At 47.0% G+C, this 144,179-nt stretch overlaps 8 non-coding genes across 8 annotated transcripts; 4 read left to right on the forward strand and 4 right to left on the reverse strand.

The window, feature by feature from the left end:
- Positions 1-15,985: 15,985 nt before the first annotated feature.
- Trnaw-cca lies at positions 15,986-16,057 on the forward strand. Its single transcript has one exon. It is a non-coding gene; the product is annotated as a tRNA-Trp (tRNA).
- A 17,431-nt stretch (positions 16,058-33,488) lies between these two features.
- On the reverse strand, positions 33,489-33,562 carry Trnaa-cgc. Its single transcript has one exon. It is a non-coding gene; the product is annotated as a tRNA-Ala (tRNA).
- Positions 33,563-39,005: 5,443 nt separating this feature from the next.
- On the reverse strand, positions 39,006-39,077 carry Trnaa-cgc. Its single transcript has one exon. It is a non-coding gene; the product is annotated as a tRNA-Ala (tRNA).
- Positions 39,078-39,195: 118 nt separating this feature from the next.
- Trnaw-cca lies at positions 39,196-39,267 on the forward strand. The gene has a single exon. It is a non-coding gene; the product is annotated as a tRNA-Trp (tRNA).
- Positions 39,268-51,150: 11,883 nt separating this feature from the next.
- Trnaa-cgc lies at positions 51,151-51,222 on the reverse strand. Its single transcript has one exon. It is a non-coding gene; the product is annotated as a tRNA-Ala (tRNA).
- A 118-nt stretch (positions 51,223-51,340) lies between these two features.
- Positions 51,341-51,412, forward strand: Trnaw-cca. The gene has a single exon. It is a non-coding gene; the product is annotated as a tRNA-Trp (tRNA).
- A 31,316-nt stretch (positions 51,413-82,728) lies between these two features.
- Positions 82,729-82,800, forward strand: Trnaw-cca. Its single transcript has one exon. It is a non-coding gene; the product is annotated as a tRNA-Trp (tRNA).
- Positions 82,801-143,872: 61,072 nt separating this feature from the next.
- Positions 143,873-143,944, reverse strand: Trnaa-cgc. Its single transcript has one exon. It is a non-coding gene; the product is annotated as a tRNA-Ala (tRNA).
- Between the last annotated feature and the right edge of the window lie 235 nt (positions 143,945-144,179).

Consider the following 144,179-nt stretch of genomic DNA (forward strand, 5'->3'; position numbering starts at 1 on the left):
GACGACTTATGTTGATTGATTAATCTGTTGTTGATCGGGAAAGTCTCTTTTTTAAAATCCTGCATACTATTTTATAGTGCGAGTTTAAAAGTGGAATGGGACGGTAATTGCTTAAACTTTTTGCCCTTTACTTTTCGGTATAAGAACAATTCTTCTGCCTTTAAAATCTCTTCGGTACTGACTTCAGAAAAGATTTCGTCGTTTTCAGAACTTGTCAATTGTGGGGATAAAACACTGATAAACTCTTGCAGAGACCTCTCGTGAGGTGGGCTGGAAGAATATAATTCGTAATAGTACTTGTATACTTCATTTAGAAACTCCTTCTGAGATGTTTGTGTTATTGCATTGGATGTTTGAATTTCACTGATGACAGTTCTTTCCCTATTCTTTGCAGGCCTAAGCAGATGATATAAGGATGGTGTTTCATCATCTACCACCGACTTCGCCTTTGACTTCAGTTTTAAGCCTCCCATTTGTTGTCTTTTTATGGCGAGTAATTTCGCTTTGGTCTGTTTTATGTCTTGTAAGCGAATGTTTGACACGTTTGCCTGTTCATAGAGGTCCCGCAACAATCTGCAATAAAATTCCATACTGTTTAACTCCCGCGCTCTTTCTCTGCTGTATCTGACACACACTTTTCTCAGTCTCGGCTTTGCAACCTTAATCCACCAGTCTAATACTGTGGGGTGCCTGTCGATCGGTCGCAGACGTAAGGTCCACGCTTCCGATACTGCGTCTGCCAAATCTTGCTCTTTTAAGAGAGCGACATTTAGATGCCACTGGTTCCTAAAAATCTGAATCGGCTGTGGAGCTAAATTAATGCACGCCTTCATACTGCAGTGGTCACTAAAATATACAGGTACGATTTCTGAATTAAGTAGACATCTTTCCAAGTTTTGGGAAACAAATTCTGTCTATTTTACTGCTAGAATTCTGTGTTATATATGTGTATTCGACATGCGTGGGATATTTAAGCTCCCATGCGTCCTTGCGTTTTAAGTCGTTTACTAGGCGTTTAAGTTCCAACGAACCGTTAAAAAGTGGTTGTTGACCTTTACGATTTAACACACTGTTAAAATCACCGCCCATTATAAAACTGTTTGGGTTTCGACGTAATAGATATACAATTTCCTCTTTATAAAATGCTGCCCTGTTCAGTCTATTACTTTTTCCTGAGGGCGCATATAAGTTTATAAATGTGGTACCTAAAACGTTTATACTAATTGCCCTTCCAGATCCTAATCGCTCTACTTGAGACGGGGGAATTCCTTCCCTGAGCAGAAACGCTGTTCCTGTATGTGTTTCACAAGATACGTTAACAACGGCGGTGTATCCTGCTATTACAGGTTCCGTCGTTACAACCTCCTGCAGCAAAGCGATATCGGTGCCAGAATCATACAAATATTCTTTGAGCGCAGCTAGCTTTAATTTGGATCAAATTTTATTTATATTTATCGTTGTGATAGAGTATACTTGCATCTCGAACTTGCTATTGGCCACCTGCAACTGTTGTCGAAAAACCGTAGTACTCTTGAGATGTTTAAGAATTATGAACGACTGTAGTTCTAAAAAGGATTTCATCAGTCATCGTAACACGGTTGCTAGTCGTTATTTAGTTTTCCATTGTTATCACGTACGTTAATTCTGCGGGGCTGTTCGACACTGAGTGTATCAAGAGGCTCATCCGGAGCACTTTCTCTGACAATTTCATATCTTATATTTTTCTGCGGTTTTATGTCTGACTTTTCGGTTTTTTCTTTTGCTTGGGTGCGGGAAGCAGTAAGGTACGGTTGGGGTTTGAGCGGAGGTCCTTGGAAGCCCTGAAGCCCCTGACTTGATTTTGTTTTGGCAACACTCGGTGCGGCCGCTTCAGCAGCAGTTTCTATAGGTACTTGGTTTGTAAACACTGCCTGCTGTTTACATACTACCTTCGTTTGTTGTGAAGCTTGCGACGGTGTTTGCTTATTGTCCGCTTCAGAAGTAAACACTTCCTCTTGTTTACACTCTTGTGCAGGTTGCTGTGCTGTTGTGGTGTCGCGGTGTTGTTGTTCTACCGCGTCCGCTAACTTCCCGTCTTTAAACTGCTTGGGGGACTTCTACTCTCTCGCTGCCGGCAGACGCCGTTTCATTTTCTGGCAATGAGCGAGATGTATCAGAAAATGTAACTAAATCCACTTGCATTTCGTCTTGCTGCACAAGTAGATTTTCATCGCGATCTTTCTGTTTGCGTACAGCAGGAGATTTGCGGGAGGTTTCATCATCGGAATGATCATCGGTATGCTCAAGTGGTTGTTTCTTGTTTAGTACATTTAACTCTCGGGCAGATGAATCACAATTGAGGCGTGTTGCAATGGGTGGAAAATCACTACCATCAACAGCTGTAGTGTCAGAACTAGGCACAGGATCCGAACCCTCGCCCCTTTTTCTCTGTTTTGGTTTTAGGGCGCAAAACTGCTATGGTTATTAGCGCCCGGTCTTTGACTTAGGAAAAGGTAAAAAACGAAAATGGAAACCAGCAGCAATGGGAACGAAACTCAAAAAATTGGAGAAACTAAAAGCAGAAGGAATGCTTAAACTACTACAGAAAGGGGTTGGTTGTCCCCAAAAAGAGCTTCAAATGACTGACGTCATCTCACTGGCACTAATAAACTTGAGAACGCGATCGGCTGAGAGCGTGTCATCTGCTAAAATGGACGATATTTCAGGCGACAGCTGTAGACGGGCGCGTAACGGAGTAAAATAATGGCACTCAATTAAAAGGTGTCTTACCGTCCACAGCTGAGAGCAGTGGGGACAGAGTGGGGGAGGATCGCCGCTTAAAAGATGTCGATGGCTAAAAAGACACTGCCCTATCCGGAGTCTAGTTAAAATTACCTCCTCCCGACGACGCGTTCGGGAGGAAGAGGTCCAAACAAAGGGAAGAGATTTCACGTCCCGCAATTTCTGATGGGGAAGTGTCGACCAATGTGCATGCCATAAAAGAACAACATGACGACATAAAACACTCCGTAGATCGGCGAAGGGATTCGTGCGAATAGCTGGCTGAAGAAGAGAGACTGCAGCCTTGGCCGCTATATCGGCCGCCTCATTTCCACAGATACCAACGTGTCCTGGGATCCAGAGGAACGCCACCGAGACGCCCACCAAGTGGAGCAATCGTAGGCAGTCCTGAATCCGGTGGACCAGAGGGTGGACAGGGTAGAGAGCTTGGAGACTGAGGAGAGCGCTGAGAGAATCTGAACAGATAACATACTGTATCCGCTGATGGCGACGGATGTATTGGACAGCCTGGAAAACAGCGTAAAGCTCCGCAGTATAAACCGAACACTGGTCGGGAAGCCGAAATCGATTTGGGGTGTCGCCAACAATATAGGCACACCCTACACCAAACTATGTTTTTGAGCCATCAGTGTAAATAAATGTGGCATCCATTTTTTGTGCGCATAGAGCAGAAAATGCTCGACGATAAACAAGTGAAGGGGTACCATCCTTGGGAAACTGACAAAGATGACGGAGCAGGCAGATCCGGGGACGGAGCCAAGGCGGTGCTGTACCCCAAGTTGTCAAGAAGGTTTTATGAAAGCGGAAGGAACGGGAATGGAGCAGTTGACGGAAACGGACTCCCGGTGGTAGTGGGGAGGAGGGGCGGCCTGCATACCCTACATCAAAGGAGGCGTCGAAAAAAAATGTCATGGGCCGGATTAGCAGGCATGGAAGACAGATGGCTAGCATAACGACTCAGAAGGACTGCTCGCCGATTGGACAGCGGAGGTTCAGCAGTCTCAGCATAAAGGCTTTCCACAGGGCTGGTGTAAAAAGCTCCAGACACTAAACGTAATCCACGGTGGTGGATAGAGTCGAGACGCCGAAGAACAGACGGCAGAGCAGAGGAGTAAACTATGCTTCCATAGTACAATTTCGAGCATACTAAGGCGCGATAGAGGCGGAGAAGGACCACTCGGTCCGCTCCCCAAGACGTACCATTCAAGACACGGAGGGTGTTGAGGGATCGCAGTCAGCGAGCCGAAAGATAGGAAACGTGGGAGGACCAGCACAGTTTTCTGTCAAACATGAGACCCAATAATTTAGCGACGTCCGAAAACCGAAGGTTGACAGATCCTAGATGTAAGGGAAGTGGAAGAAACTCCGTACGACGACAAAAATTAACACAAACGGTCTTACTGGGAGAAAAGCGGAGGCCTGATTCGATGCTCCAAGAGTGGAGGCGATCGAGACAGCCTTGAAGACTTCGTCCAATAAGGCTGGTCCGTTGAGAGCTGTAGTAGATCGCAAAATCGTCCACAAAGAGGGAGCCCGAGACATCAAGAAGGAGACAATCTACAATTGGATTTATGGCAATGGCAAACAGTACAACACTTAGCACGGAGACCTGGGATACCCTGTTTTCTTGGGAGAAAGTACGGGAGAGAGTAGTGTTCACCCGCACCCTAAATGTGCGCTCTGCCATAAATTCGCGAAGAAAAAGGGACAACCGACAGCAAAAGCCACAAGAGAACAGTGTGCGGAGGTTGCCTGTCCTGTAACAGATATTGTATGCTTTCTCCAGATCAAATATATTGCTACCGTTTGGAGTTTCCTTTAGAAAATTGTTCGTGATATTAGTGATAAGTGGAGAGGGCAACAAGATGATCAACGGCAGAACGATGCTTTCGGTACCCGCACTGGGCAGGTGTTAAAAGACTGCGGGATTCCAGCCACCACGTTAAACGGTAATTCCAGCCAACAGGCTAAACGGCAATTCACCATACGATCCAAAACCTTACACATACTGCTCAAGAGAGAAATAGGGTGATAGCTAGAGGGGAGATGTTCGTCCTTTCCAGGTTTCGGAACAGGAACGACGATAGCTTCCCGCCATCTTCTGGAAAAAGTACTGTGGATCCAAATTCGATTATAAGGGCAAAGGAGGTAACGCAGACTACGGTATGACAAATGCAGCAACATTTGGACGTGGACACCATCCGGGCCTGGGGCGGAAGAGCGAGAAGAAGAGAGAGCATGTTGGAGTTCCCGCATGGAGAAAACAATATTGTAGCTTTCGCGATTTTGAGAGGAGAAAGCAAGAGGTCGCACTTCCGCTGCACGTTTCTTCGGGAGAAACGCTGGCGGGTAATTTTAAGAGCTCTAAATCTCAGCAAAGTTTTGACCCAGTGAGTTAGAAATTGCGACGGGGTCCACTAACGTATCATGCGCGACAGTGAGCCCAGAGACCGGGGAGAAACTAGGCGCGCCTGATAACCGTCGAATCCGACTCCAAACTTCCGAGGAGGGAGTGAACGTGTTAAATGAGCTGGTAAAGAAGTTCCAGCTTGCCTTCTTGCTATCGCGGATGACGCGACGGCACCGCGCACGGAACTGCTTATAGTGGATACAGTTGGCCAATGTAGGATGGTGTCTGAAAACGCGAAGAGCACGTCGCCGCTCACGTATTGCGTCACGGCATGCCTCATTCCACCAAGGAACGGGGGGGCGCCGGGACAATTCGGAGGTGCGAGGTATTGAACTTTCCGCAGCTGTAAGAATAACGTCTGTAATATGAGTGACCTCATCGTCGATGCTAGGAAAGTGACGGTCATCGAATGTCGCTAGAGACGAAAAAACAATTGGCTTGGAAAAACTTCCAGCGTCTCGGGCGCATATATGGCAGTTGTGGCTGCAATCGAAGGACACATGGAACGTGGTCACTTGAGTGTGTATCAGCAAGGGCGAAACCATTCGCAGCGCCGACCTAGCGGAACAGTACCGACCGAAAGGAATTTGTCGTGGAGGCAGACAAAAATGTAGGGTCCACTGTGTTGAGGCAAACAAGATCCGCTTGGTGGAAGACGTCTAGCAATAGTGAGCCACGCGGGCAAGGATGTGGAGATCCCCAAAGCGGGTGGTGGGCATTGAAGTCCCCAACCAGCAAATGGGGGGGGGTGGAAGCTGACCAAGAAGATGAAGGAGATGAAGGAGATCAGCTCGTGCCATTGGTGTGGACGATGGAATGTATACAGTACAAAGAGAAAAGGTATATCCAGAAAGGGAAAGACGGACAGCGACAGCTTGGAAGGAAGTGCTTAAGTGGATTGGGTGATAATGGAGAGTATTATGGAGAAGAATCGTGAGTCCTCCATGTGCTGGAGTGCCTTTAACAAGTCGTGTGAAGTTAGCACCCCTTTTTCGAGAAACATACATTTTTTTCAGAGTTCTTGATAGATATGGCATAGGTCTAGAGTTCTTTGTACAAAATTTCAATAGTTCTGCAGAATTTAGCGAAGAAAACAACAATATTCGAAAAAATTTTCGTATCGAAAACGTTCTTTGGCTATTTCCGCAAAATGTAAATAAGTACAAGAGTTCTGAGCACAGTTCTGAACAGAGCACCTAGAGTTCTTTCGAAAATCCAAGTAACGTTTTTTTGTGCAGCTAATAGTTTACGAGATAATTGCATTTTAATGAGAAAATCTTTTCACTTACTGTGAAGTTGGCACCCTTTTTTTCAGAAAGATATATTTTTTCAGAGTTCTTGATAGATATGGAATAGTTCTAGAGTTCTTTGTACAAAATTTCAATAGTTCTGCAGAATTTAGCGACGAAAACAATATTCGAAAAAAATTTCGTATCGAAGACATTCTTCGTCAATTTTCGCAAATTGTAAATAAGTACAACAGTTCTGAGCACAGTTCTGAACAGAACTCCAAGAGTTCTATCGAAAACCCTATTAACATTTTTTTGTGCAGCTAATAGTTTACGAGATAATTGCAATTTAAGGAGAAAATCTTTTCACTTACTGTGAAGTTGGCACCCTTTTTTTCACAAATGTATACTTTTTTCAGATTTCTTGATAGATATGCCATAGTTCTAGAGTTCTTTGTACAAAATTTCAATAGTTCTGCAGAATTTAGGGAAGAAAACAACAATACTCGAAAAAATTTTTCTATCGAAATCATTTTTTGTCAATTTTCGCAAAAATTAAACTGGTACAACAGTTCTGAGGACAGTTCTGAACAGAACCCCAAGAGCTCTATCGAAAATCCTAATAACATTTTTCTATGGCGATAATAGTTTGTGATAAATTGATTTAATGTGGGACACACTTTCTCTACAGAAAATATAAATATATTCGTACAACAGTTCTGATGACAGTTCTGGACACCACGTGAAGAGTTCTATCGAAATTCCTAGTAGAATTTTTTAGTGCAGGTAATAGTTTAAGATGTAATCGCAACTTAATTAAGAACCCCATAAGAGCTCCTACTGTGAAGCTGGCACCCTTTTTTTCAGAAATATATATTTTTTTCAGAGTTCTTGATAGATAAGTCATAGTTATAGAGTTCTCGGTACAAAATTTCAATAGTTATGCAGAATTTAGCGAAGAAAACAACATTGTATAACAAAGCTGAATCAGGAACCCTTTCCTTTTGATACAATTCTTCCTGTTGCCACAATAAATCACTTGTGCATAGATTCCAACTGTACTGATCATTACAAAAATACAACCATTGACCAGCGGCGCACTTTTCTTGCAGCGTTGTACAAAGCATTCGGCTTATCAGCTGTGAAAATACCACACTTAACGCTATTTTAAAATGTACGGTGGATGGCTTCCGTTTATCTACAATGTCAGCATCTATCGAATTATCTTCATGCAAACGTGATGCCTGGATCACTCACTTCCCTTTTAGGTACGGAGGAAACTAGAGTTCAGTCTTGTGGAAGTCAAAAAAGGAAATGTGGGCAGCCCTTCTTTTACTGATAGCAAACTCTAGAGAAATCTCCACACGTGTTTTTCTTCATCATGCCAACAAAAGAAAAACTCTCCCTTCATAGCTCTATTATCATTCCAGTACTAGTAAACCAGTTGTCCGCTTTCACATTTCGACCTGACTGATATATAGGTTTACACAGTCACAGAACAACATCAAATTGTTTATTGCTCAGTTGGTAAATCCTTCTGGTTGCAACACAGCGTATATTTCCAAACTGTACAGGTAAAATACTTAAGAATCCACACTTAAGAATCCATACTCGTTTGTTTTGATTGATACATATTGGCGAAAACTGTACCTTCCACAGAATCCTTCCAGCTGCTTGCCTACTGTAACACTTTCTCCAAGGGTGTAAGATTTGTGGTAGTTGCGTACAAACACAGTAAATATTTCCCGAATAGCTGTTAGCTTGTCTAATTGTCTCCTTTCATCACGAATAGCGCGACTGTAAAATCTAAGTCTCTCCAGAATAAATTTGAAACGTTTTATGTTCGTTTGCGAGGTGAAATTTTTCAATGCCATCACCATCAGTTCCACACAGATCTTCCAGGCTTTATCTGTTACTTTTGTTAACAACAATTAAAAACAAGAGACTGATGAAGGCTTTCAATTCAATATCATCTATTGATTTTACCCCTCTCTCACGCTGAAATGAGGCTTTGATGCTCTCAAAATTCTGATTGGAATACAAAACTACAATAGACAAATATCGTTATCTATGAGGTAATTACAGCATCACAAATGCTGCTTTGGCTGCACCTATTGGTACAGGTAAATTTCGAATAATATTATGCTCTGCGAACAATATGCTTCGAATTTCTTCAACATTATCTAGTACTTCCCACTTAAAATAATAAAATTCCTATAAAATAACGCAACCAGGCGCAGTGTATTAATCTGATATTTGACGTTCAGACAGCGGACACTGACTATTAAACAGTTCAAACAGAATTTAAGTGCAGTTTACATTCTGGATTAGCTTTGTACTACTTACTACGTTGATAAACAAATAAACTAATCGCTGAAATGAAATACGAAAGGGCACAGTGGATAAAAACGAGCAATCGGCTCATATCTCATCAAGAGAGCATTAGCGTCGATACTGAATCATACATACAACAATGAAAGGCACACATGAAGTGTATATTTTTAGAATCAGGAAGAACCAGATGAATTTTATCACGTAAAACAGTAATTCTTTTGAGCTCTCATGACATCCAGGACCCACTAACAGCTAAAAATATGCCCAGGACCCTCATGGGTGAATGTTATGTTGCAACATCACCAGCCGCTAGGATACATAAAAACATGTGCCGTGTGTAACGAATAAATTTGAAATTGATGTCGTTAATATTGTTGCAAACATTTGTTTTAGTTAGAAAGGAAGTGTGGAAGTTTGATGAGTTACACTACAGTGAGAGTTAAAAGTCTTTACAATGTATAGAAATGTAAGTATATTTACTGAATATATCGTACAAACGAACTAAGTAGTATGTTTAAATCCTAATTCAATACATGACTGATAGAGGTGTTATAATGTTGAGGGGATACAGTATTAAAGTTAATAAGAAGTTCGAAATTTGTAAATAAGAACCTCGTTTATTTGGTCCTCAATAATCCGGATTTCCGGTTTATCCGGATTCATATTTTGTGTCCCTTGGTATTTTTCTCTTTTTTTCTTATAACACGAAGATGTGTAGTCGGTGAGGTACATAGGCTGCTTATCACCAGGCCGGTAATTGAGTCTAGTACTGAGTGATAAGGAACTCGGAGTGTGTGAATGACATTGTTTCTCAAGTATTGTACATTAATATAACGGTGTATTGATGCCCATCAAGGAAGTTGCATAGTAACCATGCCAACAGCACTCCACCACAGCTCACTGTACCTCTGGTGCGATTCTCGACAGGTGTGACACCATCTGGTTAGTGGCGCGTGTGAACGTATCTGCTCTCTCAGCCATCTGTTTGTTTTGCACTGACGACCCTTCTCTCCTTGAATCATCTAAGCGTGCACATCCCACGCTTCCACCTACAGTTACTACAGTCAGTCTTAAGAAGGTGTACTGGCATTTGTATAGTGCTGAACATTTAGACTTTTTGTATTTAGTAGAATATACATCCGGTTTTCGATTTTCGGTTTTCCAAAATAAAAGTGAGAATTTACGATCGTACTCATAGCTGTACTTCCAGCAGTACTTCATCTCCTGCGTTCCCAATTTCGTAGAAGTTGTCCTACGAAAATTGCAGAAGAAGCACTCCTGGACGAAAGGATATTGTGACGATATTCTTTGGTCACAGCCTGGGGTTAGAGACCCGGTCCGGCACACAGTTTTTATCTGCCAGTAAGTTTCACATCGGCGCACACCCACTGCAGAGTGAACACACAATCTATTTCATAATCTACTGGCACCATAAAAATGTTATGAGGGTTTTTAAAAGAACTCTTTCGGTGCTATCCAGAAAGGGGTTGTGCCAATTTATTATAATGTAGACCAAGTGGGTCTCTCGAAAATGCTATTATCTCATTAACTGTTATCCCCACAAAAAATGTTATTACAGTTGTCGGTAGAACTCTTAGGGTCGTATTAAGAAATGCCGTCAGATTTTTGTACGAACTTATTACTTTTACATGACAAAAGTGAGTCCCACATTAACTATCTCATATAATGTCATCGTCACAAATAATGTTATTATAGTTTTTGGTAGAACTCTGTGGGTGATATTCAGAACTGTCATCAGAACTATTCTACGAATTTTGCTATATTAGATAAAGTGAGTATCAGATTAAAACAATTATTGTATAAACTATTATCGCCACAAAAATGTTCTTATCATTTTCAATGCAACTCTTCCGGTGCTATCCAGAACTGCCAACAGAACTGTTATACAAATTTATTTTTTCCAAACTGACAAATAATTTTTTACCATACCAAAATTTTGCCGTGTTATTGTTTTCTTCCCGAAATTCTGTAGAATTATTCGTGTTTTGAGCAGGGAAATCTAGAACTATTGCATATATATCAAGAACTGTGAAAAAAATTTATATTTATCGTAAAAGGGGTTCAAACTTCACGGGAAATGCTCATAAGCATTCCTTAATAATGGCAGTTACTACGTAAACAATTACCTGCACAGAATATGTTACTAGTTTTTTCGATAGAACTCTTACAATGCTATCCAGAGCTGGCATCAGAGCATACGAACAGACATAATTTTTTTTTTGAGTAAGAGTACCCCACAATTAATCAATTACCATACAAACTATTACAAACTATTACAACCACAAAAAATGTTATTATGATTATAGATAGAAGTCTTGACGTGTTAACCAGAACTGTTCATCAAAACTGTTGAACGAATTTACTTTTTCTGTGGAGAAAGTGGGTCTAACATCAAAGCAGTTACCGTATAAACTATCATCGCCACAAAAAGATGTTATTAGGATTTTCGATAGAGCTCTTGGTGTTCTGTTCAGAACTGTTGTACGAATTTACTTTTTGCGAAAATTGACAAAGAATGTATTCGATACGAAAAATTTTTCGAGTATTGTTGTTTTTTTCGCTAAATTATGCAGGACTATTCAAATTTTGTACAAATAACTCTAGAACTATGACATTTCTATCAAGAACTCTGAAAATATATATATATTTCTGAAGAAAAGGATTCCAACTTCACAGTAAGTGAAGAGGTTCCCTAATTAAATTGCAATTATATCGTAACGTGTTAGCTGCACAAAAAATTGTAATTATGATATTCTATAGAACTATTGGGGTTCTGTTCAGAACTGCCCTCAGAACTGTTGTCCGAATTTACTTTTTGCGAAAATTAATAACGAATGTTTGCTATACGAAATTTTTTTCGAGTATTGTTGTTTTCTTCCCTAAATTCTGCAGAACTATTGAAATTTTGCACAAAGAACTCTAGAACTATGCCATATCTATCAAGAACTCTCAAAAAAATATATATTTCTAACAAAAAAGGGTGCCAACTTCACAGTAAGTGAAAAGATTTTCTCATTAAAATGCAATTATCTCGTAAACTATTAGCTGCACAAAAAAATGTTACTTGGATTTTCGATAGAACTCTTGGAGTTCTGTTCAGAACTGTGCTCAGAACTGTTGTACTTATTTACAATTTGCGAAAATTGGCGAAGAATGTTTTCAATACGAAAATTTTTTCGAATATTGTTTTCGTCGCTAAATTCTGTAGAACTATTGAAATTTTGTGCAAAGAACTCTAGAACTATGGCATATCTATCAAGAAATCTGAAAAAAGTATACATTTGTGAAAAAAAGGGTGCCAGCTTCACAGTAGGAGCTCTTATGGAATTCTTAATTAAGTTTCAATTACCTCTTAAACTATTAGCTGCACAAAAAAATGTTACTTGGATTTTCGATAGAACTCTTGGAGCTCTATTCAGAACTGTGCTCAGAACTGTTGTACTTATTTACATTTTGCGGAAATTGCCAAAGAACGTTTTCGATATGAAAATTTTTTCGAATATTGTTGTTTTCTTCGCTAAATTCTGCAGAACTATTGAAATTTTGTACAAAGAACTCTAGAACTATGCCATATCTATCAAGAACTCTGAAAAAAATGTATATTTCTCGAAAAAAGGGGTGCTAACTTCACACGACTCCTTTAACAGCGGGGAGATGAAATCGGACTGACTGAAAATGCGCGGAAACAAAGCGGTCGAGCGGGCGCAGCTTTGATTCCTGAAGACAGAAGATGACCGGCGAGTAGGATCGTAAGAGGATCGTCAATTCATCCCGATTGGCTCGAATGCCGCGGATATTCCAATGGATAATGGACATAGGGTGGACAGAAAATGGAAGAATGTGACCAAGGTTGCCGTCAACTCAACGACTGCTCAGAGCTTGCCACCGACAGCGTGGAACGGCACTCAGCCGAAGGCAGGAGCAGCTCCTGCCACCAGCGATCGGCCAGTTGATCGGCCGCCGGCAGTGCGCCTCGGCGACACAGAAGACGGCCGAAGGCTGTTACCGCCAGGTGGTGCGGTAGATGAGACACGCCGTGGCGGAGAAGGAGAGGAACTGGGTTTCTTATTAGCCTTCTTGGAAACATGATGTTTAGATGAAGGAGGAACCGATGGTTGTGAATTTGGGGCACGTAAAAAATCTTAACGAGTATGCTCTTTTTTGGAAGTCCGGGTGTCTGACTTTTGAGATCGAGATTTAGCAGAACCCGATGACGGGTGAGCCATAGAGTCAGCAGCAGCCAGTCGCGGTGGTCTAGCGGTTCTAGGCGCGCAGTCCGGAACCGCGCGACTGCTACGGTCGCAGGTTCGAATCCTGCCTCGGGCATGGATGTGTGTGATGTCCTTAGGTTAGTTAGGTTTAAGTAGTTCTAAGTTCTAGGGGACTGATGACCTCAGAAGTTCAGTCCCATAGTGCTCAGAGCCATTTGAACCATAGAGTGAGCAGGCGAAAGTGGGGAGGTTGAACGGGCGATCTTTGCGCTGGCCGATCTGACGACAGTGTCACTAAAGGTGAGATCACAAGTCTGCGTGGCCACCTCCTTTGTTGGCCGAGGAGAGGCAAGGACAGTGCTGTATTTTCCTGTCTGAGGCACAGTAGGCTTTCGACTGGCGAATAATTTTCGTGCAGCAAAAGTCGACACCTTTTCCTTCACTCTGATTTCCTGAATGAGCTTTTCATCTTTAAAAATGGGGCAATCTCGAGAGGAAGCGGCGTGGTCACCCATACAGTTGATGCAACGAGGGGATAGAGGTGGACAAGCACCCTCATGGGCATCCTTGCTACACGTAACACATTTGGTCGGGTAGGAACAGGACTGGCTGGTATGATTGAACCGCTGGCACTGATAGCAATGCGTAGGGTTTGGGACGTAGGGGCGAACGGATATTATCTCATAGCCCGCTTTTATTTCCGATGGGAGTTGAACTCTGTCAGATGTCAAGAAGACAGTACGGGTTGGAACGATGTTTGTGTCAACCCTTTTCATGACTATGAACAGGGGTTCGTGTCAACCCTTTTATGACTAAGAATAGCCGTTACGCCCTGGTCAGACATGTAGTGTTGAATTTCCTCGTCAGACAATCCGTCGAGGGGGCGTGTATAAAAGACTCCACATGAGCAATTTAAAGTGCGGTGCGCTTCCACCTGGACTGGGAAGGTGTGGAGCAGTGAAGTACACAGCAATTTTTGTGCCTGGAGGGCACTGACTGTTTCTAACAACAAGGTGCCATTCCGTAATCTGGAACAAGACTTTACAGGACCTGCAATTACGTCGACACCTTTCTGAATAATGAAAGGGTTGACCGTGGAGAAGTCGTGACCTTCGTCAGACCGAGAGACAACAAGGAACCGTGGCAACGATGGAAGAACTGCCTGTGGCTGAGACTCAGTGAACTTACGCTTGTAAGTAGACACAGTGGAAGCTGAGGAAACCATTGCGGAAGAATCCCCCATAATTACCGGCGTCTCCGATGGCGCACTCCTCCCTTGTGGGGGCCCTCTCTGAGGGCATTCCCCTCTTTGGTGATTGTTCACACCTCACGTCACACCTCCCGAGAAACGGACGGAGGGACCAATCGGCACTTCTCCCTGGGCCTGGCCGTTACCAGGGGGTACGTAAGTGTCCTACCTGTCTACCCGGGGCGGGGAATTACGAGTTACCCCGTCACTGGCTACACATGAAAATGCGTGGGTCGCCCTTCAGACACGCACGGGGAGGAAGAAACAGAAAGGGAAAAACAAAGAAAGGGGAAGGAAAGAAGGGAGGTCTCAAACGCCGCAATGGAGAAAAGGGTAAAGAGAAGAGGTAAGGAAAAGAGAAGGACAAAGGAAGGATGAGAACATGGAAGCAGAGAAAGCGAAGAATGTGTTACATTTTCGAGCGTCCGTCTCCGGACGTAGGCACAAAACATACTCCCATAGGGGGAGAAAGGGAAGGAAAGAGCCAGAGGTGAGGGAGAGGGGACGAAGATGAGGGATAGGGAAGGATGCGGAAAAGGATGATATGTAGGCTGGAAAGGAAGGAGAGCCACATTAGCTCAGGGTCCTGTGCTCGCTACTCACGTATCCACAAAAGAGTTGTGGACCCCGGGGGGGTGGGGGGGCGAACCCTCGCCCTGTTGGGCTGTGTTATCAGTTGCCAAAACTTCGCTCAAAGTCATCTTGCAGTGTTGGACTAAATTAATTTTCAGTACAAAAACACGACAGGCACAGTCCTGCCTTAAATGACCCAATTCGTTGCAAATGTGGCACGATGGAGTTTGACCAGGGTAAATTACGTGTGCTTTATGCCCGTCAACAGTTATATGAGACGGGATAATCGTCTTCACTTCCATCTCTACCGAACGAATCCCATTGAAGCTCTGAATTTTTAATTTGTTTTGACCATCGTTCGTTAACTATAACCTTAACCTCAACATATTTAGAGAGGGCATCCTTGATTTTATTATTATCTATCTCAATTGGTAAATTTAACACTTGCACAGATCTATGAACAGCATCAGCTCTCCTGATAGCCACTTTACTTTTAGTGCCGTCTTTATGCAAAAATTCTACATGATCCCCGAATTTTCAAATAATTTTATCTACAGAAACGGGGCTAAAAGATTTCACGAAAGCACAGTATTTGTGTCTCTATCGAGCTGAGTGGTATACACCATATGAGAATTAATGCCAAGTATCTGAACAAGCCGATCATGAATTTCGAGAGCAGTCGGCTGAACTCGTCGGGTTTCTTTGGCGATAGCAAAAACCAGCGTATTCTTCCCAACAGTCGTAGCCATGGTGTGCAGTAATCAGACGGAGATTTAGGTAATTACCGAAAACTCCACAAACGATGAATAATATTCGGTTTAAAACACAAGAACAACACAGTAGGCAAAAAAAAAAAAAAAAAAAAAAAAAAAAAAAAAAAAAAAAAAAAAAAAAAAAAAAAAAAAAACACTCTTCACACACGAAGAAAATCACAAAAAAGACAAAGATAGCGAAACGCAAATGTAAATGTAGGCGAAAGCATTGACTAAACGCAGCAAACGGTGGCACGCCCGTACGCTTAGGCAACTAGAGGCAGAATGACCACCGAGTTACACCCCCGCCAGAGCAAGTACATCTGGGACGAGTCTCTTGTGGATCCTACCGTCATTATTTCTTAGGTTTGAAAGGTACAGTGAGTGTTCGAGGAACCTATTCATGGTAACACCTAAGCAGTATCGACTCTGTGGCGCAACGGTAGCGCGTCTGACTCCAGATCAGAAGGTTGCGTGTTCAAATCACGTCGGGGTCACTATGAAATTTTCGTTTACCAAAGCCATAGGCGAGTATGTCAGTTTAATCAGATACCAAACGATTACAGAGAACGTCAATTGAATCAGATTCCAAACGATTACAGAGAACGGACGAACAGTACCTGCTTGAAAAAGGCTACTTGTGCAATTTTCGCATTCTGACAATGTGCAGGCGCCGACGACTCGCACTTTCTCCAGACGCGAAGGGTAAGTCGCTCGCTAGCAGCGGTTATTCAAAAATGGTTCAAATGGCTCTGAGCACTATGGGACTTAACATCTCAGGTGATGAGTCCCCTAGAACTTACAACTACTTTAACCTTAATAACCTAAGGACATCACACACATCCATGCCCGAGGCAGGAATCGAACCTGCGATCGTAGCGGTCGCGCGGTTCCAGACTGAAGCGCCTAGAACCGCTCGGCCACAGGAGGCCGGCAGCGGTTATTCTTGCGTGTGCGGAATGACTGAGAATTCATTGATGGCACAAACTATGAGAAAAGATACTTTGAAGTTAACATCCGATAATACATTTGCACGACCGAGCACTTTCGAAATCGAGGATTTCCTCGAAGATGTGATGAAAATTGGACACTGAGATTATTGGTATACATTTGTTGGTTCTGTCAAGCGTAGTTTATGTCAGGGTGAGAGATACCGAGTTTTGTAACAAAGTAGTTGAACCCTTTAGTTCAGGTCTGATGTTTAAGCATGGAAATGCGGGTGTAGTTACTGTTTCCTACGCCAGGCTTGGAATTAGAACGATTAGGATTTTCCAACTACCTTATGAGGTTACAGCTGAACAGACAAATGTTGCGTTATCGCCATATGGCGAAGTTTTGAGTAACTTTGCAGAACGTTGGTCTCCGGCTCATAAGTATCCCGTATTGAATGGCGTCAGGCAGCTCAAAGTTGATTTGTACCGACATATTCCGTCGTACGTCACGGTTTGTGAATACCGTGCAATCGTAATGCATGATGGCCAACCTAGGACATGTGCTAGATCTAACTGGACGGGACATGTTCGTGCGGAATGTTTACAGCGGCGTCTAGTTGAAATGCCAACCGGAGCCCTCTCGCGATGTCAACATTACCGACATCGTACGTGTCGGTTGCCAGCGGTAAGCACGCATTACAACCGATTCGCGACGCAACTGCCCATCCCAGTCGGGTAGTTAATGTGACATCTCCGGACACGCCTGTCGCGTCCGAGATCACCGCTTCCGAAACCCCCCGACACGAACAGGACCAGTGATGTGGTTGTGGAACAGCCCTAACGTAGCGCTGAGTTTGCGGAGGTGTCCAAGGTTGCTGCATCCATATCCAAATCAGTCAATGAGTCGATGCCAAACTCTGACTCAGTAACACGGGGTAATACATCCCCAAATAAAAACAAAAAACGGAGAATGGCTCACCAAGGTGCACAAGGTACAGCACCGAGCTTGCGGGGAAAGGCAAAATTAATCGGACCGAATTTAAAAGAAGGAACGGCCGAAACTGCCGTCTGGTCTTCGCGCTCGCGGGATACCACTGATGACACCATGTCAGAGGCACTCACGCCGTCCGACAGCTCACCTACTGAGACAACAACTCAGCTCACTGCAACACAGGGTACGAATCCACCAGTTCATGAGACCGTAGGCACTGATCCGTCAACAGACTGGGCAGACGATAGTGAAACGAATGAAGCAGATGTAGAGATGGAGGAGGATCCAACACCCTCGACCGGCACAACGCCCCCTTTCTCAGCAGTCAATTGAAGCCAAGTCAACGTGACTATAGTTACTCAGACGTCCGAAACGGATAGCGGCTCAAATTGCGAGCTGTATGACGAATTCTAGACTTTGCCCCTTCCGCACCAAACATCTATGACCACTTTGCAGGCCTACAAAATCCTTACTCTCAATAAGAAACGCAGTGGACTGTATCTTAAAAACTTAGGACATCTGTTATACGTGGCAGACATGGATGTCTCAATGCTCCAGGAAGTGACTGATACTAATTTAGACCACATCGCCGGATATAACGCTTTCACGAACCCGGGCAAAGGACTACAACTTGGAACTGCCATACTGTTAAAAGAAGGAATCATTGTAAATGGCGAGGAAAAACTTGTGACCGGCGGAGGGATAGCAGTAACTGTCAATAACATCAGGTTAATTAATATTTACGCAACTTCCGGGTCCAGTAATAGGCAACGCCGTTCTGAATTTTTTTTCGCCACGCTTTTCGGAACCAACTACTGCGATCTCATTTTTTTGGCTGTGATTGTAATTGTGTGCTTCGTCCAATAGACCAAACTCCACATTTTAATCGGCGTGTCGAACTAGAGAAGATCATTTAAGAACTCAGCGGCAGGTTTTACGCATGTTACAAGCCATTCATTTAGTAGATTAAATAGAATTTATATAACGCGTCATTTAAGGTCCCACCTGCTACACACTGATATATGGCCTACTGTATTTTGTGACCATGCTGCCTATATCCATACCGTCAACATGAAGAAACAGGAAACGTACCGGAGTCGAGGATTATGGAAGTTAAATATCACATATCTGCAAGATCCTTCTTGTCGAGAGGGTTTACTGTAAACTGCATGTGAACTTCAATTCAATTACTACAACTCCGATATAGATTCGTGGCTCAAATATGCCAAACCACAAATCAGGAAAACATTAATGACTTACTCCCATGAGGAAAGTCAGTTGGACAAATGGACGATGGAATTTTACTTTCAGGGTCTTCGGGAGTCGTACAAATTTGACGCGAGCGTTATGGGCAATTCTGCACAGATGAAAAGAATTCAAGCAAAAATTTTATCTGTGAAACGGAAACAGTTGGAAGGCTTTCAAATTCGAACACGAGTTCCCAAGACGATGCAGGCAGAAGAGGCGGCCATGTATCGTATGTTGCGTGAAAGTAAAAGGCAGTAGGAAAATATTGACAGAACTCCGAACCAGCACCGTAGTAATACTTACCAAACAAAGTGAAATTATGAGTGCGATTCAAGAGTATTATCAAGAACTAATGTCCACTAAAGTGACGGATGATACCGTGCTTGCAGATTTTACGACAAATTTATTAAGGAGACTCGGCCCTACAGAGGCAGATCAGCTGATTACGGAGGTGACGGAAAAAGAATTGGAAGAGATTATCCTGTGGAGTCCGAAGAATAATTCTCCTGGTTGCAACGGAATACTTGCAGTTACTGAACCCAAATAACGACATTCCACAGGAATTTCGACAAGGAACTGCAGTTCAAATGGTTCAAATGGCTCTGAGCACTATGGGACTTAACTACTGTGGTCATCAGTACCCTAGAACTTAGAACTACTTAAACCTAACTAACCTAAGGACATCACACACATCCATGCCCGAGGCAGGATTCGAACCTGCGACCGTAGCAGTCGCGCGGTTCCGGACTGCGCGCCTAGAACCGCTAGACCACCGCGGCCGGCAAGGAACTGCAGTCTTACTGCCCAAAACCCCGTGCATTAACACCCTCAAAATCCTGAGACCTCTCTTGTTGCTAAATAGTGTTTATTAACTGTTCGCCCGTGTTCTCAGCAAACAGCTTAAAATAGTCATGACCACAATCACTGGACAGTATCAAATGGTGGTGGTGGTGGTGGTGGTGGTGGTGGTGGTGGTGGTTGATGTTGGGATGTTTATGGGGGGGACTAAACAGTTAAGGTCATCAGTCCCCCATTCCATAAACAGCCGAGACAAAGTTGCGGAGCAGGTAAAACCCCAAGGGGAAGGAGAGTCCCCCCCAGGCACTGAAAGGACACAAATGCGGCAACGAACACTACAGACAAAAAGAGTACAGAAGAACACCAGACAGACAGAAACAGAAGAAAAGAAGATGGCCAGAGACTGGTTGACTGACCACGAGAACAAAAAAAAGGTAAAGAGTCAACCATCCGACTACACACTGAAATCTGCAACCAAATATGAGAGACTCGAGGACAAGAGACACAGAAAGGGAAAGGTGCAGGACCTCCCTAAATGGAACCATAAAAAGGACTACCATGGATAAAATTTACAACGTCGTCAGCCATGGAGGCATCGTCGCATAAAACCAAAGGCAAAGTGCCTGGGAGATTAAAAGACTGCCGGAGGGTGCGCAGTCGGGGACACTCCAACAAAATGTGGGTGACCGTCAGCCGGGACCCACACCGACACAGGGGGGGATCCTCCTGACGCAAAAGATGGCAGTGCGTCAGGTAGGTATGGCCGATGCGGAGCCAACACAGGATGACTGAGTCCCTGTGAGAAGCCCGCAGGGAGGAGCGCCACACATTGTTCGTCTCCTCGACAGCCCGCAGCATATTCGGGGATGTCATGTCATGCCACTCAGCAATCCACATTCCAAGCTCCTGACAGCGCGACACCAGCCGCTGATCGCGAGCTGTGAGGCCGATCTCCAAAGCTGGGGCGTCTATCGCCCCTTTGGCCAGCCTGTCAACACGTTCGTTCCCCAGGATGCCAACGTGACCTGGCGTCCAAACAAATACCACCGAACGACCAGAACAGGTAATGCCGGAAACAGACTTCTGAACAGAGGACACCAGAGGAGAGGAGGTATAGCAGCAGTCTATGGCCTGGAGGCTGCTCACGGAGTCACTGCAGATGACGATGGACATACCTGAGCATGAATGCATATGCGCAAGAGCGCGCAAAATGGCCACCGGCTCTGCAGTAAAAATACTGCAGCCAGCCGGCAAGGAGCGCTGTTCAACATGGGCAGCGTGAGCAAAAGCGTAGGCAGTGCGACCATCAACCAGGGAACCATCAGTGTAGACAGTCTCACAGTCCGAAAATGAGGCGACGAGCGCAAGAAAACGGCGACGGAGGGCCACAGGCGGAACCGAGTCCTTGAGTCCCTGTGCCAAGTCCAGACAGACGGACGGCCGGGGCAAACACCAGGGAGGCGTAGGTGCACGGACTCCGAAGGGAGGCAGAAGAGGGAATGACCCCAGTTCCGACAGCAGGGACTGGACGTGGACAGCTATGGAAAGCCCAGACCTAGGTCGCTGTTCGGGCAGATGGAGGACCATGGCAGGGAAAAGCAGGTGACAACTGGGATGGCCCAGCGAGCAATGCACGTCGGCGAGCAATCGATGGCGGCGAATCCGCAGTGGGGGAACCCCGGCCTCCACCAGTAGACTATCCATGGGGCTCGTACGGAAAGCACCAGTTGCAAGCCAAACCCCACAGTGGTGTATGGGGTCTAACGACGTCAACACTGAGGGTGATGCAGACCCATAGGCCAGGCTCCCATAATCAAGCCTGGACTGCACAAGGGCTCTGTACAATTACAACAGTGTGCAGCGATCTGCACCCCAAGATGTGTGGCTCAGGCAGCAGAGGGCGTTAAGGTGCCGCCAGCACTTTTGCTTCAGCTGAGTAATATGAGGAACCCATGTGAGCCGGGCATCAAAGACGAGTCCTAAGAAGCAGCATGTGTCCACCACTTCAAGCAGCTGGCCGTCGAGGTAAAGTTCAGGATGAGGGTGGACCATCCGACGCCTGCAGAAGTGCTTAACTCGAGTCTTGGCTGCAAAGAACTGAAAACCATGAGTCAGAGCCCATGATGCTGCCTTGCGAACGGCTACTTGCAGCCTGCGTTCGGCGACTCCCGTAGTCGTGGAGCTAAATGAGATGCAGAAGTCGTCAGCATACAAAGAAGGATACACCGACGACCCCACGGCTGCAGCCCGACCATTAATGGCCACTAGAAATAAGGAGACGCATAACACCGAGCCCTGCGGGACCCCATTTTCCTGTGTATAAGAGACACTAGAGGAGGAACTGACTTGCACCGGGAAAGAGCGGTGCAATAGAAAGGTTTGAAGAAAAGCCGGGAGCTGACAACAAAGACCCCACTCATGCAACGTAGCAAGGATGTGATGCCTCCATGTGGTGTCATACGCCTTCCGCAGATCAAAAAATACAGCAACGAGATGCTGACGTCAGGCAAAGGCCGTACGGATAGCAGATTCCAGCTGCACCAAATCGTCTGCAGCAGACCGGCCCCGACGGAAGTCATCCTGGGATGGAGCGAGGAGACTGCGCAACTCTAGGACCCAACACAACAGCCGCCCCACCATACGTTCAGGCAATTTGCACAAAACGTTGGTGAGGGTAATGGGACGATAGCTGTCCACCGCCAGTGGGTCCGCACTGGGCTTCAAGATGGGGACAATAAGACCCTCTCGCCATTGTGACGGGAACACGCCCTCACTCCAAATGCGGTTAAAGATGGTGAGGATGTGTCTCTGGCAGTCCCTGGAGAGATGCTTCAGCATCTGCGTGGCGATGGAGTCTGGTCCTGGTGCTGTATCAGGGCAATCGGTGAGGGCAGCGAGGAATTCCCTCTCACTGAAAGGAGCATTGTATTTTTCAGAACGACGCGTGTGGAATGATAACGGCGTCTGTTCGGCTCGCTCCTTTAGAGAGTGAAAGGCGGGGGAGAAGTTGCAGTTGCAGAGCTCTTAGCAAAGTGCGCAGCAAGGTGTTCAGCAATGGCGGGAGCGTCCGTGCAGACAGCGCCGTCCAAGGAGATCCCAGGGACACCCATAGGGGTCTGGTATCCATAAATCCGCCGGATCCGGGACCACACGAGCGAGGGGGAGACATGGGAGCCCATGGATGAGACATACCTCGCCCAGCACTCCTGCTTACGCCATGCAATAAGACGACGGGCCAAGGGACGGAGCCTCTTAAAGGCGATGAGGGTCTCTAGAGATGGGTGCCGCCTATGATGCTGGAGGGCCCGCCTACGGTCGTGAATAGCCTCAGCAATCTCCGGCGACCATCAGGGTACAGCCCTCGTCCGAGGGAGTCCAGAAGAGCGGGGGATGGCAGCCTATGCCGCCGAAATGATTGACGTGGTGAAGACACAGACCACCTCGTCAATGTCACCCTGTGGGGGAGACTCAATGGTTGCAGCGGAAGTAAAAGCCGGCTACTCAGCCCTGTGGAGAGCCCAGCGGGGCAGGCAGCCAGAAGAATGACACTGGGGCAGTGACAAATAGATGGGAAAATGGTCACTACCACAAAGGTCAGGATGCACTCTCCAGTGGAGGGATGGGACAACTCCGGGGCTGCAAAGAGAGAGATCGATGGGCCAGAACGAGCCATGGGCCACACAGAAATGCGTGGGAGCACCGGTGTTCAAGAGGCTAAGGTCGAGCTGAGCCAACAAATTCTCCATGGCACGACCACGGTCGTAGGAGACAGTCCCACCCCATAGAGGGTTGTGGTCATTGAAATCGCCCAGTAACAAGAAAGGTGGCGGCAATTGGGCCAGCAGCGCAGCCAGCTCACGCTGCGCGATATCACCATCCGGTGGAAGGTAAAGACTGCAGATGGTAATAGCCTGTGGCATCCACACCCAAACAGCGACAGCCGCTAAAGCCGTTTGTAGAGGGACAGACTCGCTGTGAAGAGAGTTACGGACATAGATGCAGACGCCACCCGACACCCTTGCATAAGCTGCTCAGTTCTTATAATAACCCCGATAGCCATGGAGGGCGGGGGTTCGCATTGCTGGAAACCAAGTTTCCTTCAGAGCAATGCAGAGAAAAGGATGAAGGCTGATAAGTTGTCGGAGCTCAGCTAGATGGTGGAAGAAACCGCCGCAGTTCCACTGGAGGATGTTATTGGCCATGTCTGAGAGAGGCGTGACGGGACGTGGAAGGCAGATTACGCCGCTGGGTCACCTGCTGTCTCCAATTGAGCACCGGTGCTAGCGCTATCCATGGCGTCCGAGGGACCGGCGAGATAGAGGTCCTCAGCGGACGCTAGAATCTCCACCTCGTCCTCAGATGCAGAGCTTGTTGGAAGCAGTGGGACGGGTGCCACCGCAATGTCGGTATTCTTGGGGACTTTATTCTGCTTCTGTTTCTGTTTCTCGTGTTGTGCCTTCGGTAGTTCAGGCTTGGAGGGCTTCACAGGGTCAGTCTCAGGGACGGATGACGACCATGAGGCCCTACGACCAGGGACTGGTGGTTGTTTGAGCCACTTGTGGGGGGTCTGCTGTGCCGCTGGTCGGAAATTGCCAAGGGAGGTCCCCAAGGGACCCCTTCCTTGCGAGTGTAGCCGAAGAAGTCTTACGCTTCTCCGGCTGGGAAGGGGGAACTGATGTCCCCGATTGTTGGGGGGGGGGGGGGTCTTGCTCCTGAAGTAGATGGAGCAGGAGCTACAGGTTGTGAAGTGCCCCCCACAAGCAAGGGGGCCGGCGGATGCTGACCGATCTTAGAGCCGAGTCGTGATGATGGAAGAACCGTCGTGGCAGCAGCGGCGTAAGTTGACGTCATTGCCACAGGATGGAGCCGCTCATATTTCCGCCTAGCCTCGGGCTATGTCATGCGGTCAAGGGTCTTATATTCCATTATCATCCTTTCTTTCTGGAATATCCTACAGTCCGGCGAGCAGGGGGAATGCTGTTCTCCGCAGTTAACACAGATAGGAGGTGGCGCACATGGAGTATCGGGATGCGAAGGACGTCCACAATCCCGACACATGATGCCCTAAGTACAGCGAGACGACATGTGCCTGAACTTCCAGCATTTAAAACACCGCATCGGAGGAGGGATATATGGCTTCACATCACAACAGTAAAGCATCACCTTGACCTTTTCGGGTAAAACATCACCTTCGAAGGGCAAGATGAAGGCACCGGTGGCTACCTGATTATCCCTCGGACCCCGATGGACGCGCCGGACGAAGTGAACACCTCGTCGTTCTAGGTTGGCACGTAGTTCATTGTCGGACTGCAGAAGAAGATCCCTGTGGAATATAATACCCTGGACCATGTTGAGACTCTTATGCGGCGTGATGCTAACGGAAACATCCCCCAACTTGTCACAATTGAGCAACCTCCGTGACTGGGCAGAGGATGCCGTTTTGATGAGTACTGAACCAGAGCGCATTTTGAACAAGCCCTTCACCTCCCCGAACTTGTCCTCTAAGTGCTCCACAAAAAACTGGGGCTTGGTTGACATAAACGATTCCCCATCAACTCGCGTACACACAAGGAACCGGGGTGAATATTTTCCACTGCCTTCTTTTGCCATACGTTCCTCCCATGGAGTGGCCAGGGAGGGAAATGATCGTGGTTCGTATTTCTTGCCGTTGAGGGTAGACCTCGATCGCTTAGAGACTGCTGGTGGAGGCCCACCAGCGAGAGATGATGTACCACGCTTCATTGCGGGTCATCCGCCCTGATGCCACCCACTCCGACCAGGGGCTCTCCCCACGGGCGCCACCCAGCCACAGCAAAGACCACCTGTCAGGACGGCCTTTGCCGGGAGTCCCGATGCCCCAGAGGGATAGGCATCTACTCCTCGGCATACGTGGGGAGGTAGCAGCTCAGGCATCAGCAGTTGGATCCCTGTGTAGTCAGGGGGCTACCACTAAGAGGGTACATGACGTCCCCACCGCAACGGACTGGCTACCGTGCTGGATGTTGGGTGTCGAATATCCGTATGTGTCAGGAGGGCAAAGATGGAAGTTCATAATGGAGGGCATGTATGCTGGCCGAAACATACAGCAGCTGATGTGGCTGGAAGCACAGTGTAAGGCCAACTCCATGACCATATCGGTTATGCTAGATCTTAGGGCAAGAGGGATATATAATACACCACGTAAGGCGTCCTTCCCCAAATGGTATGCACTAACAGAAAATTTTGAAAGTAGGGGTCAAACCCCATAGGAGACCATCACATTAAGGCCAAAACGTTTGAGACTCCTTTTAGTCGCCTCTTACGACAGGCAGGAATACTGCGGGCCTATTCTTACCCCCGGACCCACAGAGGGAGATAGCGCAGAACATCGATTTGTTTCTGAGCAAGTGCGTGATGTTTGGGCGGTCATTCGACAGTTGTTGGCAAGCATAACGAGAACGTCCCCAGCAAACATAACGCCAGCTGACTTCCTCATTCCAGAGGTTGTCCTTTACCTTCAGACCAAAGGACATGCAGTTAACTGGCTCAAAGGTCACACAGGTTGCTGCCTTTTCAATGTGGACGAAAAAAGTTAAGAACACTTTCTTACGTACTTACTGATACAGCACCAAAGACTGCGGAGTACACAAATTTATAAGGATAATTTTGCTAACTTTTTAAGTAAAGCGATTGTTGCACAACCACTACAGGACGGAATCATCATGTAAAATGAACGTTACCTTATCCACTTGGACTGCCGAGACACAGAGAGATAACATTCATCTACTTCTGACTTGGTGGATTAAACCTTTATTTCGGAAGCAAGAAGTGAAGCCCAGAGAAGACAGTGAGGAGAAGAATAATTAAAAAGTACGTCACGTCGATGTCTCTACAAGATAAGATATTATGAAAACGTCTGTGGAGAGCTTTTTAAAAAATTCATTGGCAGATGCCACGCTAAGGAACGCGGTTCGTAGATACTCGATTGTCACCGAAGATACGATGGGAGAGAAACAACGATACAAGTCTCTTACTTTTATTTTTATTTTATTCATTAATTAATTTCTTCTTTTCTGTGGAGCAAGAAGCAATTATGAGCTACAAAGCGCACGGTCTTAATGGCTCTCATGAATACATATGAACTATTCATTATATTCGTTTACACTGCTAAGAGATGTAAATGTGCATGTAAGGAAACGTTTCTGTTATTTTGTTCCTGGCGGATGAGTCACGCCGAAGCAGTTTTTCGTTATGAAGAAGAGGTAGGGCGATGTGGTGACAGTTCAGGAGACAGGCATTGTGGCCAGGCCTCAGACTGCTTGACCCCTGCCCGCTTTGCCTCCGCCTGCCTGTTACCACAGAGCATCTGCATAAAAAAAAGCCTAGGATACCTGGCTTTCTAGTAAAAAACACATGAACATAATAATAGAAAGAAAAAATGGATAAGGCATCGGTCTCCTAAACCGGTGATTGTAGGTTCGTGTCCCACCAGAGGTACACAAAACAAAGTGGCTAGGATACCTGGCTTTAACCCAGGAGGCCTGGGGAAAAAAAATGGATAAGGCGTCGGACTTCCGATCCGAAGATTGCAGGTTCAAATCATGTCACAAAAGAGAAAAAAAAAGAAAGTGGTTAAGGTGTCTGACTTGACACTGACCGTTTCCCTCTGGGAGCGTAGGGTCGAGTCCTGCCGACTGCGAACATTTTCTCGCTCTCAAAAGATGGACGTTCAGCTGCATCCTAGCCGTTACTTCATTACCAAACAAGTGGGTCGCCATCGGCTCCAGAGTGCAGCGCTACAGTAAAAAAAAAAGAAAAAAAAAGCGCTGCTCTCTATTGGATCTTCTCTATCTCTTCTTTCAACCCTATCTGGTACGGATCCCACACCGGTGAGCAGTATTCAAGCAGCGGGCGAACAAGTGTTTGGAAGACGCTGATATCCGGCAGAAAACCCGATTTCCACGAGATGTCATCAAATCGCCGGGAAAGTCTAAGAAATTACATCACAAGACACTACGGCGAGGAAATGTGCTGCAATATGAAGAAACTAGACAAGCTGCAACAACGCAAAGAGAGGATGGTGGGCTCACTCAACTTCCTCCTCAGAGATGGAGATGTGGTGCCTGTATTTGCCAAAATCAAACATCATATTACGTCTAGGGCGGCCAACAGGATCAAGCACCGAGCCACCATCGCTCTGGTGAGAGGAAGAGTCCGTGACATACGCCATAAACTTGATGTCACGTCCAGGGAGCTGTTACATCTACACCTGTACATGGCTGCCAAACTAGCGCTAGAGGATTGGGACAGAACTGATGGAGTGTCTTGGTCACTAGCAGCATGCATTAAGAACAATGCTACAGCCCGACAATTGGCAAAATTTGAACGCCTGAACAGCAGAGTGCAACAAAATCATGACACTCGCAAGGTTGTAAATTTGAGTGACAGAACACTGGATGAAGCCACCCTGAAGGTTCTTGGCAGGGGCCTAAATTTCGCTGTCACTCCTAGAGATCTACCGGTAGCCAATTTCATCAGCTCTGTGGTACAAGTCGTCAACACACTACCCTCAAGTACGGCTGAAGAGATTCGGAGAGAGATGTGCAGAGCCCTTACCAGAGCCAGGTCGCCTAAGTCTAACATCTCAAGAGACGAGAGGATGGCCCTCAGGAGATTACGAGAGGATGACGACATAGTGGTATTACCAGCAGACAAAGAACTCCACAGTCATACTGCAGAAAGGTGACTATGACCTGAAGATCCGACGACTTCTGGAGGACCCAGCTTACAAACCACTAGACCAGGATCCAACTGACAGGGTGGACAGAAAAACCAAGTCTCTGCTGAAGAAAACTGGCTGGCCTGAGAAAGTTATCAAACAACTGAAATCCAAGGCACCAGTATCACCCAGACTCTATGGACTACCTAAAATCCACGAAGAGGGTGTACCACTGTGACCCATTATGAGCAATATTGGGGCAGCCACCTACCCAGCTGCATCTCAAGAAAATGTTGGCACCATATGTGGGGAAGGGTGCACACCACATCCGCAACTCACAGGACTTTGTGGAACGTATTAAAAACATACGTTTCTGAGATGCAGACTTAATGGTCAGTTTTGACGTGGTGTCCCTGTTCACCAGAGTGCCCCTTAAGGACACGCTTGACTTAATCAGTGAGAAGTTTGATGGAGCTGTGCTGGATCTGTTTAAGCATACTCTAACATCGACTTACTTCCTATGTGGAGGTCAATTCTATGAACAGACTGAAGGGGTGGCGATGGGTAGTCCCTTGTCACCAGTAGTGGCCAACCTGTATATGGAGAAGTTCGAGGACGAGGCTCTTACAACTGCCACTTACCAGCCAACATGCTTCCTGAGATACGTTGATTACACATTTGTCATTTGGCCCCACGGTCGCGAAAAACTGGAAGACTTCCTGGACCACCTGAACTCAAGGCATCCAAACATTAAATTCACCATGGAGCTAGAAAAGGACGGTCAGTTTCCGTTTCTGGATGTCCTGGTGAAGAAGAAGGCGAATGGCACCTTCAGCCACAGTGTGTACCGAAAGCCAACACTCACAGACTTATACCTACAGGCAGACAGCTGCCACCACCCAGCACAGAAGACTGGGGTGCTTAGAACACTCGTGCACCGAGCCAAGACACTGTCTGACTGACAACCTGGCAGGGGAACTTGAACATCTTCAAAAAGTGTTTGCGAACAACGGTTTCTCATCCTGGGACATCCGCAGAGCTCTACATCCCGCCAGACATCAGGATACACCGGAGAACGAGCAAGAAGAAGAAATCAAGAAGCTGGCATTTTTACCATATGCCGGGCCTGTTTCTGCCAAGATCAGCAGAATACTAATGAAACATAACATCAAGAGTGTCTTCTGCCCACCTAGCAACATCAGGGCTTTACTTGGAACAGTCAAAGATGACCTGGGCTTAAGGAAGCCTGACATTTACAATATTCCTTGTGAATGCGGTATGTCCTACATTGGCCGAACGACTAGAACGGCGGAAATCAGATGTAAGAAACACCAGCGACATACCAGGCTAAGGCAGGCCACAAAATCAGCAATAGCAGAACACTGCCTAGAGTTGGAACATTCCATAGATTATGAGAACACGAAGGTCATGGTCCAGACCCCCAGGTTCTGGGATAGTGTCATCACTGAATCTATAGAGATGAAGATGGCACAAAACCTGATTAACCGCGAAGCAGGATATCAGCTAAGCACTGCATGGAACCCGGCATTTGAACTGCTGAAGCAATACCGGAGAAAATATGTTTCCAACACCAACAACGAGCCTCAGACATCCGCACACTGCGGATACGAACCAAGAAGGGAACACCAGGAGGCCACGACCGCAGTTGGAGGCGGCCGGAGTGGGCGCGGACGGAATAGGGAACACCTAGAGCGGCAGGATAGCGCGACTCGCGGGCGCGGACCACCAGGCACCGGGTACCGGGCAGGCATAAATATGCGACCCGGTCCAGCAAGCAGCCAGCCTCAGGGAACACCTGATGAAGACGTCAAGTAATGACGTCGAAATATCGTGTTTGGAAGACGCTGATATCCGGCAGAAAACCCGATTTCCACGAGATGTCATCAAATCGCAGGGAAAGTCAAAGAAATTTCAAGTGTGCTGTAACCTACTTCCTTTGTTTTCGGACTGCATTTCCTTAGGATCCTTCCAATGAATCTGCTTTACTGATGATTAATTTTATATGGTCATTCCATTTTAAATCACTTCTAATGCCTACTCGCAGATAATTCATGGAATTAACTGCTTCCAGTTGTTGACCTGCTATATTGTAGCTAAATCATAAAGAATCTTTCTTTCTATGTATTCGCAGTACATTACATTTGTCTACATTGAGATTGAATTGCCATTCCCTGCACCATGCGTCAATTCGTTGCAGATATTCCTGCACTTCAGTACAATTTTCCATTGTTACAACCTCTCGATATACTACAGCATCATCCGCAAAAAGCCTCAGTGAACATCCGATGTTATCAACGAGGTCGTTTGTATATATTGTGAATAGCAACGGTCCTACGACACTCCCCTGCGGCACACCTGAAACCACTCTTACTTCGGAAGGTCTCTCTCCATTGAGAATGACATGCTGCGTTCAGTGATCTAGGAACTCTTCAATTCAATCACACAATTGGTCTGGTAGTCCATAAGCTCTTGATTTGTTCATTAAAGGACTGTGGGGAACTGTATCAAACGCCTTGTGGAAGTCAAGAAACACGGCATGTACCTGGGAACCCGTGTCTATGGCCCTCTGAGTCTCGTGGACGAACAGCGCAAGCTGGGTTTCAAACGGTCGTCTTTTTCGAAGCCCATGCTGATTCCTACAGAGCAGATTTCTTGTCTCCGGAAAAATCATTATACTCGAGCATAATGTGTGTTCCAAAATTCTACGCCGGCCTGTGTGGCCGAGCGGTTCTAGGCGCTTCAGTCTGGAACCGTGCGACTGCTAAGGTCGCAGGTTCGAATCCTGCCTCGGGCATGGATGTGTGTGATGTCCTTAGGTTAGTTAGGTTTAAGTAGTTCTAAGTTCTAGGGGACTGATGACCTCACATGTTAAGTCCCGTAGTGCTCAGAGCCGTTTGAACGAAAATTCTACAACTGATCGACGTTAGAGATATAGGTCTATAGTTCTGCACTCTGTTCGACGTCCCTTCTTGAAAACGGGGATAACCTGTGCCCTTTTCCAATCTTTTGGAACGCTACGCTCTTCTAGAGACCTACGGTACACCGCTGCAAGAAGGGGGGCAAGTTCCTTCGCGTACTCTGTGTAAAATCGAACTGGTATCGTATCAGATCCAGCGGCCTTTCCTCTTTTGAGCGATTTTAATTGTTTTTCTATCCCTCTGTCATCTATTTCGATATCTACCATTTTGTCATCTGTGCGACAACCTAGAGAAGGAACTACAGTGCAGTCTTCCTCTGTGAAATAGCTTTGGAAAAAGACAATTAGTATTTCGGTCTTTAGTCTGTCATCCACTGATTCAGTACCATTTTGGTCACAGAGTATCTGGACATTTTGTTTTGATCCACCTTTGACATAAGACCAAAGTTTCTTAGGATTTTCTGCCAAGTCAGTACATAGAACTTTACTTTCGAATTCATTGAACGCCTCTCGCATAACCCTCCTCACACTACATTTCGCTTCGCGTTATTTTTGTTTGTCTCCAAGGCCTTGGCTATGTTTGTTTGCTGTGAAGTTCCCTTTGCTTCCGTAGCAGTTTTCTAACTCGGTTGTTGTACCACGGTGGCTCTTTTCCATCTCTTACGATCTGGCTTGGCACATACTCATCTAACGCATAATGTACGATGGTTTTGAACTTTGTCCCCTGATCCTCAACACTTTTGTGTTGAGCCATCAGGTACTCTGAAATCTGTTTTTTGTCACTTTCGCTAAACAGAAAAATCTTCCTACCTTTTTAAATATTTCTATTTACGGCTGAAATCACCGATGCTGTAACCGCTTTATGATCGCTGATTCCCTGTTCTGCGTTAACTGTTTCAAATAGTTCGGGTCTGTTTGTCAACAGCAGGCCTAGTATGTTATCGCCTCGAGTCGGTTCTCTCTTTAACTGCTCGAGGTAGTTTTCAGGTAATGCACTTAAAAAAATTTCACTGGATTCTTTGTTCCTGCCACCTGTTACAAACGTTTGAGTCTCGCAGTCTATATCTGGTAACTATAAAATTTTCCTTCAGGTGTTCTGCCACAACAGCTACTGAGCCAGGGGGCCTATAGAGACATCTAATTACCATGTTTGAGCCTGGTTTAACCGTGACCTTCACCAAAATTATTTCACATTTCAGGTCTCCTTCAATTTCCTTCGATACTATTACACTTTTTATCACTATAAAAACGCCTCCCCCTTCACTGCCCAGTCTGTCTTTGCCATATACATTCCAATCTGAGTTTAGAATTTCATTACTGTTTACATCTGGCTTCAGCCAACTTTCCGTCCCTAGTACTATGTGGACATTGTGACCGTTTATTAATGGGAGCAGTTCTGGGACCTTTCTATAGACGCTCCTACGGTTTGCTATTACCACATTAATATTGTCATTCCCTGTTGCGTTTTGGCTACTGCTACCTTGTTGCGTCTCAGGGGGCGTCTTATCGGGCGTAGGGAGGGAATTCTCTAACCTAAAAAAACCCACATGTGCACTCCACACGTACTCCGCTACTCTTGTGACTGCTTCCTGCGTGTGATGCACGCCTGACCAATTCAGGGGGCCCTACATTTCTCCACCCGATAGTGGAGGTCGAGAAACTTGCAGCCCAGATCTCCGCAGAATCGTCTGAGCCTCTGGTTTAAGCCTTTCACTCGGTTCCAAGGAAACGACAATAAAAATAGTTATCTCTGTTTTCACACCGCGAGCGAGGCTTTCCGCCTTCACCAACTCCGCCAACCGTCTGTATGAACTGAGGATGACCTCTGAACCCAGACGGCAGTAGTCATTGGTGCCGACATGAGCAGCAATTTGCAGTCGGGTGCATCCAGTGTTCACTATCGCCGCCGGCAGGGCCTTCTCCACATCTCTGATGATACCCTCCGGCAAGCAGACAGAGTGAACACTGGCCTTCTTCCCCGACCTTCCCTCTATTTCCCTACGGGGCTACGTCACCCGCCTAACATAGGAGCTCCCAATCCCAGGTGCCCCCTTCATTTTTCAGTAACTCGGAAAAAAAAGGCGATTGTCGGTTTGAGTTGCACATACATGTTTGTGATGCACTCCGCACGCCATAGCGAAGGCTTTGGAACAACATTTCAAGGGGGGGATGGCAGCCCAGGGTCTTACAGGTCATCGTCCTCCCGCTATGAGGTCGAACTACGAAATCCGCTTGCTTGTAGGAAGAATCTTGTACGCTGAATTTTATAGAATATGGTGATAGGCAAAAGTTTTCATGTACTGCTGCATGGAGAAACAAAAATTGGAGGAGCTGGGATTTGAACCCAGGACTTTCTGCATGCGAAGCAGACACTCTACCACTGAGTTACACCAAGCCAGAGCAACTACATCTGGGACGTGGATCCTACTGTCATTATTTCGTATGTTTGAACGGTACAGTGAGTGCACTTGGGATAAGTGTATGCGCAATCAAGCGAGGTACGCACGGCGTTTAGTTTGGTGGACCGAATTCGTAAACCCACAATTAAAGAAATGTGTGATCCAATATGCCCGGGACATAGCATACTGGAGGAAGCACACATTAGAGTTTTACTTCTCATGCTTGTGCCAGTTTTTTAGTGATCCCGCTCGGATCATCAGCCAAAACCTTCGAATAAAACGTATTAAAGCCAAAATTACAACTTTGGTGCGACGGTCACTGGACGGTCCTAAAGTAAGAGCGCGGACTGGGACTGATATTATGCAGGGAAAGCTTTCTATCTTCCATATTGTCAGGGAAGCTAAACGTAGAAGGCAGAAGCTACTCCAAAATCTTCAACACGACCGAGGTCAGGAGTACAACACGCAGAATGACATCAGATATCGTGTGTTGTAACATACTATACGAATCTTTATGCGGAGCCGGAAATCGACTCACCAATGGAAGAAGTCTCCCATTACCATGACAGTTACTGCTGATGACAATGTTGACCTTCTGGCAAATATCACGAATGAAGAACTCAAGGTTGACACAATAGGCTCATACCGCCACAAATCAGCAGGATTAGACGGTCTCCTCGTAGAATTTTACACACGCTTCTGGGCCCTTATTGATGAATTAACAACTATGTATAATGAATTTCTGCAAGGTGACCACTTTGCAATAGAATTCACTGAAGGCTTGGTCGTCTTGATTCCCGAGAAAGTGCACAGCCGCTCTTTGCACGATTTTCGACCCATTACATTGTTAAACGCTGATTTTAAAATCTTTGACTCGTTTATTAAATCATAGGCTGAAACCCATTCTCACGAAAATTATTGGGCCATACCAGACGAGCGCCGGCACAGGTCGATCCATGACGAATGTTTTATGTGCCTACAGGGACGTCTCACATTTAACTTGGATCTGTAAATGCCAACTTGGGATTATGGTTTTAGATTTCGGAAAGGCCTTTGGTAGGATTAGCCCCAAGTTTTTAACAAACGTCATGCACAAAATTGGGTTTAGTCATCAGTTCCTTTAGCTTTACAAAAATGCATCATTGGAACAACGTCTAGAATAAAGGTTAATGGTCAGCTCACCACTCGTGTGCCCATAAACCAATCTGTTCGCCACGGCTGCCCTCTCTCGATGTCGTCGTTTGCCATCGCGGTTGAGCCGCTAACGTTTAATCTGCATGCACAACTCGCCGGCCCCACGGTCAAAACTGTTTGCTATGCTTATGCTGATGACATCAGCGTCATTGTTCATACGACAGATGATATTGAAACGGTGCGCCTCCTGACCACAATGTACACGCATTCCTCCGATGCGTTGATAATTGACCACAAATCTAAAATTCTTCCTCTCGGACCACTTGATGAACGCATGGTATCATCTTGGTTGCAACGCGTTGACAAGTTTAAGCAACTAGGAATGACTTTGCTGCCGGACCCGCGCGAGATGTCCAAGACGAACTGGCAACTTATACTCAACACAGTTCGAGCAACACTCCAGGAACATAAGACTAGATCTCTCAACCGTTTCCAACGAGCGCAGTTTATAAATGAGTTTGTTCTTAGTAGAATCTATCATAGCGCCGCCGTGTTACCAATACCCGATGTCATCGCTCAGAAGCTGCTTGTTGCCATCTATTGGTTTGTCTGGCGAGGCAATATCTTCAAAACTCAACTTCACACGTTAACACTGGCTCGCCACGCAGGCGGGTTAGTTATCAACAATGTACGCCCACTGTGTCTTGCGGTGTTCTTCAATAGAACGTCAAAAATACTTAGCTGCAATCACACTGGAATATCGAAGAGTCTCTTTACCTCCTTACTACCTCAGGATGTGAGACCGCCAATCCATGCTGGGCGCATCAATGAACAGTTGGGTACGTCCGCGTCTATTACACTTAAATCAGCTACCTGCCCCAGTCGCCTCAACATTTTAATACTTTTACCCTTTACACTGAACTGACGAAGCGACAACGAAGTCCGATCGAAAAGAAACAGCCGGAAAAAACGTGGCAACATATATGGGCGAACATCAATAACCCAGTTATTACGTTGGACATAGCGTCTGTATGGGATGACATTGTAAATGAAAAGGCCATCACAGGCGAAACGCTGCATAAAATTAAACTACGTCCTACACCATACTGTAACCAGTGTCATCTTATAGACACCCTTGCTCACACCGTCGTTTGCAGAGAACGTCATCGGGAACTGGACGAGGAAAAAGCAATCTATTATTAATAGGACGCCGGGGAATGCGATCACTGTGGAAGATGTGTTACATCCGGACTGGCGATTGTCCGCCGCCGCGAAGGACAATAGTAAAATGGTTCAAATGGCTCTGAGCACTATGGGACTCAACATCTTAGGTCATAAGTCCCCTAGAACTTGGAACTACTTAAACCTAACTAACCTAAGGACATCACACACACCCATGCCCGAGGCAGGATTCAAACCTGCGACCGTAGCAGCCTCGCGGTTCCGGACTGCAGCGCCAGAACCGTACGGCCACCGCGGCCGGCACAATAGTCACGCCTGGCTCTTCGGACAATTAGTGTACTACATTGTTACCCAACATCATGCAGATCTCAACGTTTTCATTTTGTATATTCAGGAACAACACCATCATTTGACAAAACATCCTAAGTATAAACAGTTGTTCCAAAACTTTCTTATCTGCACTGTACCTCCAAGCTGAAAGGCGTTCCACAGTGGACTACTTCATGTCTGGAAATACAACTTACACTTAGTTGAGAAGCGCTGGTGCGACAAAGCCACATGCAATCACGCCAGTCAAGGAAACAAAATACTTAAAGAAGAAATGTTATATTATTTATAGGAGCAGTCTTTTCTTTGCTTTTAATTTCTTTGTTCTATTGATGGTTATATACTGATACGACGCAAACTGCGTATTCAGTAGGTGAGAAGCTACCACCCAAGAAGACTCAAATTTCCTTTCTTTCTTCATGTTTATTTGTTGTCACTATGATTCATGTCCAACTTATAACTGCATATATCTATATTATAAAAAAACAAACAATTATAAACCAAGAAACAAAAAAAATGAACATAATTTTAAATAAAACCTGAACATTAGCAGTGGCAGAGCACTGGAAAGAAATAAAAGAAATAAATGAAAAGTGGCGTATTGGTTGGTTGAATCCTGGAAAAGGGGAGGGGGAAGGAGACATTGTGGCCAGGCCTCGGGTTTCGAAAAAAAGGAAAAAAAAAGAAAAAAATAAAGTCTTAGAACATTGGATTGCAGATCGTGGTGTCCCAGTTTCAATCCCGGGTGCCCACTTCATCTATCAATAACTCGAGGAAAAAAAAAAGACGATTGTCACTATGAGTTGCAAATACATATTTGTTATGTACTCCGCACGCCGTACCGAAGGCTTTGGAGCAACATTTCAATGGGGGGGATCGCAGCCCAGGGTCTCGCAGGTCATCGTCCTCCCGCTATGAGGTCTGTGGGGCGGCACGTGGGATAAATGTTGCTGTTGTATAAATGTTTGAATGTTGAAACACTTCACGGCCGATGCACCATATGTGGGGCGGCTGGTAGGAATTGAATGTGGTGGTTTAAAATTTTGTAGAACGTAGAAACACTTTCCGCCCGATTACACCATATGTGGGGCGGCTGGTGGAAATTTATGTTCTATAAATGTAGAATCGTAATGTAACTGCAGAAAAGATGCAATTCCCTGCCGTTTAACCATATGTGGGCTGCTGGTGAAATTATGTTGTTTAAAATGAATGTTCCTATTATTTATGCTGCTGCTTTGCTGTTCTCAACACTGGCTCTCTAACTACAATATTGGCAAACAGAAAGTGATTAGCAAAACGTGAAGCCCGTAATTAGAATTCCTAGTGCCCACCTCATCTGAGAAACACACTTATTGCTGCAGCTTATAGCTGTGAGGAATTAGGAGATTGTCTGGGATTCATAATCAAAAACGATTTTCTAAAATAGTTGAGTATATTCTGAAATCCACAGATGAAAAAAAAAAAAAAAAAAAAAAAAAAAAAAAAAAAAAAAAAAAAAAAAAAAAGAATCCACACAATCCGACTAACAGAGCAGTTCAGAGTCTAATGCGCTGATGCAACTATAACTGTCCAAATTAAATGTTTAAGTGAATGCCCGCCATAATTTGATGATAATGTTAATCAAACACCACGCTAAATAATGGTAGAATGTCTGTCCCGCGGCGGCTTGTGAAAATACGACATACGCAAACTGAAGATAGATAATTAAATCATCCCAGAATTAACACTTCACTCGAAAATGATTTCATGGTTTCGCGTATCCCGGGTAACTTAATACGGCATCCGAGGCAGTTTATAGCAATGATACCGACGCGACGCGACTCCCGACACAGATGGTGCGCTATTCGGCGTCTGGAGAGAACTGGGGCCTTTCTTCCTCTCGCAGCGTTCTTATATATAAAGCCGCGGTGCGGACGGCTAAGGGAACGCCAGATCAAATCGGCTCTCCCGACTAGCCGCTGGGCTAGTAATGCACCACATTAAGTTATTGAATAAATTATCGCTTCCTTTGCTGATGGCCGATGAAGCTCTCAATTTAAATGTGCATTCAACACAGAGGTAATTAATCATAATAAAAGTCTTACGTGGCTAAGTTAAATATTTTGGGCGAAAGAATTAATTTAATTACACTAAATGCAGTAGACGAGCTCTAAACCTGCCCTTTGGAGATAAGCTATCGCTATAGTTTTATAGTTATCGAGTTGAAACTTCTCACATCTTTATGATTATAGCGGATCTCCATTCTACTTAAATTTAAACGTCCTAGCCTTATTTATTAGCCTACTTAATCTATCTTGCTTCCTTAATTTTTAAGACAAAAACCAGAAAATCATGAATTTCTAATAAAATCTTAATTTGTGAGATCCAAAGTACTGTTTCTATTAAATTATTATGGAAAAGGAATCTAAATATAAATTTTTAAATCTCTAGCTCTTTTCTGTTGCACCAATGATTTTTACAGAAAAACGTCCAAATTTCGAAAATGGTTAAAGTTATTGAACTGACATTCAACACATGTTGCTTTAGTATTACTCCTGACATGCTAGAAACGTTTCAGGTTATTTACTTGATTTTTAAAGTTTGCGCAACATTTATGACGTCAGAGCTAGTTACAGCGGACTGGCTGGCACACAATGGAAAGACTGATGTGAATTTACTACGGCGTGAGTAGGCTGCTTCCCTACAGGTCGAACTGTACGAAATCCACTTGCTTGGGGGAAGAATCTTGTACACTGAATTTTATAGAGTATGGTGATAAGCAAAAGTTTTCATGTACTGCTGCACGGAGTAACAAAAATTGGAGGAGCTGGGATTTGAACCCAGGACTTTCTGCATGCGAAGCAGACACACTACCACTGAGTTACACCCCCGCCAGAGCAAGTACATCTGGGACGAGTGTCTCGTGGATCCTACTGTCATCATTTCTTAGGTTTGAACGGTACAGTAAGCGTTCGAGGAACCCATTCATGGTAAGGGCTAAGCAGCGTCGACTTCGTGACGCAACGGTAGCGCGTCTAACTCCAAATCAGAAGGTTGCGTGTTCAAATCACGTCGGGGTCACACTGAAATTTTCGTTTACGAAAGCCATAGGCGAGTATGTCAATTCAATCAGATACCAAACGATTACAGAGAACAGACGAACAGAACCTGCTTGGAAGAGGCTACTAGCACAATGTTCGCATTCAGATATTAAGGTGAAGGCGTTGACACGCACTTTCTCCAGGCGCAAAGCGTCTAGCATTTTTGTTATTTATATCGTTTAACGCTAATATCTAACAGAGATAATGATTACGCGATATTTTGCTCTATTAGACGTCCTTAGGAAGGCTGAGTATAATATTTTTCCTTACGTTACCGGAACACGAAGATTGTGAAATGGGGTATAGCTCAGTCCTACGTTCATCTTGAGACGCGACAGCAATCGGACGTCTATCCGATCCACCGTTTCCCTCGACTTGTGAATATTTACTTTTGTCTGTGGTGTTTCTGTGTCTGCTGTTCTTCGTTGTTTCGTCGCCTTAGTGCTTGTTTTGTGTCTTGTGTTGTATAGCGGCTTTTGCCGCATTAATTGTGATGGATTCCCAGTTGTTTCTTGCAGAAGTGTACGCTCAGTTTTCAATTTAACAAGGCAACCAGGAATCTTCAACCGATTTCGTTGGAAATTCATGAATGGATAGTAGACACGATTGGCATTACTTCGGACCAAGTACATGCAGCATATTTTGATACTGAACTTTACTGCTTTTTTGTGAAGTCGCTGAGCCCGGTTTTGCTAGGTAAGATTTTGCTAAACCATGGTGAGCAGGTGTAGTTTCATCACTGAGATGATTCCGTTAGCACTGTTACTGTTTCTAATGCAGAAATTACGTATACCAATGTTGGGGTTTATAATATTCCCCCTTAAGTTGATAACAATTATCTCAAGGAAGCTTTGCTTTCTTATGGTGCCGTTCGTTCAACTCGTAATGAACGTTGGTCTGCGCAACATAAACTGCAGTGTTATAACGGTGTTAGATCGGTTGAGATGCACATTAAGTCAAATATACCGTCCCATCTGGTAATCTGCTGTTATTGTGTTCATCTTTCTTACGAGGAGCAAGTTGGTACATGCTTTCTGCGTAATGAAAATGGCAATGTTCGTGCTAACTGCTCTAAGCGGGTATTTGTGCTTAAAAATGTCCTGGCACAGCGCCGCAAATTAACGGTTGCCGATCTTTTGTCAGCGGCTTCCTCCACTGTTTCCTATCAGCCTTCTGCAGTATCTTGTTTACAACAGGTGTCACCCTCCTCTGATGCAGGTTTTCCCCCGTTACCGCCTCGACAAGATGTACCGGCTGCTCCTATTCCGATTCCTTCTGTCTCAACTAACAAACGCCGTCCCGCTAGTGATAGTCTACTGGCTGCATGTTTAGTGAGTACTTGAAGCGAAAATGTTTCCCACATCTCAACAGGTACTTTTCGAATATGCTTAGCATTGAAAAAAAAACCTTAACGAACACTCTCCTTTTCGAAGTCAATGTTCGCTCCTCCGCCAGCTTCTTAAATGGCACCGGTACAGGGGAACATCGGTATGGACTCATGATAGACGGGACATTCTAGCCAGGTCACAGTTCTTTGCCTTACTCGACGAGCTTTCACCTGCCTGCATCAACCACTCTCCTTAAGCCCCATGCCAGCATACAAATATCACAAAAAATTAAGGACAGCTAGAAAACATTTGTGAGAATGTGTTTCAGTGCCGGGGAGGAGGAGACGTCGTGGCCAGGCCTCGGGATTCGACCCCTGCCCACCACGCCTTCACCGACCTGACACTAAAGTCATTATATGCAAAAAAGAAAAGCAAAGAAGTGGCTAGAATACAAAAAAAGTCGTAGAGCATTCGACTGCAGATCGAGAGGTCCCCGGTTCAATCCCGGGTGCCCCCTTCATTTTTCAATAACTCGAAAAAAAAAAAAGACGATTGTTGCACATACATGTTTGAGATGCGCTCCGCACGCCCTACCGAAGGCTTTGGAGCAACATTTCAAAGGGGGGGGGGGGGGGGGGAGATCGCGGCCCAGGGTCTTGCAGGTCACCGTCCTTTCGCTATGAGGTCGAACTGTACGAAATCCGCTTGCTTGGGGGAAGAATCTTGTACGCTGAATTTTATAGAATATGGAGATAGGCAAACGTTTTCATGTAGTGCTGCACGGAGAAAAAAAATGGAGGAGCTGGGATTTGAATCCAGGACTTCCTGCATAATGAGCAGCAGTTTTAGTTTGATAAAAATACACGATCTGTACAATCAAGTTCTTTAGAAGTACGCTACTGGATTGTGGATACTATTGGCCTCGCCACCGATCAAGTGCACATCAATACTAAGATTTGGACCAATACTGCTTCTTCCCGTTTTGGTGGAACGAATACTGCAAAAATTCGGAGGAGGCGTTGAATTCAAACACCGCGACGGCACTCTAAGTACTGTTCAAGTGTGTAATGCTGATGTAGAGTTCACGAATGTACGGGTCTTTAATCTCCACCCTGAATTTGACAACTTTTATTTGAAAGAAGTGTTATCGCGATATGGTGAGGTACGGAGCATTAGACACGAACAGTGGTCTCGGTTGCACAAACTGCAGTGTTTTAGTGGTATGCGATCTGTTTAAATGCAAGTTAAAGTTAGGATTCCTTCTCATGTGATGATGTGTGGCTAAAAGTCACAGGTTACATATCCCGGACAGCCTTTCACTTGTTTTATTTGCATTGAAAGCAGTCATTTACGACAGAATTGCCCGAAGAGGGTCACTGTGCTCAAACCCACGCTACAGCAAAAGCAGAGGTTAACTTTAGCTGACATACTCTCGGAACTCCACAAGGATACTAATGAGCCTACGGCTTCCACTGCAACCGTTAAAGAATGTCAGGTACCTCGTGATCGAGATTTTCCTCCGTTCCCTATTGCTGAGGCTAAGGACGGGGATCACAACCGTCTGCCCCGTGCCGCCCCCCCCCCCCCCCCCCTGCAGTCGCAAACAAGGGGCACCGGACGTATGATAGGAGTAGCTCCGACGAAGGCGTGTCTGCCACGGAGCCAGTTGCTCCTTCCACCTCCCGGCCGCCGGTCGGTGATGTAGACTCCGCCCTCACGGCAGAGCGGGCCCACAAAATATCGGAACGTGATTCATTGATTGAAGACAGGGATGCAACGCCCCTGCTAGTGGCCTCACTGCAGTCTCAGTCCAATGATTAAGTTGTCCTACCCCCCTGATCGGGAGTCGGAGCACGGTAACACCAGTGTACTAACAGAGTTGCCGGAATGTCAACACCTTGTTTCGTGGCAACACGATTCCACTGACAAACAATACGAAGACTGTGTACACAAACACCACAACCATGTTGGTGTCGGTACACAACCCGCAAGCGTAAGTGTTTCCCCGAAACCACGTCGCGTGAGTAAACATGGTAACGGCGCGTCTCTTGCCGGTCCGTCCGCTGAGGCGCGCTTGCAGGAGACTGTGACCGAGATTCCTCAAGCAGAACGCAACCTTGATGTCGCGACGACACCTTCCGCTGCAAAAGCTCCAAACAGCGGACGACTTAAAAAGAAAGTTCAACCTAATGTGAATGTCGCCCGGCACAAGAACAAACTTAAAGAAGTCACGGACCTTAACAGTGACCGCCAACATTCTCCCCAAGTCGATGCCCACATGGATTGGTTTGCGGATGGTGACTATCCGATTTGTCTAAGGTAGATTACTGCGTCGCATGACGCAAGCGTAGAAGTTTCTGAGTGTAAATGTGAACAAAATCAAGTCTGATCTGAAGATTGCATTCCTACGGCAGTTTATATAAGATTCTGAAGCCGATATATTACTGTTACAGGAAGTTACGACCTCAAGCCTCTTTATTCCCGGTTTCCAGTGTATTGCTAATGTTGCCCTCGAATTTAGTACCAGTACGGTTATCTTAGTGCGTGATGGCATCCCCGTACCAGATATCGAAAAACTAGAATCGGGACACGGGATCGGATGCAACATTTACGGCGTCACGACTGCAAATTTATACAAGCAGTCCGGCAGCGGTTACAAATTAGCACGGTCTGCCTTCTTCATCCGCAAAACCCACCGAGCCTTGTTATGGGAGGGGATTTTAGTTGTGTTGTCCATCAGAAAGATGAAAGGACGCATTTTAATTACAGCAAAGAACTACATGATCTCGTTTTGAAACTTACATGCAGCAACTCCAATGTATCTTTAAGCCAGACACTTGTCAAATTTACTAATTTCACCGCCACCTCCAGTAGCCGAATAGACAGGATCTATATCTTATCTCCGTTAAGCAATCATGTGGTTGATGCCAACGTTATTCCAGCCCTTTGTACCGATTACTGCGCCTACGCTACCACGATCACATTGGATCAACAGCCTACTGGACGATTCCGAGGTCAGTGGATGCTCAATGTTTCCAGCCACCTCGATCAGGATCTCTAGCAACTTATCAGGGCTACATGGTCTCTTTGTTTATGGTCCCTCAACATATATGGTACGCAAGTTGAGAGATGGGCAAATTTTGCCAAAAATAGATTGCGACTCTGTTTAATCTCTTACTGTAGCGCGAAAGCTCGGGATGAAAAGGACCACAGAAATTTATTATATTATTTTAAGGGAGTTGTATGAAAAATCTAATGTACATAATGCTTATATATCACGAATCAAACAAATTATAGCTAAACTCCTCAATCTCAAGCGTACACAACTAGACGGGCTCAAGATTAAATCGAAGACTACATCCAATGTTCAAACAGAAACTACTTCTATGTACCATCTCGTGAAGCATATGACCAACCGCCGTCGCACGTTCATCGACGCACTGAAAACTGGTACTGGGGACATACTCACTCGACAAAATGAAATTGTCACTGAGCTACATAGGTATTACTGCAGCCTCTATTCTGAACACCCAGCCGACGACAAATCGGTGGCTGTTGCACTGCGCTTACTCAGCAGAGAAATTATATAGGAAGAGAACCGTGAGTTTTTAACTGCATTTACTGTCGAGGAGACTCTAGAATTAATTTCAAATTGACCTGCCAAAGAAGACCCAGGTCCCGACGGTCTTCCGAAAGAGTTTTATCGTCGTTTCTGGCATATTATTTGTCCTCTCTTTACGGATATTTTAAATGAAATTCTTCTTGGTGCGACCGTGCCTTATGAGATGAAGGAAGGCAAAATTGTCCTCGTTCCCAGAAACAGTGGGTTAAAAAATCTCTACAATCTGCGGTCCATTACATTGCTTAATTTTGATTATAAAACTATCGCCAGAGCTCTCAACACCCGGATGACTCCGTTGATACGCAAACTCGTTCGACGACGCCAGACCTGCATACCGGCATGGACTGCTATGTCAGCGGTCTCCGAAATTCGAGACGTCATCTCTATTGCCTCAGTCACTCGCCTCAATTGTGCCCTGTTGTTTCTTGATTTCCATAAAGCCTTTGACCATGTTAACCATCTGTACCTATTGCGACTCATGGCCAAAAGTCGGACTGGAGGACAGTATTTTAACAGTCTTTTGCCATTTGGTTACAGGCATGTCTGCAAGGGTTCAGGTTAATGGACAACTCACACCATTGATCACCATTGTGCGGGGTGTACCTCAGGGCAGTCCGCTGTCCATGGTCCTCTTCGTGCTATCATTAGAGCCCTTGCTACAGTCCCTTAACGAAAAGCTATCAGGATTATCCATAGCCGTTAACACTTTTGTAGTCCGCGCGTCGCAGACGACGTTGCCGTACTTATAAGGCTGGACGATAATGTTGCAACCGTGAAAACTGAGGTTGATGTTTATAGTGCAGCGTCTGGGGCAAAAATGAGTGAGCGGAAATGTAAATTGTTGAATATCCGGGGTTTCAACCGACTGGCTGGGTGGCTGTTCCATGGGCACACGTTGTGGAGACTCACAGAATGCTGGGAATCAACTTGGACAGATGCCCACTCAAAATGGCGGCTGTTAATTGGAGAGCAGTGATACACAAAATTCAAGGGGCAGTAGTGGAGTGTAGCTGGCGAGCCGTGAACATCGTAGAAAAAATTCGAATAATAAATACATACGTGTTCTCTAAGGCAAATTATGTAGCACAGTTCTTCCCCATCCCGAAACTGCAGGCAGTCATGATCATGCGAACTGCAAACAAATATATCTGGAAGGGCAGCCTTTTTAAATTTTCATTCGACAAGGTCGCCAAACCGAGGACCGCTGGTGGACTCTAATTAGCTGACATTAAGAAGAGAGCAACGGCCTTGTATGTCAAGAGAATCACTAGCTTGATGCACGATAGTCATGGGAACATCACAAAAACGCTCTTCAGCACAGTGTGCCCCGCCAGTATGCGTCCTCCCATCGATGTCGCAAAGATCAGTTACAAGCTGAAACATATTCGTGAGTCCTTCCTCCAAATCAGCTACACCGATGTGACAGTGCTACGGCGAACCCCTCTCTCAACACGCGATTTGCAACATGAGTGGGCGGGGACGGAATCGCCAAACAAAGTGGAAACCACGTATCCCTTCACCAACTGGCAGGTGGTGTGGTCAAACATCAGCTTGCAAATCCACACTTCTGATGTCGCATCAACATGGTACAGGGTCGTGAACAATACAACTGCAACGAACGAAAGACTCAACGCGATACGGGTCAGTGTCTCACTTGTGGATTCGTTGACTCTCAGAGTCATTTCACTTTTGGTGGACTCGTACGCACCTGGCGATGGGTCAGGAATAGGGCCCCATTGTTGTGAAGGAGCTCTGAAGACACCATCACGACAGACATCTTACTGCACCCTGACAGACAATTCTACCCAATAAAGAAAAACAATACAGTTATGTGGATACTGGTTAATTATGTTCACTACGTAATTCACGTCAGAGGATCAGACGATTTCATCAGCTTCATGAATTACATGGACGTCGCCTACTGGAAGATCAAATGCCTCCCAAACCTGAAAAAATTATTCGGCAGTATGTTAAATACCACATTTGAAAAACATGATCTAGGATAATTTTTTTGCACTTTGTCCCATGTAATCCAGGCGGCACAGCCTTACCATTTCCCCTACAGCTAGCTATACTTTTGGTGGCTTCCTATCGTTCAAGAACTGACGGCATCACGTAGACTGAAGATTTGTTTCTGGAGAACTTCCATCCCACAGAAGGAATGCCACGTATGGTTACAACACACTTGGAGGACTTTACAGAGTATTTCATATCCCACACGTCAGTGGAATCCCAGTTAGTGGTGGGGGAGGGATTCGGCCTCGTCACGCAATCCCAGTGCCGCGAAGAGGCCCCACTGCTTTTGCTGCACATCCGGGACCCTAATTTCATTGCAATGTACAACGTTAAAACAAAGAAAAAAGTGGTGTAAAAAATTATGGATGACTGGCTAGGATACCTGCCAAACAAAAAAAAAATGGTGTAATGGTTAGCACTCTGGACTTAGAATCCTGGGATCCGAGTTCGAGTCTCGGTGGACAGAGCGCTTCTAACTCCAGATCAGAAGGTTGCGTGTTCAAATCATGTCGGGGTCACAATGAAATTTTCGTTTACGAAAGCCATAGGCGAGTATGTCAATTTTATCAGATACCAAACGATTACAGAGAACGGACTAACAGAACCTGCTTGAAAGAGGCTACTAGTGCAATTGTCGCGTTCTGACACTAAGGGGAAGGCGCCGACTCGCTCGCTCTCCAGGCGCGAAGCCTAGCGTCGCAGGTTTCGCTACTATAGCGAATGTTAGTCCCGACGATCATATAAGAAGTGCAATCTTGTTGCGTGATGGTATCCGTTAATCGGATACAGTGAGACTCCCGAATGCGCGCGCCGTATCCTATGAAGTCAATGGCGCTCAAATTGTCAATTTGCACGCACCATCTGGAAGTAACCGCTGGCAGGAACGCTCCTTGTTTTATAAAAATGATGTGCCCTTTTTAATTAACGAACGTGCCAGGAACTGTATTGTTGGCGACAATTTTAACTGCGTTCTATCAGCCAAAAAACAAACGCCGAACTTCAATAAATGCCCAAAACTCTAGCACCTTGTCCATGGGTTGAAACTGCGTGACTCTTGGGAAATAGTACATAAGGATCGCGAGGCATTCACGCATTTCGCAAACAATTCTGCAAGCCGGATAGACCGTATTTGTGTGTCTGAGAATTTAAGCCACAATGTCGTTAAGAGCGACATTGCTCCCGTTCCTTTTTCTTGTCACAGTGCCCACCTCCAGCGCTCCCAACTGTATGGTGGGAGAGGGTGCTTTAAACTGAATGCCAGCTTATTACACGATACACAGCTCGATGCCGAAATTCATCGAACGTGGGACTAACTACGATGCACACAAACCCGATACCATTCGATTATCGATTGGTGGCTCCCTGCATGTAAACCTAAACTGCGATCTATAGTCAAACGTTACGCCTATTAGAAATACTTTTGGTCCATGCAAACGATCGAGTTTTATTTCTCCTGTCTCCGTGCACTGTATCACTCAGATGGTATTCCAGTTGATGATACTTAACGTCACATAAAAGAGTAAAAAGCAAAGATCACGAATTTGTACAAAAAAACAGATGCAGGGCACTATAATGCGGTCTCAATAGAAAAATATTGCCACAGAGGAAACAGCGTCCCTGAACCACACCTTACGCACAAAGCGACGACAGATAAATAAACTCATAGAAGAGATTGACGATGAATCGGGAAATCTCACAACAAGGTAACGGGACCTGTCGTCGCGCGTCTATGCATACTACCAAGTTCTGTACGGCAGCCAGGCAACTGGTGATAGCCTCTTTAACATACTCGACAGTGAACGGAGCCACAAGTGTATTGATGTCAGACACGAAAAATCATCTAACGCTGGAGTATAGAGCCTGTCTTCAGCGCTGCCAAACGCAAATGCCCTGGACCCGATGGGATCGGTGCTAAATTTTACCAATATTACTGGGATCTCTTGGGCCCCACATTTACAGAACTCGCTAACGAAATGTGGCAACTTCCCACTATACCGGACGAACTCAAGGACGGATTCATCATTACATTATGCAAACCTGGAAATTGGAAACAATTGCATGACCTGCGATCCATCACGTTACTAAACGCGGATTTCAAAATAATAACAAGTGCTATAGAACAGCGACGACATCCAGTTTTGCGTAAAATTCTCGGCCACCATCAATACGTTGCAGTCCCAGGACGTTGCGCGATATCTGCTGCTTCCGAATTACGTGATATCATCTACACACTGGCGGACAACAATGAACCTGGAGCTCTCCTGTTTATCGACTTTGAAAAAGCGTATGATCGCATATGCCATGAATATCTCTTCCGCGTCGTGGTTAACATGGGTTTCGGACACCGTTCCTCCACCTCCTGCGGCCCTGTATCCACAACGCTTCCTCACGAATATTGATTAATGGACACCTGACAGCCCCACTACCTATTAAGAAATATATCTGGCAAGGGTCCCCTTTGTCAATGGCGTAATAAGCCATAGCTGTTGAACCCCTATTGGCAAGGATTACTAGCAAAACCCCTGGCATCCGCATAGGAACAGCGACCGTCGCATGCATCGCTTATGCTGACGACGTCTGTACCGCAGTGTCATCCATGGCAGATCTTGAGGCAGTGGGGAATCTAATTAATGTCCTCAACACTGTAACCGGTGCAACGTTAACCAAGAGGAAGACGACACTTCTTCACATAGGGCGAGGCATCGGTAACACCACCTATCTCGACTGGTGTCTAACTAGAACTCAGCATAAATCTATCGGCATTTATTGGAATGTGGTACCAGATGTGATGCTGACGAAGAATTGGTCGGACATGGTACAAAACATAAGAGCTACGACACACATTTATCCAGACAGAGTCTTTGTTCATCTGCAACGAGTGCATACCATCAGAGTATCTGTAGCGAGCAGGATGTTTTATCTGGGCCAAATCCTCCCTATCTCCAATTCTCCTGGCGACAGCATACAAAAGGCGTTTTGTTGGTACATCTTCAGAGGCCATATCTTTAAAGTACGTTTTGACACTTTAACTTTACCACCATCACGGGGAGGACTTGGTCTGCTCAGTGCGACCCATAAATGTCGGACGTTATTAATCGTCCGCATACAGCAAGCAGTCAACTCGCTGATGCCGAGCTTGATTCAGTGCTTCACCTTATACTGGAGGCCGTCCAGTGTACTCCCCCCCATTCATGAAGCCCGGATACCGTTGGCCTTCCGTCATATCAGGCTTTACTACAGTGAGTTCGGCTACATACGTCACTCTCACGACATTCATCCACCTTGTAACAACACTAAAACACATAATTTTCTCACATCGGACGACAGAGTCAACATCGTCACGCAGAAATTCCCGCAGTCCAAATGGAATGCCATCTGGAGGAACATGCACAGTTCCGTATTGCCATCCCGCATCCAATCGACGTGGTATCTTATCGTCAATGACAGAGTACTCACCAATGACAAGCTTAATACGATCCACCTGAGGTCAAAGCCCGCCTGAGCAATATGTGGTCGAGTGGACACATTGATTCATAGGTTCACTTATGGCACCGCCGAGCTCATCACGCCAGCCGGAGTGCCCGAACGGTTCTAGGCCCTACAGTCAGGAACCGCGCGACCGCTACGGTCGCAGTTTCGAATCCTGCCTCGGGCATGGATGTGTGTGATGTCCTTAGGTTAGTTAGGTTGAAGTAGTTCTAAGTTCTAGGGGACTGATGACCTTAGAAGTTAAGTCCCATAGTGCTCAGAGCCATTTGAACCTTTTTTTTGAGCTCATCACGTCACACATGCAGCGTAAACTCGCGATCATTGACCGTACTACTCCGCACTACGTTGATATTGTTGAATTAATCAGACCCGGGTTTTAGGCCATACCGCTGCTTACATTATCAATAACCGACACGCCACGCATGCAGAATACTGTGCATATTTAGAATATGAACATGCAACGGGGCAAGGACACAACGATTATAGTGCTACATATGCTGAAAATCATACCGCAGCTATGAAGTATATATAATAGACGGAGAAGTTGTTTGTAATGGAAAGAAATAACACGGAAAGTCCGGAGCGTACGCGTTAAGGGACGTCGCATGAAGAATGCCCCATCAGGGCAACGAAGTAAGTTCCTCAACCGACATGGATACCTAACATATTCTACTCACGAGAAGACGACCTTGGCAGCTGCTGTCGCGTCAGATGAAATCGTGAATACCAAAGAAGAAAGATATTTATCACTTATTTACTTTTCGATTACGAAGGATAGCATTCGACTTTTCATTTTCTACTTTTATGTTACTTTTGCAAAGACCCATCTCCATTTACATATGGAGAAGGTTCAAATTTCAGGAGGATTCATTTTATTTTTATTTCTTTTCCTTTCCTCAAAGGACGTTTATCATTTACTTAAGTAACTGATACCCACAGAAACGAGGAACGTTATTTATTTATAATTAAAAAAGAAAAGCTACAGCAAAGAAGCTAGCCGAAGAAGCCAAACCAGGTGAGCGTAAGAACGGGCTGTGTGGGGTGATGGGAGGCCCCCCCTCAAAAAAAAAATTAAAAAGTAATGCATTCGACTGCAGATCGAGATGTCCCCGGTTCAATCCAAGGTGCCTCCTTCATTTTTTAGTATCCCGAAATAAAAAAACTATGATTGTCGCGGTGAGTTGCAAATACATGTTTGTGATGCACTCTGCACGCTATAATGAAGGCTTTGAAGCAACATTTCAGTGGGGAGATAGCAGCCCAGGGTCTTGCAGGTCATCGTCCTCTCTCTATGGGGTCGAACTGAACGAAATCCGGTTGCTTGGGGGAAGATTCTTGTATGCTGAATTTTATAGAACATAGTGCTAGTCAAATGTTTTCGTGTACTTCTGCACGGAAAAACAAAAATTGGAGGAGCTGGGATTTGAACCCAGGACTTTCTGCGTGCGAAGCAGACACTCTACCAATGAGTTACACCCCCGCCAGAGCAAGTACATCTGGGACGAGTCTCTCGTGGATCCTACTGTTATTATTTCTTAGGTTTGAACGGTACAGTAAGTGTTCGAGGAACCTATTCATGGTAACACCTACGCAGCGTGGACTCCGTAGCGCAACGGTAGCGCGTCTGACTCCAGATCAGAAGGTTGCGTGTTCAAATCACTTCGGGGTCACAATGAAATTTTCGTTTACGAAAGCCATAGGCGAGTATGTCAGTTTAATCAGATACCAAACGATTACAGAGAACGGACGAACAGAACTTGCTTGAAAAAAGCTACTAGTGCAATTTTCGCGTTCTGACATTAAGGTGAAGGGGCCGACTCGCACTTCTCCAGGCGCGAAGTGTCTAGTATTTTTGTTATTTATATCGTTTAACGCTAATATATAACAGAGATAATGATTATGCAATATTTTGCTCGATTGGACGTCGTTAGCAAGGCTGAGTATAATGTTTTTCCTGAAGTTATGGGAATTGAAAGATTGTGAAAGAGGATAAGCTCGGCGTGCTGTGAGGACGTGTTATCGCTCCACTTAGCTGCTGTGTTTGGAAGTCGCGAATTCCACTTATTTCTATTAATTCCATGTGTGTGTTAGTGTTGTGTGTTTTTGTACTTGTGGTGTCGACGTCTTTCGTTTCTTTCTTGAAAGCTGTTTTGGTCACTGTTTACCTGCTGCAATGTCTACCATGTTTCCCACGAAGCTTACTCTACAGAAGCTCTCCTGCAGGAGAGCTTCTGTAAATTTTGGAAAGTAGGACACGAGATACTGTCAGAAGTAAAGCTGTGAGGACGGGGCGTGAGTAGTGGTTGGGTAGCTCAAATGGTAGAACACTTGCCTGCTAATGGCAAAGGTCCAGAGTTCGAGTCTCGGTCCGGCACACAGTTTTATTCTGCCAGGTTGGAACAATACTGTTTTTACGCCAAGCTGCTCTCCCCTTTGGTGCTGGAACGGATTTTAAACAAATTTGACGGGAAAACTGAGTTCCGCCACGGCGTTATTTCAGTGAGTACGGTCACAGCTTCTAATGCTGATATTGATTACAAGCAAGTGCAGGTTTTTAACTTGCCCGCCCCCGCCCCCCCCCCCCCTCCCCTCCCTGATGTTGAAAACTGTTATTTATATGACGTTCTCTCTAAGTACTGTGATATCAAGCAAATTAGGAATGAACGGTGGTGCAGCCCACACCGATTGAAATGCTTCAGCGGTGTGCGATCGGTCGACATGCATGTCAAGCACAATATTCCTTCTCATGCTCAAGTTTTCGGATATAAGGCGCATGTTATGTACAGTGGACAGACTCTGACTTGTCATATCTGTAATGAGAGTTGACATCTGAAGCAGCATTGTCCGAAACGGGTATTTGTTTTGCAAACCCACTTACAACAGCGGAAAAAGTTAACTCTGGTCGAACTTGTGAACCAAATTTCAGTGGCAAATGTCTCAGGTTCCCCCATCACGGACAAAGTTGAAGATCGGGCTCAGGATCGTGCTGCTGACCTTCGCCGCTAATACGTAAGGAGGCTTTAGACACTTCCGTTGTTCAGAGTTGTGTCTTTACCCACAGGATAAGACACACTTACAATAGCGGTAGTGTAGAAGAAGATGACATCGTCAATGAGCCTAGGAAAGCTGTGGATGGCACTTCGCAACCAGTGTTTGAGATTCCAGGCTCAGAACATGCCATGCTTTCGGATTGTAGCTCAAATTTACCGGTGACACTTGATCAGCTGGATCCATTACCAGCAACGGAACAGGTCGAGGTGATGTCAGTACCACGCCTGCCACCTGAGGCATGTCAACAGATGCCGATCGATCGACCGGCGGAGGAGGGGCTGGTGCCTGACGTCAGCTCTGATCCTCCTACCCCGCCCTCCGTCGCGAATTTTTCAACGGGAGGTTGTCGCCGACACTCGGTGAAACCCAGTGTCAATATTGTTCGCACAAAACCTAAAAAGAAAGGTTCTTGAGACGATGGTGACGCACCTCAGGAAGGTTCTGGCGTGGAATGATGATGGCTCTGAGCACTATGGGACGTAACATCTATGGTCATCAGTCCCCTAGAACTTAGGTTAGTTAGGTTTAAGTAGTTCTAAGGACAGCACACAACACCCAGCCATCACGAGGCAGAGAAAATCCCTGACCCCGCCGGGAATCGAACCCGGGAACCCGCGCGTGGGAAGCGAGAACGCTACCGCACGACCACGAGATGCGGGCTGTGGAATGATGAACTGACAGTTGATTATACATCTGTCGTGCCTCCATGTTAAATTCCTACACGCTTGCCACGCTCAATATTAACAGGATCCAGTCGGATTTAAAACTTGCTGCTCTCGAACAGTTTTTATACGACTCAGACATCGCTCTTCTACAGGAGGTTGTATCGCCACAGCTCGACTTTACCGGCTTTGTAGGTTTTTACAATATTTCACCAAAAGCTCATGTTGGTACAGCCATTTTGGTTAGGGAAGGCATTAAAGTACAAAACGTTGATAAATTAGAGTCGGGGAGAGAGATTAGGCTCACCATAGCGGGTGTCACTTTTGTCAATTTATGTGCACCCTCTGGTAGTACTCACCAAGCAGCACGAGCCACGTTCTTTAAAGACGACATAATTTACCACTTGAGGCGAAAACCCTCACCACTCGTACTCGGTGGTGATTTTGATTGTGTTCGGAGCCGCAGAGATAAGACTTCTAATTTTAATTATTCTGGTGAGTTACGACGCCATGTTGTGACCTCAAACTGCAAGATATGTAGGAGGTAAAATACCTCACGCTGGTTAAATTTACACATACCATTACCATTCACAGAATTTATGTTTCGGACTAAGTAAAAAGCAACGTTACGCACGCTGACACTGTTCCTGTCATTTTCTCCGACCACAGTGCATTGTTAACATGTGTCAATCTAACGAAACAACCTACCCGCCGAGCACGAAATCAGTGGAATCTAAATGTGTCTTTAATGTCGGATACAGAATTAGAAGACGAACTAACTGCTGCATGGGTACTGTGTCTCCGTTCACTTCGCAACTTTCGGAGTGTGATCGAATGGTAGACCAGACGGGCGAAGCCGAAGCTCAGGAATATTTTAATATCAAGTATCCGCAGGGCTACGGAACGGAAAACCACCGTAGAGTTTTATTATAGTGTGCTACGGGATCTTTATGATCAAGCCTGAGCCGTGACAACACGACAGAGACATCGAACAGATAAAGGCCAAATTACTGCGCTTGAAACGTCAAGAACTGGAGGGCCTTAAGATACGGTTCAAAGCGAAATCCGTCATTGACGATTAGACTGCGGCCTTGTATCATCTTATCAGGGACAGCAAACATAGGCACTTTCATAGACGAAATTCAACTTGAGGATGGTACCAAAATCACAAAGCAAAAGGTAATACTGCAGGAAATCTCCGTTTACTATGAAAACATGTATGCACCGGGGGACACAAATGCATTCGATTACGACGAACCTTTCGGCTCTCATACTCCACAACTTACGGGAGATGACAATGACGCCATTTTCTCGACTGTCTACAGTGATGATGTTTACGCCGTTATCTGCAATTCTGCCGTTAACGAATCTCCTGGACCTGACGGCCTACCCGTTTAATTCTATAAAAGGTTTTGGCATTTAACAGGAGACAAGTTCACCTCAATAATCAATGAAGTGTTACGGGGAACACCTTTGCCTGCAGAATTCGAACAATGCAAGACTGTACTTCTCCCGACGAATAAGGGTTGCAAGCGTTTAACCAACCTCCTACCGATCTCACTTTTGAGCTCCGATTGTAAACTTCTAGCTCGAGTACTCCATGAACGCCTTTTGCCACACACCACTAAAATTATTTGCCCACAACAGACTTGCGTTTTTAAGAAGACTATCTTACCAACTTCTGCTTTATACTGGGACGTCGTTGCACTGACTCACGCATGCAGTATTAAATGTGGACTGCTTTTTGTGGATTTCCACCTAGTGTTTGATAGGGCCAATCACCCGTTTCTGATAGAGGCGTTGCGCAGGATGGGTTTCCCCGATACCTCCATAGACATAATCAAGAACGTGGCGATGAGAATCGCAGCTCTCTCTGTTAATTGCCAGTTGCCGAAGCAGACCGAAATAAAACGAGGCGTCCCAAAAGGAAGTCCTTTGTCCATGCTGCTTTTTGTTCTCTCTCTGGAACCCATTTTACAACAGCTACGATGTAGACTTACCGGCATTACCGTTTCAGGAATGAAAACTGTTGTAGGCGCATACGCGGATGATGTTGCCGTCATCATCAGAAGTCAAGTAGATGTGTCACAACTTGAGTTGGCTCTTACGACCTATTGTTCCGCATCAGGGGCGAGGCAACTCATGTCCATCAACATAAGCTCTTGGAATGGTACTGACATCATCCATTTTCAAAATGATCTCGATAAACTGGCGAGAGGTATCATTGACTATCCAAGGGGCGCTGATTGCCAATCACTCCCGCTGCCTGGACCAGTTTCAAAGGCTCCGTCTGTTAAATACTTATATCGTGTCCAAGGCTTATTACAATGCACAAATTTTCCCTCTTTCTGCGATGATAGCGAAGGCCATCAAGTCCCATTTAGCAAATTTTTTATGGCGTGGAGAATTATTTCTTATCTGTCACAACAGCAATTCTGGATCCTTGTAAAGGGGGCCTGGGGCTAACTGACTTTAAATGCAAAGCAATGGCGTTATATGTAAACAGAACGTTAACTATCATGTACAACACCCCAGACTGCCTCACGGCAACGTTATACAATATAGTCCAGCCACAAAGTGTCGACCCGCCGGTCAATCTTCAGCACAGAAGTTTTAAACTTAACCATATAAGGGACTTTTATCTTGAACGTAGCTGCATCAGCAAAGAACTTTTACGGTCGCCGACAGTCACGGCGAAAGCGATTTTAGCAGAACGGAAACAGCTGCACAGGAACAATGTCATAGAATCCAAGTTCCCTGGTTTCACTTGGGACGTCGTCTGGAAAAATATTAGTAGTACGGTTCTTTCGAGTGATGCACGGACAGTGTGGTACAAAGTTATCAATAATCTCATCTGTACTAATGAACGTCTCTTTGGAATAGGGTTAAGTGACACCAACCTTTGTGGCAAATGTCACCTTGTCGACACTGTGTGTCATCGATATACGTGTGGCGGCCATATTTACAACTGGCAGTGGACCAGAGAGAAACTTGCCCTAATCACCAGGACTTCTGGACACAATATCACTACCCACCGTTTGTACAGACCCGCTGAACGCTACTTCCCTCAGACGAAAAAGAATACAGTGATCTGGCTCATGGGGAAGTTCACCAGTTACATTTTTAACAACGTTGGAGTCGACAATCGACTTGAATTTTTAATGTACATGGAAACCGAATTTGCAAAGATGCTCCAGTACCCGGCTCATAAGGCATTTTGTAATATGCTCCACACTGCTTTCGAAAGGGTGGGAATAGGCTAGTGACCACTGATTGTCTTTCATGGTGACAAGGGAGGGGTTTGGAGCTCGAAGTACTGCCAGTGCCGCGAAGAGGCCCCACCGCTTGTGTGGCGCGCCCCTGACCCCGACCTCCCTAACAAGCTGCACAAGCAAAGGAATATTCACTAGCGAGACTTTCTACTTCCTGTATTGTAGTGACACCTGGTATTGTACACATGGAAAAGCAAAAGGGGAAAAAAACAAAAAACAAAAAATGGTCTAAGGCTGTGATTTCAGCAAAAATAGGGGTTAAGGCGAAAAAATAGAAAAAGTGGCAGGAAAAGTTGGTAGAACAGTGGGAAAAAACTAAGTCGTAGAGCATTAGACTGCAGATCGAGAGGTCCGCTGTTCAATCCCGGGTGCCCCTTCTTTTTTCAGTATCTCGGAAAAAATGACGATTGTCGCTATGAGTTGCAAATATATGTTTGTGATGCACCCTGCACGCCATACCGAAGGCCTTGGAGCAACATTTCAATGGGGGGATCGCAACCCACGGTCTCGCACGTCAAGGTCCTCTCGCTATAAGGTCGAAATGTACGAAATCCAGTTGCTTGGGGGAAGAATCTTGTACGCAGAAATTTGTAGAATATGGTGATAGGCAAAAGTTTTCATGTGCTGCTGCACTGAGGAACAAACATTTGATGAGCTGGGATTTGAACCCAGGACTTTCTGCATGCGAAGCAGAAACTCTACCCCTTTTATTATTTCACTTAGGAGAAGACGGCCAGTGTCGTGCTGTTGCACATTACAAAGGATCTCAATGATACGCAGGGTGCTGCAGAGAAACGACAAAATCTGTGTCAGAAGTGAGATTCGAACCCACGCCCTCATTCGAGGATCAGGAGGTTCAAACTGCTTCTGCAGCCAAGGCTGTTCCTTGAGTCTGGCGCCTTAAACCACTTCGTTTTTAACTTTTCTAACCACTTTTTTTGCCTTAGACCGCTTTTTTTAAACCAACTGCGCTATTTTTTTTTCAGAGTTAGACTTCCAGGAGCGGGTGAGGGAGTGTCAGGCAGGTGGCGGCAAGGAGGGCAGGGGTCAAGAAAGCTGAGGCCTGGCCACGATGTCGCCCCCAAACCTGTCAGTAACTCACATTTTTTAAATTTTTTCATTAATATATCTTTTTTTCGTGCACCACTGCTCTGATACTGATAAGCAGCTGAGTAACTTCATTGAACTATCAAATTCCTTCCTTTTCAAGTAAAGTGTGTAACATATTTTTAAAGTACTTCTTTGTGTGTGGGAATAGACTCCTGTGCCAGAAGGCTGTTGTCATGTAGTCTTGAAATACAAGGGTATCACCATCTCCATTTAGGTTAATGACATAGTTAACAAAATTTCCGATCAGCCACATCACTGTATTGTTTTTGGTTGCAGGATAGAACGTATAGTCAGGCCAGAGTAAGAGATCGGTGGTGAAGGTTTGTTCCGAACTCCTGGCGGGAAGTGCTAGTTTCTGCCTGACCCATTTCCAATTCATCAGATGGCCGGAACATGTGAATCTGTGCTTCAGAGTGTCTAGTAAGCCGCATTTTCCACACGTATCGCGATTACTGAGTCCAATGCGGTGGAGCTTTTCATTGGTGGGAATTACATTGTTAACAACTTTATACCAGGTCGATGCCACCGGTGATGTATATATGGCCAAACTGATATTGGCCCACACTGTCTTCCACGTTACGTTTGGGTACTTCACTTCAACGTAAGGTGGACTGGCAGTCTTCCGCCATGCACCAATCAAATGTTTTGTAGTTAAGGCAGATTTTTGCAAAATATCTGCACCTACATAGCTCGTTTTAAGGTAGAATTCACGAATATACTTGATAATTAAGTCTACCAACGTTAATTGGAGGCACCAGACTTGCTGGACGGAGAATGTGAAACAGCTGCGATGTCACGGTATGAGGGTAGGTGTTACAGATCACGATGATTCTCCGTATGTAGAGAGATTTTGCCTTCTTACTAATGTCAGTCAGTGCCAAGCCCCCTGTTTGTCTACATGTCGCGATGGTACTATAGCTTACCTGCCACACACATCTGCTACACAGTTGCATAATTTTTTTTATGCTGTCATTTTCGGGATAGGGAACACCTGCGCTACATAGTAGGCTTTACACAGAATATAGATGTCGAGAATTCTGATTTTGTCGAAGAGACTTGTTGCCCATTATGTATTTTCAAGCACAGTTCTTTGTAGTTTCTCCATTGTCCGCTTCTAATTATGAGCTGCCATTCGCAACGGGCACTTCTCTATAGTGATGCCTAGTGATGTATGACGTTCCACGGCAGTTGCCCACGGAATAGTGACAGTCGAATCCCCTGATATTTAAAACTTTACATTTGCTTTCACTTACTTGGGCTCCTGAGGCTCGTCCATAGGTGTCAATCACTGTTTTAACTGTGGCAACATCACCGTGGCGGCGTAAGAGAACCGCAATACAATCTGCAGAGGCGCGGACAGTAAGATTCTCTCCTGAAACAGTCAGTCCAGTGAGGGTCGCGCTCAGTGTCCTCAATAGCGGCTCGAGGGAGAGCACAAAAAGCGACGTGGAAAGCGGACTGCCTTGCGGCACACCCTGTTGGATGCTAATATCTTTCGTCAGTTGTCCATTAACGGTGATTTTGGCACGTATCCCAGTGATCAAATTCCGTATGACAGTCACAACCCGGTCATAGAGTCCTGTTTGCCGCAGTACCTGTACTAGATAATGGTGACTAACACGATCAAAAGCTTTCTTAAAATAGACAAACTGCAAGGCACATTGGACAATAGTCACCGCAGCGATGGAAATGACATGGCTATATTCTGCAATTGGTGGCTAATTGACATCCCCAGGATGCAAGATTTATGCGGTCGTACGAGTGTCTGAAGTATCGGCTCAGTCTGGTGTTAGTAGCTCTGGCTACTGTCTTGTAATCAAAATTCATTAGAGTGAGGGGATGGAAACTGTCAAGTGTCTTGTGCCCTGGGTTCTTGGGAACTAAAACAATTCTTCCTTCTTTGAATTCAAAAGGAATAGAACCTCCCCTCATGATTTCATTGCCAACCTCAGTAAAGATGCCACCTAAGACATCCCAGAACCTAATATAAAATTCTTTGGGCAGACCGTCTGGACCAGGGGATTTCTTGGACAACGATTAGAAGATGAGTTCGAAAACCTCTGGTGCCGTAAACTCTAATGAAAATTCTTCATTATCAGCAGGAGTGACATCTCTATCAAAAGCCTGTTCCATATCGGCAATAGACGCTGCATTTGAGTCGACGATGGAGTACTGTTGTCCAAAATGTCGGTGGAGTGTCTGAACAATATCCTTTCGATTTTATAGGAGGCCCCTATCTTCCGTGCTCAAACCATCAATAAACATGCGCCTGCGACTGGCGCTGACTGAAGTGATAAATGCTTGTTCGTTCTTCTTCTTCTTCTTCGACGACAGATTTGAATTTCGATTTAAGCAGCAAACTTCCAACTGCTTCCGCTTGAAGCTCAAGAGTTTAGCCTTGACACGCTTAATTGCTGTTAAGTTGGCGTTGGTGGGACCGAAGTTGTCGTACAATTCTCGAAGTACTGTATAGTGAAACTCAAATGTCTTATCTTGGGCTATCCGGGCTCCATAATAAATTAAACCTTTTCTCAGTTTCGGTTTCGCTACATGGATCCACCAGTCAGCTTTTTAGGGAAAATTGTCGATCGAGCGTAAACAGGCATTCCACGTGGTGCGGATTACATCATCGATTTCGCTGTCATCCAGGTGAGAAATATTAAAACTCAAAGGAGGTCGGTAAAATTTTGCAGGCTGTCTATCTAAGTTAACAGTGGCGTCGAGGGCACAATGATCGTAAAAGCACGTCGGAATAACATCAACTGCAAGAAGCCTATAACTCATACTGTCAGAGATGTACGTCTTACCAGTCGGCTGCAGGAGGTATAGGTGAAGAATGTGAACTTCACTAGGGTGGGATATCTAAGCTCCCAAACGTCTTTCAGGCTAAAATTCCGTAGAAGATCGTGTAGCTCTTTTACAGTAATTAAAACTAGGAAACTGGTCTGTGGCATGGAGCACGCAGTTAAAATCGCCCCCCATTAAAATATTTTGAGAGCATATCCTTAACAGATACATCACCACCTCTTTAAAAAAGCGGGATCGTTCCAACTTGTTGCTCGTACCTGACGGTGCGTATAAGTTTATGAGAGTGACACCATAGATTTGACAGCCGATCCCTCGACCGGAATCTAAAAGTTCAATCGCATGTACTGGAATGCCCTCCCGCATCAGGATAGCAGTTCCTGTGTGTACTTCCGGAGCCACGTTCTGGATCGTCTTAAAAACTTCCTGCAAGAGGGCAATATCTGCTTCCAACTCCCAAAGAAATTGTTGGAGTGCTGCTATTTTTAATGCTGATGTCATATTATTGATGTTTGGAGAAAGTATTTCATGAGCTTAAGCCGTGAACACAGATAGATTCTGCCTAACTGGTTAAGGAAAACTCGCCTTTAGTCTAAGTCCATTTTAGCTGGGGACGGAGAACCTACTTCGTTATCATCAATCCGAGGTACATTAGCCGCACACTGCGTATTTTTCTTCCTCACGGCATTTACATTCGGCTGGGCTTTAGCCCTACGGCGTCCTGTAGCCTGTAGGAGGGAAACTCGAGTCAGACGGAGACGTGGGAGGATCTAAGCTATGAATGTTCGTCTGTGTTTGCACCGTGTCGCGAGTTTACGTTGCAGACGGAGTTTCAGCCAGAGGTAATCTGCTGTCACTAGGTTGTTGACCAACACCACGCCCATCTTCTTGTTTGTCGTGGGTTGGAACCGGGCACGCTTCAGTTTGTTTACGAGCATTGCCTTCCTTGTTATTATTTGGAGGCACGCCCGCCGTTGCCATAGACACCGCGTCGTCACTAGGCAAGCTCTGCATACGCACATCAAGAGGCTGGTCGTGTCGTGGGTCGGCTCGTTGTGATTCCTCAAACGGGCCCGCCACGACCGACGTCTAGACAGCTGGAGACTGTTGTGATTCGAGGTCTGCCTGCATGTTATTCTGCGTTACGTCAGCGGCTGCTATCGCACCTGCCGTGTCACCTACTGCGTCTACAACAACTGCTGCTGCTGCAATCGGTTTTGAGACGTCGGTTTCACGCATGGTCGGCAGTGAATCTTGACGCACGCCCTGTCCTGAGTCCATGTCGTCGTCATCAGTGCTACTCCTCTCGTACGTCCGACGCCGTTTGTGGGTAAAAGGATGCATGTCCATTAAGGGGGTCGGCTTAGGCGATTCACCGTTTAACAGGTAATGAAAAAAAATCCACAACCGGCAACGTATCCCCCTACAGCAAAACATCTGCAGCAGGTGGTCCTGCTGGAGATGTTACTTGTGTCTCCTTCACGAGTTAAGCTAAGGTCAATTTCCGACGCTGTTCCAAGGTGTATTTTAAAACCAACACATACTTAGGACATTTCGTTCGAACGTGACCACTCTCATTGCAGATAAAAAAAGTCGCCGTCTGACCAGAGTAAGTCACATGTGCTCGGTAACCACAGACACTGAGATACGAGGGGATATTCTGTTTGATATGCATTTGCACCGACCGGACGCCGCTAAAACACTGTAATCTATCCTGACTTGACCACCGTTCGTTACGGACAAACTTCACCTCTCCGTAACATCTCATAACCTCTTTTAGATAACGGTTTTCGACCTCAGGCGGCAGATTAAAGACACGAACATTGACATAATCAATATCTGCATTCGAAATGATAAATATACTCACCGACGCGTCGCGGTGACGGAACCCAGCTTTACCTCCATGTTTCAGCAAAATTTTGTCCAGCAACACTTGGTTATATAACTTCACGAAAAGACAGTATAGCTCAGTATCATAGTAGGCGGTGTGCACCTGATCACAAGTGATGCCGATAAAATCGACGATCCAGATTTATTAAACTCAAAACACAGGGTACATTTTCGCGGAGGCACTCTAGACGCTATCATGGTGAGAAGGCAGTCGAAACCGCTCACAAAAAACACCACAAAACACTAGAAAAAGACGACAATGACGCGATACTGAACGACGGCACAGAACAAAATATAAACAAACGCAGTTAGCAGCTTCCAAACGCGAGGCGGAGCGGAAGTATACACGTCCGAACAGCTCGACGTCTGAAGCAGGAATTAACCACCGAGTTACACCCACGCCAGAGCAAGTACATCTGGGAAGAGTCCCTCGTGGATCCTGCTGTCATTATTTCTTAGGTTTGAACGGTACAGTATGTGTTCGAGGAACCTATTCATGACAAGACCTAAACAGCTTCGACTCCGTGGCGCAACCTTTCCGCGTCTGACTCCAGATCAGAAGGTTACGTGTTCAAATCACGTCGGGGTTGCGACAACATTTAAAACAGGAAATTGCCGAAGTGACTGAGCGGCTTCGGGAAGATGCATCCAGTGATGCGTCGTCTCAAGGGCATACTATTCGCATCCCTAGAGGATAACCGGAAGCAATGGATACGACCAAAGGTGACTGTCCACCGTATCCCGACCTAGTGGACAGCTGTCCCTGGTGGGCGGACACGGAGCCAGGTGGACGGAGAGGCAGTCTGTAGGCGGTATGGCGACGAGAACCTATAATATGACGACCATAAACGTCAACTGAATGCAAAGTGACCTTAAAATCCGAGCTCTGGTGGTGGTTGTTGGGATGTTTAAGGGGGACTAAACAGCGAAGGTCATCAGTCCCCCATTCCAAAAACAAGCGAGACAAAGTCGGAGAGCAGATAAAACCCCAAGGGGAAGGAGACTGCCCCCCCCCCCAGGTGCTAAAGAACACAAATTAGGCAACGAACACTACAGAAAAGAAGAGTACGGACGAACACCAGACAGAAAGAAATAGAAGAGAAGAAGATGGCCGGAGACTGGTTGACTGACCACGACAACAAAAAAGGGAAAGAGTCAACCATCTCACGGCACACCAGAACAGCAACAGACACAAGGACAAAAGACACAAGGACAAAAGACACAGAAAGGGAAAGGTGCAGGACCTCCCTAAATCGAACCATAAAACGGACTACCACGAATAAAATTTAAAACGGCATCAGCCATGGAGGCATCGTCAGATAAAACCAAAGCCAAAGTGCCCGGGAGATTAAAAGATTGCCGGAGTGTGCGCAGTCGAGGACACTCCAGCAAAACGTGGCCGACCGTCAGCCGGGACCCACACCGACACAAGGGGGGATCCTCCTGACGCAACAGATGGCCGTGCGTCAAGTATGTATGGCCGATGCGTAGCCGACATAGGACTACCGAGTCCCTGCGAGAAGCCCGCAGGGAGGAACGCCACACATCGGTCGTCTCCTTAACAGCCCGCAGCTTATTCGGGGCTGTCATGCCACGCCACTCAGCAGCCCACATCCCAATCAGCTTACGGCGCAACACCATCAGCTGGTCGCGAGCCGTAAGGCCAACCTCCAAAGCCGGGGTGTCGATCGCCCCTTTGGCCAGCCTGTCTACACGTTTGTTCCCGGGGATGCCAACATGACCGGGTGTCCAAACCAAGACCACCGAACGACCAGAACGGGCAATGGCGGAAACAGACTCCTGAATGGAGGACACCAGAGGAGAGGAGGGATAGCAGCGGTCGATGGCATGAAGGCTGCTCAGGGAGTCACTGCAGATCACGACGGACCTACCCGAGCAGAAACGCATATGCTCAAGGGCGCGCAAGATGGCCACCAGCTCTGCAGTAAAAATACTGCAGTCAGCCGGCAAGGAGCGTTGCTCAACATGGGCAGAGTGAGCAAAGGCGTAGGCAGTGCGACCATCAACCAGGGAACCATCAGTGTAGACAGGCTCACAGCCCGGAAATGATTCGAGGAGCGCAAGAAAACGGCGACGGAGGGCCACAGGCGGAACCGAGTCCTTGGGTCCCTGTGCCAAGTCCAGACGGACGGACGGCGGGGACAAACAACAGGGAGGCGTAGGTGCACGGACCCGGAAGGGAGGCGGAAGAGGGAATGAACCCAATTCCGACAGCAGGGACTGAACGCAGACAGCGACGGAAAGCCCAGACCTAGGTCGCCGTTCGGGCAGATGGAGGACCATGGCAGGGAAAAGCAGGCGACGGTTGGGATGGCCTGGCGAGCAATGCACGTGGACAGCATAGTCGGCGAGCAGTCGATGGCGGCGAATCCGCAGCGGGGGAACCCCGGCCTCCACCAGTAGACTATCCACGGGGCTCGTATGAAAAGCGCCAGTTGCAAGCCGGACCCCACAGTGGTGGATGGGGTCTAACAACTTCAAGACTGAGGGTGATGCAGACCCATAGGCCAGGCTCCCATAATCAAGCCGGGACTGCACAAGGGTTCTGTACAATCGCAGCAGCATGCAGCGATCCGCACCCCAAGACGTGTGGCTAAGGCAGCGGAGGGCGTTGAGATGCCGCCAACATTTTTGCTTCAGCTGAGTAATATGAGGAACCCATGTGAGCCGGGCATCAAACACGAGTCCCAAGAAGCGGCAAGTGTCCACCACTTCAAGCAGGTGGCCGTCGAGGTAAAGGTCAGGATGAGGGTGGACCGTCCGACGCCTGCAAAAGTGCATAACCCGAGTCTTGGCAGCAGAGAACTGAAAGCCATGAGTCAGAGCCCATGATGCTGCCTTGCGAACGGCGACTTGCAGCCTGCGTTCGGCGACTCCCGTAGTCGTGGAGCTAAATGAGATGCAGAAGTCGTCGGCATACAAAGAAGGAGACACCGACGACCCCACTGCTGCAGCCAGACCATTGATGGCCACTAAAAATAAGGAGACGCTCAACACCGAGCCCTGCGGGACCCCATTTTCCTGTATATAAGAGGAACTAGAGGTGGCACCGACTTGCACCCGGAAAGAGCGGCGCAATAAAAAGCTTTGAAGAAAAGCCGGGAGCCGACCACGAAGACCCCACCCATGCAACGTGGCGAGGATGTGATGCCTCCATGTGGTGTCATACGCCTTCCGCAGATCGAAAAATACAGCAACGAGATGCTGACGTCGGACAAAGGCCGTACGGACAGAAGATTCCAGCCGCACCAAATTGTCCACTGCAGACCGGCCCCGACGGAAGCCACCCTGGGATGGAGCGAGGAGACCGCGCGACTCAAGGACCCAGCACAAACGCCGCCCCACCATACGTTCGAGCAATTTGCACAAAACGTTGGTGAGGGTAATGGGACGATAGCTGTCCACTGCCAGTGGGTCTGCACCGGGCTTCAAGATGGGGACAATAAGACCCTCTCGCCATTGCGACGGGAACACGCCTTCGCTCCAAATGCGATTAAATATCGCGAGAATGTGTCTCTGGCAGTCCCTGGAAAGATGCTTCAGCATCTGCGCGTGGATGCAGTCTGGGCCTGGTGCTGTATCAGGGCAATCGGCGAGGGCAGCGAGGAATTCCCTCTCGCTGAAAGGAGCATTGTATGTTTCATAATGACGCGTGTGGAAGGAGAACGGCGTCCGCTCGGCTCGCTCCTTTAGAGAGCGAAAGGCGGGGGGATAGGATGCAGTCGCAGAGCTCTGAGCAAAGTGCGCGGCTAGCCGTTCAGCAATGGCGGCAGCGTCCGTGCAGACAGCGCCGTCCAATGAGAGCCCAGGGACACCCATAGTGGTCTGGGATCCATAAATCCGCCGGATCCGGGACCACACGAGCGAGGAGGAGACACGGGAGCCCAGGGAGGAGACGTACCTCTCCCAGCACTCCTGCTTACGCCGTGTAATAAGACGACAGGCGAAGGCACGGAGCCTCTTAAAAGCGATGAGGGTCTCCAGAGACGGGTGCCGCCTATGACGCTGGAGAGCCCGCCTACGGTCGCGAATAGCCTCAGCAATCTCCGGCGACCACCAGGGGACAGCCTTCCTCCGAGGGAGGCCAGAAGTACGGGGGATGGAAGCCTCGGTCGCTGAAATGATGGACGTGGTTAAAACACGGACCACCTCGTCAATGTCACCCTGTGGGGGAGACTCAATGGTTGCAGCGGAAGTAAAAGCTGGCCAGTCAGCCCTGTGGAGAGCCCATCGGGGCAGGCGCCCAGAAGAATGACACTGGCGCAGTGACAAACAGATGGGAAAATGGTCACTACCACACAGGTCAGGATGCACTCTCCAGTGGAGGGATGGGACAAGTCCAGGGCTGCAAATAGAGAGATCGATGGCCGAGAACGAGCCATGGGGCACACTGAAATGCGTGGGAGCACCGGTGTTCAAGAGGCTAAGGTCGAGCTGAGCCAACACATGCTCCACGGCCCGACCGCGGTCATCGGAAACAATCCCACCCCATAGAGGGTTGTGGGCATTGAAATCCCCCAGCAGCAAAAAAGGTGGCGGCAGTTGTGCTATCAGAGCAGCCAGGACATGCTGCGTGACAGCACCATCAGGTGGAAGGTAAATACTGCAGACGGTAATGGCCTGGGGCGTCCACACCCGAACAGCGACAGCCTCTAAAGCTGTTTGTAGAGGTACAAACTCGCTGTGAAGAGAGTTCAGGACATATACGCAGACGCCACCAGACATCCTTGCATAAGCTGCTCGGTTCTTAAAATAACCCCGATAGCCACGGAGGGCGGGGGTTCGCATTACTGGAAACCAAGTTTCCTGCAGAGCAATGCAAAGGAAAGGATGACGGCTGATAAGGTGGCGGAGCTCAGCTAGATGGTGGAAGAAACCGCTGCAGTTCCACTGGAGGATGTTATTAGCCATGGATGGGAAAGGCGTGAAGGGACTGGGGAGGCAGATTACGCCTCCGGGGCCCCTGCTGCTACTGAGTCACCACCTGGACAACAGCTAGCTATTGCATCCGAGGGACTGGCGAGATCCATGTCCTCAGTGGACGCCAGAATCTCCACCTCATCCTCAGACGCAGAGCTTGTAGGAAGCGGTGGAATGGGTGCCACCGCTATGTCGGTAGCCTTGGGGAGTTTCTTCTTCTTCTGCTTCTCGCGCTGTGCCTTTGGTGGCGCAGGCTGGGAGGGCGCAACTGGGTCGGTCTCAGGGACAGACGACGACCGTGTGTCCCTACGACCAGGGACCGGCGGTTGTTTAAGCCACTTGCGGCTGTCGGCCTTTGTACCGTACGGAACTTGGGAAGGGAGGTCCCCAAGGGACCCCTTCCTTACGAGAGTAGCCGAAGAAGTCTTACGCTTCTCCGGCTGGGAAAGGGGGACTGATGTCCCCGATGGTTGGGGGGGGTGTTGCTCCTGAAGTAGATGGAGCAGGAGCAACAGGAGGTTTAGTGCCCCCCCACCATCAAGGGGGCAGGTGTGGGACTTCGACTCTGAGAGCTGACTGGAGCGGATGGAAGTATAGGAGTGACAGTTGCGGCATAGGAAGCTGTCATGCGCACTGGATGAAGCCGATCATATTTCCGCTTCGCCTCAGTGTACGTCAGGCGGTCGAGAGTCTTTATTTCCATGATCTTCCGCTCCTTCTGCAGAATCGGACAGTCTGGCGAGCAAGGCGGATGGTGCGCACCACAGTTCACACAGATTGGAGGCGGCGCACAGGGATGATCAGGATGGGAAGGTCGACCGCAATCGCGACAGACGAGGTCGGAAGCACAGCGTGAAGACATGTGGCCGAACTTCCAACACTTGAAGGGATATACGGCTTGACATCACAACGGTACACCATCACCTTGACCTTCTCAGGTAACGTGTCACCCTCGAAGGCCAAGATGAAGGCACCGGTGGCAACTTGACGATCCCTCGGACCCCGGTGGACGCGCCGGACGAAATGGACACCTCGGCGCTCCAAGTTGGCGCGCAGCTCGTCGTCGGACTGTAAAAGGAGATCCCTGTGAAAGATAATGCCCTGGACCATGTTCAGACTCTTATGGGGCGTGATAGTGACAGAGACATCCCCCAGCTTAGTACAAGCGAGCAAGGCCCGCGACTGGGCGGAGGATGCCGTTTTTATCAACACCGATCCGGACCGCATCTTGGACAAGCCCTCCACCTCCCCAAACTTGTCCTCTAAATGCTCTACAAAGAATTGAGGCTTCACGGACATAAAAGATTCCCCGTCAGCTCTGGTACAAACGAGATACCAGGGCGAGTATCTTTCGCTCTCAGTCATAGGCCTTCGTTCCTCCCATGGTGTGGCCAGGGAGGGGAACGACTTGGGGTCATACACATTAGCCTTGAAATGAGCCTTGGAACGCTTAGAGACTGCTGATGGCTGGCCGCCAGCAAGAGATGATGTACCACGCTTCATTGCGGGTCATCCGCCCTGATGCCACCTACTCCGACCAAGGGCCCTCCCCACGGGCGCCACCCAGCCACAGCAAAGGCCACCTGGCAGGATGGCCATTGCCGGGAGTCCTGATGCCCCAGGGAGATGGGCATCTACTCCTTGGCATACGTGGGGAGTGAACGGCGCAGGCATCAGTAGAGCGATCCCTGTGTTGTCAGGGGGCTACAACCAAGAGGGTACATGGCGACCGCACCACAACGGACTGGCTACCGTGCTGGATCTTAGGTGCAAAAATGGCGAAGGTCGTCGTCACAGTTAAAATAAACACTGCAGAGTGCAGCGTGGTAATCGCCCAAGAGATCGAAAACGAGCGGGACACCATCGCAACGACGAGAAAGACGGCTATAGGTCTAATTGCACGAAGGATACAGTGCACCATGTAAGGTGCCCTTCCCCAATTGGCTCGCTCTTCGGAATAATTTAGATAGATGGAGGTCAAACCCGAGAGGGGACCATCACAAAAGGCCGAAACGTTTGAGACTCCTTTTAGTCGCCTCTTACGACAGGCAGGAATACCGCGGGCCTATTCTAACCCCCGAACCCGCAGGGGGGATCCGAGCTCTGAGGGAGTTTTTATACGGAACTGATGTGGACGTAGCCTTATTACAGGAGGTCACGACTGCCGTCTTCATTCCGGGGTTCGTCACAACGACCAACTTCAGTAAAGAAGATGCGACAGGAATCTGTCTTCTCGTCCGTGAAGGGATCCGCATAACGGACGTCAACTACCTTCTTGATGGTCGTGGTACTTCATACTCCTTCTGGCAATAATCGTTGGTCTCATTTTTACAAGAACGAAGTTCCTCAACTGACTGGCCTCCACACTGATAATATTCTCCACGGTGGCGACTTTAATTGTATCATTACCAAGGATCAGGCACCCAATCAAAATACGTGTGAGGAACTAAAGCACCTTGTCCATGGCCTTCACCTTTGTGACACGTGGGAACAACTTCTCCGTGACCGTCGTGGTTTTACGCACGTCACTCACAGCTCGGCCAGCCGCATAGAGCTAACGTCTCGCGAGGATTGCGTGAGCACGTGGTAAATAACAACATCGTCCCCATAAACTTCTGACCATTGCGCGTATCAGGTTTACCTCACCCACCGATCCTCCGCTTTTACCCGGAAAGAGCATAGTGGAAACTAAATGTCAGCCTCTTAGGAGATCCAGAGCTTGATGAGGCAATGAAGTGGGCTTGGAGCTGGGCGTTACGGACTAAACCTTGTTACAATACGGTTCTGGAATGATGGATTTCCGATGCTAAACCTAAACTGAGAGCCACTGTCATGCGATATGCTCGGGAAAAGACATTTTGGAGGAAGCGCACCGTCGAAAGCTATTATCAGTGTCTACGGGAGCTGTATGAACAGACCACCAGTCCACCTATTTTCCGGAAACTGCTCGACAAATTGGAAAATACAAGGCGAAGATCACTACAATCCAGCGCACGACACAGATGGGGTACATTGTACGTTCACGTCCCAAAAATGTTGCGTTTGAGGAGCGACCCTCTCTCTACCATCTGCTTCGGTCCTTCTGACGCCGCGACGCTACGTTCATTGACGGTGTCACCGACGAGGATGGTCACTGCACTTCACAAACAGGAACCCGTGGATGCCAGAGTTTGTGATGCGTTTACTGGGAGGATCCGTTCCTGTTTATCACTCGCTAATGTGGAGGCTCTTTAGAGACCCTTCGATAAGGATGGCATCAGACATGCTGTGTTTAGTGCGGCTACCAAAAGTCTCAGAAGCCTGATGGGTTCGCGAAAGAATTCTACCGATATTACTGGGACCTCCTTGGCGACACTTTATTGGCGATCGAAAATGAACTTTGGGTCGTGGAACAGGTATCGCCGGGATTCACGAAGGGCATCATGGTGCTTCTTCCCAAGAAGGGTGGTCGCAAGTCCTTTGATACAATTCGACCCATCACCTTACTCAACGCCTATCTAAAAATTATGTCTCGAGCTGTTAAATTGCTCATGCAGTCCGCCCTCCAGAAGGTCTTGGGAAACCATCAATACAGTGCTCTCCCCGGAAGAAGTGTCTTCACTGCAGCTTGCGCCTTGCGTGATCTCATCTGCACTTATGCCCATAGTCAAGACGCCGCAGCTCTCCTTCTCATTGACTTTGAGAAGGCCTGCGACCAAATCTGCCTCGACTTTTTGTATTCGACGATACGGAAAATGTGTTTTGGTGTGCGTTTTCTTAACATAGTCCAGCGACTTACTGCCAATGCGATATCCCGCCACCTGACCAACGGCCACCTCGGGAAACCTGTCAACGTTGAACGGTGTATCCGGCAAGGTTGTCCCTTGTCGATGGTGCTTTACGCCATTGTCATGGAGCCTCTGCTGTTGTCACTCATGGACGAACTAATTGGGATTACTATCGGTAATGTGCGGCAATGTTGTCTTGCGTACGCCGACGCCCTGTGTATCGGCATTGCCTCCTCACGTGATCTACTGACCGCTGGACGACTTATTCAGTATTTTGCATGGGCGACGTGTGCCCAGTTGAACCCCAGGTAGACTGTTTTACTGAACATCGGAAGTGGTCTCAACAATGTAGATCTGGTGCAATTCCGCCAGGTGTCACAAGTCTCTTGGGTTATATCTCGACAGCAACCCAGGCAGAATGAATACTCGTAATGGGCAACTATGTTGAACCAAACTCGTGCGGCCCTCTAAGCTTATGGCGATCGTACCGAAGGTGCCAACAATCCAATTGACTGTTGCCAGCAAATTCAGCTATGTGGCACAGATTCTTCCTGCCCCCCCCCCCCCCCCCCCCCCCTCGCTTTCTAGTTATCGCATATATCAACGGGCTTGTTGCTGTTTTATTACGCGAGGGAATATCTTTAAGGTCCGTTTTGACGTGTTAACTTTGCCGCTTGAGAGTGGTGGCCTCAACCTGCTGGATGTCAAGGCGCAAAGCACAACGCTCCTTATCAACCTCTTCCGGAAATTGCGAGCCCCGTACAAAATGTCGCAAAACACGTGCTCCACCATTGGGGACCGTGCGATAGGGAACCTCCCATTGATATCTCGGTTATTCCACAAGCGTTTCTGCATTTGCGGCTATACTCACTCGAATTCAGTTACATACTCAAGAATATCCAATTCCACTCACGTACCGCCGACCTGACTAACAAGGCAGTGTACACTTGTTTGGCGAGCACCAATCGCCGGAATCCGATTGTGCTGAAATACCCAACTCACAGGTGGAATATCATTTGGCGCAATATATTTAGCGACCTCTTACCCTCCCATATCAAATCGATTTGGTACTTGATGGCGAACGATAATGTGGTGACGTGGACACCAGAGAGCATCGTCTCTTATGCCCTCACGTCACAGAAGTGTGGGACCTTGCACGTGTGCTATTAGCGCTGATCGGTGGGACGACACCAGACAATATGTCAATCGACTGGTTCCTTACCCCTGATATTCAGACCAACCCCCGAACACGATGTAACGCAATGGTGTGGCTCTTGGGCCACACCATTTTCACGATCCATCACCTTTCCCTCACCGATGCTGTCTCTTTCATGGACTACCTGTGGAGCCAGCATCGCCTGGCGGAATCTGACCGGAAATATACCATTACTTTTGCAAGATTTCTGAAAGTTGCAATGGTTCATGGTTATCAAAAGGTGTTCCGGGTTGACTAAGGCACCTCGTCCGGGAATTGCCTGAGTTTACCCCTGGATCTTTGTCAAACGGACTTTCAAACTACCCTTGACTTGCCCATACCCAAGATTTGACATTGGCCTTCTGGGCATCACTAGAGTTGACTGTTCTATGATACTGATAATATGGCAATTGGTAACATGGGAATTGTGTGAACCTTGTATGAAAAATTATTGGAAAATTATAAAACGCGTAATCTATCTTAGAGGATTATTACTTCGTTAATTCCATGGGCGATGGGATTATCTCGCCAGTTTCGTTTTCATTTGTGTGTGATGCCGTCCCTGTTTTTAATTTGCCTTCATTTCTGTCTTTATTTGTTTCTTCCCTTTTAGTTTCTAAACTCATCACTTGCTTCACACCTGCAGAGAGAGGTGTATTTCTGAGTAGTGTGTCGTCGCCCCCTGAGGCATAGCAGAGTATGCCTCTGCCTTTATTTTCGGTTTATGGCAATAAGTCTTGCTACTAACAGCACCCTGCTTTACGTGCTGCGTCGACACTAGAGGATGGCGGCATTTTTGGAGAGGAAAAGGTAGGGCTATAGGGGAGGAAGGAGGCAAAAAAAAAAAAAAAAAAAGTCTGAAAAATGAGAAAAAAATAAGATATCGACCAATGAAAAGGTGCACAGAATTCATCTCAGCGACACTTCCACCTGCGGCGTCTGTGGCCTTGAGGATACGCTGAAACATCGTTTGAATTGCGGACAGACGATTTCAATTACTAGTTTTCTCTGCCGGCGACTCGCGATTATTCACAGGACAGCTGCGGGGTATGTCGAGCGACTGGAGTAGTTGTGGCCACAAAAGCTCAGGCATCCGCGCACAAAGAATAACGCAGTGACTTAGTTCCTGAGCCATACGACCAGCTACCTCTTTCAGCATCGCACACCTCGTCTCGACGATTACTTCGCCTACATTGAGTACGAACACTGGAAACTCAAGTACACCAGGAGTTATTCTCAGCTATACGGCAACATGTTGAACATAATGATGCAATTGCCGTGAAAGTGTGACAGTCATTCACATCGCAAATTAGACTACTTCAACTACGTTCCAACGCCTGCAGAGGGTTCTTTGTTTGGGAAAAGTTAAATCTGAGTTCGTTTCGGCAGTGACGATATATTTACATTCGTTGGGTTTTATAACCAGGCGTTTCCTATTGCCTGGCGGGTGGGCAAGTGACCCCCATGCCTCGAAGACACGGCTGAATGCTTTTGTTACTTCTTTCAAAGAGGGAAGATCTTTTACTCATTTTTCTACAGAAGATTCCTATTTTCATTTCACCAGTTTGTACCAGCAAACAATTTTGGAATATACTGGGTGATCAAAAAGTCAGTATAAATTTGAAAACTGAATAAAACACGGAATAATGTAGATACAGAGGTACAAATTTACACACATGCTTGGAATGACATGGGGTTTTATTACAACAACAAAAAAATACAATAGTTCATAAAATGTCCGGCAGATGGCGCTTCATCTGATCACAATAGCAATAATTAGCATAACGAAGTAAGACAAAGCAAAGATGATGTTCTTTACAGGAAATGCTCAATATGTCCACCATCAATCCTCAACAATAGCTGTAGTCGAGGAATAATGTTGTAAACAACACTGTAAAGCATGTCCGGAGTTATGGTGAGGCATTGGCGTCGGATGTTGTCTTTCAGCATCCTAGAGATGTCTGTCGATTACGATGCACTTGCGACTTCAGGTAACCCCAAAGCCAATAATCGCACGGACTGAGGTCTGGGGACCTGGGAGGCCAAGCATGACGAAAGTGGTGGCTGAGCACACGTTCGTCACCGAACGACGCGCGCAAGAAATCTTTCACGCGTCTAGCAATTTTTTTTTTTTATTTTTTTTATTTTTTTTTTTTTGCTTCTAATAAAACCCCATGTCATTCCAAGCATGTGTGTAAATTTGTACCTCTCTATCTACATTATTCTGTGGTTTATTAAGTTTCCAAATTTTTACTAACTTTTTGATCACCCGGTAAATAAATAACTACCAACTCCAAAAAGATGGCTGGGTACCTGGCTTAAAAAACGAATAAAAAAATTTAAAAACCTAAAATGAAAAACTTGTCTAATGGCTAAAAAATAAAAAATATAAAAGGCGCTGGTTTAAAGAAAGAAAAAATATCACGTTGGTGTCACAATGAAATTTTCGTTTACAAAAGCCAAAGGCGAGTATGTCAATTTAATCAGAAACCAAACGATTACAGAGAACGGACGAACAGAACCAGCTTGAAAAAAAGCTACTAGTGCAATTTTCGCATTCTGACATCAAGGTGAAGGCGCCGACTCACACGTTCTCCAGGCGCGAAGCGTCTAGTATTTTGTTATTTATATCGTTTAACCCTAATATCTAACTGACAGATAATGATTACGCAATATTTTGCTCTATTAGACGTCTTTAGCAACGCTGAGTATAATATTTTTCCTTAAGTTATCGGAACAGAAAAATTATAAAAGAAGGTATACATCAGTCGTAGAGCATTCGACTGCAGATCGAGAGGTCCTCGGTTCAATCCCGGTTACCCCCTTCATTTTTCAGTATCTTGAAGAAAAAAAATGACGAGTCGCTATCAGTTGCAAATACATGTTTGAGATGCACTCCGCACGCAACACCGAAGGCTTTGGAGCAACAATTCAATGGGGGATCGCAGCCCAGGGTCTTGCAGGTCATCGTCCTGTCGCTATGAGGTCGAACTGTACGAAATCTGCTTGATCATGCACTGCTGCAGGGAGAAACAAAAACTGGAGGAGGTGAGATTTGAACCCAGGAGCCGGCCGCGGTGGCCGAGCGGTTCTAGGCAATTTTGTCCGGAACCGCGCTGCTGCTAAGCTCACAGATTCGAATCCTGCTTAGGGTAAGGATGTGTGTGATGTCCTTAGGTTAGTTAGGTTTAAGTAGCTTTAAATCTAGGGGACTCATGACCTCTGATGTTAAGTCCCTTAGTGCTTTGAGCCGTTTTGAACCCAGGACTTTCTGCATACGAAGCAGACACTCTAGCACTTTTATTTTTTTAAATTTTTAGGGCCTCCCATCTCCCCTTACAGCCCTTCCTTGCGCTCTCCATGAATGCCTTCTTTTGCGAGCTTCTTCAGCTGTATTCATAAGAAAACATATACTCCAGTTAGACTGGCTTCGTCTTACAGCATACAATAAGTATTCTCCTTCTTCTTGATGGCAAAGAATCAATTCTTTTTGTCGTAAGTATAACAATTTTTTTTTCTCAAAATCAAATCAAATTTCTTTTTCCGTAAAGAACAGAGAATGAGGAATAAATAAAGAAAAGAAACTTCAATTTCTTCAAGCGCTGTTTGCGGAATTATAACGAACATAAAATCAAATGTTAACTTGACTTGTACTTTGTAACGTCGCCATAGAAATGTCAACAGTATTCCCGTATTTACTTCACAATCACCCAATTCCCTGTTTCTCAAACAGCATTCGTAACATATTACCAATCTCCATTTAATTTGTGGGAACTGTCTCCTTCGCCAATATGCTGTTTCCATATAAGGAGTAAAGTAAAAAGTATTGTCTTATCCGTGTTTATTTGCGACGTAATTGACAAAGTGTCCAAGCATCCACATAACAATGTTTTTTTCGTTTTGGGGTAATACTCTGTATCAGGCCACAGGAGGGTATCAGTTGTGTAAGTACTTTTAACGCTTCTTGTGAGGAACGCCAATCGTTTCCGCGCCCAATGCCAGTTGAACAGTTGTTCGCAGCAAGTGAAAATATACCTCAGAGTGTCTAGTAATCCACATTTGAGGCATTTGTCAGTATCACTTAAAACAATGCGGTCGAGTTTTTCGTTTGTTGGAATGATATTGTGAATAACTTTATGCCAGGCTGAAAACACATCGGATGAGTGAATTTTGAGAGCGATATTGGTCTCCACTGCCGTCCATGCGATTCGTGGTTAGTGCCTTTCAATTGTTTTTGGACCATCGCACTCCTGCCACTTGGCAATTAAGGACTTGTTCGTGAGACAAGGTCTTGCTAAAAAAAAAAAAAAAAGTCACCTAAGTAACTCATTTCGAGATAATATGCACCTATGTGTTGCAATTGAAAGTTTAGTTTTCCGATGCCAATTGGCGGTTTCATACATTTGGGGCGAACAATGCGAAACAGCTTGGATGTAATAGTATGGGTTTCCGTGGTAATGATCACAGTTGTTCTTTTTATATATATAGTGCTATCGCCTTTCGACTGTTATCAGCTAGTTGCAGTCCCCCAGCCTGTACGGACTTTGACAATGTGGCGTAAGTTAACTTGAAAATATGGCCTAGCCACACAACGCAGCTGGACAAACGCATGATCTTTTTGGCTTGCATTTTTGGAATCGGGAACATCTGAGCCACATAGTAAGCTTTACAAAATATGTACGTATTCAAAATCCTGATCTTCTGGAGGATATTTGTCGATCGCCAGGTGTTTTCCACTGTAGCTCCCTGCATTCAGTTCGCAGTATGTTTCCAGTTTTTAGCTGCCATTCGTAAGTGACACCTATCGATGAAGATTCCCAGAGCAACATGTTGGTCGACGATCTGTGCCCACGGTGTAGTAAGAGATTCGAAACCCCGTATGCTAAGAAGTTTACATTTGCCCTCACGTAGTTTCGCTCCGGAAGGTTTGCTGTAAGTATCAATCACACCTTGCAGTTTTGCCACTTCAATCTCATGCCGTAGGATAACAGCAACATCATCTACGTATGCCCTTACAGCAAGATTCCCCTCTAAGACAGAAATCCAGTTAGTGTGTTACACAATCTCTGCATAAATGGCTCTTGCGACAAAACAAAGAGCGACATCGACAACGGACTGGCTTCCGGTACACCTTTTCGTATGCTAATAGCCTGTGTCAGCTGACCGTTGACAGTATTAGATTAGATTAGATTAATACTAGTTCCATGGATCATGAATACGATATTTCGTAATGATGTGTAACGAGTCGAATTTTCCAATACATGACATAATTAGGTTAATTTAACAACATACTTAAGTTAATATAACTTTATTTTTTTTGTGTTTTTTTGTTTTTCTTTATTTTTTATTTTTTTTATTTTTTTTAATATTTGTTTTTTTTCTTTTTTTCTTAATTTATATCTAAAAGTTCCTCTATGGAGTAGAAGGAGTTGTCATTCAGAAATTCTTTTAATTTATTCTTAAATACTTGTTGGTTATCTGTCAGACTTTTGATACTATTTGGTAAGTGACCAAAGACTTTAGTGCCAGTATCCTAGCAGTAATTCCTGTTATATTCCGAATTACTGCCACAGCTCGTTCTTCTAGTCCAATTCATTGCTGGATCCGTCTAAATAGTAACGCTGTCAAAAGCTTTGCAAAAGTCAACAAAAAGGGAAGCTATACAAATGATGTCTCTGTACTCCGCAATTGGAGTCATAATGGATCTCCCTGGAAGGCAAGACTGATGTGAGTGAATAACTTTCTCAAGGATGGGGGTCGTCCTGCTATTAATCGTTCTGGTAATCGATTTACAATCAAAGTTCAATAATTTATTGGACAGAGATTATCTAGTCTCTTGTGACCAGTTCTCTTCGGTACTAAAACAATTCTACCCACTTTGGACTCTACAGGAAGAGAACCACCTCTCATGACATCATTAACAATTTCAGTAAAAGTATCGCCAAGTACATTCCGGAACTGTATATAAAACTCCTTTGGCAGGCCATCAGGTCCAGAGGATTTAAAGGAAGGCGACTTGGAGATCAAAGCTAGAACTTACTCTGGAATGAAATCCGATAGAAAGTCCTTATTTTAGCAGGAGTAATCGCCCTATCAAAAACAGAATTCCCCCTTATCCCTTTCCAAACCATCAATGAAAACTCGGCGGCGGCGTGACAAATGCTTGAATATATGGTATATAGATGTCATTGCGGTGTCTGCAACAGGCGTTTGCTTTTTGAGCTTTATAATAAATTAGACTTTTCCGGAGCTTTGGTTTCGCAACAGTGCTCCACCACACTGCTTTAGTCGGATAAAAATTGATGGACCGCAAACAAGTATCCCACACATGCCTGATAACGTCAATTATTTCAGCTTCAGCCAGATGCGATACATTTAACATCCATGGGGAGCGAAATAATTTGGTAGGCAGTTTATTTAAGTTAACTGTCGCTGTAACAGCGCAATGGTCTGTAAAACTAGCCGCTTTACATTAAGTGCGAGGATTCTGTCACTGATACAATTCGATATACACTCCTGGAAATGGAAAAAAGAACACATTGACACAGCTGTGTCAGACCCACCATACTTGCTCCGGACACTGCAAGAGGGCTGTACAAGCAATGATCACACGCACGGCACAGCGGACACACCAGGAACCGCGGTGTTGGCCGTCGAATGGCGCTAGCTGCGCAGCATTTGTGCACCGCCGCCGTCAGTGTCAGCCAGTTTGCCGTGGCATACGGAGCTCCATCGCAGTCTTTAACACTGGTAGCATGCCGCGACAGCGTGGACGTGAACCGTATGTGCAGTTGACGGACTTTGAGCGAGGGCGTATAGTGGGTATGCGGGAGGCCGGGTGGACGTACGGCCGAATTGCTCAACACGTGGGGCGTGAGGTCTCCACAGTACATCGATGTTGTCGCCAGTGGTCGGCGGAAGGTGCACGTGCCCGTCGACCTGGGACCGGACCGCAGCGACGCACGGATGCACGCCAAGACCGTAGGATCCTACGCAGTGCCGTAGGGGACCGCACCGCCACTTCCCAGCAAATTAGGGACACTGTTGCTCCTGGGGTATCGGCGAGGACCATTCGCAACCGTCTCCATGAAGCTGGGCTACGGTCCCGCACACCGTTAGGCCGTCTTCCGCTCACGCCCCAACATCGTGCAGCCCGCCTCCAGTGGTGTCGCGACAGGCGTGAATGGAGGGACGAATGGAAACGTGTCGTCTTCAGCGATGAGAGTCGCTTCTGCCTTGGTGCCAATGATGGTCGTATGCGTGTTTGGCGCCGTGCAGGTGAGCGCCACAATCAGGACTGCATACGACCGAGGCACACAGGGCCAACACCCGGCATCATGGTGTGGGGAGCGATCTCCTACACTGGCCGTACACCACTGGCGATCGTCGAGGGGACATTGAATAGTGCACGGTACATCCAAACCGTCATCGAACCCATCGTTCTACCATTCCTAGACCGGCAAGGGAACTTGCTGTTCCAACAGGACAATGTACGTCCGCATGTATCCCGTGCCACCCAACGTGCTCTAGAAGGTGTAAGTCAACTACCCTGGCCAGCAAGATCTCCGGATCTGTCCCCCATTGAGCATGTTTGGGACTGGATGAAGCGTCGTCTTACGCAGTCTGCACGTCCAGCAAGAACGCTGGTCCAACTGAGGTGCCAGGTGGAAATGGCATGGCAGGCCGTTCCACAGGACTACATCCAGCATCTCTACGATCGTCTCCATGGGAGAATAGCAGCCTGCATTGCTGCGAAAGGTGGATGTACACTGTACTAGTGCCGACATTGTGCATGCTGTGTTGCCTGTGTCTATGTGCCTGTGGTTCTGTCAGTGTGATCATGTGATGTATCTGACCCCAGGAATGTGTCAATAAAGTTTCCCCTTCCTGGGACAATGAATTCACGGTGTTCTTATTTCAATTTCCAGGAGTGTATAAATTCTATCGAGACGGCTGCATGAAGAAGCGGCGAGAAAAGTGAATTTTACTGAAGTAGGGTATTTCAATTCCCAAGCGTCTTTCATCTTGGTATTCTTAACGAGCTCGTGCAGTAGTTAAAATTATGGGACTGATTTATTTGTGTAAAACACAGTGAAATCACCTCCTATTACCAGGTTTTTACATCTTCTCCTTAACAGCTACGTAACATCCTCCCTATAAAAACGTGATCTTTCGAATTTGTTGCTGTTGCCTGACGAGGCATAAATGTTAACGAGTGTTACATCATAAATTTTACAGCTCACCCCTCGACCGGAATCTAAAAACTCGATCTCAGTAACTGGAATACCTTCCCGTAATGAAAAAGCGGTACCTGTACTTTCCCCAGTAGCAACATTTGATATGGTTTTAAAACCACAGATGGATAGATTCAAAACAGTAACATCCTGCAACAACACAATATCAGCGTCAGATTTATAACGAAACTGCTGTAGTGCCGCAACTTTGAGATCAGCTCTAATTTTATTTATGTTCAGCGAGACGACTTTTTACGCTTGTGCCGTAATCACAGTGAGGTACGTAAATGTTCACTAAAAAATCCTGTTCGCATCCCAATGCCATGGAAACTTCGGAATGGGTTTCATAGTCGTATCACGAACGGTCACTTGTGAGTCGTCGTGTTGGTTTTTCTTCCGTACTGCGTTGCCGTTCGGTTGAACTTTGGTCCCACTACGTGTTCTGCCAGGCAAGACATCGGCAAACGGAGGTGTGGGAAGGTCCTGACTGACTTTGCAATCCGTAACTTGATGAGACGCCTCGCCTATCTGCTTTGCGGAAAGAACTTCCTCAAGAGGTGGCTTGCTTTCGGTTTCACTCAGAGGATAAGTTGGTTTGTTGTCACTAGCGGGATCCTCTTGCTTGTTTGAGGACGGACACACTACATTCTCCAGTTTGTATACAAGTACTGCCTTCCTCGTTATGTTTATCGGAAGCGCGCAGTAGTTTTGATTCGGCTTGTGTTAATTTCGCGACTTCAGGCGGCGTGCTCTGCAGTTGTGGTGCCAGAGCTGCCTGTACGTCACTCGGTATGACACCGAGGGCAGCTGCGTCGACAGACGCTTGTGATGGTTCGGAGAAACTTGTATCATGCACCGTTACCGGCGTCTCTTTTCGGACGCTGTGTTCGAAATCCTGTACATCCTCATCCGGGCTATCATCGTCACACGTTCGTCACCGTTTGTGACTTAGCAGCTGCACATCAGGTTTGGATGCAGGCGTGTCTGCAATCGGTTTTGAAGGAAAAGGCGAAAAGGCGGAAAGTCGGCAGCAGGCAAACTTCGCTCCCGTGTCTGTATTTCATTAGGACCAGAGCGTTCCATGTCCGTGACTGCTGCCTTCCTAACAAGATCGCTGTCGTAACGTATTTTTTTAGAACAAATACACATTTTGGGCAGTTCGTTCGTAAGTGGCCACTTTCATTATAAATAAAGCATGTACCTGGCTGCACACAGTATGTGACATGCACTTTATACCACCAAACAAAACGATGAGAGGGGATATCCTGCTTGATGTGCATTTAGACAGACCAAATGTCACTAAAACATTGTAACCCATGTTGTCTAAACCAACGTTAGTTAGAAATTTGCTTCACCTCCCCATACTTCGTTAATAACCCACGTAAATAACAGCTTTCTACTTCCGGTGGCAGGTTGTAAACACGGTCATTTTTGTATTCTACGTCAGCATTGTAAATGAAAAAAAGTAATCACCGAGGCGCCACGATGACGGAACTCAGCTTTTCCCCATATTTTAACAGAATCCTTTCCAGTAACACAGGGTTTAACAACTTGACGAAGAAACAGTAGAGATCGGTGTCATAATAGGCAGTATGAACTTGGTCAGACGTAATGCCAATTACATCCACTATGAAACCGTGAACTGCCTTGGAACTCTGTTGAACATGACGTGTAGACTTGTCAATTTCGAAACACAGGGTACACTGCCTTGGGAACAATCTTGATGACTTATCCTCTTAGTAGCCGTCTAGACCGCTAATACAAATTGACACAAAACACTGACAACGAAGTTAATTGGCGTAAGCACAAGACAGGAAACCCAACACACAACGTAAACAACGAATGTATTCGCAGCTTGCACACGCTACGGCGCAGTGGAGGCACAACACATGCCATCTGCACATCGTCGCAAGCGGAACTGAACGCCACTGACACACACCTGCCAGAGCAACTACATCTGGGACGCGTCTCTCGTGGATCCTACTGTCATTATTTCTTAGGTTTGAACGGTACAGTAAGTGTTGGAGGAACCTATTCATGAAAGGACCTAAGCAGCGTCGACTTCGTGGCGCAACGTTAGCGCATCTGACTCCAGATCAGAAGGTTGCGTGTTAAAATCACGTCGGGGTCACAATGATAAAATTGACGTACTCGCCTATGGCTTTCGTAAACGAAAATTTCAAATACCAAACGATTACAGAGAACGGGCGAACACAACCTGCAATTTTCGAATTCTGACATTAAGGTGAAGGAGCCGACTCGCACGTTTTCCAGGCGCGAAGCGGCTAGTATTTCGTTATGTATATCCTTTAATATCTATCTGAGAGACAATGATTATGCAATATTTTGCTCGATTGGACGTCTTTAGCAAGGCTGAGTATGATATTTTTCCTTAAGTTATCGTGATACAAATATTGTGAAATGATGTGTAGCTCAGTCGTAGAGCGACTGCAGATCGAGAGGTCCTCGGTTCAATCTCGGATGCTCCCTTCAATTTCAAAAATGTTCAAATGTGTGTGAAATCTTATGGGACTTAACTGTTAAGGTCATCAGTCCCTAAGCTTACACACTACTTAACCTAAATTATTTTAAGGACAAACACTCACCTATGCCCAAGGGAGGACTCGAACATCTGCCGGGACCAGCCGCACAGTCCATGACTGAAGCGCCCCAGACCGCTCGGCTAAACCCGCGCGGCGCCCCCTTCTTTTTTCAGTATTTCGAAAAAAAAAAAAAAAAAAAAAAAAAAAAAAAAAAAAAAAAGGTTGCAAATAAATGTTTGTGATGCACTCCGCTCGCCATACCAACATAAACATACCGAAGGCTTTGGAGCAGCAACATTTCAATTGGGGGGGGGGGGGGAATCGCAGCCCATGATCTTGCAGGTCATCGTCCTCTCGCTATGACGTCGAACTGTACGAAATCCGCGTGCTTGGGGGAAGAATCTAGTATGATGCATTTTATAGAATATGTACTGCTGCAGGGAGAGAAAAAGTGGAGGAGCTGAGATTTGAACCCAGGACTTCATGTATGCAAAGCAGACGCTCTAGCACTTTCTTTTATATTTTCGTTCTACACAGCCATTCTCCGCCTCAAAGTCCAGTGCTAAAAATCGACGCTACCTCTTCCTGTTTTCCAACCACTCGTTACATTCAAACTCTTACTAGACCGACCAAATAGAGTTTTGGAATCAAAGCGACGGACTTTGTATTCAGAGTGGAGGGCAGGGCCTCTCTCGCTGCATTTGCTGCGATAGCGGCTCGCGTCTCTGAGAAATGTGGAAAATATACCACAAAAAATAAATTTTCGAGCCCTCATTCCGCCTAATGCTGTACCGCTTAGGCAATGCTTTATCTGCGCCATTCGCACTGATCACACACGAGAGTAGTTCTAAATAAAACGCCTGTCGCTAATTTTTCGTAGTTCTGGATACTGTTTCCTATACGGCCACGACGCGCAATGCTTTCCAAAATTAATTTGCCTCCTGTGAGGATCGAACTCACGACCAGTGCTCTACCACTTTCTTTTTTTTACCACTCTACCAACTTTTTCAACGTTCTACCAACTTTTCTTTTAATCTTCGGATCTCAAGTCCGACGCCTTATCCATTTTTTTAATGTCATCAAACCAAAAGATCTTTTATGAACAAAGAAACTCGTAGCCTTCATTTAAAATATTGAGGAATGTAAAAAATGACAACGAAAACACTTTGTCGCTGAGGGAAGTTTATCTTCTCGAAGAGTAAAAGTAACAAAACACAGCTACCTTTCTAACTCAATAAAAGTTCCTCTGTCCAGTGTGCAGCGAGTCAGTGAACGCCGGAGTGTGAGGGGGAGCCAGGACGCGACACAGATGCAGTGGGGCCTCTTCGCGGCACTAATGGTGTCCCACGGCCCCGTACGCTCAGTTGACCTACGCTGTACTCATGCGATGAAACGCTACTTTAAGCATATTGCCGAAAAGTTTCTCATGATTCGGGTACGTGCATGTTTTGGCGAATTCTATGTCCATAAACATCTTTAAGTCCAAATAATTGTCACCGCCAAATTAATTTAAAACTTAGCTTGAATAGTTGCCCAGCAACCAAGTAACTACATTATTTTTCATCTGTGGATAAAATCGCACATCGGGGCGAGACACTGGCGGTTGTATTCCTGGTAATAAGTGCTACTTTTTCTCGCAGCCAGCCCCAGTTCCGGAGACGTTTCCCGCAGGTGTAACGGTGCATAACTGTATCCGGCAGTTGACAGCAAGGACACAGAGGGTGTCGATTTTATGTAACCTCTCATTCGTGTTAATCACATCATTGATGGCTTTGGACCATGCAGCATCGGAACTGAGGACACTGGAACTTACATTGCGCCATACGATATCCCAGTTTTTGCCGCCAAACTTCGTAGCTATTGGATTCTTTCCTTCGTGTTGTCTCCAGTCCGCTAATATGGTTTGTGCAGTTAAATGTCGGGAATTTATGACCTCTTTACTGATGTAGCTCCTTGAAAGGTAATAATCTGTTAGGTTTGAGCTGGTAACTAATTAGCTGAATATTTGGCGGGGATCAAGACTTTGAGGCCTGACGGCAGTGAATTATAGCACTGTAATGCCGGAAGGATCATTGTTAGTTATAGAGGCCGTCCTTTTAACAGAGAGAGCCATCGTTTTTGTCTTGATGTCTACTAATTCCATCCCTCCATTCGTGGGGTGGAGTGTTGCAGTTTTGGCAGACAAGCGAAAAATTTCCCCTCTCCAAATAAAATTTGTTACCTTCGACATAATATGCTTAGCAATTACTTCAGCATGTGGCAGGAGCTGCGCCATGTAGTAGTGTTTTTGATAAAATGCAGGAACAGATCAGTTGGATTCGATCAAATTGATTGAGGCTTTTGTGGTAACTGTCAATTAGGGCACCGCTGATTTTACGCACTACTCCCCTCAGTTAACCGCCGCCATCTTTAAAGAGAACTCCGTCAACATGATGCCCAGAGCCTTGTGTACTCCGACTTGTGTAGCAGAATCAACGCGCAAATGCTGGAGGTCACAGACGTTCAGAAATTTACTTTTCTTGTCATTCAATTTAGCCCCCGACACCAAACAGTACTGCTGGAGTTGAGACGTTTAAGTGGTGACATCATCGACATTGCGGACCACCACACCCAAATGGTCGGCATAAGCTCCGATTACAGTTTTTTCTCCTGAAATTGTTATTCCTCTGAGTTTCGCCTGCAATCGGAGTAACAGAGGTTCGAGTGAAAGAACAAAAAGCAACATGGACAAAGGGCTTCCTTCTGGAATTCCTCTGTTAATTTGAATCGGTTGGGTTAATTGCGAGTTTACAGAAAGTTTTACGTTTATCCCCAGTGCCACGTTTTTGATCATGTCAGTCGTGTTCTGCAAGAAACCCAATCTCTTCATGGTCTCAAGAAGGTACTCGTTATTGACGAGGTCAAAGGCTTTAAAAAATCCATAAAGATGAGCTCACATTGCACGTTATTGGCGTTCTTTAATGCAATGAAGCCGCGGTAAAAAGCAGCCGTTTGCAATGCAGTTCTCCCCAAGCACATGTATGCTGACGTCAAATGAATTTTGCAGTGAGTGGCAGTACTCGCACCTTGATTGCACGAGCGACAATTTTATCGTCGGAGTTAAGCGCCTCTGCGTTTAGGGACAAGCACAATTTTGCAGTTTCTTAAAGGCAAGTGGGACAGCCTTCCCTGCAAAACATCGTTCACTAATTGTGTGATTTTGTCCCCGATGGTGTGCCAACATCGCCTGTAAAATTCAATGGGTAATCCGTCTGGGCCAGGGGATTTCTTGACTGGTGAGTTGCACACAATCTCCGAAACATCTTTATTACTGAATTCCAAAGAGATGGTGTCATTTCCTTCTGTAGTTATGGTAGAGGAAATGGCGCTAAACAGTTCGTCATAGCAGTCGGCGGGCATAGCCGCTGATGTGTTGGTGTCTACAAAATAGCCGCCCAGTGCCCTGACAATTTTTCGCTGGGTGTCAACCGTCGTGCCATCACCGAGTTTCAGTGCGTCAATAAAAGCCGTCGTCCTGTTCTTTGCATGTTTGACGAGGTGGAACAGAGCGGCTGCTTCATCGTCCCTGACCGAATTCACTTTAGATTTGATCTTAAGACCTTCCAGATGCACCCTGTTAAGACATATTAATTTCGCCTTTATTTTTATAATGCCTTCTATTCTGGTGGTCGCGGCGTCTGCTCGATCATATAGGTCTCGTGAGATAGTTTAATAAAATTCCTTAGTCTTTTTTTATCGCCGCTGCTCTGACAATACCGAAGAATATAATGACGTTTCGCGGTTTGGTCTTTGCGTGCTGAGTCCATTGCTCTATGGTGCTACGTAAGTTTTTGATAGCGCGCAAGCACTGCTCCCAAGCGCAACGCACCCCCTCCTCTAGTTCAGCATCCGATAATAATGATACGTTCAGGTTCCATTAATTTTTATACCAACGCGTTGGTTGTGGTAGTAAATTCAGGCACGCAATGACACCACTGTGATCGGAGAAGCTGGAGGGTACCGTCTCTACTTTTAATAACACATTCTATAAAACTTCGTAAACATAAATCCTCTAAATTCTGCTACAGGAATTCGCGACGATGTGAGTGAATCGTACCAAGGTCGGGTGCCTAATTTCCCATGCGTCTTTACGTTTGAGGTCGGTCACGAGGAGCTCTAATTCAGGCGAATAATTAAAATTCGAGGACTGATCTTTCTGGGATAAGACACAATTAAAATCATCTCCAATAATAACACGTTCGGGATTTTTCCGTAACTAACAGATGATATGTTCCTTAAAAAAATTCGCTCGTTCTGCTCTATAGGTACTGCCAGAAGGCGCGTACAAGTTGATGGTGATGCCAAAAACGGTGACACCCATATCTCTACCTGATTCTAATTTGTCAATCTGAGTGGCGGGAATTCCTTCTCTAAGTAAGACATGTTCGTGCCGGGGGGAAAATTGGTGATCCCGACACAACCAGGAAGAGTTGCGTGTGGTATGGGCACCTCCTGCAAAAGGCCTATATCTGCTCCAAACTGGTTGGTTGTTTGAGGTTTAAGGGACCAAACAGCAAGGTCATCAGTCCCATGTTTCAAATATGGTTCATTCCGCTAATGGGACATCTCCAGAAAGTCAGAACAATAAAAGGGAAAAAGGGAAAAACGTAAAAGGGCAGTCATGTTGTCAGTGGTAAAAAACAAAATAAGGAAAGTCAGCAAGAGATCGAACTCAACGCTATGCTGAAGCAGCATAGGCAAGACCACCTGTGACTTAAAAGGTGCAACCGCTAGAAATATAGAAATACGTATGGGAAAAGCAGACTAACAAAAAAAAAAAAAAAAAAAAAAAAAAAAAAAAAAAAAAAAAAAGGGTAAAAACAGAGTAAAAGGGGAAGAAAGGAGGATCTCGGTCAGGGAGGTGAATCGGGAATCTCCAAACACGGCTTACAGTGGGAGACACCCAAACACTCACCGCCCTGCCCCAACACCAGAGAGAGATTAAAAACCTTAAAACTGAGAATAAAAACCACTTTCCCGGAGGAAACCGAGAACCAGAGAGACCATCCGGGAATCGTCAGCCAACATCAAAGGTAAAGTGTGGGGGAGTCTGTACTTAGCAAGCAGAGCCAAAAGAAGGGGGCATTCAAGCAAAATGTGGGCTACTTACTGACTGTAAGGCTCCACAACAACATAGTGGGGGGTGGCTCATCACGCGAAAGAAAACCATGGGTCAGCCTGGTATGGCCAATGCGGAGACGACACAGTGTGGTCGAGTCCTTTCGGGAGAGGCGAAAGGAAGAACGCCACGGGCCTGGATTCACCTTAATTGCACTAAGTTTATTAGACAGGGGAGCAGCCTCCCAAGAATTGGCTCATGACTGTGCTAAGTGGGATTCGATGTGAAGCCGTAAATCCGCTGCAGGAGGGGTTACAGAAAACGGGGGGTAAGTGACTGCTCCCCCAGCCAAACGATCAGCGAGCTCATTACCTGGGATTCCCACATGCCCGGGGACCCAAAGGAAGTCAATGGAACAAGGGATGGTGCGAAAAACACCGGTCAATAGCAAGAAGGCCACTCATCGAGTCCGCACATAACAAAACGCAGTTGTGTTTCCGCAGCAAACACCCCACATGTAGGTTGCAGCAGATGATTTTTCATTCCAACAGAGGACGTGAAGGCATACCCCAAGTGATCAGCAGATTTAGAGCCATCAGTGTAAAAAACAACAGCATCCCGAAACTCCCATAAAATTTGGCGGAAAAAGGAACGGAACACCACCGGGGGGATGGAATCTTTCGGACCGCGGCGGAGATCCATCCGAATTCGAGGCCGAGGAACTAACCAAGGAGGGGTGGAGGGGAGGGAGCGAGGAAGACAGGACAAAGAAGGAAGCCGAAAATCACGGGTAAGAGACGCAAGGCGGAGCCCAACCGGTAAACCCGCCCGTGGGCTGGAGTCGGGTGGGCGACGTCCATGGTCTGGGAACAGGATAGAATAGGAAGGATGAGTAGGAGAGGAACGGATAGCGAGTGCATAAGACACCAGAAGCTGGGTCCGCCGAACAGAAAGGGGGGGGGGGGGTTCCCAGCTTCAACCAGTAGACTAACAACAGAGCTAGTAGGGAAGGCACCGGTGGCCAAACGGATACCACGATGGTGGACTGGATCCAGCATGTGCAGTGTGGAATGAGCAGCTGAACCATAAACTTGACAACCATAGACCAAGCGAGACAGAACTAGAGCACGATAAAGACGGAGGAGGAGGGAACGGTCCGCACCCCAAGAGGAGTGGGCAAGGAAGGAAAGGACATTGAGTTTACGGAAACATCCTACCTTCAGGAGTCTGATATGGGGCAGCCAAGTGAGCTTTTTGTCGAAAAGAAGACACAGGAAACGAAACTGTGGGACCACAGGCAATCGTTGTGCAGCGAGATAGAGCTCTGGATCAGGGTGGATCGTAGTACGGCGACGGAAGTGAACCACCCACGATTGTGAAGGAGAGAATTGAAACCCGTGTGAGAGGGTCCATGCAGAGGCACGCCGTATAGCTCCCTGGAGCTGCCGTTCTGCAGATGCCATCGAGGAGGAACTAACGCAAATGCAGAAATCATCCACATACAGGGCAGCGCGACCAAGGGACCGACAGAGGCCACAAGTCCATCGATAGCAATGAGGAAGAGGAGGACACTTAAGACAGAACCCTGTGGGATGCCCGTCTCCTGGGCCCATGGAGAAGTAAAAACAGTACCAACTCGAACTCTGAATGACCGATAGAACAGGAACTGGCGGATAAAAATCTGGAGTGGGCCCCGAAGACCCCACTGATTAAGAGTAAGTAAGATGTGATGGCGCCAGGCTGTGTCATAGGCCTTGCGAAGGTCAAAAAATACTGCAACCAAATGGCGGAGCTGGGAAAAAGCCTACCGAACTGCGGATTCCAAGCAAAGTAAATGATCGATTGGAGACCGTCCCTCTCGAAAGCCACACTGGTAAGGGGACAATAGATCCCGAGATTCGAGGACCCAAGTGAGCCGACGGGCTACCAGCCGTTCAAGTAACTTACAAACAACATTGGTCAAACTAATTGGCCGATAGCTGTAAACAGATAGGGGGTTCTTACCAGGCTTAAGGACAGGAACCACGATGCTATCCCTTCACTGATAAGGGAAGTCACCCTGGAGCCAGATACGGTTAAACACCCGAAGATGATGTTGCCATTGTGGAGCACTGAGATGTTAAAGCAGTTGGTTATGAATGGAATCTAGGCCAGGGGCCGTAACATGAGAAGAAGATAGAGCAGAAAGAAATTCCCATTCAGTAAAAGGTTCGTTGTAAGATTCTGACTCACAAGGGGTGAAACATAAGGTGGAAGCTTCAGCCTGCTGTTTTTTGTGAAGGAAAGCAGCTGGATAGGAGGCTGATGCTGATGCCACTGCAAAATAGGTCGCAAGATGTTCTGCAAGAACTAATGGGTCCGTACAAAGGCCATCTGGGAGGTGAAGGCCTGGGAGGGTGGACTGCCGATGGCAACCTTGGAGAGAGTAAAGTGTAGCCCATACCTGTGACAGAGGGACAATAGAACCAAGGGAAGAAACGAATCGTTCCCAACATATCCGCTTGCTCTGTTTGATTAAATAACGGGCTCTAGCGCGGAGGCGTTTAAAGGTAGTAAGGCTGGCTACGGATGGGTGCCTCTTAATATGTTGCAAAGCTCGACGGCGATCACGGATGGCAGTGGCAATGGCCGTACTCCACCGTGGGACTAACCGGCAACGAAATGGCCCACATGAGCGCGGGACAGCAAGGCTAGCAGCGCAAACAATCGCGTCAGACATGTCACGTAGGACGTCATCAATACAACCCGACCAAGAGTGAGAAAACACGACCTGTGCAGTGTTTATACGCCAATCGGCACGTTGGAAAGACCAGCGAGGTAACCTCGCCATCGGGGAGCGGGAAGGGAGCGAGATAATCAACGGGAAATGGTCACTATCACAAAGGTCGTCGTGTGGCGACCAGTGTAATGAAGGGAGGAGAGAGGGAGAAGAAAGAGAAAGATCAATGGCAGAAAAGGTACCATGATCAGCACTGAAATGAGTAGGGGAGCCATCATTAAGAAGGCACAAGTCGTGGTCTGCAATAAATTGGTCTATAAGAAGACCTCATCTAGATTGAAAGGCACTGCCCCACAAGGGATGATGAGCATTAAAATCCCCAAGGAGGTGGAAGGGAGGAGGAAGTTGCTGAAGAAGGGCAGTTAAGGCACAGTCCTGTCAGGAGGGGGGTAAAGATTGCAAACCGTGACCTCAGAGTCCAGGTGGACCCTAACAGCAACCGCTTCCAGTGTAGTTTGAAGAGGAATCCATGTGCTAGCAATGTCTCTACGGACAAACACACAAACGCCACCAGAAGGCCGCAGAGGTCCAACCCGATTTCGACAGAAAACACGGAACCCATGGAGGGTTCGTGAGTGAGCATCAGTAAAATGAGATTCCTGTAGAACCACACAAGCTGCAGAGTAAGACGACAAAAAGGATTTCAATTCCGGAAGGTGCAGATAGTATCCATTAAAATCCCATTGGAGAACCACAGAACGATGATTTAAATGGGGGCTGAACACACTAAAGCCAGTCATACCACCGGGTCCCCACCTGTCACGGACATGGAGGGGGGCAACATCCATGAACGACAGGTCAGAATCCGGTTGTGAAACCGGGGATGGGACATCTGATGACACCAGATGCTCTTTGTCCCCGGACTTATGTTTCTTCTTCTTTTCAGGCTGAGATCGAGGATGGCTGTGTGGCATAAAGGAGCCAGCTGCAGCAAGATCAGGAACAGGAAGAGACCGGGCGACCTGGGGGCCTACAGACCGCGGCTCTCGCAGTCGTCGCGCAGCAGCAGACCTTTGGACTGGAAGGTGCCGGGAAGGGGCATCCCAGGAGAGGCGCCCTTGACCGGCAGACGCCGAAGGAGTGGGACACTTTCCGGCTGGGGAGGGGGAGCAGCGCCCAGAGGAGAAAATGTGGGAGCTGCAGGGGAGGGGGGGAGGAGAGGGGTCCGGAATGGGGGTAAGGAAAGGGGAGGAAGTGGTGAAGATTTAACCAAGGCGTAACTAGATGTCATGGACACAGGGTGAAGACGTGTATATTTATTACGGGCCTCTGTGTAGGTTAAACGATCGAGGGACTTGTACTCCTGTATCTTCTTTTCGTTCTTATACACTGGGCAATCTGGTGAACGTGGGGAGTGACTACTATGACAATTTACACACACGGGAGGGGAACACAGGGACTCCCCTCATGGAGTGGACGTCCTCAGTCACCACAGAGTGGGGCCTGTGAACAGTGGGAAGACATGTGTCCAAAACGCAAGCACTTAAAACACCTCATAGGAGGTGGGATGTACGGCTTCACATCACATCGATTAACCATAATGTTTACTTTCTCAGGGAGGGTATCCCCTTCAAAGGCCAGGATAAAGGCACCAGTATCAATGCGATTGTCTTTAGGACCCTTCTGAACACACCGAACAAAGTGAACACCCCGCCGTCCGAGATTGTCACGAAGTTCCTCATCAGTTTGCAGGATGAGGTCCCTGTGAAAAATCACACTTTGTACCATATTTAGACACTGGTTGGGGGGGGGGGTAATGGACACAGGAATTGTGCCAAGATGGGTACAGGCAAGTAGGGCCGCAGATTGGGCAGCTGAAGCAGTTTTGATCAGCAACGAACCCGACCGCATCTTGCTCAGGGAGTCCACTTCGCCAAACTTGTCTCCAATGTGTTCCACAAAGAATAAAGGTTTGGTATTGGTGAAAGTATCCCATCAGTCCTGGTGCAAAGTAGGTAACGGGGGAAAGGTTTCTCCCATAGCCGACGGGCCTGTCCCTCTTCCCAACGGGTAGCCATGGAAGGGAAGACCAAAGGGGCAAGAGAAGCAGCACTTGAAAAATCAGTTCCACGCTGAGAGACGGCCGCAGAAGAACGGCCAGAGTTCTGGACCCGTATGTGTTTCATTTGCATAGCGTCCGCCCTGATACCACCCACTCTGATCAGGGACTCTCCTCACGGGCGCCACCCAGCCACAGCAAGGGCCGTCTGGCACGGCGGCCATTGCCGGGAGTTCCTATGCTCCAGGATGACGAGCAACCACTCCAAGGCATGCATGAGGTGGTCACAGCTCAGGTATCAGAAGTGTGATCCCTGTGTGTTCAGGGGGCTTAACCAAAAGGGTACATAGCGACCCCACCACACGGGCTGGCTACTGTGCTGGCTATGCACCCTTGCATCAGACAACGACGTGAAAGAAAAGGTGAAATGTACTAGGAGGGCGCACGTCGGAGACACTAGGTAAGGTGCTCTTCCCCAAACGGCTCACACTACGGAGGAGAAATTTTGTAATGGAGGTCAAACCCCAGAGGGGGACCAAGGAATGCCAAAATGAGGAGATGATTACGCAACAAAGCCGAACTGTAAAACCAATAGAACCAGGAGGATAGCGGGGGCCAACATAAGCAAGGACACCAAGAGAGGGAGAGGAGATGGCGATGGGAAAGGAGCAAGGAGGGGAAGGGAAGGAAATGCAGCCCTGGAGAGAAAGAAGGCTGCAATAGCTCGGGGCCCCGTGCTCGCCACGCAAGTATCCACAAAAGAGTTGTGGACCCCCTGGGGGGCTGCTCCTGACTCCTAGAGATATTGTTTTAAGGTATTCAGTTTGACTTCTGATCTGATTTTATTAATATTTAATGTCGTGATCGTATAGGTCTGTGACATAATGACAGTACGTTGTAGAGGTGGAGGGAGCAAATGTCTTTGAAGGTCATTGAGTTGTATTCTTGCGTCTTTGTTGTTACTTTTTTTCCGCACAGCATTTACATTCGGTTGCACTCTGATCCTGGGTCGGACACTGGAGCACCTCTGCAGCCGGCGGCGTGGGAGGGTCTTGGGTGATGTCAAGCTGCTCTCCCGGCACATCTCGCACTCGTCGATTCCTCTGGCGAGCGATCAGCTGAGCCATCACTTGCACTGTCAGCCTGTTTGGCAACACTCGCTGCCCGAAGCTGTTTGTTGTCACCGATAGACTCAGACTGTTGTCTTTGTATACCCTCGTGGTTGGTTCTGAGCACTATGGGACTTAACATCTGTGGTCATCAGTCCCCTAGAACTAAGAACTACTTAAACCTGACTAACCTAAGGATATCACACACATCCATGCCCGAGGCAGGATTCGAACCTGCGACCGTAGCAGTCGCGCGGTTCCGGACTGCGCGCCTAGAACCGCTAGACCACCGCGGCCGGCACCCTCCTGAAGTTTATGACATTCCGGTTGTTGAGAGTCCTGAATCGGAGCGGCTGCCACGTGATGTGTATCGTATGCGCCCGGAGACGCTGTTTGTATACTATCACCACGGTCTTTCTGTGCGTACTTCCAGCAGGAACTTGAGCCACACATACTTGTTGGTCTGCCTGAGTTTGCTGTTGCGGAAGTTCTGAAGCACCAGCCAGCGGTAACTGCACAGCTTCAACGGAACTTGGAACCAATTAGAAACTACCATGGATCACCCAGAGAGGAATGACAGCTTGAAGTTTGTGTTTGACGGCAGTTGTTCACGACCCAGGTTTTACAAAATAGAGCGATTCCTCGATGAACACGTGAATTGCCTCCCGCCGATATCGGTGGGATCCACTTGTCGGTTGTTAGTGGTACAGTATGTAACAAACTGCGCAACCCCGAAATGTGTGACAAAATCGTCGAGTCATGTGGCGGTACATTCAAATTTCGACACAGTGACAGAAATGTGGGTCAGGTGACCGTTGTCCACGCCGGGCTTGGAATTCGCACCGTCGGGATCTTCGAGTTGCCTTTCGAAATAAAGGCGGAACAAATCAATGCATCTATTAAGTCCTACGGTAAAATAATCAGCAACGTTGCCGAAAAGTTGGTCTTGTTCCACAAGTACCTTGTCCCGAATGGTGTGCGGCAAATAAAACTCTAATTGCAACGACATATTCCCTCATGCCTAACGATTTGTGGATACAGGTGATAATCCTGTATGAAGGGCAGTCAAGAACATGTTCAGGTTGTAATTCCACGGGAGACGTCCGAGCTCAGTGCGTCCAAAGATGAGTAATGCAGCTGCCTGCGGGTGGACTACACACTTTCACGAAAACAATGTTACCGACTACTTATGTAGCGGCGGTCCGTGCTGATACACACACGGCGTCGGCCGCGGACGTAGGATCTAGTATAGCCGGTATTACGGATGATGCCGATGTACCTTTGGAAATCCATACCACTGAAGCAGCTTTGCCGGACAGTGGCTTGCCAGGGGCGGCGCACAACGACGCCCAACACGAGGAACCCAGGGTCGCCGCTGTCGAAACGGCTAATAACGACACTGACAGGCGGCACGAGTCAGGGAATCTTCATCTTCCTTCAGAGATTGCGGAAGCCTCCGTCGATGGGTCCTCCCCGACAAAGCACAACAAACGTCAGACCGCTCGTCCTGAGGCAGCACAGCACAATCGGCGCCCCCCTTGCGTGAAAAGGCCAAACAAGCAGGCCGCATTATCAGCGACGAAACCTCGGGGAACGACGATTTTTTTCAGTAGTTGGCTACACCCATGAGTATTTACTTTAATGTTTCCAACCTTGACATGGGAGGGGGGAGAGGGGATGGGCAGAGACTTGTGCCCACAGCGGACGATTGAAGTGCCCGATGTCCACGGTAACCGAACGCAGCGTGGATCTGGAACCGGCACAGAAGGTACGACAACGGCTGTCTCTGTCGTTAATTGGGAGGATGATACTGACAATATGGCTGGCGATCACGGAGAACCGATGGCAACGGAAGATACGCCGCTGGCATCTCGACACAATGCAGCGTCCAAGGACGGCGACGTATAGATATATTCGACCTCCGAAGAGGACGGCTACCGACGGAATACGAATCATACCTGTTTCCATCTGCAGATAACCAGTCGTCCCACATCTCTTCGTTCACGGTAAACCTACAAGATTTCAACTTTGAATGTTAATTGCATCGTTTCTCAAGTTAAATTCTACTGCCTTAGACAGTATTTACGGGACGCTGACATCGAAATTATCTTCTTACAGGAAGCCATGACGCCACTCCTAGCCGACGTCCCGGGTTATGACGCCATTGTCAATATTGGAACGGAGGCCGGTACGATCATTCTGTGTAATGAAGGTGTTGTGTACATAGTTCCGCGTAGTCAGCGCGTACAGAACTTTCCCACTAGAGCGCGCCCCGCTACGCACAACAGCGCAGGCGCAGCGCTCCTCCGTCTCCGCTCTACGAGATAGCGCTGCCATAAAGGCGGACCAAATTCTGCTTCCGCCGATCCGAGTATTAATATGTAACGCAGCCAATGAGATTGCTGCTAACGTAGAACCTTTTCTCCTCGCGGATCACACTCGCGCAGTGATACCTGAACGCGCCAGATATTATAACGAGTGTACAGACCTCCGATTAGTCAGTCTGCATTAGTCTGTAGTCAAGTTTCAGTCTGCACCTAATAAGACTATCATATTCCCGTACATAGCCTTGAAGATAAATGAATACACACTTTGTCAAGTGTCAGAGATATGTGAGAATAAGATTAACGTACCATGACCAAAGAAACTTCAGACTGCTGACACTCGCCTTCTTCCTTAGAGCGACAAGTCAAATAATCTGATGGTGTGTGTACCGAGGGTCTTACAGTACGCACACCACAGAAGGTATTTAATGTTCTTGTGTGACCTTGTTACCTACCGGACGAGGCATTGCCGCCCAATTCAATGATGTTCTCCTTCTTCATACATACGCCCCTTCCGGTTCCAGCGCGCGTGCGGCGAGGATAAAGTTTTACGTTGGAGAGATCGGGAGTTTAATCACCAACTTGCACCTGCGCAATATTATGGGAGGTGACTTCCACTGCGTTTTGCGTGGCACTGATCAAACGCCGAATTTTAACTTCAGCCAGGAACTACTAACACTGGTTACGGAATTACAGCTACTCGACCTTCCATCCTGATGACGTTGCATTTATTCTCTTTACACCGACGTCTTCAGCAGGTTAGATCATATATATGTGCAACGGGGTCTTTTAGCTAACATGGGAAATTGCGAATATTTGCCCGTTAATTTCTGTGACCATCTCGCTTACCACACCGTCCCCACTCACTCACCGCAGGAAGTTTACAGAGGCTCTGGACGATGGCAACTCAACTGTCGCCTCTTACAATACGCAACTTGAGAGCGGGAGACCCTGTCAGTTTGGCATACCGTAACATCACGCAGGCCCACGTACCCCACATGGATTGATTGGTGGACGCTTTATGCCAAGGGGAAACTCATTACTTGCATCAAACACAACGCCAGGATTCGTGCGCGCGGTGAGAAGGAAATTACTGAATTCTACTTCTGCGCTCTATGAGAACTGTACAAGGATTATCATCAGGTGCCTAATAATATCACGCAGATGCGCAGAATAGAAGGGAAAATTGCAGCCCTGATGTGACGAACCGCCGTCGGCCACCAGATTCGTGCACGTGACTTCACCAACTTGCCCCAACAGCAGACGTCTGTTCACCATATTGTCCAACCGTTACATGCGGCGCGCAGGAAACTTATTCACAAGTTACAGGACGCCGACGGTGCTTGTTATACCCTACACAGAGGTATCAAAAACCAGGTTGCCAACCACTTTGCCGCAATTTACACTCGTACAGGTGCACCACACGAGAAAGTGCAGGAATGGTATCACTCTAGAAACCCGCCGTACCACATCACAGACGACCAAAATCGAGACTTGCTGGCTCCCTTCACTAACCGCGTAATAAATCCCCGGACGCGGACGGGCTCTCGGTCGTGTTTTAGGTCAAATAATTGCCTATCCTAGGGGACGGACTTAAGAAAATGTACAACGAAATACTTCGTGGGATTGCCCTACTCCCTGCTTTCACAGAGGGTTAACTGTTTCAATAAAAGTGGCTCAAATGGCTCTAAGCCACTGGACTCGTATTCGGGAGGACGACTATTCAATCCCGTGTCCGGCCAAATTGATTTAGGTTTTCCGTGATTTCCCTAAATCGCTCCAGGCAAATGCCGGGATGGTTCCTTTCAAAGGGTACGGCCGACTTCCTTCCCTAATCCGATGAGACCGATGACCTCGCTGTCTGGCCTCCTTCCTCAAAAACAACCAACCAAGGCCCTAAGCACTATGGGACGTAACATCTGAGGTCATCAGTCCCCTCGAACTTAGACCCACTTAAACCTAACTAACCTAAGGACATCACACACATCCATCCATGCCCGAGGCAGGATTCGAACCTGCGACCGTAGCGGTCGAGCGGTTCCAGACTGAAGCGACTACAACAGCTCGGTCACAACGGCCGGCAACTGTTTCAGTACGTAAGACACCGAAGCCTAACACCGACAAAGATTAGCGGCCCATTACTTTGCTCAATGCAGACTTTAAACTTCTGACACGCACCCTCAGTGCCCTATTTCGGCAGCTGTTACACGATCTTCTGGGACCATACAAAATGAGTGCGATCCGTGGTCGATCACTGTCCAACGTTGTGGCACTGTATAGTGATCTCGTGTCCCTCACTTGGATCACCCGCACTCCTATGGCCATAGTCAATTCTATCATAAGCCTTGTCGAAGTCAAGAAATGCCATCACTATCTCAGCAACGTGATGGAAATGATGGGCTTCAGTCTTAATTTTGTCCGAATCATCAACTGTAGTCCGCAGCTCGTGGTCGTGCGGTAGCGTTCTTGCTTTCCGCGCCCGAGTTCCCGGGTTCGATTCCCGGCGGGGTCAGGGATTTTCTCTGCCTCGTGATGACTGGGTGTTCTGTGATGTCCTTAGGTTAGTTAGGTTTAAGTAGTTCTAAGTTCTAGGGGACTGATGACCATAGATGTAAAGTCCCACAGTTCTCAGAGCCATTTGAACCATCAACTGTATAAATGGTATCCGTACAAGCATCGTGAACAATAACGCATCGACTGAGTACGTCCAGCTCTCACGGGGTATCAAGCAAGGCTGCTCTATCTCTCTCAACGACGCTCTATGCGATCCTTGTGGAATCGTTGTTGCGCCACCTACATCATACCCTGCCTGGTTTCGAGTTTTATGGTATAAAGTCTGTGGTCCAAGCATACGCCGACCGTATCAGCGTGCTCCTTAACGATGTTTGCGACGTCGCCGCAGCGAAGCGCATTCTTGGGGAATTTCAGAGGGATGGCGGTGCACTGTTCAATAAATCCGCCATCTTAACGCTTGATCAAGAACAACTCATCACAGGCGACGCCTGGCTGCCCTGTGTACAGACCAGGAAACATCTTGGTATCTACGTCACGTTCCGGACTCTGGACATGTTTAATAAAAATTGGATACCCAAACTTCAGGCGATAAAAGCACTGTTGCGGGAACAGGCATCCACGCCCTGGCTATGTATCTGAAACGCTCGTGGCAGATACTCACTGCAAGCGAAGACACCGTCACGAAGCGGCTGTATAAGCTGTCACGCCCTCGCATCTTGCCTCCGCCTGTGGACATTGCCCACATCAGCCCGCACCTCAAGCATATTGCGCTATATTATCTCCAAAGTAGTTATATTGATAACGAGCTTTTCATGAAGCCGACTGCTCAGCTGTTCCGCCACTTACTACAGCCGTCACCGCCTTGCCCCTTGGAGACGATGTATCCGGCTTGTGATTGGTCAATGGTTTGGGCTAACTTCCACAATACGACGCTGCCGATGGATGTCGGACACGCATTGTATGATCTGGTCACTGAAACAGTTACGACGACAGAAAAGCGGCACAGAAATAAACTTTCACCGAGTCGCAACTGCAAACCCTGCCACGTGGTGACTGTTGTAAATCAGTTTGTACGCGAGGACCGAGTGCGCATCTGGAATTGGACGCGCAAAAAACTGGTTGTGCTCAACCGTACTGCGCCTCATGCAATACAGAGCCAAGACATTCTGCGCCCAGATTTCAGACTCTTCCCGGCTGCCAAACAGAACAGTTACCTATGGCTCGCCACACACTTTATCAACTATACTCTGTCCGCCAGTGCCCCTGATGTCTTAGATTTCCACGTATACCTCTCAAACCAACGCTGGTGCACAACCCACCAATTCGGACACCGGTATCAGGCAACATTCCAAAATTTTCTTCGTGTCATTCTTCAGATACCATAGGAAACGAATTAGATCATCACGTGTAAAAAGATTTCGATTTTATCGTACAGCAGAAGAAGGCTATACACTCTTCGAAGACTTTCCTTTGCCTCCTGTAACTTATGAACACGGAAAAATTTGAATTTCATGATGATTTCTTCCCCACGAGAAATTCTTTAGAAGACAAGCGAAATCCGTTTGCTTGTGGGAAGAATCCTGTACGCTGAATTTTATAGAATATGGTAATAAGCAAAAGTTTTCATGCATTACTGCAAGGAGAAACAAAATTTGGAGGAGCTGAGAGTTAAACCCAGGACTGTTTCCATGCGAAGCAGACACACTACCACTGAGTTACACCTCCGCCAGAACGAATACACCTGGGAAGAGTCTCTCGTGGATCCTACTGTCATTATTTCTTAGATTTGAACAGTACATGAGTGTTCGAGGATCCTACTCACAGTAACACCTAAGCAGCGTCGACTCTGTGGCGCAACGGTAACGCGTCTGACTACAGATCAGAAGGTTGCGTGTTCAAATCAGGTCGGGGGCACAGTGAAATTTTCGTTTACGAAGGCCATAGACGGGTATGTCAATTTAATCAGATACCAAACGATTACGGAGAACGGACGAACAGAACTTGCTTGAAAAAAGCTACTAGTGCAATTTTCGCGTTCTGACATTAAGGTGAAGGCGCCGACTCGCACTTTCTCCAGGCGCGAAGTGTCTAGTATTTTTGATATTTATATCGTTTAACGCTAATATATAACTGAGAGATAATGATTACACAATATTTTGCTCGATTAGACGTCTTTAGCCAGGCAGAGTATAACATTTTTCGTTAAGTTATGGGAACAGAAAGATCGTGAAAGGGGGTATAGCTCAGTCAGTTCCGCTTAAGATGTGGTAGAGTGAGGATTTTCCCGCGCGCTCCTAGTCGATAGCATTTGTTTAAATCTTTTAAGTTCTGTTCGTGATCTATATTTCTTCCGTGTGGTCTTGTCTGCGTTTCGTTGTGTGCATCCGTGTGCGTCTGCTTCTCTTCAGTACCAGTACCAGTACCAGACCAGACCAGACCAGACCAGGCGTCAGTCGTCAACAGTTCCGCCGCGGAAGCGAGTGCAACAACTTGTTGCATGGCAACGTCCGCTCGATGCCAAGCGTAACAACGATGATACTGTACATCCACCGTCTGCCGATGCCAGTGTTAGTAAACAATCTAAACACAATGATGTACACAAACTTACTCATTCTTTGAGTAAACATAGCGACACATCGGATGAACAACGCGATGAGGCGCGTGTTACAGACGCTGTGCGTGAGGCCACGAAAAGGGAAGCGGTTCCAGGTCTTCCATCGCCCCCCTGTGGCAAAAAAGGCGGACTAAAAAGCAGGTAAATGTGCCGCGCTATAAGAATCGAGGCAAAGATCGCAAGGACGACAACAACACAAACCAGGACATTTATTCCCCGTTCGAGACGACCGTGGACTGGTATAACGATAATGAAGGCCCATTCAGTTTAAAATAAGTTTCGTCCTTGCATGCTCCAAGCATATAAACTGCTGTCAATGTTATTAAACTGAAATCTGAACTGAAACCTGTTTCGCTACGACAATTCGTCTGTGAGTCCGAGGCGGATATTTTATTATTTCTGGAAGTTGCCATCTCTAAAATTATCATCCCCGGCTTTCAATCTATCGGAAATGTTGCCCATGAACTGAATACAGCCATAGCGACATTGGTTCGGGAAGACATCCCTGTAACCGACTTTGAAAAACTAGAATCCGGCCGTGGTATTTGTTGCAGTATCTTTGATGTCGCAGTAGTAAATGTGTATGCTCTCTCCGGGAGTAGTCACAAAGCGGCAACGACTGAATTTTTCAAGACTGATATTGTGTATTTACTTCGAAAGGACCCGCCTAACGTCCTGATAGGAGGAGATTTTAATTCTGTCGCGCACCAGAAAGATCAGCGACCACATTGTAACTACTGTAAGGAGCTAAATGATCTTATTAAGCACACTCGGGTTAAAGATACGTGGGAATTATTTCACCTCACTGTTGTTAAATTTACATTTTTTACTCCCACTTCCAGTAGCCGTCTCTACAGATTTCATGTCTCGTCGCCCATGAGTGATCGCACGATTGCCGCTGACGTCATCCCTGCCGCCTTTACAGACCACTGCGTCTACTCTGTGACGTTAAATTTAGATAAACAGACCACGAGAAGGTACAGAGGGGAAAGGATGCTCAATGTTCCTCACCTTCGAGACGCAGAGCTCGAAGATGTCATCAGAAACACGTGGACCGTTTTTTTACGCTTTGTACACAGGCACAGGACTAAAATAGAATGGTGGACTCACGTAGCTAAACCAAAACTGCGACATTGCTGCACCTGCTCCAACGGCGGGGTAAGGAGGTGTTGTTCTGCTGGGTGCCTGGTCATGTAGGAATACGGGGCAATGAACAGGCCGATCGGACTGCCAAGGAAGCCTGCAGAGAGCAGGATGTGGTCCAGGGTCCTATTCCCTTGCAGTCTGTCCTTTCTGCACTCCACAAGAAGTGCATGGAGTTGTGGGAGGAAGAATGGCTGGCGGTGACGGCCAATAAACTGCGGTTGGTAAAGTCAGCAACTCGGCCGTGGCGTTCCTCCAGCCGGTTGCTCAGGCGGGAAGAAGTGACCCTCACACGTCTTCGGATTGGGCACTGTCCTCTCACACACAGCTTTCTATTACGGTGGGAGGATGCCCCGTTTTGTGATGCTTGTGGTGTGCACGTCTCTGTCCGCCATATTTTAACAGGCTGCATTTTGTACCGCGATGCAAGGGCAGAAGCACAAGTTGATGGGGGATCTGCCCTGTGTTTTAGCTAATGAAGAGACGTGTGTGTCTAGGGATTTAAAGTTTTGTGATGTGTCTGGTCTCTGAACTAAACTTTTAGGCTGGAGGTTTTAGTGTATTGCACAGTGGCTGGCTCCTCCCTTTTTGATTGCGGACAGCCAGGTACTTCCTTCTGCTATATTGTTTGAGCTCCCTCTACCACTTTCTTCTTGTGTTGGCCATCTTTTACTGCTGACGGCATGCTTCGTCCCATGTTTCGGTGTGGGTAGGCACATATTTTTCCAACCTTGTTACCTGTGTTTTACTTACTGTTCTGATTATTTTCTTGACACTCGTCTCAATCTGTTACTGAGCGGGTGCTGAAGACCTTGCCGTCGTGTGCCCATACATCCCTCGCCATCCATCATCATCCTCATCATTTCTTACTGTCGCCAGAAAGCGCATTACCAATAAAGGACCGCAGAATTTTATTACACTGTGTTAAGAGAATTAGACGACCAGTCCGACGGAACTCTCACCCCCACAGCCCGAATACGGCAGATTAAAGCAAAACTGCTTAGAATTAACGTCAGCAAATTGAAGGCCTCCGACGTAAGCCCAAAGTGAAGTCTGTTTCCGAAGGAGAGGAGGTGTCATTGTTCCATTTAATCAAACATCGTCACAACCGAGTACGTAATTTCATTGATGCACTAACTGCTGCAAATGGCGATCAGCTCATTGTACAAAAGGATGTCGTGCAGAAATTTTATCGCTATTATGACGAAATGTATACTGCAGATCCCCTTGACAACGACTGAACTCCTTCAGATCTTAAGTAGTGACGTAGCAGCTGCCGATAATGATGACCTCTTGGACGATTTCGCTGTTGATGACGTTCTAGACTTAATTACCCACTCTCCAGCGAACAAATCCACTGGGCCGGACACGCTTCCTAAAGAATTTTACACGAACTTTTTGTACGTCATTGGCCCAACTCTCACACATCTGTTAAAAAATTTTGAGGGGGCACCACTTCCCAGTTGAAATGGAAGAAGGTAAAATAGTCCTTGTATCCAAAAGGAGATATCACCACAGAACTGACAATTTTCGGCCTATCATGCTGTTAAATTTGGACTACAAGACTATAGACCGAGCTCTGAGTCGCCGGATGACTCCTATCGCCATGAAAGTTATCAAACAGCGTCAGGCGTGTATCCAGGCCGAACCATCATGGCTACATTGGCAGGAATCAGGGATGTTATCTCAGTCACTGCTGTCACCAATATATCAAGTATCCTCCTCTTCATCGACTTCTCTAAGGCATTTGATAGAGTCAGTCATAAGTACATACTGCTGTTTAAGAGACGGATTGGTCTGAACGACACAGCGGTAAAAGCGGTCCAGAATTTCATTACAGGCATCACGGCCCGAATAGTAATTAATGGGCAACTGATGACACCAATCCACCTGAGGCGAGGGGTACCACAAGGGAATCCTCTTTCACTGCTGCTCTTTGCTTTTTCATTAGGACCCATTCTGAGGAAATTTGACTAGCTTAATAGGTGTCTCTTTCGGGTGTAAAACTAGCAGTACGGGCATATGCTGATGATGTTTCAATAGCCATACGGAGTGTAGATGAAACAAACGGTCAGAAAGGAGCTCGATTTGTGCTGTAAGGCGCCTGGAGCACAACTCACTGTAGAAAAACTCAACTAGTGAACTTACGAGGTTTGGAGCATGTCATCATTCAATGGGCCCATACCTTCTGTGGAGTTTTTTTTTTTTGGTTGGGTTTAAGGGCGCTCAACTGCTGAGGTCATTAGCGCCCAGTCACTGGTGTTAGAGCAAATGGAATCTGCTAAAACTCAAGGGGATGGGGGGACACCAGAAGTACCTGACAAAGATGCAGATAAAATAAGTAAAAAGGTTAAATGTCTTTGGACAAGCCAGTCAAAGTTATAAAACGCAGAATACGAGCAGCTGCTCGAGCGTCATCAGCTAAAACATCCGGTAAAGTAGATGGCAGGGACAGGATAACACGAAATTGATTAAAACGGGGACACGACAATAAAACATGCCGCACTGTTAATGCCTGACCACAAGGGCACTGCGGGGCTGGATCACCGGAGAGCAGGTAGCGGTGGCTAAACCGGCAATGCCCAATCCGCAACCTGGTCAGAAGGACCTCCTCGCGCCGAGATGGTCGGGAGGATGTTGTCCAAGCAGTTGGGAGCGGTTTTACTGCCCGGAGCTTGTTTCCTTGGAGGGATGACCAAGCATCCCACCACAACGACACAAGCCTCTTACATACATCCCCACGAACGTCAGATGACGGGACACAATGGGAGGCTCGCCGAGGCAGGAGGACTGCAGCCTTGGCTGCAACATCCGCAGCCTCATTCCCAGGCACTCCTACATGTCCGGGAACCCACAGAAAGCTGACAGAACCACCATTATTAGCGAAAGAATGGAGGGACTGCTGTATCCGTTGAATCAAGGGATGGACCGGAGAGGGAGCTCCAAGGCTCTGAAGAGCACTGAGCGAGTCGGAGCAGAGTACATACGATGAATGGCGGTGGCGGCGGGCATACTGAACGGCCTGATGGAGAGCAAAAAGCTCGGCCGTAAAGCTGGAACATTGGTCGAGGAGCCGGTATTTAAAGGTGGCGGCCCCGACGACAAAGGCACAGCCGACACCATCGTCAGTTTTGGAGCCATCGGTGTAAATAAAGGTGTGACCGGCAAGTCGAGCACGAATTTCGACAAACCGTGAGCAATACACTGCAGCCGGAGTACCCTCCTTCGGGAGTGAGCTGAGGTCGAGATAAATAGGAACCGGAGCCTGGAGCCAAGGTGGTGTCGGGCTCTCACCCTCTCTGAAGGTGGTAGGGAGGACAAAATCCAATTGTCGAAGCAGGCGACGGAAGCGGACTCCGGGTGGCAGCAGGGCAGACACATACAACCCGTACTGACGGTCGAGAGAATCGGCGAAGAAGGACTCGTAAGAGGGGTGGTCGGGCATAGACAACAACCGGCAGGCATACCGACACAGCAGTACGTAGCGCCGGTAAGTCAATGGTAACTCGGCAGCTTCAGCATAAAGACTCTCCACAGGACTAGTGTAGAAGGCTCCGGTCGCAAGACGTATCCCCCGATGGTGGATGGAGTTGAGCCGGCGTAAGAGGGACGGCCGAGCGGACGAGTAGACGAAGCTCCCATAATCCAGCTTCAATCGGACTATGGACCGATACAAGCGAAGCAGGACAGTGCGATCCGCTTCCCAAGATGAACCGCTAAGAACTCTTAGGACATTAAGGGAACGTGTACAACGGGCTGACAAATAAGAGACATGTGGAGACCAACACAGTTTCCTGTCCAACGTGAGCCCCAAAAACTTAGTTGTGTCCATGAATGGGAGAACAACGGGACCGAGATGTAAGGATGACGGAAGGAACGCTTTATATCGCCAAAAGTTGATACAAACTGTCTTCTCTTCAGAGAACCGGAAGCCATTTGCCACGCTCCATGAGTAGAGGCTGTCTAGACAACGCTGAAGGCAGCGCTCCAGGAGGCATGTTCTCTGGACACTGCAGTAGATCGCGAAGTCATCGACAAAGAGGGAGCCTGAGACATTAGGTGGAATGCAATCCATAATTGGATTGATCGCTATGGCAAAAAGGGCTACGCTCAAGACGGAGCCCTGAGGCTCTCCGTTCTCCTGGAGGAAGACGTCGGACAATACGGAACCCACACGTACCCTAAACTTTCGATCCGTTAAAAAGGAATCAATAAAAAGGGGCAGGCGACCGCGTAGGCCCCACCTGTGCATAGTGCGGAGGATACCTCCTCTCCAACAGGTATCATAAGCCTTCTCCAAGTCGAAGAACACGGCTACCGTTTGGCGCCTTCGCAAAAAGTTGTTCATGATGAATGTCGACAGGGTCACAAGGTGGTCAACAGCGGAGTGGCGGCGACGAAAGCCGCATTGGACATTAGTAAGTAGTCGTCGAGATTCAAGAATCCAGACTAACCGAGCATTAACCATGCGCTCCATCACCTTACAGACACAGCTTGTAAGAGAAATGGGGCGGTAACTAGAAGGAAGGTGTCTATCCTTCCCAGGTTTGTGTATACGAACAACAACGGCGTCACGCCAACGCATGGGGACTTGACCTTCGGTCCAGACACGATTGTAGGTACGAAGAAGGAAGCTTTTGCCCGCCGGAGAAAGGTGTGCCAGCATCTGAACGTGAATGGCATCTGGCCCCGGAGCAGAGGACCGGGACAGTGCAAGCGCACGTTCGAGTTCCCGCATAGTGAAGGGGGCATTATAAGTTTCCAGATTCAGCGAGTGGAAGGAAGGTCGCCGAGCCTCTTCTGCCTCTTTCCTGGGAAGGAAGGCAGGATGGTAATGGGCGGAGCTTGAAACCTCCGCGAAAAAGCGGCCAAAGGCGTTGGAGACAGCCACAGGATCAACAAGGACCTCATTACCTGAGGTCAGGCCAGGTACCGAGGAGTGGGCCTTAATGCCCGACAGCTGGCGCAGGCTACCCCAAACGACAGAAGAGGGAGTGAAACTGTTAAAGGAGCTGGTGAAAGAGGCCCAACAAGCTTTTTTGTTGTCTTTGATGACTCTACGGCATTGCGCTCGGAGTCGTTTGTATTCTATACAATTCGCCAACGTAGGATGGCGGCGAACGGTGCGTAAAGCACGTCGTCGAGCACGGATAGCGTCCCTACAAGCCTCGTTCCACCAGGTGACGGAAACGCGACGTGAAGAAGAAGAAGTAGTACGAGGAATGGAACGTTCGGCAGCATTGATGATAACAGCCGTGAGGTATTCGACCTGACTGTCACAACTGGGAAAATCGTGGTCTGGAAAGGTCGCCAGGGATGAGTACAGTCCCCAGTCAGCTTTCAGTATGTTCCAGCTCGAAGGACGTGGGGATGGGGTGTGGTGCAGGAGACGAACGACACAGGGGAAGTGGTCGCTCGAATAGGTGTCAGAAAGGACATACCACTCGAACCGACGGGCAAGAGTGGCAGAACAGATCGAGAGGTCCAAGTGGGAGTAGGTATGAGTAGAGTCCGAAAGGAAAGTCGGGGCGCCGGTATTGAGGCAGACAAGATTGAGATGGTTGAAGACATCCGCCAAGAGTGAGCCTCTTGGACAGGACGCAGGAGAGCCCCAAGTCGCCAAACAATAAAAACGGCGGGGGAAGCTGAACTATCAGGTGCATCATGTCAGCCCGACTAACAGCAGATGATGGTGGAGTGTAGATGGTACAGACTGAAAAAGTAAAAGCAGAAAGAGTAATACGGGCAGCTATTGCTTGGAGTGGGGTGGTCAATGGGATGGGATGGTAATAGACATCGTCCCGAACGAGCAACATGACCCCACCATGAGCTGGGATACCATCCACAGGGGTGAGGTCATACCGCTCCGAGGTATAGTGGGTAAAGGCAATACGGTCAGTCGGGCGCAACTTGGTTTCCTGGAGACCAAGGACGAGCGGACAGTGCAGGCGGAGGAGCAGTTGTAATTCCTCCCGATTAGATCGGATACCTCGTATGTTCCAATGAAACAACGCCATCGCTAGTCAAAAGGTTGGGGGAACGAGACGGGGATGAGCTGGTCACCTCGACGGCCGCGGAGGGCCAGGTTGCGAGGGAACTACGCTACAACCGACGGGAGGCGGATCCGGTTCCATCGACTCGTCGCCAGCTGCGGCCGCTGTCCCTGGTTGTGTAGGACGGGCCGCATCATTTGCCGACGAAAGGCCGGCGGAGCGCCTGGCAGCAGAGCGTCCCGGCGAAACTGAGGACGGCCGGGAGCAGCGACTCACGGATGGAGCGTCAGATGAAACGCGCCGGGGTGGAGAGGGGGATAGAGACTTCTTCTTGGAGGCCTTCTTGGAAGGCCGAGGAGGCACAGGGATGGTGGGCTGGACCCGAAGAAGGTCCTCACGCGCGGGGTCCGTTTTGGAACGCCGGACCTTGGAAGCTGGGGTCCGGAACGTTTCCCCGATGGACGCCTGAGAAGAGGATCGCTTCTCAGGTGGCGTGGGGGGGGGGAGGAGGAGGAGGAGGAAGGGTGGCCCCTGGGGCAGAGGGGGTGGGGGCCACAGGGGGAGGAGGATTTGGAAGGGAGGGATTTGGGAGGCGGATGCAGAGCCCCCTGATGGGTGGAGGAGGTGGAGGGGGGACAGGATAGGGGTGAGGGTACCGCGGAAGGAGTGGACTCAACTGAGGCAAACGAGGTGGTCAATGGCACGGGATGGAGGCGGTCGTACTTCTTCCGGGCCTCAGAATAAGAGAGCCGATCCAAAGTTTTGATTTCTTGTATCTTTTTCTCCTTCTGATATGCGGGGCAGTCTGAAGATCTAGGCGAGTGGACGCCAGGACAATTAACGCACCGAGGTGGTAGGGTGCATGTATGTTCCTCACGAAGAGGACGTCCACAATCGCCACAAAGGGGCTCAGCCTCACACCGTGATGACATGTGCCCAAAGCGCAAACACCTAAAACAGCGCATAGGAGGCGGGACGTAAGGTCGCACGTCACACCGGTAGCACATCCCCTTCACCTTCTCTGGGAGAACGTCCCCCTCGAAGGCGAGGATAAAGGCCCCGGTGTCGATGCGACGGTCTTTGGGGCCGCGCTGGACTCGCCGGACGAAATGCACGCCTCGGCGCTCCAGGTTGGCCCTGAGCTCCTCATCAGATTGTAGCAGGAGGTCACGATGAAAAATAACCCCCTTCTTCCTATTTAGTGCCAGATGTGGGACAATGGATACTGGGATGTCACCTAGGCGGTCGCACGCCTGGAGCGCCGCCGACTGTGTGGCGGAGGTGGTCTTGATAAGGACGGACCCTGATCGCATCTTGCTGAGAGCCTCGATTTCCCCGAAGACGTCCTCAATGTGCTGAACAAAGAACATGGGCTTGGAGGTGGCGACCGTCCCCCCATCGGTTCGAGAACAGACCAAATAGTGGGGGAAGTACTTCGCCCCAAGCCGGCGGGCCTGTCCCTCCTCCCATGGAGTGGCCAAGCGGGAAAGGGCAGGAGAACCAGAACTAGAAACGGTACCTTTTCTTTTGAAAGACTCGGCCGCAGAGCGACCAGATATATGTTGACGTTTTATCTGCGAAACGTCCGCCCCGATACCACCCACTCCGACCAGGGGCTCTCCCCACGGGCGCCACCCAGCCGCAGCAAGAGCCACCTGGCAGGATGACCATTGCCGGGAGTCCTGATGCCCCAAGGAGACGGGCATCTACTCCTTGGCCGACGTGGGGAGGGCGCAGCTCAGGTATCGGCAGTACGACCCCTGTGTTGTCAGGGGGCTACAACCTAGAGGGTACATGACGACCCCACCACAACGGGCTGGCTACCGTGCTGGATTTCTGGTGCCATGGAAAGTCCATCATGATCGCTGGTGCAGATGGAGATGCACTATGGGCGTAACTTGGACAACCCATCAGGCGTTGAGGCCCAATTTGAGGAATAGTGGGTAAGGTTACAACGCCGGTGCAATGCTGAGTGCCAAGGTCTTAGTGCACTTAGGACCAGTGGTACACCATGTAAGGTGTCCTTCCCCAAAAGGCTCGTACTTCTGTAGAATTTTGAAAAATGGAGGTCAAACCCCAAGGGGGACCATTACATGGAAGGCCGAAACGGTTGAAACTCCTTTTAGTCGCCTCTTACGACAGGCGGGAATACTGCGGGCCAATTCTAACCCCCAAACCCGCAGGGGGATACCTTCTGTGGTGTGCGTACTGTGGACAAGGTGAGAATTCTTCAAGTAGTCATTGATAAATGCCCTTTTAAAATAGCGGCAAAAAACTGGAAGGCGGTCACCAATAGTATTGAGGGTCTGATAGTAAAAAACACTTGGCGAGCTGTCACTCTACTAGAAGAAAAATCAAAATAGCCAACCTTTGTCTCTCTTCCAAAGCATACTATCTGGCGCAAGTATTCCCTATAATTAAACTACAAGCTGGGAAATTGATGCATCTGGTCAACAGATTTGTGTGGAAAGGCGAAGTTCTTTGAGTTGGACTATAAAACACTTACCATATCAAGGACAGACGGTGGTCTGGCGCTCGTTGACATCCAACGGAAAGCCACTGCCATTCCCACATACCATCACTGCAAATCTCTTTAGAGTCGTCTGTACAGAAAGCACACAACCGCGAATAAATGTCAGTAACATAAACTTCCATTTAAACCATATACGTGAATTTTACATCAATGCCAGTTACATGGGCAACATCATTTTCCGCAACCCGTACTTCACAACTGGAGATATCCTACAGAAATGGTGTACAGAGGAATAAACCAATTGTGGTGAAACTAAATACTCAGTTTATAATTGGAAGATCAAATGGTGCAACCTAAGCCTGAACATCCATACCATAGAAGTGGCGTCAACATGGTTTCACGTGGTAAATAACACAGTAGCTACTAATGAGAAATGATACAGAATAGGTTTACATCCCATTGATAAATGTCAGAAGGGCGGACTAGTCGACACACTGCTGCACCGTTTCGCCTGTTGTGGACACCTACATAATTGGAGACGGTAAACGAAAGGCTTGCGCTCCTGTCAAAAAGGTCGGCAGCAAGATACACGATAGAAATATTCGTAAAGCCAGACCCCAACTTCTACCAAACTTCAAACAATAATACTGTGATGTGATTGTTAGCCAATTATGTAAATTACGTCATCACTCTACGTGGAGAAGACAACCTCGTTAATTTTCTCACATATATGCACACCGCATACTGACGCATGAAACAGGCGGCGAATGTGTAAAATACATTTGGTAACATCGTCGATATTGTCTCCGAGAAGCAAAGCGTCAGCTTACTATGTAAGTCCCAAGACCACCTGATAAGGTTTACGTAAGACACGACGTGTACTGAGACTGAGTGATATACGAAGAAATGTCGTGAGAACTGAAATGGCATTTCAGATGAAGCTTATGTTTCGACGTATCCCTATGTTTTAATTTACATTTCAGTTAGTTCATCACAAGGGCATGTTCTTTGAACCCTAACTTTACAAATTAAAAAAATAAACGAAAAAACACATTGCCAAAATTTTAGTACCACACTGATATTCAACAGCAACATTTAAAACTGCATTAAAGCCTGGTATGCTAAGATCTCGGATCAATACCTCCTGCAAGGCAGCAATATCGGTGTCAGAATTATACAGAAAATCTTTTAGAGCAGATATTTTACGTGCACTTTGAATTCTATTGATATTTAATGTCCAGATGTTGTATGTTTGTGCCATTCTGAAAGTGTAATTATACACATATGCTTAGTCAATACACACAACTACACTGCCTTTAGCTCAAGAAAAAAACACACCAACAACCGAGTTGCTACGTTTACCGCTGGCATTCAGAAAGGCTTCCATTTGGGTTGTCGTCAGCATTCACATCGTCAATCAACATCGTCAATGGTTCGATGGCAGTTGATGTCTGGTGTTCCCCCTCAGCCTCCATTTCAGTCCAGTCCGTAGTATCTGAGTTTTATCCACATTATGGCCTTCAGATGTTCGCCTGCGCGCAGTGCGACCACTATTTTCTTAGTTTTCTATGCATTTTTTGTATCTTTACTGTGACTGGTAGATCGGTTGCCTCCTCTATCTTTGTCGGTTCACGTATTAGGATCGACAATGGTGCTTTGCTTACCGGCGGACACTTCGGTAACTTGTTCTTTGTCTTTCAATTGTAGTTGACCTAATTTGTCTCTGGTTTTAGGAGCTTCTGTTTCAGCCGCTGGATGAGCTATTCGCCTTTTCTTATTCTTACGAGGTGATGAGCTACGGTCTTGAGACGCATTACTATCTGCCTCCGCGGTGGGTACGTCATGTGGCACGGTTGAGGAACTTCGCTAATTTCTGTCTTATCTGGATTTCCCACGGGTTGCGGACTAGCATCATTACGCCTAAACTCCGTGTGCATTTCTGAAGTGGGTGTCACTGAGGTATTCTCTCTTTCGGCCTCCCGAAAATTGCTTGGGGGTCGCAGGTGGGGATCGCCCTGCACCGCCAGCCACGGTTACATACGTCAGAGAATGGTTACACCGCCGGCCTTACGCTCGACAGCGTCCCTGGGCGTTAGCTGGGCCACGCGCCGCCGAGAGCACTCAGCACGCACATGATCAGTGGGGTTGCAAATGGCACACATCCTAGGCTGTCCACCATAGATAACCAAAGCGCAGTAGCCAGATACAGTTATGAACGATGGAATCTGCTTCAATAAATCTATCCTAATTTGAGGTACTCCATTGACAACCGGCAAAGGAAACCCACTACTCCACCTCTCTTCGTAAACGGAAATAATACTACCATAGTCACTTAAAACTCGACTAACATGATGATTAGGAATCTCAAAAGGGAGTTCAAAAACGCTTACAGTTCGAAAACCTAGGCCGGCATACGATATTTGCACCTTATACTTCCATTTGCACGCACATACTTCATAGAGCTACCCGTCTCTTCAATAACACCATTACGAATCCTCGAATCCTTAGGTTTCAAATATGCAATAGTACCCAATTGCGAAAGGTGAACACCAATAATTTCAGTAGACGGAATTCGAACCTTCTCAAATTCAAATGCACTCGGTTTCACACAGTCATGAGCAAAAGTAAACTTCAAAGTATCATGTCTAAAAATCAACGACATCTTCAAATAATCAACATTAACAAATCAGAAGAGACAACCACGCTCCAACTTCCACAATAACCAAGAAGTTGAATATACAGGGTGGTCCATTGATCGTGACCGTGCCAAATATCTCACGAAATAAGCGTCAAAGGAAAAAAATACAAAGAACGAAACCTTTCTAGCTTGAAGGGGGAAACCAGATGGCGCTATGGTTGGCCCGCTAGATGGTTCTGCCATAGGTCAAACGGATATCAACTGCGTTTTTTGAAATAAGAACCCCATTTTTATTACATACTCGTGTAGTACGTAAAGAAATATGAATGTTTTAGTTGGACCACTTTTTTCGCTTTGTGATAGATGGCACTGTAATAGTCACAAACGTGTAAGTACGTGTTATCACGTAACATTCCAAAATGCGAACAGTATTTGTTTCGCGATACATTACCCGTGTTAAAATGGACCGTTTACCAATTGCGGTAATGGTCGATATCGTGTTGATGTATGGCTATTGTGAGCAAAAATCCCAACGGGCGTGTGCTATGCATGCTCTCGGTATCTTGGACATCATCCAAGTGTCCGGACCGATCGCCGGATAGTTACGGTATTTATGGAAATACGAAGTATTCAGCCACATGTAAAACGTGACGACACAGTTCATGACGCTTCCCATTCACAGGTGCATGGAGCTAACACATCAAATATTGGGAACGCTCCGCTGCCAGCTGAAACTGACCAGCGTGCCGTCACTTCAGTACTTCCAATAAATACTGGAGCTCATGGGCATGGAAAAGCCGACCATGTGATACGTGCCGCTGATCCTGTCGCCCAATTGTATCTGCCCTCAATGGAACTTGGGCAAGGAAACAACGCCAAGAGTGACAGGACGGCGGAGAAAGGAACCTCTTCTCTCAAATCAGCTACATTCTAGCACGGATCGAACCCCAGTCAAGGACTGGCAAGCGACGATCGCCATTCTCATAGTCAAGAACAACCCTTTGATTTGAATTGACGGAATTATCTGAGAAATCGCCAGATTGGTCTCCAGAGCGGTCGATTTCGCCCAGAATATCCCGCAAACGTAACAAAAAGTGGAGGATGGCACTTCACGCTGCAGATATCTTGGCTCCACCAACAACGGAGAAGCTAAGAAATATGAAAGAAGACGCAAAGGTGAAAGAACAAGAAGTGAGGGAACGGGCTGACGGAAATTTGCATACGATTGTACACAAGATTACTGCTGACGATACGAGGAGCAACGGGCCGGCAGCCCTTGATGGCCTGGACAGGAAAGAAGAACATGAATCTTAAAGCCGACACACTGCTCAAGACGGGTTTCGATTGGGCAGACCTCGAAGATACCGACAATCTCCCAATGAGAGAGACACATGACATGGAATATTGAAATGTGCAAAGGTGACGGTCAAAGATAGGACTACGAAACGGCAAGATTAAACGGTCTTGATTTCTCCCTCGACGGTCATCTCATTACTGGAATAGACCCTTAAAGTGGACCCAACATACAATATCACAACGCGAAATATCAGTAAGATACAGAGCGAGGCAAAATCTGCCGCTCTTTAAGACTTTCTTCATCAGTCAGACGGATATTGCGTCATTGCAAGAAGTCCGCTTTCAGAGCTTACATATTGCGGGATACAAAGCCGTTTTAATGTGGCCCCAAAACGAGCTTGTCGCAATGCGATCCTCGTCCAAGATGGAAGAGAGGAGCTTGTGGCAATGCGATCCTCGTCAGAGATGGAATAGAGATCACAGATGTGAGTTTGTTTTAGAGTCCGGAAGGGGCATCAGGTGCAAACTTCTAAATGTTACTCTTGTGAACGTTTACGTCCCTTCTGGCAACAATGCTCGTCAGGATAGGGCCAACTTTTTCAAAAATGACAGTGTTTTTACTCAAAGACAACCCTGCCGAAGTTATCATTGGCGGAGACTGGAACTGCGTCATAAACAGGAAACTCCAACACCAAAATTTTACTCGCTCCGTAGAACTAGATAGGTTAGTGAACAATATGCAATGGAGAGACGTATGGAAAATCAAATATCCCGTGTCTGTTAAGGGGATACGGAATCGGATTTTGGGTTAAAAATCGAATTTTTTTTTATTGGCGTATTATATTCTGCCATGTTTCCTCTTTAAAATGACGTATCATACATAGCTCTACTACAATTATAACTATTTTATTTTTATATATTTGTGAGATCGGGTATTGCGCTTTAGTTATACACGTCTCTCGTGGCTGACCATGAACTTTTTGGCAGTACCTTTAAAGTGACATGAATTCAAATATCCCGGTTTCCAGCGACTATTTATACACTAGTTGCCCGAAAATGTTTCTCTCTGGTTTCCTCAAGTTACTCTTTGACTTTGTGGCGGGACTGTTTTGTAAACAGTGTGATATAAGAAAGTAGTTGTTGTTTAGTTATTTCGTATTTAGTGCTTCATTTTTCGCAGTGAAAATGCCTAGAGCTAAAGCAAAAGTATTTAAAAAGCGTGTGAACTGGCAAAAGAAAAGAAATAATGATTCATTAGCAAAGCAAAGCAGTTCATCATCATCACTGTTGGAAAATGTGAATCCACTTATTACTGATTTGCCGAACGAACTTACACCAAATGAAAACAGTGCTTCTCATAAAAAACTAAGAGATTTGGAAGAGAAATATAATTTACTTGATAGAGGGAATGAAGTTTTTGAACTCATTGATACGAATATATTGTGTGAAGCTCTTGAAAACAGTTTGTGCTGCAAAAAATGTCATGGAAACGTTTCTCTGAAAGTAGAATCCCATGTTGCCCTGGCTGCCCAGTTTAATTTAATATGCAGTGTTTGTAAATACAGCTGTAAGTTTCCAAGTTCGGTTTCAGTAACTGTAAATAATGGATACAAGAAAACTGAACTTTATAGTGTAAATATTAGGTTAGTTTATGGATTGCGAGCAATTGGTAAGGGCAAAGCAGCTGGTGATATGCTATGTGGTGTTCTAAATCTTCCAAGTGCACCTTCAAAGTTTGAAGCTTACAATTATGTACTAGGATCTGCAGTTGAAGATGTAGCACAGAAGTCAATGCAGGTTGCTGTGGAAGAAGCAGTGGAAGAAAATGACGGCAGTCGTGACCTCACAGTGGCGTTTGATGGCACGTGGCAGAAAAGGGGCCACACCTCCAACAATGGTGTTGTAACAGCAACTAGTGTTGATACTGGCAAGGTTATTGATGTTGCAATAATGTCTAAATACTGTAGGTGCACAGGCAGGCTGAAAAATGAACACAGTGATGACTGTATTGCTAATTATTATGGTAGTAGTGGTGGCATGGAGGTTGCTGGGGTGAAGAAAATTTGTCATCGCTCTTCACAGTGGTATAATGTTCGCTATGTCAAATATCTGGGAGATGGTGACTCTAAAGCATTCAAAGAAGTTTTGGAAAGCAAACCATATGGGAACAGTGTAAATGTAAGCAAACTTGAATGTATAGGACATGTGCAGAAGAGAATGGGTGCCAGGCTGAGAAGGTTAAAATCAGTTATGAAAGGGAAAAAACTAGATGATGGGAAAACCTTGGATGGCAGAGGAAGATTGACTGATTCCATAATAGACCACATTCAGAACTGCTATGGCCTTGCAATCAGGCAAAATACAGGCAATCTTGAAGAAATGAGGAGAGCTATATGGGCTTTATATTTCCACACCGCATCCACGGATGAGCATCCACAACATGGTTTGTGCCCCAAAGGTGAAAACAGCTGGTGTAAATACAATAGGGGACTAACAACAGGAGAGAAATACATTCACCACCACAGTCTACCATCAGCCATCATGGCAGAAATAAAGCCCATTTTCAGAGATCTGGCTGACAGAAGTCTTCTGATGAAATGTCTTCACGGAAAAACGCAGAACCCCAACGAGTGCTTGAATAGTGTGATATGGCATCGTCTCCCAAAAACAGTGTTTGTCGGAATTAATACACTACATTTTGGTGTGTATGATGCTGTGGCAACCTTCAATCTTGGAAATATAACTAAATGCCAGGTCCTTCAAAAGTTGGGTATGTGTGTTGGTTCCCGTACGGTACGTGCTATGTTCTTTTTAGATCAGCACAGACTAAGGCATGCTGATAATATAATCAAGACATTAGTGAAAAAAGCAAGACAGGTGCAGAGGGGTGCCAAAAGAAGACTTGAAGATGATTATGAAGACTGTGAAGGGGGTATTAGCTACGGATCAGGAATGTTTTAATCTTCTTTCTCCGTTTCCCGTAAGTTTACTTTTTACTTCATCTAGGAACATTATCTCAGGTACTGGTCAACCTAGAAGTCTGAAATTTTTATGACGTAGTGACATAGGTCCCTATTACATACTGAAACAACGATTTTTTAATTACTTGATTTACAAAAGACTTAGGGGTGATAGTCTAGTAAAAAGTGATGGAAAAAATTTACTTAAAAATAAATGTACAATATCTCTGTAAGAAAATACTTTGACAATAAACTGTTGTTTCAGTATTGTTGTAACATATGAATGCACATACAGTAAAATTTTTACCTCTCTGTCTCCAGTAGTTTGTGAGAAAATGTTCCCTATAGTAGGCATATATTAACATTGCGGGGATAGGTGATTCCGTATCCCCTTAAATATACACACTTCAGCACTACAGCGCAGAGCAGGATAGACCGATGATATGTAACTTCACACGTAGCACATAAAATCAGAGAAAATGGTTCCCACCATTTTTTCTGACCATCTTGCAGTGAGGTGCAGCTTTGGCCTTCCGAAGCAGAAGACATACTGGGGCCGCCCCTTCTAGAAAATTAAATATTGATGTGCTCCGTGGCAATGCTGTCTTTGTACACTTAGAAGCATCTTGCTGGGCTTCCTTGCGACAACGCCACAAATGCTGATCCACAATAGATTGGTGGTCTCACTGCGCCAAGAAGAAATTTCGCTCAACTCTCAATGCTTATGGAAGGGAGAGGGCGAACTGGTTAAGGCGTACTGTGGAATATCACTACATTTGTCTACGGGAATTGTATCATCAGCCCACATCCAAGAAAGGATATAAATTAACAAAATTAAGGCTCAATTGATTAGCCTTAAAAAGAGACAGCAGGAAGGTTTGAAAATAAAATCGCGTGTTGTAACAACAGCAGAGGAAGAACACACATCACTATACCATTTAAATCAACATGAAAAAAACAGAAGGAGAAATTTCATAGACAAACTGCGTGCTGAAGACCACAGTATTCTGACAACAGAAAGACGTTTTGCAGGAAGCCTGTAGATGTTATGAATTTTTATACAGTGCTCAACAATATATACCTTTCTCTGTTCGGGAAATGCTGCGAACCAGTGGTTTAGCTAATACTATTGCCAAACAACAAAACAGGGGTCTCCATAGTGAAATACGGTCCGCTGACGTTTTAGATATAATGAAATGCGCGGTGCTTGAAAAGTCACCAGGAACCGATGGTTTACCCTTAGAATTTTATCTAAAGTACTGGACCATAATAGGTAATCAGTTTACAGACGTCATTAACGAATCTGTGAATGGAGTGCAAATACCTGAAGCACTAAAAGAGTATGCTACTGTGTTAATTCCTAAAGGAAGACATCAGCAATTAAAGCAAATAACTAAAATGAAGCCTATAAAGTTAAAGAACTGTTGTTATAAAGTAATACCAGAGTAGTAAAGGACCGACTCAGACATATACTGGATACAATAATTGGCTCTCATCAAACATGTCTCCCAGACTTAATCTCTTTACAATCATAGGCGAATACAGAGATGACACTGGAATATTCTGGGCTACGTCAGCAAAAGCCAGTCTCGATTTTACTGGTTTTTCATAAGCATTTGATAGGGTAAATTACAAATATATATACACTCCAAGGGGGTCCACAACTCTTTTTGTGGATACGTGCGTGGCGAGCAGTGGACTCCAAGCTAGTGCGGCTCTCTCTCTTTTCCGGGCTGCATACCTTCCTTTTCCACATACTTCCCCATCCCCCATCCTCCCTCCCTCCCTCCCCCTCAACTCTGCCTCTTCCCTTCGCCTTCTCCCCTCTGGGAATATGTTTCGTGCCTACGTCCGGAGACGGACGCTTTTAACTGTAAGACAGTCTCTCTTCTTTGCTTTCTATGCTGGAAAGTCTGTCGTTCCTTTGTCCTTCTCTTTTCCTTGCCTCTTCTCTTTAACCTCTTCTCCGCTGCGGCGTTTGAGACCTCTCCTCTTTCCTTTCCATTTCTTTGTTCCTCCCTTTCTCTTTTTTCCTCCCTGTGCATGTCTGAAGGCCGATCGACGCATAGCCACTGACTGGGTAACGCGTAATTCACCGATCTGGGTAGGACACATACATACCCACTGGTAAAGGCCAGACCCAGGGGGGGGTGATTACCCGAGCTGGTGCCTTCCGAACGTGCCGACTGGTCCCTCCGTCTGTTTCTCAGGAGGTGTGACCTGAGGTGTCAACAGTCACCTAAGGCGGGAGTGCCCTCAGAGAGGGCCCCACAATGAAGGAGCGCGCCATCGCAGGCGCCAGTAATCATGGGGATACTTCCGCAATGGTTTCCTCTGCATCTACAATGTCTACTCACAAGCGAAAGTTTAATGAGTCATAGCCATGGACAATTCTTCCATCAGTGCCAAAGTTCCTTGCTGTGTCTCCGTCGGACTAAGGTCAAGACTTCTCCACATTATTTAGAAGCGTGGTCGACACTGTAGGTCCTGTAAAATCTTGTTCCCGATTGTGAAATGGCACCTTGTTGTTAGAAACAGTCAGTGCCCTCTAGGCACAAAAATTGCTGCGAACGTCACTGCTACACACCTTCCATGTTCGGGTGGAAGCGCACCGCACTTTAAATTCATCACGTGGGGTGGTTTATACATGCTCCCTCGACGGATTGTCCGACGAGGAAATTCAAAACTACCCGTCTGACCAGGGCGTAACGGCTGTTCATCTAGTCGTATAAATGGTTGACAAGGACTTGGTTCCAACCCTTATTATCTTCTTGAAGAGTTCAACTTCCATCGAACATTAAATCGAACTGTTAGACAATTTCCGTTCGCCCTTACATCCCAAACCCTACACGGTGCTATCTGTGTCAGTGGTTCAATCATACCATTCAGTCGTGTTCCAATCCGGCCAAATGCGTTAGGTGTGGCGAGGATGCCCATGAGCGTGCTTGTCCACCTCCATCCCCTCGCTGCATCAACTGTATGGGTGACCACGCTGCTTCCTCTCGAGATTGCCCCATTTTCAAAGATGAACGGCTTATTCAGGAAATTAGAGTGAAGGTGTCGACCTTTCCTGCTCGTAGGTTATTCGCCAGTCGAAAGCCCATTGTGCCTCTGGCAGGTAAATATAGCACTGTTCTTGCATCTTCTCGGCCTACTAAGGAGGCAGCCATGCAGACTTGCTATCTCACCAATAGTGCCACGGTCGTCAGATCGGCGATCGGCCAGGGTAAAAACCGCCCATTCAACCTCCCCAGTATCACCTGCTCACTCTACGGCTTCTGCTAAACCACGAACCCCAAAATCAGACATCCGGACTACCAAACAAAGCCTACTCGCGAAGAATTTTTACATACCCTGACAACACCATCATCGAGTCCTCCCTCATCTCCACGTCCTGTTTCCAAGAAGGCTCATAAGAAATCAAGTTCCTGTTCTCCTCAGCCACGGCGTGTCTCATCTACAGCGCCACCTGGTGGTAACCGCCCTCGACTGTCTTCCGAGTCGCCAAGGCGCACTTCTGGCGGCCGATCTATCAGCCGGTCGCTGGTGGCAGGAGTTGTCCCCGAACAACCTACGAGTCAAGATCTTCTGTCTCAGGCTGAATGCCATTCCACGCTCTCAGCCACCGGCTCTCAGCAGTGGTTGAGAGCAACCGTGGTTAGATTCTTCCCTTTGCTGTCCCCCCTATGTCAATTATCTATTGGAATATCCGCAGCATTAGAGCCAATCGGGATGAATTGTCGATCCTATTACGATCCTACTCGCCAATCATCTTCAGTCTTCAGGAAACAAAGCTGCATCCCCACGATCGCTTTTTTCCCCTTATTTTCATTCAGTGCGGTTTGATTTCCCCTCTGTTGGTGGCACTCCAGCACATGGAGGACTCGTGATTCTTCTCCACGATACTATCCAGTATCACCCAATCCCCTTAAATACTTCCTTCCAAGCTGTTGGTGTCTGTCTTTCCCTTTATGGACACACCTCACTTTGTACCGTATACACTACATCGTCCACACCAATGGCAAGAGCTGATCTCCTAGATCTCCATGGTCAGCTCCCGCTCCCGCTCCCGCCCCCGCCCCCGCCCCCCCCCCCCCTTTATTTGCTGGTTGGGGACTTTAATGCCCACCACTCGCTTTGGGGATCTCCGTGTCCTTGTCTGCAAGGCTCCCTATTGGTTGACGTCTTTCACCAAGTGATCTTGTTTGCCTCAACACTGGGCAACCTACATTTTTGTCTGCTTCCACGACGAATTTCCCTCATTTGGACCTTTCGGTTGGTACTATGCAGCTAGCTTGGCGCTTTGAATGGTTCGCTCTTGCCGATACACACCCGAATGACCATTTTCCATGGTTCCTTTGACTGCAGCCACAACTGCCATCTGCGCGCCCGAGACACTGGAAGTTTTCCCAAACCGATGGGACACTTTTTTCATCTCTCGCGAAATTCGATGACCGTCACTTTCCTACTGTCGATGATCAGGTTGCTCATGTTACAGAAGTCATTCTTACAGCCGCGGAACGTTCAATACCTCGCACCTCCAATTTGCCCTGGCGCACCCCAGTTCCTTGGTGGAATGAGGCGTGCCGTGACGCAATACGTGAGCGGCGACGTGCTCTTCGCGTTTTCCGCCACTCTCCTACTTTGGCCAACTGTTTCCGCTATAAGCAGTTACGTGCGCGATACCGTCGCGTCATCCGTGATAGCAAGAAGGCAAGCTCGAACTTCTTTACTAGCTCCTTTAACACATTCACTCCCTCCTCAGAAGTTTGGAGTCGCATTCGACGGTTATCTGGCGCGCCTCGTTTCTCCCCGATCTCTTTGCTCACTGTCGCGCATGATACCTTAGTGGACCCCATCGCAATTTCTAGCTCATTGGGTCAACACTTTGCTGACATTTCGAGCTCTTCAAATTACCCACCAGCCTTTCTCCCGAATAAACGTGGAGCGGAAGTGCGACCACTTGCTTTCTTCTCTCACAATAGCGAAAGCTATAATACTGTTTTCTCCATGTGGGAACTCCGAAATACACTCTCTTCTTCTCGCTCTTGCGCCCCAGGCCCGGATGGTGTCAACGTCCAAATGTCGCTGCATTTGTCATACCGTAGTCTGCGTTACCTCCTTTGCCTTTATAATCGAATTTGGATCCACAGTACTTTTCCCAGAAGATGGCGGGAAGCTATCGTCGTTCCTGTTCCGAAACCCGGAAAGGACGAACATCTCCCCTCTAGCTATCGCCCTATTTCTCTCATGAGCAGTGTGTGTAAGGTTTTGGAGCGTATGGTGAATTGCCGTTTAGCCTGTTGGCTGGAGTCCCAAAGCCTATTAACACCTGCCCAATGCGGGTACCGAAAGCATCGTGCTGCCGTTGACCATCTTGTTGCCCTCTCCACTTATATCACGAACAATTTTCTCAGGAAACTCCAAACGATATCAATATATTTGATCTGAAGAGAGCATACGATATCTGTTGGAGAACAGGAATCTTCTGCACACTGCTCTCTTGCGGCTTTCGAGGTCGGCTACCCCTTTTTATTCGTTAATTTATGGCAGAGCGCACATGTTAAGTGCGGGCGAACACTACTCTCTCCCGTACTTTCTCCCAAGGAAACGGCGTACCCCAAAGCCATCGCCATAAATCCAAATATGGATTGCCTCTTCCTGATGTCTCGGGCTCCCTCTTTGTGGACGATTTTGCGATCTACTACTGTTCTGAACGGACCGGCCTTCTTGAACGACTTCTTCAAGGATGTCTCTATCGCCTCTACTCTTGGAGCATCTAAACAGGCTTCCGCTTTTCTCCCAGTAAGACCGTTTGTGTCAGTTTTTGGCGTCGTACGGAGTTTCTTCCGCCTTCCCAACATCTAGGCCCTGTGAACCATCCGTTCGCGGACGTCGCTAAATTCTTGGGTCTTGGTTGGTTTAAAGATTAAAGGGGCCAAACTGCAAAGGTCATCGGTCCCTTGTTTCATAAACACACAAAGCGTATTTAAACCATCCACCAGTCAGGCTGAGCACTAAAAAAAAAAAAAAAAATAATTCCGGGGGAAGAAAAGCCCTAAGGTCAACGGTAAGGCAACATGGAAAATGGAGCACAGCGACAAAAACAACATATAGAAGAAAGGCAGAAAGAATTAAATCTGGACAGCAGGGAACCGTGGCAGGCTGATCACGAAAATAAAAGGATGAGCCTGCCACTCTGCGAGACGTTAAAACCTCCAGCCTAAAAGAGTAGGGTGGAATCGAGTTACAACACAAAACTGAGTAAAATATACAGCACAAAAGAGGGTGACGCAATAAAATTAGATGGAACTATGAAAGTCGCTTTCGCGATCTGCCATTGAGACATTGTCACGTAAGAGAGATGATAAATGAACCAGGAGATTAAAAGTTCGCCTGAGGGCGGTTAAAAGAGGACATTCCAACAATATATGGGCCACCGTCATGTTTGTACCACAGCGACAATTAGGAGGGTCCTCTCGATGCAGCAGATGACCATGCGTCAGCCAAGAGCGACCAATGCGGAGCCTACAGAGAACAACAAAATCCCTGCGAGAGGCCCGCATGGAGGAACCCCACACAGTCGTGGTCTCTCTTACTCGCCGCAGCTTGTTGGGTGCAGACAGAGTGCGCCATTCGTCTCGTCTCCCCACATCCCAAAGACCCGACGGCGCAACACCGATCGGATATCAGTTGCCGGAAGGCCGATCTCCAGAGTCAGTTTGCGGGTAGCCTCCTTGGCTAACTTGTCGGCGAGTTCGTTTCCCGCTATCCCAAAATGTCCCGGGGTCCATATGAACACCACCGAACGCCCACGCTGTTCAAGAGCGTGAACGGACTCCTGGATGGCAACAACAATGGGATGTCGTGGGTAGCACTGGTTAAGAGCCTGCAGACTACTGAGAGAGTCACTGCAAATGACGGAGGACTCTCCAGTGCTGGTACGAATACGCTCAAGGGCACGAAAAATGGCTGTTAGCTCTGCGGTGTAAACACTGCAGCCCTCCAGCAAGGAGCGCTGGTCTACATAGTCCGCATAAGCATAAGACACATGGCCATCAACCATCGAGCCATCGGTATACATAACCTCCGAGTCACCGGATGCGTGTAGGAGAGCAAGAAATTGGCGGCGCAAGACTGTAGGAGGAACTGAATATTTTTGCCATCTTGAGAGTTCCAGCCGAAGCTGCGGCCACGAATACACCAAGGTAGTGTATGTGGGTGGACCTGGAAATCAGATGGAAGAGGCAAAGACTCGAGCTCACTAGGGAGTGACCAAACACGTATCCCAATTGTATGGCCTGATCGCGGCCGCCTGCGTGGGATATGGACTGCCGCATTAGCGAAAAGGAGCCGGTAGTGAGGGTGACGGGGTGAACAACGGACGTGTGCAGCGTAGTTAGCTAAGAGTTGTCGACGCCGGTCGCGAAGTGGAGGAACCCCAGCCTCAGCAAGTAGGTTATTAACAGGGCTGATGCGGCATGCTCCTGTCGCCTGTCTAACCCCACAGTGGTGAACGGGGTCCAGCAGTTGCAACGCTGACGGCGACGCTGAGCCGTACGCGACACCCATAATCGAGTAGGGACAGCACGAGGGCTTTGTAGAGCCGCAGCAGCGTATTACAATCTGCACCCCCACCCCAAGTTGTGTTGCCGACGCAGCAGATGGTATTCAGATGCTGCCAGCACTGATGCTCGAGCTGACCAATATGTGGAAGCCACGTAAGCCGGGCATCGAACAGCAAATCCCAGAAAACGGTAAGCGTCAACAACCCTGAGCATGGCATCCTGAAGATGGAGCACAGGGTGGGGATGGACAGTTCGACGCCGACAAAAGTGCGTAACAAGGCTTCGCAGGAGAAAAGTGAAACCCATGGGCGAGGGCCCACGTCTGCACCTTGCGTATGGCTCCCTGCAACCTACGTTTTGCAACACTAATGGTGGAGGAACTGAAAAAGATGCAGAAATCGTCAGCATATAACGTGAGTGAGACAGACGATCCTACTGCTGCTGCAAGGCCATTAATGGCCACAAGGAAAAGTGGCACGCTCAATACAGAGCCCTGTGGTACGCCGTTTTCCTAGACATGAAGTGAGCTGTGTGTCTAGTAAAACGCGGTATGTCCGAACAGATAAAAAATTCTGAATAAAAATGGGGAGAGAGCCGCGGAGACCCCACCTGTGCAACGAGGCGATAATATGATGCCGCCACATCGTGTCATATGCTCTGGAGAGGTGGAAACAGACGGAGACGAGGTGTTCACGCCTGGAAAAAGAAGTGCGGATTGCACACTCAAGGAAGGCCAAAGTATCTGCGGTGGAACGGCCCTGACGGAAGCCGCTCTGGCACGGAACCAGGAGACCCCGAGACTCCGAGACTCGAGCAGCCAACACACCCGTCGACTCACCATATGTTACAGTAGCTTGCACAGAGCGTTTGTTAAGCTGATGGGCCGATAGCTATCCACATTAAGCGGGTCCTTACCAGGCTTCAGCACCGGAACGATGGTACTTTCTCGCCTCTGCGACGGAAAGTCACCTTCGCCCCATATGCAGTTAAAGATGGCAAGAACACATCGCAGACAGTCCGGGGACAGGTGTTTGAGCATCTGATTGTGGATGCCATCTGGCCCAGATGCTGTATCGGTGCACCGTGCCAGGGCGCTTTGGAGTTCCCACGAACTAAAAGAGGCGTTTTACGCCTCAGGGTGGCGAGAAGCAAAAGAAAGTCGTTTGCCTTCCTCCCGACGTTTTAGCGCACGAAACGCGGGCGGGTAATTCCCCGACACAGAGGCCCGAACATAGTGCTGAGCGAAATGCTCGGCGATTGCACTGGCATCGGTGCATAGCGCCCCGTTGATGGAAAGCCCTGGGACACCTGTGGAGTGCTGCAATCCAAAGATGCGCCGAATTTTCATCCACATCTGGGAGGGTGAAGTACGGGAACCAATGGTGGAAACGTACCTCTCCCAGGACTCCCCTTTCCGCCTTTTGATGAGCCGCCGGGCCTGAGCACGGAGACGTTTGAATAAAATGAGGTTCTCCAAAGACGAGTGCCGCTTATGTCGCTGAAGAGCCCGCCGACGCTCTTAAATGGCTGCAGCGACCTCCGGCGACCACAAAGGCACTGACTTTCGCCAGGGGCACCCTAACGAACGAGGAATGGTACGTTCCGCAGCGGAAACAATCGCTGCAGTCAGTGTCTCAACCGCCACGTCGATGGTACCGTGGGGCAGCAGAGGAGAACCCAGTTTGCCTTGCTAAATACCCATCTGGGCAAGCGTTCATGGGAGCGACGCTGGGGTAGTGAAAGGAAGATAGGGAAATGGTCACTACCAGTCAAGTCGTCATGGAATCTCCAGTGCACCAATGACACAAGCCCTGGGCTGCACAACGACAGATCTTTGGCCGAAAACGTGCCAGGCGCCACACTGAAATGTGTGGCGGCGCCAGTGTTTAAGAGGCAGAGGTCGAGGTCGAGTTGGGAGATGAGGTTCTCGACATCTCTGCCTCGGCCAGTAATCTTCTTTCCACCCCACAGGGTATTGTGGGCGTTAAAATCCCCCAGGAGAAGAAAAGATGTGGGGAGTTGGGTGACAAGTGCAGCCAACTCGGTCAGGGGGGCTGTACCACCTGGAGGGGGATAGACACTGCAGATGGTGATGTCCTGGGTAGTCCTTACTCTGACAGCCACAGCTTCCAATGGTGGTTGAAGGTGCACAGGAGAACTATATACAGAGGTAAGGACATACATGCAGGCTCCACTTGACACACTATTGTAAGTGCTACGGTTATAGTAACAGCCCCTGTACCCACGAAGGTCAGGGGTCCGCATTGCCAGAAACCAGGTTTCCTAGAGGGCAATGCAGAAAGCAGGTGTCGTGCTTAGAAGCTGACATAGCTCAGGTAAATGGCTAAAATAACCGCCACAATTCCACTGGAGGATTATACAAAGCGTGTCCTGTAGGGGCATGAAGGCACTGAAAAGGCGAATTACTTCGCAGGGTCACATGCCGCCACCAACTGAGTGACTGACGTCGCAATTTCCATCGTTTCTGAGGAGACTGCGAGATCCAGGTCATCAGAGGAGGCAAAGAGCTCGAACTCATACTCAGAGGCTGAGCTGACAGGAAGCGGTGACACGGCGAACCACTGGGTCCTTATTCTTCTTAGAGAGCTTCCTCTTCTCTCTCGTCCTTGGGAGGAGGGTTCGCATGCTGGGAGGGCTCTCCTGACGTATTGTCAGGAACAGAGGAAGAGCGTGAAGTCCTTCGACCAGCAACTGGTGGCTTCTTCAGCCACTGGCTAGTGTCTTGTAAGACACTGGTAAAGTCCTTGGAAGGGATTCCCCCAAGGGACCCCTTCCGAACGAGTGAGGCCGGAGAAGGCTGTCGCTTTTCTGGCTGAGAGGTGGGGACTGACATCTCCAGTTGTTCGGGGCGCACTGCTCCCAAACTGGGTGTTTAGTGAGTAGGGGAAGAGAGAGTCCCTTACCAGCGGTGGGGCAGGCGTAACTTGATTGCTCTGTGGGCCAACTGAGAAGGGAGTCTTTGCAGGAACTGGTGGCGGTAGTGTGACGGTAGCATAACTCCTAAACATAGGTGTGGGGTTGAGTCATTCTAGCTTCTTCTTTGCCTCTTGTTAAGTTAAACGGTCCAGGGTCTTAATTTCTTGTATCTTCCGCTCTCGTTGGTAGACTGCACAGTCTGGCGAGCAGGGAGAATGATGCTCCCCACAGCTAACGCAGGTGGGAGGCGGAGCACCTGGAGCATTGGGATGCGAAGGTCGGCCACAATCTCGACACGTGGGGCTGGCAGTGCATTTGGAGGACATGTGTCCGAATTTCCAGCACTGGAAGCATCGCATAGAGGGCGGGACATAGGGCTTGACATCGCACCGGTAGACCTTCTCAGGCAGGCAATCGCTCTCAAAGGCCAGGATGAAGGTACCGGTAGCGATCCTATTATCCCTAGGCCCGCTAAAGACACGACGGACAAAGTGTACACCTTGTTGTTCCAGGTTCTCCCGTAGCTCATCATCAGACTGTAGCAGAAGATCTTTATGAAAGATAATCCCCTGAACCAAATTTAAGAACTTATGGGGAGTGACGTTAACGGGGATGTCACCAAGCTTCTCATAGGCGAGTAATGCCCGTGACTGTGCATAGCTGCTTGTATTGGGCTATGGTCGCAGGTTCGAATCCTGCCTCGGGCATGTATGTGTGATGTCCTTAGGTTAGTTAGGTTTAATTAGTTCTAAGTTCTAGTGGACAGATGACCTCAGAAGTTAAGTCGCATAGTGCTCAGAGCCATTTGAACCCCGCTCCTGATTTTGGAAAGAGACGCCACTTCCCCAAACTTATCTTCAAGATTGTTTACAAAGAAGAGACGCTTTGTCCCCAAAAACGAATCCCCATCGGTTCTGCTGCACAAAAGGTATTGCTGTGAATACAGCTCCTGTATGTCTGGAGCCCTACGTCCCTCCCATGGCGTGGCTAGGGAAGCGAACGATAAAGCGTTAAATTCTACCTTAGGTCGTGCGACCACCGGATTGAGACTTCACCCGGTTCATTGCGGGGAATCCGCCCCGATGCCACCCATTCCGACCAAGGGCTCTCCCCACAGGCGCCACCCAGCCGCAGCAAAGGCCACCTGGCAGGATGGCCGTTGTCTGGAGTCCCGATGCCCTAGAGAGACGGGCATCTACTCCTTGGCTTACGTGGGGAGGTGTCAGCTCAAGCAGCGGCAGTACGATCCCTGTGTTGTCAGGGGGATACAACCAAGAGGGTATATGACAATCCCACCACAACGGGCTGGCTACTGTGCTGGATTTTGGGTGCCATGGTAAGTCCATAGTTATCGTGCGTGCAGATGGTGACGCACTAAGTGTGTAACTTACGGAACCCATCAGGTGTGTATGCCCAAAATGAGGGATGGAGGGTGCAGTCACGATGCCAAGACGATGAAGAGTGCCAAGGTTTTAGGGCACAGAGGACTGATCGTGCACCACGTCAGGTGTCCTTCCCCCAAAAGGCTCGTACTTCTGTTGAATTTGGAAGAATGGAGGTCGAACACTAATGGGGACCATCACATTAAAGGCCGAAACAGTTGAGACTTTTTAGTCGCCTCTTACGACAGGCAGGAATACCGCGGGCCTATTCTTACCCCCGAACCCGCAGGGGGGGGGGGGGGGGAGTTACACTCAATGGTTCCTTCCTCAACAACGTGGTAATGCGCTCGATGTACAAGGCCGTACACTTTCTGTCGATGTCGCGTAAGTTGAGTCCTCCAGCTTTCCTCGACAGGGTCAGTGTGGTGTATTTCGGTTTGAATACATTCCCTTTCCAGACAAAACGGTTGGCGATTTTCGTAAGTCGTTTCGCCTATAACTTTGTAATTGGAAAAAGTTGGGCCATGTAGTAGGCATTACTGAAAATGTAAGTGTCGAGGAGACGAATACGTTGAAGCAGGTTGATAGACCGTCAGTTGTTTTCGCGAATGGCTCGTTGCAAGTTATCGGTGATACGCCGCCAATTTTCGGCAAACATTCTCAGTGGACATCTATCGACAATCATACCTAAGGTTTTGTGGTTTTCCGCAGTTTGTGCCCACGGGAAAGTTACGTTCTCCAGTCCACGGATGTTGACGAATCTGCATTTATCGGCGTTAATTTGTGCTCCAGAGGCGCGGCAGTTGTCGTCAATGGCGGATTTATGGATGGGTATTTCCTCTTCGGCCCGTATTAAAACCCCGACATCATCGGCGTAAGCGCGAACCAAAAGAAGTACCGGCCGTGGTCAGGTCGGTCAGTTTATCGTCGGTGGATCGTAGTAATGGTTCGAGCGCCAGTACGAACAATAGCATGGAGAGGGGGCTCCCCTGCGGAACCACTCTTTGAATGTCGATAGGCTGCGAGAGCTGTCCATTGACGCTAACCTTCGTTCTGACTCCAGTATCAAGTGTCGTACGACAGCAATGACGCTGTCGTTCAGTCCACAGTGCTGCAGGAAGTGTATGAGATAGTCAGGACGCACGCGATCGAACGCTTTACAAAAGTCGACAAATAGGAGTGCACAGTTCACGTTAGTGACCGATGCTATTGATATAATGTGTCTAAATTCCGAGATGGGTGTCGTAATGGACTGACCAGGGAGACAGGATCGATGATTTTTGACCACCTTTTTCGCCACCGTCGTCAGTCTGCTATTTAGTGCTCTGGCAAAAGTTTTATAATCGAAGTTCAGTAAAGTTATCGGACGATAATGATCAAGCTTCTTTCGGCGTTTATGTTTGAGAACCAAGACAATTCTGCCTTCCTTGAAGTCTGCCGGCAAGTTAGTCCCTCTCATCACCTCGTTGAGGACTGCTCTAAAGGCTTGTCCAATGAGAGGCCAGAAGCGCACATATTATTCTTTTGGCAGCCCATCAGGGCGACGGTGTTTGTGTGACGCGGAACCAGTGATCAGGTCCAGGACTTCATATGCATCAAAATCTCTCAAGATCGCACAGTTATCGGCGTGCGTGACTACTGAAGGGGGAGTACAGAAAATCTCAGTGGCAGCATTCCCACGGGTAGCACATTGCGAGTACAGTTGAGTAAAATATTCGTGAATTGCTCGAAGGATATCCCTCCGATGAGTGAGGGGGACCCTATCATCGGTCTCAAGTTGTTCAATAAACATTTTATGGTGATTCGCACGGTGCTTTATAAGATGGTACAGGGACGTGACTTCGTCTTCTTTGAGCGATTTGGTTTTAGCTTTGGTCTGCAGCCCTGTGTACGATTGATGGCTAGTAGTTTGGCTTTGATTTTCTTGATTCCTTCGAAGTTCGTATTCGTTACGGTTACTTTTGCATACAACTCCCGCAATACCACTGGTATCCTGGACTCGTTGCCAGCCATAGTTTTTCAGAGTTTGTCTCATCCTCCGGTTGACTACCTGATTCCACCAGGCGATATTGGTAGCGTACTTACAGCGTCGCTTGGGACAGTCCGTCCACGTTGTATGAATAACATCTTGTTTGTATGTATCCGTCAGGACAGAAACATTGATGCTCCATTGATTCTGGAATCGTCGAGTCCGTTGTTTGTCTGAACAGATCGTTACTGAAAGAACGCAATGGTCTGAAAAACTTGCTGGAATGACATCTGTGTCTAGAACACGGTGGCAGAAATTGTCCGTAACGTACATCCGATCAAGGCGGCTGCATGCCGTCGAAGTCAAGTATGTAAATTTGACCTTAGTGGGATGCTTTAGTTCCCATGCATCCTTCACTCGCAGATGACGCACTAAATCGTGCAATTCTCGACAGTAATTGAAATTCGGAGACTGATCTTTTCTACTGAGGACACAATGGACGTCTCCAATAAGTATTAGTTGCGATGGGTTCCGTCGCAACAAATATATGTTTTTTTTATAAAATTTGGCTCTTTCAGATTTGTGAGTCGAACTAGATGGAGCGTAGATGTCCACTATGGTGACGTCAAAAATTCGACAAGCCATACCTCTGCCACACTAGAGTATTTCAATGCTTCGAACAGGGACGCCTTCGCGCAATAAAATGGCTGTGCCTGTGCTCATGTCTTACGTGGTATCAGCTATCGTACGAAAACCAGGAACGGCGAGGCTTAGTATAGACACTTTCTGTAAGAGTACGACATCGGCTTCAGAGTCGTAGATAAACTGTCGCAACATCGCTGGTTTCAAAGCTGATGTGATCTTGTTAATATTAAGAGACAAATTTATATGCCTGGGTCGTGCCCATCGGAGGAAGGAGAATGCTGCACTGCATTAGCGGCCCAGTCCATCGCAAAGTCAGACTGCGAAGTTACAGTGCCAGGTTCGCGTCCAGATTCCGCGGCTCCTTTATTCGGAGTCTTCCTTCGGGCTGCGGAGACATTTGGTTTGGGTTTAGTCTTCCGTCGCCCACAAGCCGGGAGTTCCATGGCAGAAGGCGGGGTGGGCGGATCATGACTGAAATCGGCAGTCGGTGTGTCGGCTTCCTCCACTGCAGCTAACGCGTTCGAAATCGCGGCTTCGGAAGGCAAGGTGTTTTTGTTTGTATCCACACAGTCTGTTAGTAAACTGTCTTCCGGCTTCTCAGGTTGGTTGTGTTCGTTGAGGGGCAGGTTGGTGTCTACAACAGTCTCCAGACCAACTTCCTCGTCGTGTGTCTGTAGAGCCGACATCGGTTGGTCGTCCTCTAGTTGTGTGTCCAAGTCGTGTTGTGGCGGGCCGGCCGGCGGCGTCACAACAGTCAGCGGTAAACACTGGTCGGCACTGTTGTTTACCGATGCCGCCGTGGAAGCAGCGGCGTCGGAGCCCTCATCTATGCTGTCCACAGCAAGGGTTTCCTGCGAGGGTGGATTCGCGTCCGTTGCAGTGATTTGGTCGTTGGTCGACAACTCTTCATCAGTTCCATTATCGTCACAGGTGCGGCGTCGTTTGTTACCGACCGATAATGTTGTGCTGACAGTAAGTGGAAGCTTCTCGCTCTTTTGCGCTAAAGGCGGGAAAGACTCTTTGCTAAGATCAGGTTCAACTGCCTCTGATGTACTGGGTTGCAATGTTGTCTCCCCCAAATTCTGATGTTGGGTCATAATATCGGCTAGTGTCAACCTCCGGCGTTTTTGTAAGGTGTTTCTAAGCACGAAAACTCGCCGAGGACAACCACTGCGTAAGTGTCCGCTCTCGCTGCAAACATATCAAGTTTCTACTTGCCCTCTATAACCGACATGTGCTTTATATCCACAGACCACGATATTCGAGGGTATATTAACATTAATACTCTTATCAGCAGAACGAAGCGCACTGTAGCATTGCAATGTGTTGACTCTACCATTTTTCTATTCTGATTTTCCGAATATCACCGTATTTTACAAGAACATCTTTCAACAGGTAGTTATCAACTTCGTGTGGCAAATTGAAAACCCGAACCTATTTATACTCCACACCGGCATTTGTGATTATCACTGTAGTCACCGACTGGTCTCGATGATGGAATTCCGCCTTTCCTCCTGTTTCTGCAAGTTGTAATGGATTGGGAGAGATGATAAAGAAGCAGTAATCCGCCGTATCATAGTACGCTGTGTAGACCTGGTCTGAAGTTATCCCAGTGATATCAACAATCCAATCATGCATTTCCATGGAGCTGGGTTGCACACGACGCGAAGCCTTGTCAAACACAAAACAATGTATTCTTACAGGGAACCAATATAGCCATAACTGTAACGATAAGCGGTGAAGACCGCTAGTGAGAAAGGCACGACGAGTAGAAAAAACTCAAAATTAACACGAGAAACAGCGGAATCAAAGTCACAAGAAACAACGCAAACACAGCTTACGGCGCTACGACGGCACGGAAGTAAAGCCACGTCCGATGGTCATGATACAGACGTAAACAGCCTCGACTCCGTGGCGCAACGGTAGCGCGACTGACTCCAGATCAGAAGGTTCCGTCTTCAAATCACGTCGAGGTCACACTGAGATTTTCGTTTACGAAAACCATAGGCGAGTATGTCAATTTAATCCGATTCCAAACGATTAGAGAGAACGGACGAATAGATCCTGCTTGAAAAGGGCTACTAGTGCAATTTTGGCTTTCTGACATTGAGATGAAGGCGCGGACTCGCACTTTCTCCAGGCGCGAAGTGTCTAGTATTTTTGTTATTTATATCGTTTAACTCTAATATCTAACAGAGACAATGATTATCCAATATTTTGCTCGATTAGACGTCCTTAGCAAGGCTGAGTGTAATATTGTTCTTTAAATTATCGGAATAAAAAGATCGTGAAAGGGGGTTTAGCTCAGTCGTAGAGCATTCGACTGCAGCTCGAGAGGTACCGATCCCGGGTGCCCCATTCATTTTCCAATATCTGGAAAAAAAATTATTATTGTCGCTATGAGTTGCAAATATACGTTTGTGATGTACTCGGCACGCCATAGCTCAGTCGTGACATTGGGAGTCAGCCGCGGTGCGGGAGCGATATGAGGCCACACCGCTGGCGTCTGCGAGTAAACAACGGCTGTGTCGCTGCTTTGATGTTAGTTTAAAGCGCTTCGCTTGTGATTGTGGATTTGTTTAGTACTAATTAGAAAATGGAATGAACACGAATTATATGATGAGAAAAGATAAGGTCAAATTTACTTTCGATAGGAGTTTTGTCAGAGCGAAATCTTTTTAAGTTAAAATGTGGTTGATGGAGAGAGTTCAGATAACCCCGAATATACAGTCAGATAGTAGAAGAATTTTGTGGATTTCTGAAGTTTAACCATTCTTCTTCACTTTGTAATTCCCCCGATCACATGAGAAATGAGTGTAGCAAACGGGGAGCCCCGCAGTTACTGAGTGGAGAGGTTGCTGTTGCAGGTCCGGCAGTTAGCTTGAAGTTGACGTACGCTGCCTCCGCATACGTTCGTAACCCCTCACCACCGTCAACATCAGGGCAGGGGAAAGCGACTGCCGCGACGACGGAACCCGCAACGAACACAGAGCCGACATGTAGCGAGTCCGTACTGCCCGACGATGCAAGTCTTCCCACTGCGAACGCAAGTGAAATTACAGGTGAGACTGAAAATCATTCAGAGAGCCAGACGCCGGAAAAGGTTGCTCCAGCGACTGAAAATGAACAGCGCCCTTTGGATGTGTAACACGTAGAATTCTAGTCTTTGACAACGTCCGTAGTGGCCACTGACGCGAAATTAGACACCCCCTCAGACATACGCCGCGATCAGCAGGGAGATGGATCGGAGAGAAGGAAACAAGTAATGACATTGGAAAAAACGGACGACAGGAAGGTGACACTTGTCAGGAACCTGTCCGAGGACTACAATTAAACGTCGGGACGAACAATGGCGTCCGTCACGCCGAATATGGTGAAAAGAGAGTGACAAAGCAGAGAAATCACCAGATTTGAGCCCAGGCGGATCCCCAGCGAGGAAGAAGGAATCTAAAAAAAGCGCAGATTGGCTCATCAAGCTGCTGAGATGTTGGCCCCTGCTTTACGGTAGAAACTGCAAACTTTACAGGACAGGGACAAACTGAAAGAAAAATTGGTAATGGACAGTACCACCTGACATCATGTTGAAGATAGGGGCCATGAAGTGTTGGAGATTGCTTAACAACTGTCAACGAAAGGGATTGCATACCAAACTGAGGGTAGCGGTGATGTTTCCTTACCTAAAAAAAAGAAGTTCAAATGGCTCTGAGCACTATGGGACTTAACATCTAAGGTCATCAGTCCCCTAGAACTACTTAAACCGAACTAACCTAAGAACATCACACACATACATACCCGAGGCAGGATTCGAACCTGCGACCGTAGCAATCGCGCGGTTCCTCAGTGTAGCGCCTAGAACCGCTCGGCCACTCCGGCCGGCTTTCCTTACTCAGTCAACGTACTTCAGAGGTGGGTGTATTGTGGTCTGACGATAAAGAAGAACGGTCAGATGATGACAAAGCAGACGGATCTATGCAAGAAGATATTTTCTATTAATGCAATTCGAATGATGATTATGCAACATCCTGTACGACGTTGAACGGAAGTGGACACTGAGAAGAAAGCTGTTTCTTGTCCTCCACTCGATCTTGCAACTCCGAACGAATACATCATTTAAATGATACATCATAAAACGGAAAAAACGGAGAACAAAACTGAAAAGAGAGAACTATGTTGTCCTTACTCTAGATTATTGGCACTTCCTGATGGAACAAACTTATAATGTGACGAACCTTAAACATCAACAAAATCCAAAATGACGTTAAAGTCGCCGTTCTCAAAGACTTCTTATATCGGACAGACACTGACATAGCGTTGTTGCAAGAAGTAGCTATTAGGAGTCTCCATGTCCCCGGCTACAAAGTCACTCTAAACAACTGTGGGACGGCAATCCTCCTCAGAGACGGAATTGAGACCAAAGGTACTTTTTTTTTTTATTTTTTATTTTTTTTTTTTTTAGACTCTGGGGGGGGGGGGAGGGGGGGGATTAGAAGTAAAATTTTTAATACATCTGTTATAAATATTTATGCACCGTCTGGTAATAATACAGGAGAAGGTAAGGCACTGTTTTATAAACGTGACCTGCTAGTTTTATTCAAAGATAATCCTATCGATGTTTTGATTGGTCGGGACTGGAACTGCGTGCTGAACGAGAAGGACCAACGGCTTAACTATAATAAATCTAATGATCTTGAGGGACTAGTAAAACAATATAAAATGGAAAGACGCATGAGAGCTAAAGTATCCCACTACAGTCAGATAAATCTATGTTAGTAGCAGATCGCAAAGTAGGATCGGCAGAAATTGTGTGTCGCCACCGTTGCCGGAATTAACTTCCTACCTACCACCTTCTCCGACCACCTCGGGGTACGACGCAGCGTCGCCTTGATGAAACAGAAGACATACTGGGGCAGGCTTGTCTGGAAATTAAACTTGAATATGTTACTTGAGCACGCCCTGACCACAGCAACAGAAGAGAAGTGGCAGGCCTCTCTAAGACAGCGTCCTAAATATCGATCCAACATAGACTGGTGGACGTTGCAAAGAAGAAGTTACGAACAACTGTTACAGCATATTGTGAAGAGAGAGCGAGGTGGATCCATCGTACCGTCGAATTCCATTATGCATGGTTGCGCGATCTCTATGAGCAACCGTTGACACAAGAAGTTTTAATGCATATCAACAGGACCAAAGCTAAGATTACGAGTATTAAGAGGTCACAACTGGAGGGTTTAAAAATAAAATCACACTCCCAGTCGGTTATGGAGGAGAACACCTCAGTCTACCACCTTATACGACATGAACAATTTAGGCGCAGAAATTTTATTGAGTGTTTCCGGGGACAACAGACTCTTGACCAATCAAAAAGAAATTCTAAGTGAGGCTCACCGCTTTTATCAAACACTTTATAGTGGAAACCAAATGAACGAAAATGCGGCGAGAGATATTTTATCCATGTCTGGATTGGGGTGTACGATAACAGAAGAGGATAATAGGAATTTTAATGCAGTAGTTACGGAAGACGATGTGCTGGACTTAAACAAGTCATTGCCCTCTCAAAAATCACCTGGCCCGGACGGATTACCCACAGAGTTTTATCGAACGTACTGGCCGATAATAGGACACAGATTTACTGCATTGATAAATGGAATCCTGATTGGAGAGGCTGTCCCTTCGGATATAACCAAACTGAAACCCATCAGTTTGATTACTCTGGCTACAATTTTATAGTCAGAGTTCAATAAAGGGAGATTGCGGGCTATCCTCGGACAGATATTCAAGACCATCGGCGAATAGAGGGATATAGTTTCCATTTTTGCTCACTCAACAGCAACTGGCGGACTAGCATTTATTGATTCTTCAAAACATTGACGTGCATGGGCTTAAATGACAATAATGTGGAATTTCTAACAAATATTGTAAAGGGTATTGCCCCTACGATAACTATTAATGGCCATCGCACTAAGGACATTTTGGTTGCCAATGTGGTTCCTCAAGGGAGTCCGTTGTCAATGTTGCTGTATTTGGTCGCCTTGGTATCTCTTTTGCGTAGGTTGGATGACGTACTGGAAGGCATATCAGTGTAACTTTATATAGCTGCCCCCTCCGCACAGTTGCCTCCAACAGGAGGGCGGTACTGGACAAGATTCGCGGTACTCTAATATTGCACCGAATGAGAGGCCTCAATGCCAAGCAAAAAATTAAAATAATCAACTGCGTCATTCTGTCTAAAGCGTCATGCATAGGGCAGCTTTTGCCAATACCTAAAGAACTGGCGTTATCTATTATGACAACTGTATGCAGATATACAGGGTGAGTCACCTAACGTTACCGCTGGATATATTTCGTAAATCACATCAAATACTGACGAACCGATTCCACAGATCGAACGTGAGGAGAGGGGCTAGTGTAACTGTTTAACACAAACCATAAAAAATTCACGGAAGTATGTTTAACACAAACCTACGTTTTTTTTAATGGAACCACGTTAGTTTTGTTAGCACATCTGAACATATAAACAAATACGTAATCAGTGCTGTTTGTTGCATTGTAAAATGTTAATTACATCCGGAGATATTGTAACCTGAAGTTGACGCTTGAAACCTCCGACGTTCAGTTGTGTGTTGTAACAAACACGGGCCACGGTCGGCGAGCAGCATCTGCAGGGACATGTTTACGATGACGACCGTGTTTACGAGTGTGGCTGTAGTGCACTGTTGTGGTTTGGTGTAGCTGTCGCAGTGTCCGCATGTAGCGCTTGCTGCTATTGTTATTCTGCATTCGTCTCCGCACATAGACCAACTGCAGTACACAGTGTTACCAGACGTCTGTGATAGTGTAGTGTTGTAGGAACTGTGATCATCGTGTATTCGAACTCTGAAAAGGCGTAGATGATACTCATCTATGGCGAGTGTCGACGAAATGCAGCTGAAGCCTGCAGGGTGTATGCAGAACGGTACCCGGACAGAGAGCATCCAACGTGCCGCACTTTGCAAAACATCTACCGCCAACTGTATGCAACAGGTATGATCGTAGCACGCAAACGGGTCCGTAACAGGCCCGTCACAGGAGAAGCGTGTGCAGTTGGTGTGTTAGCTGCTGTTGCCATGAACCCACACATGAGTACACGGGACATTGCGAGAGCCGGTCGACTGAGTCAAAGTATTGTCATGCGCATACTGCATCGTCACCGGTTTCATGTGTTGCTACATCAGCAATTACATTGTGATGACTTTAATCATCGAGTGCAATTCTGTCAATGGGCATTATCAGAGAATGCGTTGCAGTTCTACCTGTTTACCGATGAAGCGGGTATCACAAACCACGGGGCAGTGAATCTACGGAACATGCATTACTGGTCCGTGGACAATCCTCGCTGGCTCAGACAGGTAGAGCGACAGCGACCGTGGACTGTAAATGTATGGTGCGGAATCATTGACGACCACCTCATTGGTCCTCACTTCATTCCAGGGGCCCAAACAGCTGCAACATACATCGCGATTCTACAGAATGATTTGCCAACGTTGCTCGAAAATGTCCCACTGGAAACGCGTCGACGTATGTGGTATCAGCATGATGGTGCACCTGCACATTCCGCAATTAATACTAGGCTGACCCTTGACAGGATGTTCGACGGGCGTTTCATAGGACGTGGAGGACGCATAAATTGACCAGCCCTTTCTCCTGATCTTACACTTCTGGACTTCTTTCTGTGGGGCACGTTAAAGGAGAATGTGTACCGTGATGTGCCTACAGCCCCAGAGGATATGAAACAACGTATTGTGGCAGCCTGCGGCGACATTACACCGGATGTACTGCGTCGTGTACGACGTTCATTACGCCAGAGATTGCAATTGTGTGCACCAAATGATGACCACCACATTGAACATCTATTGGCCTGACATGCCGGGACCCATTCTATTCCACTCCGTAATTGAAAACGGAAACCACATATGTACGTGTACCTCACCCTCATGGTAATGTACATGTGCGTCAGTGAAAAAGACCAATAAAAAGGTGTTAGCATGTGGACGTAATGTGCTGTTCCAGTCTCTTCTGTACGTAAGGTCCATCACCGTTCCCTTTGGATTCCTACGTAATTCGGTGCTCTCCGATACACACGACAGAACAGCGGAGGAGTGGTACTCAAGCGTCAACTTTAGGTTACAATATCTCCGGATGTAATTAACATTTTACAATGCAACAAACGGCACTGATTACGAATTTGTTTATATGTTCAGATGTGCTAACAAAACTAACGGGGTTCCATTTAAAAAAACGTAGGTTTGTGTTAAAAAACATACTTCCGTGCATTTTTTTATGGTTTGTATTAACCAATTACACTAGCCCCTCTCCTCACGTTCGGTCTGTGGAATCGATTCGTCAGTATTTGATGTGGTTTACGAAATATATCCAGCGGTAATGTTAGGTCACTCACCCTGTATATGGCAAGGCAACATTTTTAGGGTGTCTTTAGGAACAACAACTTTAGCACCAGGAGAGGGTGGACTCACCTGACTGACATTCAGCGGAAAACCACTGCCTTATTTATCAAGAGGACTCTACAACTCACAGAAAGTGACCCAGACAGTATAACAACAAAATTATTCGAATTTTTCAAACCTGATAGCCTGCAGCCACAAGTAAATATAAGCACTATTAACTGTAAGTTGAAGCACATTAAATTTTATTGTCTAGAATTAAGCTACATGCAAATTATAGTGCAGTATCAAAACAAGAGAAAATGTCGCTATATAATCAACAGACTGAAGTAGGACAACAATTACGATAAAACTGAGGTAAACAACCGCAGTAGGAACTGGACAAACATTTGGAAAAATATAAATAATAACACACTTCCAACAGACACACAATCCGCATGGTACAGGATTGAGAATAATATTATTAGTACTAACGGTAGATTATATTCCATCGGCTTGAGCGACGTATCCACATGTTTAAAATGCCATGCCATGCCATTGACAAATCTTCGCTTTGTTTGTCGAGGCTACAGAGACCTCTGGCAAGAGACTAAAAGGCGAATAGCTCTTCTGACAAGGAGCGATGGGAGAGAAATCAATCTAACACTCCTATTCTTCCCGGAACAGGTTTACTTCGCTGCACAGAAAAAGAATACCATAATGTGACTGCTTGGACAGTATGTTAACTATGTAATACGTAAGAGGGTAATTGACATTTTACTGGAGTACGAAGAATATTTGCGAGGAGAATATTACAAAACGCATCCCAAAAAAGATCATACAAAGAACTTTGGGAATATGCTGAAAATTGTGTTGCAGAAGAAGGGAGTAGGCTAGACGTTCGAAATCATGACGACAAATTATGAATCTCAGCATGCTAAACTAGAGGATTGCTGTTGAGGGCGAAGTACGGTGGCGACTTCGTGGGCCCCGAGGCCGCTACGGTAGCCGAGAAGGCTACGACAGAACCCCGAAACGACATGCTACATGAAGGAGGGGTAGTATGTGGCGACACGACTGGAATTCTATAATGGTTTGTTTCATACTATCCAGAAATGATTTCTTCAGTTCATACTACTCTGCTGACAACTACTTACTTTATACATCCCTCGCTTTGGGACAAGGTCTAGAAATAGAATCATTAAAAAAGAATAAAAATACAAAAAATTTAGAAACTAAAGGTACTGACGACGCCCATTGCGGTGTAGTTGCGGCGATCGGTCAAGGGCCTGTGCTTTTTTTTGTGAAATTGGGTATTTCTGTTTTTACTATTGAAAACGCAATCATGACATCGAAATTTCGTCGGAAGGAAAATAAGATAGATTTCTTGATTTTGGATGTTACATCACGAATACGCGAAGGCACTGAATAATTGACATCCAGTATACTCCAATGCATGGATTGAAGAGACATATTTCTTTTTTTTTCTTTCATTTTGGTTTGCATCGACCACGGGTTCGGATGGGTCGGTGATAGTGTTTGCGCTACAGAAGAAATATTTCATTTTATCTCCAAGAAGTGACTAAAATTTATTTTCTTTTTATTTCTTTATTTTATGACCTCTGAGTGAGTTGTGATTTTGTCTTCTAAAAGCGCAGATCGTTCTCCATGAACGGCAATGGATTTTTTCCTGTTTTAAAGAAACACTTTCACAAGATTTTAGTTGCTCGTCGCCTATGGCTTCTTTTAGAACTTTAGAATTTGGATATTTTACTTTGAAGATTCATCTTTGAAGAACTACAGTTTTTTTCTTTACATGGAATGCTTTGATTTTTCTGAAAAAGCTACGATCTTTTATTTCTTTTAATAGCACGATTCAAGAGAGAAGCCGTCAGTGACAAGCGTCTGCCATAAAAAAAAGGTTGGTCCAGGGGTATGATTCCGGCTTTGGGTAAAGGAGGTCCCGGGTTCATATCCTGGACGAGCCCTCCCTTTTTGACCGTGCTGGAGAGTAGGTGGAACTCAGCCCCGTTTGCAGCTCCGCAATGAATACACGCCTGGTGCAGCACGTGGTGGACACATGCACACTATGGTCGTGAAAGTACCAGTGGATATCAAAAGAATCCGGCACCAGTAACGTACCTAGGTAGAATTCGGTAGAAACGCAGACGGTAACTTTGCATGCAACGGAAAACAAAGGCAGTCTTTGTGGAGTATGTGGACCGTGAGTGGAGAGGCAGCTTAATCGTCCAACAGTCTACCTTCATCTTACTAGCGACGGCAACAACCGAGGGGTGGGGAGTACGATTGAGCGTAGCTGAGAGTTTCTCATTATTAGTTAGCTTCACACTTTGACAGAGCTGTGACAAGGCGAGTGCAGTGAGCTCAGGAAAGCCAGTAGCAAGCGCACTTGAAATGGCGCAGAAGAAACGGATAATAAATTTTGCCAGCCATAATGGAGCTAGGGGCGTCCTCAGTTACCAAATACCGGTGCACTATGAGACCAAGGGCATTTGACAGTAAAAAAAGGTTGTATAGCATTCGACTGCAGATCGAGGTGTCCCCGGTTCAGTCCCGGGTGCACCCTTCATTTTTCAGTACTCCGCACGCCATACCAAGGCTTTGGAGCAACATTTCAAAGGGAGGGTCGCAGCCCAGGGTCTTGCAGGTCATCGTCCTCTCGCTATGAGGTCGAACTGAACGAAATCCGTTTGCTTGGAACAAGAATCTTGTACGCTACATTTTACAGAATATGGTGATAAGCAGAAGTTTTCATGTACTGCTACACAGAGAAACAAAAATTGGAGGAGTTGGGGTTTGAACCAAGGACTTTCTGCATGCGAAGCAGACACTCTACCACTGAGTTACACCCCCGCCAGAGCAAGTACATCTGAGACGAGTCTCTCGTGGATCCTGCTGTCACCATTTCTTAGGTTTGAACGGTAACGGTACCGCTTGTGACTCCAGATCAAAAGGCTGCGTGTTCAAATCACGTCGGGGTCATAATAATATTTTCGTTTACTGAAGCTATAGGAGAGTGTGTCAGTTTAATCAGTTACCAATCGATTACACAGAACGGACGAACAGATCCTGCTTGAAAAAGGCTAGT

This window comes from Schistocerca americana, chromosome 3 (assembly GCF_021461395.2).
Source record: "Schistocerca americana isolate TAMUIC-IGC-003095 chromosome 3, iqSchAmer2.1, whole genome shotgun sequence".
In the NCBI taxonomy this organism is placed as follows: Eukaryota; Metazoa; Arthropoda; class Insecta; order Orthoptera; family Acrididae; genus Schistocerca; species Schistocerca americana.